The sequence below is a fragment of the Leucoraja erinacea genome, chromosome 7 (assembly GCF_028641065.1).
Source record: "Leucoraja erinacea ecotype New England chromosome 7, Leri_hhj_1, whole genome shotgun sequence".
In the NCBI taxonomy this organism is placed as follows: Eukaryota; Metazoa; Chordata; class Chondrichthyes; order Rajiformes; family Rajidae; genus Leucoraja; species Leucoraja erinaceus.
This window is the reverse complement of record NC_073383.1, coordinates 21,581,930-21,726,108: the sequence shown is the minus strand read 5'-3', so window position 1 is coordinate 21,726,108 and position 144,179 is coordinate 21,581,930. Positions and strand designations below refer to the sequence as shown.

Sequence of the window (144,179 nt, the reverse complement as noted above, 5' to 3'; positions counted from 1 at the left end):
TCCTCCCCGGAAAGAAAGTAGCTGAGAATGAACGAGAAAATCTTATCTATTCGTAGTTTTATATTTGTAAGTATCTTCTTAACCGCTTCATTGCCTATCCCGGACAAATAGGAAATCCCTATTGCTTCCCCGGACTGTTGTGAACACTTCACAATACTTGTCCAAACGTTAGCTTATTTTGCCGCCATTGCTGAATTTATCATTCCATGCTTATGTCTTGAGATCAATTTGTAAATAGCGCTTTAAAAATATCAGAAATATTTCACACTGAGACAAGTCATTTATGTCAATGCTTTGCCCCGATTACATTTATTTACGAAATCTGATCCGACAAAAAAAATCCTTCTTTTTATAGTTGAAGAAAGCCATGCAATAATTAGCTAAATGCACCGAGAAGGAATAATAATGTACAATATATAGCCCCCGAGACGGCGAAATAGCAATAACACACAAATCTATTGTTCACTTTGGTAAACGTGCTCGGAAAAACGATGCCAGTGAAGTCTAACTATACTATCCTTTTTCAAGTAAGGGTCAGAATATCATTTTTTCATTTAACTTCCCATTAGTGTTCATGGAAGAAGTGACTCAAAGCTCCTAACTATCCATATTAAAGAGATGCTGGTGAGGTAACGCTGGCTTAAGTTACTGGCTCAATCAGAACAATCTGGTAACACAGATCACGTGAACAAACATGCCTGTATTTTAAGGCAGCGCCTATATTTTCTGATTATAAAAGGTATCCGTTGTACTATAAAATTCATAAAAGGCAACATTTTAAAAGGAATACATACCGGTTTGTAAAGACCACTTTCTCGTTGATTGCTCGATTATGAAATCTCGATTTAGATTTAAAGCAAAAACACCTCTGTACGCCGTTTTTATTGGTAGTTGTTTCTGAGACTGAAGCCATTTCTATCGGGAATACAGTCTGCTTTTCGTATCGAAATGTCTGTAAAGCTGCAAGATCTAGTTTAAGACAGCATTGTCTGCAGACAAACGGCAGAGGATATTATTCGCAGCTGCAGGGTAACAGATTATGTTTGGGAAGCACAGATATATGATAAATTGACACACAGGTAAGCAATCGTTTGATAAAATGCAACCTTTAGCAGTAAGTTTGCATAATCCCGGCATCAGAAGGGCATATAGTTATTTCCAAATTGTATGAAATTCTGATACAAACGTGCATTGCTTCCATTTCAGTCGTAGATCAGAAAAATGATTTTGTAGCAAGGAAAGTCGATTTTAAGGAACATATTTGCTGTTTCACGAAAGTGCACCATTTGAGAAAGGTCAGATCGGGCAAACCAGAGCAGTCTCAGATTTGTCTTGTGGCTGTATTTTAGCTGATTCGGCAGTTTTAGGTAAAATGAAAACGAAATAAAAAGGCACAGAAACCCAGGGAACTTTTCAAACTGTCACAAGCAAACTTAGATCGTAAATCACAATAATTTGTTGTCTCTAGCTTATCGTCAGGCTGCAGTCTTCCGTGATTTATGCCTTTCACAAATATATTGCGGGGTAAAGTTATTGCAGCAGCCTGTATAAATTATTTCTCAATTAAGGTTATTGTCGTTCAAGGAAAACAATTTGTGAATTTCGAAGAACTTGGTATAACAGTATTTCACATTTTATTAAGTACAAGAGATCGAGTATTATTTTTAACTTATTACGGTCCTGCCAGAGGATAGTCTCTGTAATTCATTACATTCAATATTTTTGTAATTAAACACTTTATTTTTGGCCAATTCTTGAAAAAGACAAAACAGTCCTGTTTTGACCCCATTTGTTGCTGATTAGACGTTCATTTCATTGTAATTAAATGTTAAATGTTAATGTAGTTTTTCCTTCCAGTTCTAGAAACGCATTCACTTACAGTTGTTAAATATTATGTAGAATTCAGCTGTGTTACTTCCCAGTCTTAAAATATTGAATGCATTGTATTTTCCACGTTTATACATGATTCCTTAATATAATTATGGCACGCAAGATGTTTTTTTTAATGTGGATGTAACGTACGGTCAAAGGTGTTTGAAGTTTCTCCTCAAAAGCGCGCATTAAAATTACTGTTGTATTAATAGTTATTGTGAATGGAGGTCCATTATTTTCTTACGTCAATGTGTTTATGTGTATCTATTTGTGTGTATCTGTTTGGGACATTTTCTCAGAATATTCACAGGTACTGTGTTTGAATCGTTGTGTGTGTGTGTGTTTATGTGTGTGTGTGGTGTGTGTGTGTGTGTGTGTGTGTGTGTGTGTGTGTGTGTGTGTGTGTGTGTGTGTGTGTGTGTGTGTGTGTGTGTGTGTGTGTGTGTGTGTGTGTGTGTGTGTGTGTGTGTGTGTGTGTGTGTGTGTGGTGGTGGGTGGGTGTATGGGTGGGTGGGTGTGTGGTACTGTGTTTTATTCGTTGTGGGTGGGTGTGTGTGCGTGTGTTTATGTGTGTGTGGGTGGGTGTCTGTGTGTGGGGGGTGGATGTGTGTGTGTGTAAGAGAGAGAGAGGGGGAGAAGAGAAAGAGACACAGAGAGAGAGAGAGAGAGAGAGAGAGAGAGAGAGAGAGAGAGAGAGAGAGAGAGTGTGTGAGAGAGAGAGAGAGAGAGAGAGAGAGAGAGAGAGAGAGAGAGAGAGAGAGAAAGAGGGAGGGAGAGAGAGAGAGAGAGAGAGCGCTCCTCTTCGGTCGGTTAAAAAAACTTTTGACTGGAACATTTTTCATTGCTGCATGCCTGGAAGCTGCCGGACTGCCATGTTAGTCAGCTAAATCCAATTACTGTGAGTAGCATTTCATTTTGCTCGATGGGGCCACTCACTTATAACTTCACCTAAAATTTCAATAAACCTCTCCTCAGCTCTCGCCATGGTAAATATCAACGTCTGTCTGATAGTCTACCCTTCACCTTTTCATCTCTGAATAAAGTCGAAAACTTTTTCAGACCCCAGTACAGTAACTGCTTTGGATTTAGAACTACACTCGGCTACATTATGTTCTGGTGAGCAGTACAACTAATAAGCACATCACTATTTTCAACTTTTATCCCCCGCTGCAAACCTAGTCTGGCAATTTAGTAAAGTGAGAGAAAGTTTTCAAAACTTTTCTGTTAGTATTCTTTCCACCAACGTCATTTACACGATTCGATTGCCTTTAAGGTTCTAGGGCCGTAATAGAAGAGCTCGCTCGCACTTCTGCCAAATTAGTAAGCAAGATGATTAAAAACTTACCGTACAGACCTCGCTCCAGCACATTTCTCAAAACCATCTGAAAGTAACCAATAGTTTAAAGTTTGAGCAGCTCACTGGTTCCTTGTAAAGTGGCGAGTTTACTCTGCAAATACTTACTTCCAGTCATTACAGAGAAATAAAAGCTTATAAATTGACGTGTGGCCACGTGAATACATTACACACATTATGGTGGGAGGCATTGGACCCAGGACCTAATGCCTTGGCGACTGTGATTTGGATCCTCTTCTAACTTCAAATTATATCGACACAAGTTGGTGAGGCTAGTTTGTAAGGTGCTGCGTCTTAGTAGGATTAAGGAGGGATAGAGAAACCATGGTGAAGTTGTGTGATGGGCTGTATTGTGAGCTAGTGGAGGCGCTTCCGTTGGTTGTTCATTAAGCGGTGAGTTATTGCTGTACATGCCAAAGGTCATTTCAAAGGCTTATGACTCTTACATTTTGTCAGCTAATGACTGGGATTTCTTTATGCATTTGATCTGCCACAGTTGCTGTTTTTTTTTCTTAAATTTAGTTCTAGATTAAAGCATGCATTTTAAATTGATATAAAATTGAGTGGTACAATTTTTGCACGACTTCAGCGGCGTATGTTCTCTCTGCCTCTTTCACTGGAATTTGGAGTCTATTTGGAAGCTCCAGGAGTGCACTGTTAATGCATTTTAGTGACTTTTTGTATAACCAAGCTGTTTCTTGGCTATATTATGAATATGCCCAATCGATATAAAATAATACGTACGTGATGTTTGGTATCCCAATGACAAAGCATAACCGTCTGTCAATATGATACATTATTCATGAGTTTTATATATGGCGCCAGGCTCCTTCTTGCAATCCTCCATATTTGTATTGTTTTGTGCGTTTATGTTAAAATGTTCGACTACAGCGGCAGTCCCCCCCCTCCCGCCCCCTCCTCAGTAAATACACATAGCTAAACATGAACGGAATAGAAATAAATATCTAACAGAGGCATGCTGATATCGTCAGGTCGGTGTAGGTTAGACGAAGCTGAAAGATCACACGATACAAATTGGAGATTTTTATTCCGTGCGTTGTTCAGGCCCAGCTTCTATTAAAGGGCCACTACAGATAGATTTGTTCTCGTAAAGTGTACACATTCACCCTTCAGGCACAATGCTGATTCTGTAATTGACAGTTGGACCTGAAATGCTCAATGCTATCCATAGATTTACCATTCTGCAATAACAATTTGAATTAGGGACACAGCTTGTCTTAAAGTATAGGTTGTGGTATTAAGATCCTTATGAAGCAGTATTTGTCAAATATCACCGCCTTCAAAAAAAAATGGGATTCTAATATTTACTGTCACCAAATCTCGCTAAACTCGTTCTTTGACTTTTCAAAACAAAATCATCGAAAACGTGACTCGCGGTCATTTATCACAACAATGCAACCAATAACACTCTGTTTATAATTTCTGAAGGAAAAAAGCTGATGCTTAGTTTATTTCTGCTTTCGTTTAAAAGCCAATCAAACGCATTCGTTATTTTATAAAAGCCCACAAAAAACATTGTTTTATGTCTTCTTAATGTCTTCTTAATAAAACATCCATTTTATTAAAGTCTTCGCAACCTGCTGATTGTTGTGTTCTTTGATAGTATCCGGGGAGGTGGCCTGAAATATATGTGATATACAAAAATATTATTAATGCATTTGAAAAAAAAAACCTGTAATTACATTTTCTTTCAGAACAAAGCCAGCGGCCTGTGGTCAATCAGGACAAATTCCAAATTCAATACAAAGAAAAACAGATAGAAACATTGAGTGTGGTGAGTTGTTCGATTTTTGCTTTTTTACGCTTTGAACAACACTGCATCGGTCCTGCTTTGGGTTCTGTGTGTAACTGAGATTTGCCAATGGAGAACTAGTTCGTGATTCGTAATTTTATGCCATGGCCAGTAAAAAAAAACATAAAACGGCAACGAAACACGTTGAACAGGCAGGGACGCGAACTCTGAATTCTCTTTGTAGGTCTCTTCAGCAGTTGCCCGCTATGAAACTGTTTCTACTTTGTACAGGAAACATAATGCTTAATTCTCAAAGTTGGCTTGCATCTATTGATACTTTTAAAATGTAGATCATGTAGGCCCACACTTGAGTTAATGGATTGAAAATAAGAGCAAAATGAACATTTGTTTAGCTCACCACCTCACTGCTATTCTTAATGCACAGAATGAGCGATGTTTGTAGTCAGTCTTTAAACCTGAGCCCGTTCCGTTAAGCCTGCAATAGCTATCTAGTAGAGAGATTTATGAAGTCTTGGAAAGTGATTCGTTCGAACTGTGATGTTGCTCCCCCACGCTCCCACTCCCGTTACTATAGGTCCGGTTCTATAGCAACACCGCTGCTTAATCTTTCTCGTTAAAATTAAAATTGCAGCGCAGCTTTTATCAGCTTCTGTGCTTTTACATCTCTTGTCATTCTTGGTTACCCGAAATACCTAGTTTACAATTCAATGAAATTACACGGTGGCCTCATAAAATCAGACCATGATGTAGTTTTGATAAAAGGGCCACATGATTCATGTAATCTTGGCAGTCTATTGTAGATGTGTTTACCGACAAAAAACAACGTAGGAAAAAAACGTTATAAAGATAAGTTGAAGGGGGAATCGGGTTATAGGGTTGTTTAATGTAATCTTTCTAACTGTCTAAGTTGCTGTACCAGTGTCATGGGTAGACTAAGCAAATCATTTCAATTTAAATATAAGTTTTTAAATGTGGACGCTTCAGGGACTAACCGCGGATTTGTTGGGGATTGCGTGATTCAACTTGAAATATGGGCAGATTTGCCTGCCTATCCAGCCGAATGCCTTGTCAGAAATGACCCGCAGAATGTAGACACAATCAATGTCGTTACATTCCAAAAATAATCACCTTCCAGCGAGTAATAGCTGAAGGCAATACATATTTTCGTAGGAATTTTAACAAAACATATCCCAACGATTAAGTAATTTGTATAAAAGCTACGGTTAAACTCACCACACAGTTTACACTGAATGCGCCCGCTAGTCACTATGTATTACAAAACAAAAACAAATTGGTTTTCAATTTCCCCCTTTTTTTCTGACTTCATACCTGAAATCAAGTATTTGATTTCAAATGTGCTCCCAGCTTGCATTTATCAAAGACAAGTTTCAGATCCTCCAGCTCCAACCACGCGATTCTGCTACATGTGAAAAGTTTGTCACCAACAACGTATTTAAAATTCCTGGAGCACTTTCAATGCCTTATATAAAATCCTGCAAGAACTTGCGAAACGCCTCGTAGGTAAGAAACTTGCGGAGTATGGACATTCTTTTTCTGGTCTTTCCTCCTACGCTCTATCTACTTTACACTTCTGAAGATACCAACTCTTTGGAAAGTGTCCCCCCCCCCCCCCCCCCCCTTGTGGAATGTGGAATGAAGAGTTTACGGCTATGTAACACGCTGCCATAAATGTTGCGTAGCACATATTGACAGGTGCTTTGATATGCACTGTGAGAACTCTGCCTTCTTAATAACATTAAATTGCCCACCCTTATGACATAGCTTTGACATTCTTAGGATACTCTGTGCTCTATTGAGAAATAGAGCGACAAAAGTTAAAATAGACGGGAAATTAGTATTTGCTTGTAGTTTGGTTGATAAAACTGCTGATCAGATGCCCGATCGTAAGCACATAACGATTACATTGTTGGTTAGAGCACATCGGCTACAGATTGGAAAAAAACGTGACAAATGGCGTGATTTTGATGTTTTCTTGCGTATCGAGTCACAAAAGTTAAATGTGACACCGCCCTCCACATGGGACTTGAGATTTTCGACAATGGGGAATGGAAATGTAGCTCATTGGCCTCCACCCGTTACTGGAACAGCACTATTCCCTCCTTCGCTTTTCCAGTTTTCTTAACTAACATTTTACACTTATGTCAACAAAAGACAGATTTAATAAATTGCTACTTTATATTTTCTGCCACGGGTTCCACGATTGTAGACCATGTATCTATGAATGCAGCGAAATAAAGTGATGGTCCATACCAAGGTGTTGCTTATCAAAGCCTTGTATTAGGTGATGCACCCTTGCATTTGGAAAACATGTAAGGTAAGAAAGATCTGAAAGATGAACGCAGAAACAGTTGACCATTGTCCAAGTGATTTATGGCCCGTGGCTGCGATTTAGGTTCAAGCAGAGTTCACAAGCAGTTGGTATATCTGAGCCAGATTTGCAGCTTCACCACCGCCCCCCCTCCCACCCCCCCCCCCCCACATCCCCCTCCCCTGCCCCACATTGCCTTTATATTAATGCTAGTTTTGATTTTCTGAAGATAGTACTTCCAAATGAACTACAAACGTTGCCGGTTGTGGTGGCGAAGGTTCAGAGCCCATGGGAGTAAACAGTATTACCTTCTTATCTCACACACATAACGCTGATTAGATGGGGAGACGGGGTGGGGCAAATAGAAATGTAATTAGATTTCAGATTAAAAAGCCAAACAAAGGGCAGAAATCTAATGCCAAATGTATGAAGCTAAAATGGCGAGCATGGATACCACGGGAAAGCTGGGTAACAGAATACAATAAAGTATATGTAAACGGGCAACGCAGATCAGGAAAGAGGGGAAAAATGAATTGCTTTTTTAAAAAGAACAGCATAGATGTGTGCACGTGTGCCGAGTTTCTACATTGGAGGCCGCGGATCATAAACCTCATATTTCATTATAATGTCAGGTCTTGTATGGCTGAAGGCTTTTTTTTCTCCAAATGAATAGAAAATCTATTTGTGACGTGATATAGTAGCCAGATAAGTCATACGTCCAATATTTGTGACGATTTATACAACAATGTTTTATTTAAATAGTTTTATAGACTAAGTGTTATATTCAAAACTTAAATCCCAGATCACTCATAATCGTGTTATGTTTCAACTTTATGCATTTCACTGCGATTTGTTTTAATGTGATTTGTGACGATCTAATTCTGATCACACCTATAACTTTTTAATTTAATACATAACTTACGGCGGTCTAACCGGGAACTAGCCATTCGCCTCAATCTAAGGGGCTTGATTTTATTGCTGACCACAACAACCAACCGCCCAACACTCCACCATTACCTCCCCGTACGCCCCCCACGCCCCCACCGCCCAGTTCACTCACTCACCGGCCTTTTGGGAGGTTTTCTTACTACCTTAGGTTAATTTCGTGCAAAAGGGCTTTTGCCAAGAATTTGCGATAAATTAAATATAATTAGCTTACTGATGCCGTTACAAATAACTAAACAATGTTTGTTTCATTGGCACTAGGATCGAGAGAAAGTATATGTATAAATATATATTTAAAATTAACATTATAAATTATGATCTTTCAGTTTCTTTATCTGTAATATTGTTTATTTAGCCAGTTTCAAAAGTCTAACCTTTGTCTGCAATCAGTTCCAGTATCATAAACCGTCTGTTGACTTTAAAGATGATGTTTAATGTTATAAAATACAGTCAGTCATTCGCTGATTTTGCTCTTTCAGTTTTGCGCGCTTATGTTTTTATCTATTTTTCTATATGTTAGTATAAGTTTATCCAATAGTATATTATTTCATAGACAGATGCTGGAAACAGCAGAGTGCAATTGTGAAATGCTGACTTAGTTGTTTCTCTGTTTTAATTAGAACAAAGAGTTTGAATAGATGCTAGTTATACTTTAACTACAATGCCTATCCCTGTCATAAAGCAAAACGTGTAGCAGAAAGAAAAAAAATCGCTTAAAACAAACCTTTCTTACGTTGAAGAAAAAGAAGGCAACAATGGTGAGGGGACACTTCGCTGGTTTTTCAGGTTTTGGAACTGGTCCGATCCATCATGTCGTGCGTTACAGCGTCCGGGCCACAGAATAAAACGGTCTGTACCCACAGCAAATGCTGCAGGCAAATAACTCGCCTGTGACTGTGGTTTTTTCGCTCTTTTTAAGAGGGGCCTTTTTGTTTCTCACCATTATAAAAATGGCCTCAATCAGTGAAGTCAACTGGAATAGCACTGTGTGTCCTACCGAAATCCAGTCATATCAAGCATGACAGGGGCATATCTAGCCTTCCATTCACTATGGGGATATTCAATAGGAAAATAGCAGACCGTTTGTTTTTTGGTTGGTTTCTTCATGATGTGATGCGTTTCAGATGGCAGAGCTCATCAGTTTTCTTAACATTCCTTTATAATATTATTTGGTAAATGAATGAAAATGAATGAAAATGAACTGCCCTTATGAAAGGGTAATTTGTCTGTGGTGGATTGTTGTAATTGGATAATGCAGTGTAATTCAAATAATAACAATTGATAGCTGAAGAAGTGGAATGCAATAGTAATAATTTATATATAATTTGAATTATAAGCATTTTATATGGCTGGTGTAAATTATCACTAAGAGCTATATACAAAATTGAAACTAACTGCTTCCAACACAGGAAAGCACCAACTCTTTAATCCATTAGAAAATTATGATGATTTCTGTGAAATTGTCAAATAAAGTACTTTGGATTTCGCCAACTTACTAATTGCCCCATGAAATAATAATTCTTAAAGTTGTAGGAGAGGAAATTAACAAGTCTGTTAATGGCAGTAATGCTAAATGTTATTTATGAGATATTTTATTTTAGTTTATGCATTGAATAAACTATGATTCTGATGTTTCATTTTTATTATGTTTTGTTTCACACCATCCAGGAACGTTGCATTCTGTCGATTGTGGTAAACGTGCCGTGTGATCAAAGGTGTCAATGCTATTCGATAAGGGTGTCAAGACCCTGTCATTTCAAAATAGCGAGATGCAAAAAACAACTTATTATGACAACTCTGGAATATTTAGTGGTTACTCTTACCAAAAATCAAATACATACAACTACAGCTCTGGTCATCAAACCTACCCACCACCATCGGTTGATGGTGATTATCAGAACTCAACATGCCCAGTTCAGACATCCAGTGCCAGAGCCCCAACCCATAAGTCCACTGATATCAATGGCAGTTGTATGAGAACAAGTAGCAATCAAGGCACTGCCCAACTTCCAAGCATTAGTGAGCCACAACAACCTCCTCCTTTGCCACCCTCGCCAAATGGAAGCAACACTGCGACTCAGAAAAGAACCAAGTCCATTCCAAATTCTTCCAGCGGTCCGCCTGCTACCCTGACCAAGCAAATCTTCCCATGGATGAAAGAATCTCGTCAAAATACCAAGCAGAAAAACAACTGCACAGTTGCAGGTATCTTTCAGCTGTTTGTGCTTTTCTCAGCTCTAATCTGCATGAAGCTTCTTAAAAACGGGGAGGTTTATCAAAGAATGTCACACTTGGGTGGGAGTAGCTTGCCAAAAATGTCACATGGAGGTGAGAGCATTTTCCTTCCATGTTGCAAGCAATTGTTGAAAAGGGTAAAAGAATCATCCCGTTTTTTATCAACGTTGAGCATATTTTTTGTATTTAATAATCTATTTATTTCAGTAATGATGGACTCAAACTAAGATCCAGTTGAATAAATAGCATTTGCTGATATAATTAACTGAGAATGTAGATTGGCAGGAACTTACAAGAACATGTAAATGTTTCAGTTTTGTTGTCAAACATTGCATGGTGACATTCTACTTTGTGTAATGCTTGGAAATGGCTCAAATAATTCCTCTAACAAAATATATAAATGGAAGGATGGGACTTTTATTAGTTTTATATCTCCATCAATTTGAACAAATGTTAACATCTTATATTTACGCTGATTTAGAATGGCTGAAAATTCAGAAGGTTGAAAGCATTTGACCTAGCCAGAGTCAAATATATGCTTGCACTGGATAATATACTTCTTATCCTAATTAGATTCTAATGAGAAGCCTCATTTGGTATCACTGTGCTTTAAATGACAATAATTATATATTGTTTGATATATAGAATAAAATAAAATACACATCTTGACTACTGGTCATTGCATCATTACATCATACTTGCAATTGCAACTAACTTTTACTAACCAAACTATCCATAAAAAGGGCCTTTCATTTCTCTACATATTTTTTTTTTGGAATGGATTAATTAGTTAACCCCAGTTATCTGAAGAAAGGTCTCAACCCATTTCTTCTCTCCAGAGTTGCTGCCTGTCCGGCTGAGTTACTCCAGCTTTTTGTGTCTATTTTCAGACATAATAAATGCAAGCTTGAACAATATGGTAGTCTTATTCAGCAATATTCATGGTATTTTCTAAAGTGCCTATTCTCATAAAGATTAATTCTTGTAAAAAAGTCATATTTTGACATTTTCAAGACATTACTGGAAGAATCTCCCAAAATTGCATTTGGAATTTGGTGCAAATATTAGTGAAGCTAAACAATTTGCATTTACAGAATGCACTCTCTGCACTGGGCCCAAGATAGTCCAAAGTTATTCACATTTATGGAATACTCTAGGACTGTTGCAAATTACTATATTTATTATGTGAGGTCATTATTATACTGCTAGATAGTCTACTCTGGCAAAGTGGAGTAGTTTAGAGGGGAAAAGACAAGTTTTGTTCTGAATATATTAGTTTAAAGTTGGAAAAACCATATTGTAGAGTTTATCATTTAAGTTACTTTAGTTTAGTTTAGTTTAGTTTATTATTGCTACCTTTACCGAAGTACAAGCCCAGTTTTTTTCCCCTTGACCATATTAGTTTCAAGTTAGAGCAACTATATTGCAGAGTTCTTAGTTTAGTTTACTTTACTTTGCTTTATTTTGTTTTAGTTTAGTTTAATTTATTATTGGTTGGTGTAATGAGGTACAGTGGAAAGGTTTTTTCTTGCATGCTACCCAGTCAATGAAAACTGTGTATAGATACAGGATAAAGGATATATCATTCAGTGCAAAATAATTCCAATAAAGTTCTCAATGGAAAATGCATGTACGTATATTTATGTAGAGTTATTAATATATTTTCATCCTGTAGGAGACAATTGTGAGGATAAAAGCCCACCGGGTCCAGCTTCCAAGCGAGTCCGTACCGCCTACACCAGTGCACAATTGGTGGAACTGGAAAAGGAGTTTCATTTTAATCGTTACTTGTGTCGCCCTCGCCGAGTTGAAATGGCAAATTTATTAAATCTAACTGAACGTCAGATAAAGATTTGGTTCCAGAACCGAAGAATGAAGTATAAAAAAGATCAAAAGGCCAAAGGGATCATGCACTCACCCATTGGACAGTCTCCAGACAGAAGTCCTCTTTTAAATGCTCCAAATAATATTGGATTCTCAAACCAGCTCACCACTGTCAACAGTTTAAATTATGAAACTCATTCTCCAACATCATTCACCAAATCTCAGCAAAATATGTATGGCTTGGCTGCTTACACAGCTCCTCTCAATAGCTGCTTACCCCAGCAGAAAAGGTACCCAGGCACAGAGTATGACCATCATACTATACAGGGCAATGGTAGCTTTGCCAACCATAATTTGCAAGGCAGCCCTGTGTATGTAGGAGGAAACTTTGTTGATTCAATGCCAGCTTCTGGGCCAATGTTCAACCTTAGCCATCTTCCTCATCCTTCATCAGCCACTGTGGACTATAACTGTGCTGCTCAAATAGCAGGCAATCACCACCATGGACCATGCGATCCTCATCCCACCTACACGGATCTGACTACTCATCACACAGCTCAGGGAAGAATTCAAGAAGCACCCAAATTAACGCATCTGTAACGGACTAGTACGGTCTGCCAAGCGATGGTACTTCGCTTTTTTATTACCTCATTTGTATCAGATATTCTCCTGCTATGAGACTGCCACAGTATTTGTCAATCATTCATTTTCTATCCACCACCTTGCTTTTCTGTGTTTATTTAAGGGTCTACACATCAGCCATCCCTTTCAATAAGATCCTAGCATAATACAGAATGCAAATAGAGGAACAATTGCTTGAAATAGGTGCTTATGAAGGTAAGACATACCAAGTCAGTCTTCAGCAAACCCTTCTTAATGTGAATTTTAAAGACTGGTATTCTATACAGTCCACTTTGGTGGTATTTTGTCTGTAACTGGTCTTATTGCCCTGAACTTCAGCTATGTACTTTTCAGTAATGAACAAACTACATTCAACGTCATCAATATGTATTTATTATTTAAAGTCAATATCAAAAAAAAAGATTTTTCTATGACTTATTTATCCTTGACTTAATGTATTTATGTGAAATTTATAGAGCTTATACAATCTGACTTTGACCTGTTTGATCCATGTCTGTTACAATCATATTTCTCCTCTTTAGTAAACCTGGGTTAAAACTAGATCAGAGGATAGTTTCTTGAGCAGTTGTATCAGTGGCTGGTGTTTGTAGATTATGTAAGGATTATCTCTGAAAGCAAATTGTGAGTTATGACTGTAGTAAATCAGAGAAAATGTGACACTACAGGATAGACAACACATTTCTATAAGAATACTTTATTTCAATTGTCTGGTACTATTTCAACAGATATTTAGAATAAAACGGTGTTCTTTGAACAAACATGTAGCCCTCATTTATGATTGCACTACACCACCTCGCCATCTTGTCTCCGTACTTCCAAATCACACACCACAAGCGGACTACAGTCAAAGGTTGGGATCTGAGCTGTTTGTGCCGTGCTGCTTCCCCTGTGCTTTTGGGATTTAAAAAAAAAAATAGACTATCATGTTCAAAAGCGACATCATGGGCAAATATGACTTTTTGTTTCACTCAGAAATGTAATGCTGCTGCATTCAAAAGAAACATTAAGAGACGGACACAGAAAATACAACGTGGACATAGAAATAATGGAAGAAAGGAGGAGAAAAATGTGACAAAACAGCAGTAGAATGTAACTAGAGCGAAAAATAATATCCTTAATGATATATTGATGAAGACTGTCTATTATCCCTTGTTTTACTTTTCCTAAATATCAATCGTTTGTGCCACATTAAATATTTCCATTGATATAGATTTAAAGATAAAGTTAATTTCACTGCAATTCAAGTGGACCCCGCATTTCCAGAGAATTAATGTGCAGAATGTGACTGTGTTAGGGAGGCGGCGGTGGCTGTCTGCTACATCCGATGCTACCCGGTTTAGTTGGCCCAGTGCTGAGCTGGGCAGCGAGTGCCGTGGGAACCGTAGGGGCTCCCGGCCGCTGACTGCCGTCTCTGTCCACACCCGCAACCCCAACCCATACACCGCCATCTTGTTCACAAGCTCAGCAGGGCCGTTGTAATCCCTTCAGCAACAAAGATATCCCCCAGGCAGTGAAAAAGTGCATGTCCCTATTTTAAGGTGCAAATAAACTGTTTACCTTCCAGCTTCGAAATCGCCAGCGCTTTGGGGAATGACAGCAACTAACAATCTTGTGTAGAATATTGCAATAAAGCCACTACAGGACTTTAAATCCTCTCTTAATTTAATTTACCTCGTTTAATTTATTTCATTATAACACGTCTAATGACAAAGCTAATGCTGGATGTGGGTACAATGCAGATTGTAATGCACAATAAACAGCTCCTCGGCGGCTGTTGGTCATCATTAACGCCAACGCTGGAAAGGGATCCTTCAGCCTTGTTTTCTTATTAAGCCACCCACACGTCAAAAAATGCCAAATGTTGTCTTTCTAGCAGAAGGGAGTAAAGTCACCCACTCACTCTACTTATTCCCGAAAACCGATACGAATTCACTGGGATAACACACAGAAATGTAATGGTGCATTTCGACCGATTTTTGGAGCATGAAATATTATGTGAATGCGAGCGGGGGAAAATATAACAAATATTGTGCTTACTAATTCGCCAATAATGTATTGCAGAATAATCCGCAGCCTGGAGGATGAAGTGGCAAATAATTTACAAATATTGTTACAAAATGTGGAAAGTTGGTAAATGGCGACAGCTGTATTCAGAGAGGGTCTCCGAGATATTACTTCAGGAAGATTTAAAGAAATGGCTTGTGGGTGTTTATGAATGCAACGAATAACAAATGAACGGAAGTTGTTTGTAAACATGGTGCGCTGCTCCAGATGGGAAAATTGAATGGTGCTTGTTGAGGCTGTGCAGACACCGAACAAATTGCACGATTAAAACAATTTCTAATGGCCCAAAGGGGAAAATGAAAGTAAAGCTAGAACTGTTTACAATGCTAGTTTATATTCATGGTAAAATCCAGAGTGTGTCTGCAAGTAATTCTCCTTTTTGCGTTTGCCAACTCCAACTGTCCAGGGTCCTGCTTTGACCACAGCTTCTGTCCATTATTCTATAAGGAAGAGTCTTGCGATCTTTGTCAGAGCTCGGAAGATTAATTGATTTGTCGTTTATTACTCGACTGCATACATTTGCTAGCAGGACTCGACTCAAATGTTCCTTTCTGCTCCATGAAACAGCCACACACCAAGAGAAGAATATTTTGTAGTCCCTACATTTCTTACTTGATAAAACCACTTCCTCAATACCCACCCCGACATGATATGACCTATAAAAGGCAGAGGAAATTTACCTACACCTTCATGTACTATATTTCAGAATCGTTGAGAAAGCCGGTCTTATTTTCCACTCTTACCATTGGTTCTGGCGATCATGTGACGATAAAACCAGCCTCATCTCAACGTCGGGACCGTCTATTCAATAGACATAGTTTAATAATAGCACACTCCCTTAGCGTTTGCAATCAGTATATTTTATAAATATACATTTTTTTTTCAAAATAATTGTCAAATAAGCAATTTTCCACCGATTCTCCCCGAGCAGAAATGAACAGCGAATTTGAGCGAGAGGTTGGTTTTATCAATAGTGAGCCGTCGCTTGCCGAGTGCCTGCCATCCTTGCCTCCTGTAAGCGAGACATTTCAAAGTTCATCAATCAAGAACTCGACGCTTTCACATTCGACACTGATTCCTCCTCCTTTTGAGCACAGCTTCTGCAGCTTGGACCCTGGTAACACACACCAAAATGGGAAAACCCACACTTCAAAAGGCATTGGTCGGTCCACGTTAAGGGATAAACCTCTGGAATACCCGTGGATGAGAGAGAAGAAAAAACACAAGAAAAAAACTATCCCCGCGCCAGGATCAGTTTCGTCTTGTTCTTCCAATGAAGGTCGGGTTAATAATATTTACTTGTATTTTAGTTTTAATTTGGCGTACAGAGGCAGTTGTTATTTTCAAATTAAAGGCCAATTCTGAAGCAGAAGCAAAGGTTTAATTATCTGAAAGGTGTCATGCCTATAAAATGCTCACGCCTTCTCTTAACAGGATTCAGAAAGTAAAGCTCTTTTGATCTTGTGTGTGTGCTTACCAATAGCTGGACTATACTACAGCAGAGCATCCGTATTATCTCTCTATTGCTTTGCTTGGGGCCATTAATGGAAACATTCGGTGTCACGGAGACGGCCATTTTATGTTGCTGGATTATTTGGTTGGAAACTGAGATGATTTATCGAAACTTTTCTTTATTTGTTACAGAAAACGAAGAGCTCAATGAGCCGGATAACGGGAGTCCTTTTGACAGTTCCAGGAGACTACGAACCACTTACACTAACAATCAGCTGTTGGAGCTTGAGAAGGAATTTCATTACAATAAATACCTTTGTAGACCACGGAGGGTAGAAATCGCAGCTCTCCTCGATTTAACAGAACGGCAAGTCAAAGTCTGGTTTCAGAACAGGCGCATGAAACACAAGAGGCAAACTCGATTCAAACAAAGCCAAAATGCCGAATCAAAGCGCCACGTTGCCAACAGTGTTAATCAGAGTGGATTTTCCACGAGAAGTTTTGAGGCACCTTTAAATAAAATGTTGAGTTCATTATACAGTGAAAGCACTACAAAGCAAGATATATGTGGTCTTACACATAAAGATACATTGAGCGATATCGGCAGGGATCTGCTCAGTGTTGGTACCTCTCTGATCCCCACTGAGGGATCGGAGAACTATCCTTTCCCTCAGAGTTCAGATGAAACCGACTGCCTGCTACCTATACTGAAGAACTGCTCAGCTGGAACAAGCCCCAGTAGTCCGGAGAGCTTCAGTATCCCATCTCTGGAGGACTTAGACAAAATTACAATCGAACCCCGTCTAGATCTGCTGGAAGATTTACCTCATATGTCTTTGTTGGAAAACGAAGACACGCTGGCTATTCCGTCCAATGTGTTTGACTTTTTAAGTGACAGTTTTAGTTCCACTGATTTGCAGCAATTGCAGTTTTAGTTCGAATTCCAACATATCCACACACACTCTGCTGAGATACTCTAATGTGTGCTATCTCCAGCAGCTACGAAATAATTGGAAAGTCGTGTCATTTAGTACAATCCTCTTGGTCCGAGGCATAGTCAACTATGGACCTCAGTTCATACCAGCATGATGCCATGAATGAAAACAATGAGTTCGGAGAAAATTTAATGAAGTGCAAGAAATAAAATTATTTTCAATATTTTATTTTGAATAGTATAAATATGTCGAGTATTGCAGATTTTCCAAAACTAATTACGTTCTTAAATAACAGATTATATATTAGCTTTGTATTAAAAAAATCAACATAAAAATATGCAAGCAAGGATAAAATATAACAGTTGATTGTGCCCATTCTGACTCTGCCGATCACATTCAGCCCCATAGATGATCTGTGTCAGTCCAAAATCTAAAGCAGCCACATTCCTAGAAAGAAAAAGAAAAAAAAATCAACCAACAAGCAAACAAAAATAGCAATAATTGTGTTCTGGATTAATCAAAACTCGCTATTTATGATAACACTACTGTTCCTTATAACAGACAGATTGGTTGTTATAGAAACTAAATTAATTACAAATCGTGGGAGCTCCTTTCAGGCTTATGGATCTCAACAATTTTTTTTTTAATCAGGTTTTATATATCACTAAAGGATCAATTTTTCAAGCTGCATTGTAGATTTTTATTCATAATTAAATATCAAAGATGTTTCTCTTATTGTTTTAATACCTGAAAGACTAGAGAGATCCTCTTCATTCGCATGAAGATGTATGTAATTTTCAATTATAAAACTACCCGGTTATTAGATATGTTTTTCCTGAAGAAAACTCTTAGCAATCCCAAGCGATACCAAGGAAAGGCGCCATTTTGTTAGACTAAGAATTTAGCAGCTGAATAGTCATATATGAGTACCCACTGACAAGAGGTGGTAGAACAAAAGGTTCATATATAACTCAATTTCCAGCTTCCAACCAGGGTACCCCCGAAGAAATGCGTGACATTTGGAAATATAAACCAAATATGAATACATTTCCAGCGCTGAATAACAAATCAAATGTATTACATAGTGTATTACAAATGAATGACATAGCAAATCAAAATTGTATTTCAAGTGGAAATTATTTCTTTGTCTTGCACAATTTGAGGCCCGATTAGCCTATTACGTGTGATATTCATATTTCTAAATCTTGTGCAATACTTCGAGGAAAAAATCTTCGCGCTATATCTAGTCTAAAGTTAAAAAAAAATGGTAAAGATCTAATTGTAACAAGTTTTTTAAAAACTCCATGTAAAAGCAATGTTGATATGACCGCCCCTCCCCCACAAATTTATTGTTAAAACCTAGATTTTAAAAATGTTGTATTCTCGAAAAATAATACCCCAGCCATTTATCAATTTTCACGACCATGAAATTTATTGCGTTTGATGGTGGCTGAAAATAATGTAAAGGGACATAAAATGCATCACAGTCTAAGCCAGAAATTCACCAGTTATTTCGAAGAAAAGATGCAAATCGTTTCCTCTTTCTGAAGGTGAACACGTGTGCTGTTTAAAAAAGTCCACCTTAGGCGTTCAGCAGACAAAGAATAACATTTTACTTAGGGGGGAAAATGCAGTTTTAAAATATTTAACACGCCCACACACATTGTTATTAGCAACCACTGCTGATTGTGCCAGAATTGCGCGTTGGAACGCCCACGATGCACATTTGTAATGGCCAATAAATATTTATTTTTCAAAAATTATTTTATGTCTTTTTTTTAAACGAGAAAAAACGTCGGCCCGTGAGCAGCCAAATCATAGGAATCTATTTGTGGCAAGATCACACTTTTTATTACAAAACGCTCGAGGAAAAGTCCTTTCCATTTAACGATTAACTGCCAAAAAGTGGCAAATATTGTTTTACATTTAATGTCATTATTTACTTGAAAGAAACAAATCTATTTAATTAATTGCTCACTTGGTTCCATCAGAAACGATACATTCAAAAGAAGTTATTAATCCTCTTTAACTTCACTTGCAAATATATCACAGCAAAAATAGTAAACACTTTTCAGCATATTTAATTGTAACGTGTTTATTCCATCTGCATTAAAAGCTGATGAAATTAGCAATAAACTCACTTCCCCAAGTCAAACGTTGTGCTTTGGTTCAGTGCACACAGATCACTCCGTCCAGCTCGTTCACAGAAACAAGTGGCTCATTGGGTTATGAAGATTTTACCGTTTTATTTAGTGGAGAACAATAAATGCTTCCCAAAAATATTAAACTCCCACTCAGAAAAAAAAGTGAGTGCGTTGTTTAGTGTTCTTGGCAATAAACAGCAGCTCTCCAGGAACCCTTGAGCAAACGGTCACGTGACAGCAAAATCAGTCATCATATTTCATGTTTATATTGACAAGTAGCTGGTATATTTACTACCACTGTTTCCGTTTATTTTACAAACGTGATGGCTATAAAAGCGCAATTGCAAATGAAAAGGAAGGCTAATTTTGGAATTTGAAACAAGGTACTAGCAAATAAGGAGTTCTGCTGAAAGACTCGCAGCTAACTCTGGATGCAAGGCTGTCAGTGGGGCATTGTTAAGAGTTCATCAATCATGAAATCTGCACTTTTCCCTCGACAGCAGTTCCTCCTACTTTAAAGCAAGCCAAGGCCAGCTGGGATCCCTCCAGCAACCGCTGCCAAAGCGGACAAATGCGAAAACGAATAACACACCAGTCTAATCACACTACAGACGAAACCTTCCGTACGGCCAGTCTTCGGCAAATCTGGATCCCAACTTACTTCTCGTTAAAGAGGGTAAAGCATTTCAAGGACACCAATAATACTGATTTGGATGCGAAAGCTATGTGTGCTTAAATTATTTTCATGTATGACTGCTTTGGTGGTATTGGGTCATTTGCATTAACCTCTTAAAATGTGGCACTAATAGATGTAGATTGAAGGAATCCCTAATGTATAAAACCCCACTATATTTTATTTACAACCTTGCGTTTCCTCTTGTCGATTCACAGTACAGTTAATGGAAAACTAGTCTAATTGTTATTACTGACGGGGATTGAAAGAAAATCATGATTTCTATTTTTGGTGCTGAATAAAGGAACTTAGCTTGGAAAAATAGAATGCATGACTTGTTCTTGATTAGTACGGGTGTCAGGGGTTGGGTGGGGGGGGGGGGGGTTGGGGGCAGGAGAATGGGGTTGCGAGGGAAAGATAGATCTGATGGACCGAATTGATGCGACATGATGGGCCGAATGGCCTAATTCTGCTCCGAGAACTTATGAATTTATGACTTCAATCACCGCGAACGATAAAGTGAAAGCTAAACTAGTCCTGGTATTCTTGGTGAGTTACAAAAAGCAAAGCAACTCGCCCCGAATGGTTATTTTTTCAAACTGATCCTTTCATCTCCAGATGTCGAAATGGCCCACATCCTTCCCCCTCCCCTCCCCCACTCTCACTCCAACTCCGCCCCATGTGATTACCGCATTAAGATGGAGACTAGCCTCCTACGTATCCAATGTTTTATTGGAAAGCGTGGGAAATTTTTTGACATGGCTAGTTTATTTCACAACCCGTAACCAACTCAGAGTAATCTGCACCAGGAGAACTTTTTATCTCCAAATGGTTGGTTAAATTCTGCAGAAAAGTCATATCCACTATGTTAGTTGTTTAAACTGCCTAGTATCAAGTGAAACGATAAGATTTACCGGCGTCATATGAAAAATGCGCCATTCTTTGAATCTAGAATCAGACTTTAATTTGGGCCCAGTCCCACACAATTTAATGGAGTGAACACAATCTGAGATTAAAAAATAAGTGTGTCATCCACTTCGGATATGTCACGCCATGTATGGTTCAGTCATTTTCGCCGAATACTGTCCAAATAAAAGGATCTGTTTCAAGATTACTTCAACTACTTGCGGGAGAGATCATAGACAGGGGTTGACAGTATTGCAAACAAGACTAGTTGCCTATGTATTTAAACAACTAAGCACGTGGGTCTGATACTGCCCCTTCATTTAAAAAAAAGTAAAGTTGCGATTACATTAAATAAATATTGAAAGGTTTCCTACATTCAAATAATCAATCAACCCCCTTTGGCAGACTTGCGTGCAGCGGTTAAAAGAAAACAACATCACAAAACTTTAAACATTATTTGGATGTGGAATGCATAGGTTTTTGAAGCTTTGGGAATCGGAGTTTACTTTTTGCATTTGCAAATCACACTATTGTCGGTAAGATAAACCATTCGGAGCTGTGCAATGTTAAATTATGCAAAAGGTGTTCCGAAGTGAGCGTCTTTATATCGCTGGCTGCTAAACATACAGACGTGTACTACTACCTAGATATCAGCACTAATGAATAGGCACTTGCGTGGATCCCTATTCCATGCACTTGTAACGTTGCATAATCAAAGAACAATCTAAACATATCGATATAAAGAAAATGATCGTGATTGCACTGTATAGTTCCGTATAACAACACTATGGAAAGGGAGTATTTTAAATTATCATGTAAACAAGGAGCGCTGTGTTTATGTAACTTATCTGTGACTATACTTCAAAAGTACTTCACTGGCGTTGAAACGTTTAGGGGCGTCCGGAATGGGACCTGAAAGGCGCTATATAAATGCAAGTCTTCAAAACACTGTTATGATGTTTTTCTTTTTTTTAAAGTTTGGAATGCTGCGTATATCCTTCACAAAACACGGAAGAGGCATATTAGCAAAAGACAAATGTGAAGTGAATGAGAATGCGCATATGCTGAATTGTGTATGCAGGAATTTAGTCATTTGCAAATCCGTGGGAACTATGCTTTCAAAGCTCTCAAACTCACTTCCCTCTGAATTATGCATAACAGTTTTTTTTAAAAGATATGGCCGCAACGTGAACTGGAAAAGCTTTTCCACGCTGAACCTTTTAAGGCAAAAGCGCAAAATAGCAATGAGAAACGTTATTACTACTCAGGCCCTCAGCAACATCCGATTGCGAGGGGACACGAGAGCAGAATGTAAGGGAATGACTCGGGTGGCTGACTTTGAACATTTAGGCAGAGGGATTAGAATTCACTTGTAGATCGGTTGGTACAGACAAGAAAAATAGCAGAAATGTGGACGCAGGGCAAACACACTTAGCTGCAAAGAGTTGTTTTAAATTCAGAACCCTTTATATCGATCATACATTCACTCTTTTTATACGATTGAAGAAGTCTCTTTCAAACAAAAACAATTGTATCCATTAACACAAACAGGCTTCAGACACTGTGCCAACAAGCTAGCGAAATGAATGAGAATGCATACTGCCCCTGGCGATTAAAAAGAACAATTGCCAGAAAGTGCTTTGCCAGGTCAAAGGCTTCTACTCAGTTTCTACCGCGGAAAGGTCCCAGGACAGAATTATATGTGCACACATTTGCCAAATGAATCACAATATTAAATTGTAGTATCGATTTCTCTGAACAAATGTGGGTGGGGGGGGGGGGGGGGGGGGGGGGGGGGGGGGGGGGGGGGGGGGGAGGAGCAGTCGGGAAAACATTATATTTTTGTTTTTTTAAAACTTTACAATCTAAAAGTGAATATGATGATCATTATCATAATATCATCTTAATATGAATCTATTTGTTTAAATCCATATGTATCACTATTTAAATATATAATCGCTATATCACAAAACGCTATGTGTAGCAGGTGGAGATAGCAGAGTGTAAGAACCCCCCCCCCCCCCACCACTTTGAGGCCCGCCTGCTCACCCCCCCCCCCCCCCCCCCCACTGCTGACCCCCCCCCCCCCCCCCCCCCCCCCCCCCCCCCCCCCCCCCCCCCCCCCCCCCCCCCCCCCCCCCCCCCCCCCCCCCCCCCCCCCCCCCCCCCCCCCCCCCCCCCCCCCCTCCCACGCTCATTCCGTCCGGATGAAGGACCGGAACCTGTAACGTCGTCTATCGATTTCGTCCACAGATGCTGTCTGGTACTTTGAGTTCCTCCAGCGATTTGCTTCTGCTCAATACTGTTCAGACAGATGAGCAAAAAGGAAGCTCTTAACCTACTTCAGTCTCTTATTTATATAATTACATATTTATACCTATTTCAGTTTTGATGCAATTTTGCATCTTTTAGTGCCATTATTAAACATTGACAAGTTACCGTTTGGACAGATAAGGACATCTGCTTATGTGTTATATCTCCAGTGAGAGAGTTAATCGTTGCCTCTGCATGTTTGAACAGCAGGCCCCAGCGTTAGCAATCGCAAACTCCCCATCTACTGGATTATCCGACATAATTTGGTCTTTAAACGCCCCTTTAGCTACTCACTAAAATCATTCCTAAACCGATCTGACCATGGCGTTGTTTGGCAATACTCTGAAGTAAAACAGCGCCTACCAGAGAAAAAGGCTTTAAAAAATAAAAGCTATTTGCACCGCGTTGCAGAACGGGACCCTGCCAGCAAAACCTGAAACTGTTTAAACGGCCTTTAGACGTAGTCTGTCATTGATTTGTTGGTGATGTAACTATAGTAACTCAGTCCGTGACTCTGTCATGATTGCACCCCCTATTTGGATGATCACCCTGCCATAAAACAAGTGCTAGCAGCAAAGGAAGGGAGCGCCTTACGCCGTGTGCGCCACCATCGCCTTCTCCTTGCTGTGCATCGATAACACGCGTCCCCGACCCCAGGTAACAGTGAGCGCTTACCTCTCTGAGCATCGAGCGCTGCATGGGCTTTGCACTGCGGACATCTCTGCTCGCTGTGCTGATGATGTGATCCTAATGGAAGATGTGCGCAATGAAGGGTCCACTCCTCTCGGAGATAAGCGGGGACCTCCGACCGCCATGGAATAGCGATGCTAGTGGTTGCTGTGATTGGGCGGGTGTGGTAACGTGACTCCCCTGCTCTATATTAGGAATATTTACTTCCTCTACGTCGGAAGTGAAAGATCTGTTATGTTGTTCGGGAATAGACAGTAATCAAGCCGCGCCAAGCATCGCATTGCCCTCCAGCCCGTCATTGGAAGAATGAACTCTTATTTAGAATATATCCCGGGTGCAGATATTCTGTCGTTTTCTCCAAAGTTCTACGGCAGCGATTCCTCATGTGTCCCGTTGAAGCAGTGCTCCGGAGAAGGTCGGTATGGAGCAATTGGACGGGAAGGTAATTCATCTCTCAGCCATCGTCACCTCAATCATCTCCATCAAGCCGTGCCTGCTAGTCTCGAACTTAACTACCACCACAACTCCTCTCCAACTGCCGATGTTAACATCTTTGCTCAAAGTCACCAGGGCTGTGACTTTCCCTACGCTGATCACCAAGAGCTGGATGACACTGGTGGACTTTTCTCATACACCACCTCTGTTTACTCAGGAGGCACCTCTTTGCCGTTCAATGCGAGCCGGCATGAGTACAGTGTATTTGGTGATCAGGAGGAGGAACAATATCAAACCTATGGCAAAGAGTTCCCAAACTTTTACTCCGGGCAATACCAGAGTCTATCCCCTTCTCAGGACCTTTACCAAAGTCCGGAGTCTCCCACAACCGTAAGAATCCCCACAGCGAACACCTTCGAGTGGATGAAAGTGAAGAGAAATCCTCCCAAAACAGGTCAGTTTAACCTTTAGGTGAGAATGCTTAACCTCTTCATCTGACGCATCTGCGCTCTCGTGGGTGCCGTCTGTAGCGTGCGTTCAAAGCAATAATACAGTGCTAACCATTTCTAGACACCGAGATAATGTAATTGGTGAAAGGTGAGGTTCTTGGTGTTCGTTTTCATTTCCCACGTTCATATTAACGGCATTAATGTTGTTAGAACACTAGAATAGTGACATGAAAAAGTGCCAATGTTGAAATGTGCTTACTTAACCCGTTTCTGTTTCCCACGAAACACTGCTTAACTCGTCTCTATGTGTTTTGTAGTCAAACCAACTGACCAGGGAGTCGTCAGCCCCCTCAACAATGTACGCACAAATTTCACCACCAAACAACTGACAGAATTGGAGAAAGAATTCCACTTCAATAAATACTTAACGCGGGCCAGACGTGTGGAAATAGCGAACGCTCTGCAGCTTAGTGAAACTCAGGTGAAAATATGGTTCCAGAACAGAAGAATGAAACAAAAGAAGAGAGAAAGAGAAGGCCTCCTCGGCAGTCTAGTCTGCTTGGGCGGTAGTCAGGACTCACCGCTCATAGAAACTTCTGAAAAATCGGACACTTGCTCACCATTGCCATCCCCACCAACAAAGAGCATGTCAGAAACTCCCAACCTCGCTGAATTGAAATAATTGTAGCAAAAAAAAAAGTAAGACTTGGTTTTGAAGCCACGTAATTTACACAAAGTATCTGCCTCAATGTATTGGAATCACTTAGCACATGACAACGTTTTTCACATTTATTGTATAGCTGCCAGAAGGGGAAGCGTTTGTATATATTGGTTTGAAATGATTTTAAATGCTCTAGTTATTCAATTGGGCACCATGAGGTTTGCTCAGTATTTTCACTTTGATCTGCAATGTACATCAACGTGTACTATTACAAGTTAGGAGCAATTGTGAAATCATATGTATAATTCTACTTGTGGTAGTAGAACGTTCTTTACTCGTTTACACAAGCAGCAGGTCAGCTGTTGTAAGTGAAGTCTGACCGTGTGAGGCTGCTACAGATTTACTGGTGTACTCTATATACTTACTTGCTGAGATTGTTACTTTTGTGAAGTAAATTGTTTACATGTATGTTTTTTTATTGATTTATGTGTGATGACAATGAGAATGTAACCTAGCATGTTGGACACAGCTCCTCAATCAATGGAATTTGCACAATTTATGCCTCAGGTTAAAAGGTGTGGTTGCTGCTATGTAACACTATGCCTTCTCGAGTGAATATACTGCATAGCCACTCTACCTCGGTTATACCACTGTAAATTAAAAAAAAGTTGAAGATCAGGTTGTATTCTGCTTCACTATGTGCAACGACTGTGATTTTTAATCTGTGATAAGTAATCATTTGTCAGCTTTAGTAACTATTATTATACAAAACAATAATCAGAACTAAGAGCATTAAAAACAACATGAGCTTGGAAAACAATGTGCTTGAAATAAAATATTCCAAATTGTAAACTAACTGGTCCAATCATCTCAATTAATTCTCTCCATGTATTGTACTCCTTTGGGGCAAATGGACAGAGAAGGTGTTTTCTTTGATCTGAATGTACTTCAAGGAAGAAAACCTCCAGCGGTTCAATGCATAACTCAACTGTTTAACGCACTGCCAACTAGAATAATAAAGAGGTCTGCAACTTGTAGGTGATATATGGATGGCCTCCATAAATTGGAATTACTGCCATTTTACATTTTATTGTCATTGATACCCTAATGTTTGTGCAGTCAAAATATTTGATGGATATAGAGCATTCTCTTTCTGTACCAAGGGAGGAAAAGGAAGCAAGCTTCCGCATTATTAACAAAATATAATGAGGATAGGACATCTTTGCTCAGCAAATGTCTACACAATGATCAATATATTAAAAGAGAGAGAATATTCGACGACTTCCTGTTCAATTTCACAAAAGACATGTGTTTGTTTATTAGCTTTTTGTATCATGTGCTATTGGGCTAACTAGGACTTGTCTATATCACCCGGTTATAGACATAAGCTTTTCATAGTTGCTGAGAGTCAGGAAAATAAGTCAATTGGTGATGACAGCAGCCATTTATTTTTCAAAAAGGAAGATCAACTCAAGATAGTATAAAGAGGCGTAAAATGTAACAATTGACAGTTTTGCTACTAAATAAGAAATGGCAGTTGTATAATTTGACAAAGTTACACACAATTTCTTAATTGATATTTCTCACATTTATTCTTGGACAGCTGTATTTGGATGACAACATATGCTGGCATCTTGCTGTTGATACGTTGTCATTCAGCGTTTATTCTGCAACTCTAACTACATTTAAAGCACAGCTATATAAGTAGCCAACTGAATCCATGTTACAAATTATGGTTGGTTTTATAGATGATGATGGTAATGATGACAATAATAATTTTGAGCAGTTATTAACTAATCCTCGATATGCTTGGCATAACATTAACTGAGCATACAGAGTATTGATGCAAAACAAGTTGCGATAAGCAAAACATCTTTATTTTACACTACGCCTTCAGCTGGGCCTCTGGACTCCGCCAAATAGTACTTTTGAAATATAAGAACGATGACGAAGTGTTTACACTTCCACGCATGTCATTGCCTTTCAAGGTAGCTTGTGATTAACGGTATATTCAGTACGCCCAAAATCTTTATTTGGGTTAAATTTGAAGGTGTATTTTAAACATTTGGCTATTTAAAAAACAACACGAATAAAAATGATCATTTTCAACATGAATTGCTTACAATATGATATTCCATTAGGTTTTAATTGTCCGATTTTCTGCATAATTCAAATGAGAAATTCGCAAATCAAAATACCATCCTATGTTTAAAACTAAACAGGTTTTGAATAAAGCCAGTAAACACGAAGAACGCAATCAACATGCCGATATTTTACATCCAAATGTTTCGACCATTTGGTTTTGTCGGCTTAGTGTTAATTACAGTTCCACTGAAATAACATACAACAGTCTCCAAGAGGCGGCATTTCAAAGAATGGCCGAAGCCGTAAATTTTACAATGACCTCCTTGGGAATCACTTCGGAGATCTTTGATATGAATTCCACGATCCTTTGATGATGACTTGTGGTTGTATTTTTCTGCGCCCAGGGAAATGCCTCATTCAGAACTTTATTGTACATCTTATTTATTTTATTTTTAGGCAACGACATATGTTAGACCCAGAACGAGAGAGTGGTTTAAAAACGTGATACTTTTTGGAGAGCATAAGTATGTGATGCTCGGTTACGCCTCGGGAGATGGCATATCCTGGTGCGATTGCATGTTATAAACTTGCAGGTCTTTTGTTTTGTCCCTTGCTGTTCGGCGCCTATTGTTCGCTTTTATGTTATCATACCTCTGATCCCAGTCGTGATTACTCCCCAAAGCTCCCGAAGACGTGGGGGATGCGAGGGATTTTATTAGCACAATGCGAAAACTGTTCGTTACTGTGCCTCGTATTGTAAGGGCCACAATACTCGTTTGCACTTGTTTGATATCCCGTTTTACTCCTGCTCACAGCGGAAGAACTATTCAATATTTACTCTGGCTGAATGGGGTTGTGGAAGGGTGAACCATAGCAGGCATCCCACCGACCCCACCCCCAGAACCAGGTTCACCAAAAGTTCACTGGGAAAAAAAAAGAACCAAATCGATCCTTAGCCTTCTTTGGTCCCCATTGTGATCACAATCTCTGCCCTTTTTTTCTTTCAAAAATAAACAGCACGAAATATAATCGTGTAATTATATAATCGAAAAAAAAAACGTGTTTAATATTCGGGAGCATCTTTAAATGAAGGTGACGCGTACTTCTTATCTTCAAATAGACTCAAAGGGTCAGAGTTCACTGTGGCACTGAATAAATGAATATTTAACCTTACTTTATGGCTGACGCACAATTAATATGCCGGCAATTCGTTGCGTTGGTGGAAAATGTCAAGGGCGTGGCAGCCAGACTATTCGCTGATATCGATTCATTTTCAGCATTATATCCCATGATAAAACATTTATCAAAATGACAGTACTCCATGCTGTACCTCTAAAACAACAAAAAAAAAAACAGTATATTGAAAGTGTGATTCCCGCTGCTGGACATTGAGGGACTGAGTCCGATGGGGTCCCCCTCAAAAAGGGAATGTATATCACCGGAGATAGACATAAAAAGCTGGAGTAACTCATCGGGACAGGCACCATCTCTGGAGAGAAGGAATGGGGGACGTTCGGGTTCGATGACGTTCATATCACCCTATGGGCCACAAGCGTGGTTCTGTCCACAGATAGGTACCGAGTATGAAGAAGTCTCGACCCGAAAAATCACCTTTCTATATCACCAGATATGCTGCCTGACCCGCTTGGTTACTCCAGCACTTTGTGTCTATATTCGGTATATACCAGCATCTGCAGTTCTTTTCTACACTACTGAGTATGATTTTGCTGAATGCATGGACTGAGATGGTATGAAGAGTTTTTTTGCAGTTTTTCTTTTGTATATTCTTTTTAAATTTGGAATAAAGTTTATTTGGGGGGAAGATAATATTAAGTTTGTTGCAACTGCTTCCTAACACCTAAAGATATGAAGAACGTGTTTCGGTCAGCGCTGCAGGGAAACCAATGTTTCTGCGAAATTTACTGCTGACAAAACTAATGCAATAAAGAAGCCCTTCGGCACAGACAGGATTGCCGCAGCGATGATAACATCATTCAGTGGCAGCCCTGCTCCGTTTTGTGTCGAGTTTATCACTTTGCCCTGGAAACATGTAATGAATATAAAGATGATCCGCAAATTCAATGGTCCATCCTTTGTCATTTCTGCCACCCACAGCACTAGGACAACGAGTACATCTGATGATGATGATGATGATGATACTTTATTGTCATATGTACCTCGGTGCAGTGAAATGCTTTGTTTATCTTCCTCTACCTTCGGTATCCCGAAGGGACCTTTCCCTCAACAGCAACAGAGTCCGTTCTTGATGCACCTGGCCTTCCAGTGGCACTAGCCCTTATATGCAGGAAATGGAACACCTGCCATCCTACATCCTGACTTTCCATCGTCAGCACTAAACATTACTGCAAAGTGATCAACGTTTCCCCGCAACTTGGAGCTACTTCGATTTCGTGTATTTTGCCCTTGATGTGATCGGGAAGAATAAACACCGTGCAGATTACCGCAGATCCTTTACTACACACCACACCAAGCTGTCTGTCCGCAACCACGTACACTCTTCCCACGAAACTGAATTTAAGTGTCATGGAATAACACAGCAAGGAAAACGGCCCCTTCGGTTCACCGTGTCCATGCGGGCCATCGAGTACCCGTATACACTAATCCAATTATCCGGCACATCTATGCTTTCATGCCACGGCATTTCCAGCGATTATCTAAATATTCCGTGAATGCTATGAGACTATCTGCCCCCAACATTGCAACTCGCCCTACTCCCCCGCCTCGGGCACCGCATTCCAGATTTCGGTGAAAAGAAAACTTCATCTAAATCTCATCCCGACCGTAAACTTTTACCCTCCGATGTTAAGGGGGAGACCTCATAATTTTGGACAACCCAATTATTTCAACGCTGTAAGGAATATAAAACCCGCCCAGCTAAATTCCCTTCAAAGTTGGATTCGAGCATCCCAGACGTAACTTCTAAAAGCACAGCACCTCACCTTTCAATTAGGCACTTCTGCACTGTTCACTGAATGTAACCTTTCCGGTTAACAGCTGCATACATTGTTCTTTAGCTAATTATAATTAGAGATGATTCCGCTTTCAATTCACCTTTCGTCTCTTTAAGTTATCCTTTGACTGACCCTTTAAAAACATGTCTGCCTTGCTCTCCCATCACACGCCTTCTCTTTATAATGTGTTTAATGTTATCCTTCCTATCGTCCTCACTTGCTTAAAGGTTATTATATCTATTACAGTCTCCAGTTCTGATGAAAGGCCATTAACCCAGTACATTAATGTTGTTTCTCCTTCTATGACACTGGCTGACCGCTTCACATTTAGAGCATTGTCTGTATTCGCGTTTTCTAACCACGGCTACAAATGAAACCAATGTGTAGGAAGGGACTGCAGGCTGGTTTACACCGAAGATAGACACTCATTTCTGGAGTAACAGTGGGGCAGGTGTCTGAAGAAGGGTCTCGACCCGAAACGTCACCCATTCCTTCTCTCCAGAGATGCCGTCCTGCCCCGCTCAGATATTCCAGCATGTTGTGTCTATCTAAAAATGAAAGCATTTGCTTGTTCTGGTAGCCCCCTATAACCCTTGCTCCGAGAACGAAGACTCGGATCTTCTTGAGTGCATGTTGTTTAAACATGCAAATTATCCATGTGACACTTCTAGGCGAATAACTCTCGCCCTTGGCTTGGCCTGATATTTATCTGAGTATAATTATTTGGTTAAGGCGCTCCATGAATAATTATTTATTTAACTGTTGCTCCTTCACGACTTATTTCACTCACTGTTACTTTTACAGGAACGACATGAAAGTCAACTTATTGATACAGGAAATAAATCCTAAACATGGTTCCAAAATGTTTTATGTAGGAAGGAATTGCAGATGCTGATTATATATTTAAATGTAAATAGTTTAGAAGTTATTTAACATTGATACTTCTTGACCTGGTAGGAGGAAAGCCCAGTAAATACAGAATTGTATATCCATTACTCCATGTGTATGGTTTGCTGTTCTTAATGGAGTGATATAACATTAATTATTCCAGCAGTCTTACTGCGCACATATTGAACCTATGCGACAAGAATCGTGGTAACATTGTCCTACAACTACGAAGACACGATTATAAACTGTATCTTCTGCATGGTTCCATCGTTAAATATGCTTGATGTTATTGAGATCTGGAAAACAAGTCGCGGAATCTTGGATACATTTGCGTTGAAATTAAGATTAGTTAAGAAACAATAGTTTCTTAGGAAATAATTTAAATTTATATCTTATGTTTTGTTTGCTCATGGCATTATATTTGGTTTGCTCATTGCTCATTATTTTGTAACATTGCATTTGAAATTTGAAATCTTTTCGTGTAAAATCTTCAAGCCACGTTTAGATATGGGCCATCATTAGAGATCTGGCAATTACAATTGAAAAAAATAACTTAATATAGGTATGACCCTTCTCTTTAGCGGGCCAAGTTGCGTAGTGTTTACGTAAAGATAGACACATAAAGCTGGAGTAACTCAGCGGGACAGACAGCATCTCTGGAGAGAAGGATGGGTGACGTTTCGGGTCGAGACCCAGTGGTTACGTATTTAGCTACGCGTGTTCCTTCTATCCTTCGGCCAAACGCATGTGAGACTTTACTGGTTGCAAGAAAAAACGTTGATTGTACTCGGGTCCAAGCGAAGAGCATCATTTTTTCCCCTTTTCTAAAGTGTTTCGGAAACAAAAACCACCGCCAATAATTGCAGCCGATTGTGGAAATCAGCCAGGAAGGCCCAACCTTCATCGGTTATACGCTGCTTAGGAGCAAACGAATAAAAATAAAATTGTCAATTTCTGTTTTAAGATTTAGTTAAAATTATGAACAGGTTTAGACAAAAAAGACTTCTATCTTTGCATTGCTATTTTGTTAAGACACCAAGAAGGAGGATCAGACAAATACAAACTCATCAATTCGCTTTTGTACATCTTGGTTAAAAACTGGATTAACTGAGTCAATATATTTAAACACAACATATTTAATAACACTTTTAATTGATGAATATCATAACATATGTATCATAAGTCTTGTTAGTATAGTAAAAGAGCTGGAAATTGATTTAAAATTGTAACAGTGGAACTGTCAAATTTTGTGTAATGATACCTAAGTAATATTGTCTGATTTCCACGTGGAAATATTATACTGAATCTGATACTGAGTTATGCATCAAGTTATCCGAATTGAAATGCTTCAGTGTGCTTATTCCATTTGATTACCTCACAATATTCATAGCAGTTAAATGCAAAGCGACGTTCCACACTTCCATGCTTGTTATTCTAAAGGGTATGTCAATTTTCGATATCTCCTAAATTAATGAGTGTAAATCTAATGATTGATAAGTTTGAAATAGACAACGAAATGGGAAAACTCGCTGTATATATCCATCGCTGTATGTGAATCGTGATCCGATCCAACCTAGAGAAAAATAATACAATAGATTTGCAGTAGAAATGGCGGCTATCTAATCGCGAATCCCAGAGCACTATGAAGAAGATTTTGCAATCAATACATTTCATATTTTCTTGAACAAATTGTTTCTTTGGGGAATCGAAAACAGCAACATTATTCGGAGCAAAGAAGACTGAAGATTCATTCTACTTGCCATTTTATAGTAGGATTTAAATCACCTTTCCTTTCTTTTGTACGCAAGAGGGTTTCATGTTTGAGTAAATATATTTCCCTGGAATATCGATCTGCAAATAACCAGGAAACCAGAATTTATACTTATTTGACTCGACAGCTATTAAAATTGGGCCACAAATTATTTTGAATTATGTTGCCTGTCATTAACGAGGTGCAATGCCAAACACTATCAAACTATGTCGGGGAAGCCTATATTTGGCGAGAATGTAATCCAGCTGTCTTTTCTGAGGCATGCTTAGCACTTACTAGTTAAATAGGCAAGATACATTAACCCTCAATTCTCATTTCACTTCTCATCTATTCTCTCAGAACAGTAATATTTTTGGGTAGAAGAGGACTGGTTAACGCACTTGGCTAGAGACTGACTGACCGACCGACCTGTGACAGTCTTGTTGAAATTCAGTGCTGACACAATAAATGAATTTGTCAGTGTCAGCGCCCGAAGTGAGTTTGGTCAGTCTGCATCTAGTAACTAGTTAACGTGGGCCTGCGGCACACAACCCTCCAGTTCGGTACGAATTGACAGCTTCTCTCGGAGAAGCCACATATCTGGTGTGGTAAATTGGAAAACAAATCACGTCAGCGTAACAGCGCACGATGTTGGGACCACATAGAACTGAGCTTTCTACACGACCTGGAAGTGTTTGATGATGACACCGGACGCCTGAAGTGAAATCAATTCAATATCCCAGCAATGAGGTGCAATTCCAAGATCCCATTGATATCTGCGTTTGTTAATGGCTGAAATAATGTAATTTTTCAGAGCTTACATTTTATTCATTGATATAAATACGCGTTTTTTACGCTGTTCATCAAATATGTGTGTTCTAATTCTAAGCTATAATTAGAACACCACTTTTTTTAAATTATTATCGCCAATTAATCTCTTTAGAATTTTCCAAATCGGTCCCAGCTATTAATTATAATTTCTTTATAATGGTCCTAACTACTATTTCATTTTTTGTCCACGATGAATCAAAAGCTTGGTGAAATGTCCGAATTGTAACATGGTTCATGGAAATTATAGAAAGAAAGGGACAAAGTGCTGGAGTAACTCAGCGGATCAGATAGCATCTCTGGAGAGAAGGAATGGGTGTGACCCTACTACAGACTCTCTCTGCCGCGAACCCCCCCCCCCCCCCCCCCCCCCCCCCCCCCCCCCCCCCCCCGTTTTCTCAACATGAGGGCTCTTCCACAAAAAAAATGCAGCTGAGGCTGTCGTGACTGAGATCTACCTTAAACTCTGTTCCCTTTACCCCCATAAAGGACGCTTGTGGTCGTGTATTGGTCGTAATAGTTTTGTGGAGTGGGTCTATCAACTGTTTGGACACAAAAACTCAGCGGGTTTGGCACAATGCCTGGAAAAAAAGAATGGGTGATGCTTCGGGTCGGGACCCATCTTCAGAACCGAAACGCCACCCGTCCTTTTTCTCCAGAGATGCTGCCTGACTCGCTGAGTTACTCCAGCACTTTGTGTCTACCTTTGGTATGAACCAGCATCTGCAGTTTTATTCTATAGCGTATCAATTGTTTGATACGTCGGGTTTAAATACTTAGGTGGAGATTCTATCTTGCAAAAGATAGACACAAAATACTGGAGTAACTCAGCGGGTCTGACAGCATCTCTCGAGAAAAGGAATAGGGGACGTTTCGGGTCGAGACCCTTCTTACAATCTCCGTTAAAAATAAATTATAAGTAGCTGTCAATTCCCGATTGAATTGTTACAACATCTGAGAGGAGGCAGGGCCAATCAGCGACGCCGCTCTACCAGAGCATCTTTTGGGGTCCACCTCGGCTCTTTCTCCGTTGTCTTGCAAACTTCTCTGCACTGTTTTCTGTCCAATTCCCCCCTGAAGGAAACAAGCAGATCTGCAGGAAATGCATTGTGGTTTCCAATCTCACGCGGTTTAACCCCCCACCCCCCCATTTCGCATATAACTAAACATTATCTACCACTTTATTTCGTACTCAGAACATCGAGTTCCCGATACCCCCCACCAACGGGAAAGCCTCTGCAGATCTTTCTTCATACGGTACACATCTAAATCATCTCCCCACAGACAACTTTCCCGGGGGAATAGTCCCAGGCTCTCTGATCTATCCTTGTACATCCCTTCGTTCCATGAATCTTTCTCAAAACTTTTCTGGACGTTTTTTAAGCGTTCACATATTTCCAATCGGAAGTCATCGTTAACATTGCTGTTTCCAGCATCTTTCCAAGAAGCCCCTGGACGTAGTGGGGGCGGGGGGAGAGTAATTCTCTCTGGAGGACTAGCGCGCATTATAGGTTGCAGAAGTGAAGGGCGAAGGATTACTCGCCATGCATTCGATTGGCTAAAAGATGAGGAGGCAAGTTCAATGCAGAAAAGTCTTCTCTCGCACATTTAAAACACAATTTTGGCGCATTCGCCTAATTATTAAACGTTAAGCGTCAGAATTAAAACATATATTTCAGAGAAGTGGCAGAAAAAGCGAAATAAACAAGGTCGGGCTGTTATTTCTCGAATCCCACAATGGGCACATTCGCTATTGACGATATTACATTGAACGGGGAATATATATCATTCGGCTGAAAAACATTTAAACTGTACGAGGGCAGTAAAAGACTTTGCATAGATGCACATTGATGGTTCTTTTTCAATATTCTGTATTAGATTGGAAACAGAAAAAAAGTGTAGGTAAATGGGTTATATTAATTTGCAATTACTATTTCAAATAGGCCATTCATTCTGTCGAAACCCTTTTTCCAGAACATTTTTCGTGTCATTCATCCTGAATAGGACAGGTTTGATGGACCGCAGTATCTTTTCCTATCTACTGCTGATGAAAATCCGTCCCTAAAGGTTTGATATTAATTTGCTCTCTTTAGATTATTCACTTCGAATTGCGGTGTGTACTTGAGGTTTGGCAATCTTAGCTCTCCGAAAACAAAACCGACGCACAATTATTTTCATCGCATCCATAGCATTTAGCATCCGTGTCTGCAGTAATTAAACAACGGCGGTCGGTCCCATGAACTGTTCACTCCCATGAAAACCAGATCACTTTCCAACTGTGCGGAATCGAATTTTAAACCTCGTGAATCGAGTCACAATCAGCTTCAATAGTCACAGCACGTAAAATGGCCACTCAGCCCAAGTCATCCATGCCGATCAGGAAGCCCCATCTAAGCTAGTCCCATTTGCCCTCATTTGGTCCACATCCCTCTAAACCTTTCATATACATGTACCTGTCCAAATGTATTTTAAATGTTGTTATTGTACCTTCCTCAACTACCTCCTCTGGCAGCTTGTTCCATATACTTATCCTCTGAGTGAAAAAGTTGCCCTTCAGGTTCCTATTCAATCTTTTCACTCTCACTTTAAACCTATGTCCTCTGGTTCCTGATGCCCCATACCCCTACCCCCGGTAAAAGACCCATATGATCTTATACCGCATTGCCTCACGCTTTTATACACCTCTATCAGACCACCCCTTAACCTCCTGCACTCCAAGGAAGAAAGACCTAGCTTTCCCAATCTCTCCCTATAGCTCAGATTTTTGTATACATTGGGTATACAAGCAAAGCATTTCACTGTGCCTAGTCACATGTGACAATAAAGTATTCCATTCCATTCCATCAAAGAAACCTGGTAACATCCTCACAAATCTTCTTTATACTCTTTCCAGCTTAATGACATAGTTCCTATTGCAAGGTGACCAAAAATGAACACAATACTACAAATGTAGTCTCACCAACGTCTTGTAAATCTATAATATAACGCCGCAACTTCTCTGTTCAATTCCCTTGACAGTTGAAGGCCGATGTATCAAAATAACTATTTACCACCCTATCTACCAGTTACGCTACTTTTAGGGAACTGTGCACATGTTCTTCTATATCTTTCTGTTCTACAACATTCCCAAGGCCCTACTATACACTGTGAAGTTCTGCCCTGCTTTGACTTACAAAATTGCAACACACCATAATCTCTCTGCATTGAACTCTATTAGCCATTTGTCAGCCCACATGCGCAATTGATCAAAATCTTGCTGTAATTTTTGATAACCCTGATAGACCGAGGCTTTTCCCCAGGGTGGAATATCTCAAATACTAGAGGGCACAGATTTATGGCGAGCCACAAAGTTTAAAGAACATTTGCCAGGAAAGAGTTTCACACAGAGAGTGTTAGGTGCCTAGAATGCACTGCTGGGGTGGTTCCACACTACACCTGGAAGCAAATACACAAGCAATGTTCAATTGGTATTTAGAGAGGCACATGAAGCGACAGGGAATGTAGGGTTAGAAGTCATATGCAGGATGATGGGGTTAATTTAAATTGGCATGATGGTCATCACAGTCATCTTGGGCTGAAGGTCCTGTCCTGGTTTGCACTGTTCTATGTTCACTGTAAGAAAGATATGGTAGCATTTTTATTTGTAATTCTATTAAACACAACTGGTGGGTTTTTTTTCCCATTCCAGTAGCGGATATAAGCTAATTCAGAGTTGTGTATGTTATAAGGTTAGAAATAGTAAGACCTACTTGAGTCTTGAAAATATATTTGAGTATGTCCCAGCATATCCACAACAGTTAAGATGAGAGATTAACTGGTTCAGAGAAATAGGAAGGGCATGAAAGAAGAGCACCAAGATACCCAAAATTGAGTTGTCAACCTAATGAATTTGCAATAAGAAATGATCTGCCCTATAAACAGTGGTGAACATGCAAACCCACCCTACAAATCACTGATCAGATCAAAACTCTGCACTTGTCACTAATTATGAATAGTAAAAACCATCCATAGGAAGATAAGAACACCCTCTGAGTATCCACATCTTCAAAGACAAGGCTGAAGAACCATGTTCAGCCAGAAGTGCTGACTGAATGATTAATCTCAGCTTCCTCCTGACATACCTAGGTTCACACAATCAGTTTGCAGAGTATTATCATCGAGAAATTACTGAGCACAGAAGGTACAAGAAAGACAATGGGACCCGACAACATCTCAACTGAACTGTAAGACCCACAATGCAGAACTAACCATACTTCTAGGCAATGTGTTCCACTGCACCCACGTTCTGGCATCTACATACAAAGATTGGGGTGGCACAGTGGCACAGCGCTAGAGTTACTGCCAAACAGCACCAGAGACTCAGGTTTGATCCTGACTATGGGTGCTGTTTGTGCAAAGCTTGTACATTTTTCCTGTGACCACATGGGTTTTCTCTGGGTGTTCTTGTTTCTGTCTACATTCCAAAGACATGCAGGTTTGTTAATTGGTTTTAGTAAAAATTGTAAATTGTCCCTAGTGTGTAGGATTGTGCAAGTGTACAGGGTGATCGCTAGTCTGCGTGGACTCGGTGGGCCGAAGGCCCTGTTTCCGCACAGTATCTCCAAAGACTAAAGTCTAAATGCATCTGCCTTTTTGGACACACTTAAAATAACTTCTGACACTATTTAGGTGCATTGTCCTAGTTCTTAATTATCCATTATCAGAATTAAAAGACATATTTCTGAGAAAAGGCAGCAAAAGCAAAACGTTTATTAAATTAATTTGGGCTAATTACTGCCCAATCAGTTAGCAAAGTGATAAAAGTTTTCATGAAACTATGCAATTAAGGTGGCAATATCCAACCATTAGCTTACTGATGCTCACTTTGAGTTTTGCCAGGACCAAATCTTATCGGAGCCTTTAACCGATCATGGACCAGAGTTAAATTTCAGATGATGATGATACTTTATTGTCTCATGTTCCCATGTACCTGGTACAGCGAAAAAGTTTTGTTTTGCATACAACCCAGTAAAACTATTCCACAAATAAGCACAATTATAGATCAGTACAAAAGTGCATTGATTATACTGTAAAAGTAGACTTCACCAAGACAGTACACAAAGAGACGTCAAGTTTCTGGTGCCCACAGAGTTTAAAAGTTCTTAAGAGTGCGATCTTATCTTGGCCTTTAAGGCCCTGGCGGCACCCTGATCCTCTACGCCATCTGCTGCCACCTTGAAAACGGCCCTTTGTCCAGCATCTGCCGCCGTTGCCAACTCCCTCCGCCCCAGTTCCCAATCTTCGGGGTCGAGCAGGAAGACGAGCCTTGGATGACTCCAGGCGGGTTTCTGGTTCCACGGCAGGTGAGCCAGGCCTGCTGTCCCAGTATGGCCGCCCATCGCCGTGAGCTTCTGCCGCTCCTTGCAGCTTGCTGACCTCCCGGATTCCAGGCCCAGTTCTGGACCGATAGTTTGAAGAAGAGTCTCGACCTGAAACATCACCGATCCATGTTCTCCAGAGATGCTGCCTGGCCCGAGAGTGATGGTCCTTGGTATTAGTGTAGCATTTGACCAAGTGTGCCATCAAGAAACTCCTACAAACTAGTCATCAATTGATTTCAATAGAATGCAATGACTGGATCATATGTGGTTGTGCTCATTGAAGGTTAATCATTCCCAGAACATCACTGCAGGAGATCCTGAGAACAGTCTCTTAATCCCAACCATCTTCAGCTGCTTCGTCGATTATCTTCCTATCAACATGAGATCAGAAGCAGGGATGATTCCATAATGTGTGATTTCTTTGCATGCCCTTCATGCAAAAGCAGACAAGCAGAAAACCTGGGCAATATATTTATTCAAGCTAATAAGCAGTAAGAAACATTTATTACACAAGTGCCAGCCATCAAGAGAAATTCTAATATCCTGCCCTTGACATTCAGTGGTATTACCAATGTGACAACCCAAGCAATTATGTTACAAAAGAAGATGAGAGTCTGGATATTTAGGGATGGCACAGTGGTGCAGCAGTAGAGTTCCTTCCACCATAAGCTGCAATGTGTGCCAATTACAAAGCGAATTGCAGGAATTTGCCTACACTACACCAATAGCACCGGAGACATGAAAACAACAGCACATATTCCTCTAATGGATCATCCTGACTTGGAAATGTAGCAGTATTCCTTCATCATCACAAGGTTCAAATCCTGCAACTCCCTACAAATGGATTGTAGTGATTGGATGCTGGCATGTTCTCAATGGAGATGGGCAATGTAGACTTTGCTGGTGATATGTTAAAAACTAAAATTAGGAATAAATAAAATTTAAGAGATTACAGCTAATATCAAAGAGTAGATTAAAAGATATGGGATTTTTAAAATTGCAGCTCATCTAACTTATTTTGGGTTCAGATGTTCTGTCAGAAATAGCAATATGCTCTCTACTCGGGTAGTGAATGATACTTCAGCATATTCAGTTCAAAGCAGCTCAAATGCATGATTGAGAACAAACCAGATGACATTTACTATCTCATCCCAAGCTATTTTCTCCCTTCTGACAGCTAATGATCAAGCAATGGTAGAATCAAAAAGAAAACAGAAATGGATAATTACATTACGGTTATATTCTGCTTGCAAAACAATATAATCTCATTACCATCCGCTCTATATTAGTGCTGCAATCTGACTGATTTGTGCACAAAGGCTGGAATGTGAAAAATTAGTTCTTTTGATTTATAAATCAGGAAAATCTGATAATGTATAGAAAGTTGGACACAGACATGGATGGATTTTTCAGGTTGCACTTTTTAGATTAGTTTGTTTTTTCATTAGTGTTCAATAACATGGCAATATCAGTTCTTAACTCTGTCTGTAATCCATCAGCAGTAATTACAAACTAATTCTAGCATTAATTATTTCTTTAACAAAATCTTCATTTTCTTTTAATCCTAGGAACTGTTTCTTGCTCCATTTCTGTCTTTTTCATTACTGTCATGTTATTGACGCATATCCAAGCAAATGGAGCTGACAATCATGAGCATTTTAAAATAATACTTAAAATAAAATGACTGAAAACATGACTTCTACACAGTTACTATCTTACTCATTCATTTATTTTTAAGATGTGGACATCACTGGCAATACCAGTATCTATACTATTACTAACAGGCTCATCTTGACAATTTCCTGTCTACATTGTAAATCAATTTTAGAAAAACAACTACCTTCCATCGCTATGATTTTTTTCCACATCTTACCGTCCTTCTCTCCTCCAACCCCCCCCCCCCCCCCCAAGGTTTCTTCCGATCGGTGAAATAATAAAAAAGTTATGAATGTTTTTAAAAATCGTGAGAGCAGCAGATTGGTCTTCTCGCCTGTCTGACACCATGAAGGTAACCACCACGAGGAGCCAGGTGCCGATGAGTGCAGCTGGGGCTGGGAGCCACTGAGTGCAACAGGAGCCAGGTCTTCGAGCTGATGAGTGAGTCTGCAATTTCCTCTCTAGTTTCCCGCAAAGTCCTCGGATATATCTGATCAGGCCCTGGAGATTTATCTACCCTCAAACACGACAGCACCGTCAGTACTTCTTTGATGGCAACCCTGACTGCTCTCAAGACACTTCAAGTGACTGCTCCAATTTCCACCCTCCTACCATCTTTCTCCTCAGTAAATACAGAGGAGAAATACTCATTTAGGACCTTGCCCATCTCCTGTGGCTCCACACAGATGTAACCGTTTTGATTCCTGAGAGGTCCCAGTAACCCATTTCCCCCTTATGTATTTATAAAATCTTTTGGGATTGTCCTTAATACCCGCCAGAGCTATCTCCTTTTTTAGTTTACTCCTTAGTTCCCGAAACTCCGCCAGGGATGCACTTGATCCCAGCTGCCTCTACCTGTCCCATGCATCCTTCCTGCTTTTCACTAACGTCTCATTTTCCCTCGTCAGCCAAACCTCCTTACGTTTGCCTGCTTTACCCTTCACTCTAACGGGGCCGTTCATATCCTGAGCTTTCTTCAGTACACTTTTAAAAACATCCCACTTAGCCGATGTTCATTTCCCCTCAAATAACCTGCTCCAGTCAACTTGAGCGAGACCTTCTCTCATACCCTCAAGGTTTGCCTACCCCAGTTGCGCATCTGAAGAAGGGTTTTGGCCCAAAACATTGCCTATTTCCTTCGCTCCATAGATGCTGCTGCACCCGCTGAGTTTCTCCAGTATTTTTGTGTACCTTTGAGCATTTTAACACTTGGACCCACTCCATCCCTATCCATAACTATCTTAAACCTAATCAAACTGTGGTCACCTTTGATGGCAACCCTATTGCTTCCAAGTTTGACACTGCCCATAATTTCCATTTCACTGCCTACCCAGATTGCTTTGGTCCAAACAAGACTGTTCACTGCCTACCTTGCCCCCCATTCTTCCACACAGGGTTCACTTTTGGTTCTTTCCCCCTTAGTAATTTTTGGGGGCCTGGGTGCATTTGGGCCATAAGTGGACGTGAAGAATCCTGAAATAACCTGCTCCAAATACCCTCAAGGTTTGCCTACCTTTTGGCCCGAAAACCCGTCCCACTCCGTGTGCTCTATTTTTTCCGGACCTTGCCTCTTAGTAATTTGGGGCCTGGGTATTTGGGCCATAAGTGGACTGAAGAATCCCTGAAAACCTTACCCGTCAGTGTGCTCTTGGACCTCCTACATTATTTTCATCTATCATTTGTTCTTTTCAGGTTTTCTGTTGGATAATTGGCACCTCAAGGCTGAGCTGTGCACTTATGGTTAATTAACACCTGGATCTACTATTCAATCTCATCATGACCGTGTTATTGCTTTCTGGTGGAGAAGCTAAAGGGCCTGTCCCACCTTCACGACTTAATCCAAAATCTCTGCCGAGTTTAAAGGAACTAAAAAAAAATCAAGAATTTGGTAATCTACCATCCACGAATATGCTCACGAACTGGAGTGACAGAGGTCACGTGCTGATGTTGACTTAAGCTTTTTGTTTCACTCACTTTTTTATCTGTCCAGCTGCCGAGCTATGAGTACCAACGAATATCTACGAGTACCCACAACTACCCTCACAGCCTTCTACGGTCTGTCCACGAACTAACTACGAGTAAAACGTTTTTCCATCCTGACTATTTTTTTTACTCGTGGACATTTTTCATCGGGCTGGAAAAACGTCCCGACTTACCTGACGCACCGAGTACCTATGGCTAGCATAACGAGCCACTACGATATATCTACAAACTCCTACGGCCTCCTACGGACTCGTTACGAACATTCTGCGAGTTTGAATCAGGGGAAAACTCGGGAGAATTCGTGAATTACCTCGTGAAAGTGGAACAGGCCCTTAAGAGCACCTTCAGGGGTGCTAATTATGGTTCTCAGCATTGTCTTTGGTGCACCAGCACAGCCTCTGGCCAACTGAGGAAAAACATGTTTATTTTCAAGACTTAAAACCTGGCACAGAACGTATGGTCTACTCAACCGCAATAATCGTTGCCTTCCTACATGGTCTGAGACTTTATTTACAGCAGATATTTCAAAGTAATGGAGAGATACCATCAATTAATTATTTTTCCACATAACCGTACATTAGCAGATTAAGTGAACCAGATCAACATCCTTTCCTGGTATCCCAATATTTTTGACAAACCACATAATCTCCAGTGTCGAAACAACCTTTGTAACCAGTGGTTTTCCGCAGGGATCTGTGCTGGGATCTCTGTTATTTGTGATATATATTAATGACTTGGACAAAAATGTAGATGGGTTGGTTATTAAGTTTACAGATGACACCAACCTTAAAGTGGCAGCACATGTAGATAGATTGGTATTGAAGGTATATCGTACACCAAAGATAGAAACAAAAAGCCAAAGGTTAGGCAGCATCTCTGAAAGGAAATAGGTGACGTTTTGCATCGAGACCCTTCTTTCGACAATTATCAGCATTTATTTTGCCTGAAACATCAGACATTGAGCACCTGATAGAAGTATATAAAATTATGAGGTGTTGATAGGTAGACAGTCACAACCGTTTTCTCAAGGAATAAATTTAAAAGACAGTGAAATTCTTACTTGCAGCAGATGATGGAACAAACTGCCAGAGGAGGTAGTTGATGCAGGGACTATCCCAGCATTTAAGAAACATTTAGACAGGTACATGGATAGGACAGGTTTGGAGGCATATGGACCAAATGTTGGCAGGTGGGACTAGTGTCGCTGGGACATTGTTGGCCGTTGTGGGCAAGTTGGACCGCCACACTGCATCACTCTATAACGGATAAGTGGTCACCATAATAAAAAGTCTATTAGAAACATAGAAATTAGGGGCAGGAGTAGGCCATTCGGCCCTTCGAGCCTGCACCGCCATTCAATATGATCATGGCTGATCATCCAACTCAGTATCCCGTACCTGCCTTCTCTCCATACCCCCCCTATTATGGAACACTACCCTAGCTTATGGAAGTACCGTTAACAGAGGGGGAAAGACATCTTGGTACCTGCATGGTAACCGAGAGCATCTTCTATGAACTGGGAGACAACCGGCGTTGGTCACGTGGTTCCACGCACCGTCGTCAGCCGCCGCCGCCCAGCGGGTGCACTGCGCACGCGCGCCTGTCCGCTCTGGGTCGGCAGGAAGTGGCGCCGGAAGTGGGCGGGCGGGCGGACGCGCGGCCCCGGTGACATTGTGCGCGCGAGCCGTTACCGTTACCGTTACCGCTCTCAACCGGCCCAAAGTTGGCGAGTGACGACATGTCAATGGCGGCGGACGCCTTCGTTAGCCAGATGGCAGGTAATGACTTCCGAGCCGCTTATGATCGTGAGGGGGGTGAGGGGATCAGAGTAGCAGCGGCGGGTAGTTTGGGCCCGGACCGAGGGCGCAACAGGTGCGATCAGGTATACGAGGGCGCAACTCGGAGCCTCCTCCTCCTCCGCTCGCGAGAACAGCTACTATGTGCAGTGTCGTTAATTCCCCAACAAGAGTGCACACTCCTTATCAAAGATACTAGAGGAGCTCCTCTAGTATCTTTGCTCCATATCACCTCCCAAGGATAGGGGCTGGGTGTCAATGCTTTCAGGAGTCACAAGAGATGCTAGAGTTCAAAGCAAAACTGTTGTAGGAACAGCATGCCGAGCCCTACAAGTAAAGGGATATTCGACGTGTGGGCTCGGGGCTCTGCATCACCCACCACCTGCCGACTGGTTCTCCTGACCTATCTCAAACTGCCCATCATATACGGTTTCGCTTAGTACCGTCCTTCTCCGATTCTAGCCTCTGCTGTTTCTACTTATCGCCCTCTGCACTGTCTCTCCCTCCACCCGCCCCTACTGCATTTGCACCCTCTTTTTCTCTCTCGTTTTCTGTTTCCTCCAGCCTCTAACTCCCAACATCATGCTGTGGACAGAAATAATTCACTTGGACTCTGGGGTTTATTACAAGTTGGCCAGTCTGGGAGAACCTGTCCCAAGGCAGATCCAAAATGTATTTTATTTTTATGCATTTCTTTATTCTCTTCTACCCTGTTTCAGCTGTGAGTGTATATGATGAGCTGAATATGTTTTGCTGTTCTATGCTCTAATGCACTTGGGGCTACGTAAGCAGTGTGCAGTCCAGTTTTTACCAGGTATACACAATGATAAATTCTTCCATTGAGTCTGATTACTGGTTACTATGCATTGATTCACTTTAGTTCATTATTACCTTAAAAATGGTGATTGACAATAGACAATAGGTGCAGGAGTAGGCCAATGTGATCATCCCCAATCAGTACCCCGTTCCTGCCTTCTCCCCATATCCCATGACTCTGCTATTTTTAAGAGCCCTATCTAGCCCTCTCTTGAAAGCATCCAGAGAACCTGCCTCTACTGCCCTCTGAGGCAGAGAATTCCACAGACTCACCACTCTGTGAGAAAAAGTGTTTTCTAGTCTCCGTTCTAAATGGCTTACTCCTTTTTCTTAAACTGTGGGCCCTGGTTCTGGACTCCCCCAACATCGGGACCATGTTTCCTGCCTCTAGCATAGAAACATAGAAAATAGGTGCAGGAGTAGGCCATTTGGTCCTTCGAGCCTGCACCGCCATTCAATGTGATCATGGCTGGTCATCCAACTCGGTATCCTGTACTTACCTTCTCTCCATACCCCCTGATCCCTTTAGCCACAAGGGCCACATCTAACTCCCTCTTAAATATAGCCAATGAACTACCCCCAACTACATTCTGTGGCAGAGAATTCCAGAGATTCACCACTAGCATGTCCAAGCATATGACAGTCCCTCCATCCCGGGAATTAACCTTGTAAATGTACGCTGCACTCCCTCAATAGCAAGAAAGTCCTTCCTCAAATTCGGGGACCAAAACTGCACACAATATTCCAGGTGTGGTCTCACTAGGGCTCTGTACAACTGCAGAATTACCTATTTGCTCCTATATTCGATTCCTCTTGTTATAAAGGCCAACATGCCATTCGCTTTCTTCACTGCCTGCTGTACCTGCATGTTTACTTTCATAGACTGATGTATAAGGACCCCCAGATCCCGTTGTACTTCCCCTTTTCCCAACTTGACCACCATTTATATAATAATCTGCCTTCCTGTTTTTGCTACCAAAGTAGATAACCTCACATTTATCTGCATTAAAGTTCATCTGCCATGCATCAGCCCACTCCTCCAACCTGTCCCAAGTCACCCTGCATTCTCATAGCATCCTCCTCACAGTTCACACTGCCACCCAGCTTTGTGTCATCTGCAAATTTGCTAATGTTACTTTGAATCCCTTCATCCAAATCATTGATGTGATTGAGACTGATATTATCCAGTTTCAACCATTTTCAGTGAGCCCTATCGCCCAGCCTTGCGAATCATCCCACCCTCTACCTTATCCCATTGTGTCCCCATAAAAATTCCTCCAGCTCCCCCACCTGGCTCAATACAATAAAGTATTCATTCATATACCCATAAAAGCACATCTCACCTGTAGTCCTTGCATCACTCACCCTCTCACCTTTTAACACTGGCTATCTCCCATCCACACCTCAATCCTGGCAAAGGGTCATGACCTGAAATGTTGACTATCCCTTGGCCTCCAGAGTTCCTGCTTGTCCTTTTGAGTTCTTCCATTAGTTTTGAGGTTTAGGTTTATTATTGCCACGTGAACTGAGGTACAGTGAAAAGCTTTGTTTTGTATGCTATCCAAATAGATCAGGTAATATACTATACATAAATACAATCAAGTCAAGCTCAAGCATAGTACATGGAGCAAAGGAGAAAATACAGAGTGCAGCAAATAGTTCTCATCACGTGGCGCAACAGTTCCATAGGTAAAGTCCAATGTCACAGAGAGTGGTGAATGCCTACAGAGAGGGGTGAATCTCTGGAGGGACTCTCTGCCACCCTTGAGGGGATCAGTTGAGGCAGTTCATTGGTTGGATATTTATCAGATTGGAGTTAGATGTGGCCCTTGTGGCTAAGGGCCATTTATGTTAGGGGTCGTGGACTTTCTGAGAAAAGGTTTTTAATTCAATTACTGAGTTGGATGATTAGCCATTTATCATATTGAATGGCGGTGCAGGATACTCGAAGGGAAATTCAATGGCCTACTCTCAAATGCACCTAACAATCTATTTTCTATGTCTGCATTGGGCGGTACAGGCTGTGAATCAGTCAGTATTCTGGCTAATGGAACCACTGCTCAGAAGTCAGGTAATGGGGGAAGAAGCTGTTCCCGCGTCTTGTGTGCACGTATTGAAGCTTTTATATCTTCTGCTGGACAGGAGGAGAGAGGAAGGAATAACTTTTTTTTGTTAATGCCTTATTTACTATCTGCTTTCTTTCGGGCAGTAGATTCTTTGAGCATTCTTGCTTGTGCTCTGCTTTAAAAAAATATTTGTGTCAAAGCTAAGTACTTGCAGATTTGTGAAGTGAAATAACAGCAAATGTTTGAAGTTTTTATCAGTCTCAAGGCAGCAACAGTGGCAAAACTGATTTCAGGTCAATCACATTTCATCACAATGTCTTCAGCATTTTCAAAGTTTTCAAAGGAAGGTTTCACAGGTCTTTTATTGTCATCTGTACCAATTAATGTACAGTGATATTTGTATTACCATACAGCCATACTAAAAAAAACCCAACAAGACACACAACTACATAAAAGTTAACATAAACATCCACCATTTTTCACTGTGATGGAATAAAGCTAATCTTCTTCCTTCATTCTTCTGCTTCTAATACAGTTTTATGTGGAAAGCAAAAAAAAATGCAAATGTTGGAAATCTGAAATGAAAAAGAAACTATGAAATAACACATCAGGCAGTATCAATGGAAAGAGAAACAGTTAACGTTTCAGGTCGATGAGCTCTTGTTAGAGTTGACATAAGTAGAGAAATTGAGGGTCTCAGACATGAAATGTTAACTTTGTTTCTCTTTCCACAGATGCTGCTGACCTCCTGAATGTTCCCACCATTTTCTTTTTGTTATATAAGAAAGAAAACATGTTTAGCTTGAAGGTGTAGAGAAGATGGAGGAAATATATGATCAGATAAAGTTGTGAGGATTAAATGTTGAAGAGATTATCTGGTCAATTGGACAGTTTATTTTGTGTAAGAAAGAACTGCAGGTGCTGGTTTAAATTGAAGGTCGACACAAAATGCTGGAGTAACTCAGCGGGACAGGCAGTCTCTCTGTAGAGAAGGAATTCTCTGGAGAGAAGGTGACGTTTCGGGTCGAGGCCCTTCTTCAGAATTAAGAAGGGTCTCGACCCGGACAGTTTATTTTTATATACATTTGTCAGTGAGTGCTCAGTGTTTCATCAGGCTCCAACAACCAGTAACATTGCTTGAGGTTAACTAAAGTGGTTTTGTCGCACAATTTTAATAGTTCAAGGAACCACCTTGATTCTTTGTAATCTTCCTTCCTGACAATGAATAAAATTGCATTCATTTTTGTTTTAGACGGAGCCAAGCAAACTAAAATTGATCCTAATCATGATGTGATTTATTTTAATATTCTAAATTTAAAATCATTTTCCATTAGCATGTGATGCAAACATGACTCTAACCTTCAAATCACTTCATGATTCAAATTGGTAATCCTAACATTTAGCACTAAATTCCCAAGTTTCATTCCCAACATTGCATTATTCATGCCAATGATACATCGGTGCAAACGATGGGAATAATCAGCATTATCAGAAATAATCATTCCATAAATTTGTGGATATTCTGTAGTCGCTATCACTTTTGACTGCTTATTTATGTGCAGAGAAAGTTTAGCTTGCAAATGTGGCAAGATCTTTCGGATTAATATGAAGATGTAGAGTGAAAGAACAAAATAATGAAATTGCTCAAAATCTCATCAAAGCCCAGAAGTGGAACTGTATAATTTATATTGATAAGGCATGCTGAGGCAATATGCATTATGAGTAAAATGAATGAACTTGGATAACAATCACTTACCTATAGGAAAAAAAGCAACTGACAAAGTATTCTAATGTTAGTAGGTTGTTGTATATTTGACAATATAACAAACTGTATTTACAGGATATTCTTCAGAGGAGTGACAATAGCTTGTGGCAGTAACCTATGTTAGTTGTATTGAAACATTGCCCTTAAAGTATACAGCATTGTTATGTATTAAGTTTTCACAGTGGGAAGCCCAGAATGTTGTCACATTGGAGTAATTACATTTTCAGCCTTGCAAATTAAAACCAAAGCTCCCTGGATGACTAAGAATTTATAGAATAAGTTAATGCACAAAAAGGAGATATTACATGTGAAAATGGTAATAAATGAGAAATAGGGTTTCAGAGGAAAGGGGAAAAGGAAGTGGACAAAGTGAGAGCATGAGAAAGGATTACCGGCGAACATGAGAGACATTAAAATAAATACAGTTAAACAGTGAAAGGAATCTAAAAGGAGAAGTGGAGTGAGTCAATGCGCAAAGAAAATTTACTCGGTGGTGAAGGAGCATCAGTTTTCACCTAGGAATATAATGCTGCTGGTGTGGGATGGCTAAAAGTGGCGAAGAAGTGCTAGAAGGGATAGTTCAAAGAGATTAAAGTGGATGGAATCCATCTTGGGTTGCTGAGGGACGTAAGGGAGGAAATTGCGGAGTCCGCAACCATAACTTTCCAAACATTCACGGATTTAGGGGTGATGCCTTGGAACTGGAAAACTACACCGGAAAGCAACTGTTGGATCCTTGTTTAATAAAGGGTATAACTACAGACCAATCACTGTAGCTTTTCTGTTAGGTAATGTCATGGAAAATTAATTAGGGGTGCAATAAGCAGTCACTTGAATGAGAATGGGTGGATCGAAATAATATTATGGACTCTGCATTGGACCACTTGGGCAATAAAAACACTTACGTCAGGCTCTTGTTTATAGACTACAGTTCGGCGTTTAATACCATCATCCCTTCCAAGCTGGTTACCAAACTCACGGAACTGGGCCTCTGCGCATCCCTCTGCAATTGGATCCTCGACGTCCTCATCCACAGACCACAGTCTGTTCGAATTGGAGGAACCACTTCATCCTCAGTAACAATTAGTACGGGGGCACCCCAAGGCTGTGTGCTCAGCTTTACTCACTCTATACCCATGACTGCGTAGCCGGACATAATGCGATCTCTGGCATCAAGTTCGCCGACGAGTATAGAAGTGAGATCGACCGACTGACCAAATGGTGCCAGCACAACAACCTGGCTCTCAACATCAGTAAGACCAAGGAACTGATTGTGGACTTTGGTAGGGGAAGGATGAGGACCCACAATCCTGTTCATATCAATGGGACGATGATGGAGAGGAATAACTTCAAATTCCTGTTGTGCATATTTCCGAAGATCTTTCCTGGACCCAGCAAACCGATGCAATTATAAAGAAGGCACATCAGCGACTCTACTTCCTGAGAAGATTACGGAGATTCGGCATGTAGAAGAGGATTCTCCTAAACTTCTACAGAGCATTCTGACTGGTTGCATCGTGGCCTGGTTCGGCAATTTGAACGTCCAGGAGTGAAAAAGACTACAAAAGGTTTTGACCATTGCCCAGTCCATCACCGGCTTTGACCTCCCCACTGTCAAAGCGATCTATCGTAGTTGCTGCCTCAAAAAGACAGCCCAAATCATCAAGGACCCTCGCCATCCTGGCTACACACTCATCCCACCATTGCCATCAGGAAGAAGCTACAGGAGTATGAGAACTGTAACGTCCAGGTTCAGGAACAGCTTCTTCCCTACAGCCATTAGGCTATTAAACACAACAACGAATAAGCTCTGAGCTCAGAACTGCAAAAGACTGCTATTATTGCACTACATTTGTTATTTATTGAACTTTTTCTTTTTTTTCTCTACCCCCGTTATGTACTATGTTTACATATTAACATATTCTGTTGTGCTGAAGCAAGTAAGAATTTCATTGTCTCATCCGGGACAAATGACAATAAAACACATCTTGGCTTGTCTCCCAATATCTCTCTATCTCCTTAGCTACTCATACCATATTTAATTCCTCCAATATATTAATGATTTGCCCAGAATGCCTTCAGTGGTCGATAATGCCTCAGACATTTCCTCCCATATATATCCAAAATGTGTTAGCCCATTTCCATGGGCTGTGACCTGCAGATATGTACTCTTCCCACCCCCCTCTTATCTGTCCAGACCCATCATGATTTTTAAAAGTTTTTAAGTGAGGTTCCCGCTTATTCTTCTTAACTCCGGTGAAACAAGTTCAAATATATCCGAATCTCTCTTCATATGCATGTCCTGTCGTACATGAATAATCCTGGGACACATTGCTATCCAGCAAGAACATCCTTCCTTGGATAAGGAATCCAAAACTTGCATAATACTCAGGTCCCATCAAGGCCTACAATTGCAGCAAGACATGCTTGCTCCTATAATTGATTCAATTTGCTTTGATGGGTAATATCCTCCTTGTCTTAATTGCTTGTGCACCTGCATTATATTGATTGCACAAGGATATCCAGATCTCACTGGACCTCCCCCTTTATCTTTCACTGGCTGCAGGTAATAATCTCCCTGTTTTTCCCCCAAGACCTAAAGCATCCAAGACTTCAAACCTAAAACATATCTTTCAACTTGGTGATTGAAATAAGCCTGTAGCAGATGTTTTCTAATTTCCCACATCAGTAATTCTTACCAGCTGTCTTGCTGACCGTTTTACAGGTATCAGTTTTGAACCTTGGTAAGAAAGATCTCTCCTACTTAAATATTTAAAAAAAATCTTTGCATATACATGCAAATTAATATTTTAAAATGTGTTTTTAATTGCCACAAGAAAGCTCTGCTTAAAAAAAAACACATAGGCCCAAGGAAATCTAATACGTTTGGAAATGCAAGAGCAAGAGTAGGGCAGTGAGTTAATGAGGACAATTGGGAACTTAGCTGAGAGAACCTGCACAGTGTAAGAAACGTGACAAGTAATGTAGAAGTCGGTCTCAATATGAGTGACCGTCATCATCCTTTATGTAGTCCTGGGATCAATGGTGTGTAAACTAAATAATACTTGTCAGAAATTCACCTGATTCAACAGTAGGGAATGCTACCCTTTCAGATTTTATTGACATCTGTCAACCATAAATCTTGCTCCAGCAGGAATTGCAATGCAGAGGTGAAAGACAGTTTGTTTTTATTGTCCAGGAATTCCTATGGATCTGATCTGACTCCACACATAACTAAGGTTTCTGCTGCAATTGTAATATTCCAATAGTAGAGGGGAAGCTGTCCCAAGGGTTCAAAAGCCATTTTATTGCGTTGGACTTGAGTGTGAAACTGTAATTTTATAATTACTTCTTGTTGAGAGATTTTTTACCAGAGGTAAGCAGGGTATTGAGGAATAATGAAATGGAAAATGATTTTGGATTAGTAAGAGGAGTGTTTAGTCCCTTTGGCAGCAGCTGTGAAGTGGCAAAATAAATCAACTCTGAAATTCACTGAACTCGCAGTGAAGGCATAGTTGTTTTAAAAGGGAATTTAACATTCATTGAGAGGAATAACTTCAAAATTCCTGTTGTGCATATTTCCGAAGATCTTTCCTGGACCCAGCAAACCGATGCAATTATAAAGAAGGCACATCAGCGACTCTACTTCCTGAGAAGATTACGGAGATTCAGCATGTAGAAGAGGATTCTCCTAAACTTCTACAGAGCATTCTGACTGGTTGCATCGTGGCCTGGTTCGGCAATTTGAACGTCCAGGAGTGAAAAAGACTACAAAAGGTTTTGACCATTGCCCAGTCCATCACCGGCTTTGACCTCCCCACTGTCAAAGCGATCTATCGTAGTTGCTGCCTCAAAAAGACAGCCCAAATCATCAAGGACCCTCGCCATCCTGGCTACACACTCATCCCACCATTGCCATCAGGAAGAAGCTACAGGAGTATGAGAACTGTAACGTCCAGGTTCAGGAACAGCTTCTTCCCTACAGCCATTAGGCTATTAAACACAACAACGAATAAGCTCTGAGCTCAGAACTGCAAAAGACTGCTATTATTGCACTACATTTGTTATTTATTGAACTTTTTCTTTTTTTTCTCTACCCCCGTTATGTACTATGTTTACATATTAACATATTCTGTTGTGCTGACGCAAGTAAGAATTTCATTGTCTCATCCGGGACAAATGACAATAAAACACATCTTGGCTTGTCTCCCAATATCTCTCTATCTCCTTAGCCACTCATACCATATTTAATTCCTCCAATATATTAATGATTTGCCCAGAATGCCTTCAGTGGTCGATAATGCCTCAGACATTTCCTCCCATATATATCCAAAATGTGTTAGCCCATTTCCTTGGGCTGTGACCTGCAGATATGTACTCTTCCCACCCCCCTCTTATCTGTCCAGACCCATCATGATTTTTAAAAGTTTTTAAGTGAGGTTCCCGCTTATTCTTCTTAACTCCGGTGAAACAAGTTCAAATATATCCGAATCTCTCTTCATATGCATGTCCTGTCGTACATGAATAATCCTGGGACACATTGCTATCCAGCAAGAACATCCTTCCTTGGATAAGGAATCCAAAACTTGCATAATACTCAGGTCCCATCAAGGCCTACAATTGCAGCAAGACATGCTTGCTCCTATACTTGATTCAATTTGCTTTGATGGGTAATATCCTCCTTGTCTTAATTGCTTGTGCACCTGCATTATATTGATTGCACAAGGATATCCAGATCTCACTGGACCTCCCCCTTTATCTTTCACTGGCCGCAGGTAATAATCTCCCTGTTTTTCCCCCAAGACCTAAAACATCCAAGACTTCAAACCTAAAACATATCTTTCAACTTGGTGATTGAAATAAGCCTGTAGCAGATGTTTTCTAATTTCCCACATCAGTAATTCTTACCAGCTGTCTTGCTGACCGTTTTACAGGTATCCGTTTTGAACCTTGGTAAGAAAGATCTCTCCTACTTAAATATTTAAAAAAAATCTTTGCATATACATGCAAATTAATATTTTAAAATGTGTTTTTAATTGCCACAAGAAAGCTCTGCTTAAAAAAAAACACATAGGCCCAAGGAAATCTAATACGTTTGGAAATGCAAGAGCAAGAGTAGGGCAGTGAGTTAATGAGGACAATTGGGAACTTAGCTGGGAGAACCTGCACAGTGTAAGAAACGTGACAAGTAATGTAGAAGTCGGTCTCAATATGAGTGACCGTCATCATCCTTTATGTAGTCCTGGGATCAATGGTGTGTAAGCTAAATAATACTTGTCAGAAATTCACCTGATTCAACAGTAGGGAATGCTACCCTTTCAGATTTTATTGACATCTGTCAACCATAAATCTTGTTCCAGCAGGAATTGCAATGCAGAGGTGAAAGACAGTTTGTTTTTATTGTCCAGGAATTCCTATGGATCTGATCTGACTCCACACATAACTAAGGTTTCTGCTGCAATTGTAATATTCCAATAGTAGAGGGGAAGCTGTCCCAAGGGTTCAAAAGCCATTTTATTGCGTTGGACTTGAGTGTGAAACTGTACTTTTATAATTACTTCTTGTTGAGAGATTTTTTACCAGAGGTAAGCAGGGTATTGAGGAATAATGAAATGGAAAATGATTTTGGATTAGTAAGAGGAGTGTTTAGTCCCTTTGGCAGCAGCTGTGAAGTGGCAAAATAAATCAACTCTGAAATTCACTGAACTCGCAGTGAAGGCATAGTTGTTTTAAAAGGGAATTTAACATTCATTTAGGTTGGGATAAGCAGGCAAATGGAAGTTATAAAGATACAATTTTCTTGTGATCAGGATAGCTTTCTAGTGACCAAGTCCATGCTCTGTAAGAAACTTCCTGTAAGGTGCCCTTGATTACACTTTGCAACCATGGTGCTCTGAACATCTTTGCTGCTGTGGCCATTTCCTGAGGCAGAGTGGTTCTTCAGTGGTGACATGGGTGCGGGTGGCCTCCATACTGGACCACTCTGATGGCCAGCTGTCAGCTTGTGATGTTTGAAGGTTTTTAGTGATTGTAAATGTTCTTCAACTCTTCAAGTTAAATAATATTTAACTTGAATTAATTTAGGAATATTTAATTTTATTTAAGGTACCTCAAATTTCAGAAAAGTAACTCCTGGAATATTCATTATAACTTTTTATGCATTTTAAATTCACGTAGAATTTTAGTTAAGGGTGCTGATCGCGTTCAAATGTATGGGGCCACACTACCTGCAGCAGGAATGGCTGGCATAAAGCGGAAGGACCAGATATGGCAGTGTATCTGCTGATCAACTCAGTATTTTAACGAACATCCCAGATTCCTTATTAAAGTAAGGAGTAGAGCAAGGACTCATCTAACTTTTAGTGCATTGCACACGGAGGAAACCCACACAGTTACAGGGAGAACGTGCAAACTCCCCACAGACAGCACCAGAGATTTGAAACTAGGTCAACTGAGCCACTGTGCCCCACCAGTCTGGAATATGCCATTTTGCGCACTGCAGATGCCCTACAATTTTGTATGTGATTGCATCCTAGGAACCAGTGCGATCCACTACAATGTCCTGTAATAAGAACAGTGTAGAAGGAAGTTTAGGTTTAATAATGAACAATGGATCGGAAACATAGAAACATAGAAAATAGGTGCAGGAGTAGGCCATTCGAGCCTGCACCGCCATTCAATATGATTATGGCTGATCATCCAACTCAGTGTCCTGTACCTGCCTTCTCTCCATACCCCCTGATCCCTTTAGCCACAAGGGGCACATCTAACTCCCTCTTAAATATAGCCAATGAACTGGCCTCAACTACCTTCTGCGGGAGAAAATTCCAGAGATTCACCACTCTCTGTGTGAAAAATGTTTTCCTCATCTCGGTCCTAAAAGATTTTCCCCTTATCCTTAAACTGTAACCCCTTGTTCTGGACTTCCCGAACATCGGGAACAATCTTCCTGCATCTAGCCTGTCCAACCCCTTAAGAATTTTGTATGTTTCTATAAGATCCCCCCTCAATTTTCTAAATTCTAGCGAGTACAAACTGAGTCTATCCAGTCTTTCTTCATATGAAAGTCCTGACATCCCAGGAATCAGTCTGGTGAACCTTCTCTGTACTCCCTCTATGGCACGAATGTCTTTCCTCAGATTAGGAGACCAAAACTGTACGCAATACTCCAGGTATGGTCTCACCAAGACCCTGCACAACTGCAGTAGAACCTCCCTGCTCCTATACTCAAATCCCTTTGCTACGAATGCTAAGGATTTGAGTATAGGAGCAGGGAGGTTCTACTGCAGTTGTGGAAGGTGCATGAGTATTTAGCTAATTGCAATTACAACATGACTGGGTATAATATTTGAATGGAAGGGCGATTTACTATTAGGCCGACCTCTGGAGTGAGTAAGAAAGAGCAGAAAGCTGGGCAGATCTGTCAATTTGGGGGGGGGGGGTCAATAACTGTGATAAAGAAATGTAGGGCACAGCATATTTTGTCCCTGTATCCCATTTGATTTAACCTTCCAGACTAGCCTACCCTCCTGTAACATTAGTGAATCTCCTTCCCAGGACACTGATCCCCCTCCAGTTCAGGTGTATCTCTCCCCTCGTGTCTGGGTCACAATGATCCAAGCACTTGAATCACGCAGTGTGCACCATTTCCTCAGCCATGCATTCATCTAGTCTATCCTGTTTCTGTCCTCACGAGCACATTGGACTGGGAGTAACCAGAGATTACTACCCATGCGGTCCTGCTTTTTAACCTTTTACGTCACTCCCTATGTTTGTTCTGCAGGACATCATCCCTTTTTCTATCATGTCGTAGGTCCCAAGGCGAGCATGAACTCTGGTTACTCTCACTTGAGAATGTTCTGCAGTCACTCGAGACATCCTTGACGCACCATTCAATTGTGGCCACAGAATCTCCTGCCTATTGTACAACAGATTTTAAAATGTCATAGTATTATGGGAGCTCACTATTATGTAGGGTTGTCCATGAATTGGGTGTTCTTAATAGGAATGGCCTGTATACTTTTTCTGCGAAAAATGCAGTTCTTGTTTGCAAGGAGTTTCTTGGCTTTTGTCACTTTTTGGTATCACAAACAGCTAGCTGCTGGATATGCCTGAATCAAGGCATTGAATACTTATCCATGAAAATCATGTTTTCATTCTTGTCTATTCTCAACATCCATGTATTTATATGCACTGTAATTGTTGCATTTTGATTATGCTTGGATGAAGAACGGCAAATATATTTTGACTCCTCTTACTAACCTAATGTACTGGGATAATGGAGCATCCCTTGTACTATTAGTTACCTAGCTTTGTGATTATTTCTGCCATTTCTTTATAAATGGCAAGCAAATCAGCCGTTCTTGAATGTTGTCTGGCGGGCCCTAATTGTAAATGGACCGGTGTGTATATTTGTTATAGTTGTAATTCTCTTTATGGCTGATTAACCTATTGAATGTTGCTGCCTGAACTCTTACGTGAACAATAGGAACCTTTGTGGTGCAGTAAAGGGCCCGCTCTGCACGTGCAAAAATATAATTGAGCAAAATGAAATTTTCTGCACAAAATGGGAGATATTAGGAACATTTAAAAAAAAAAAGAATCCAACAATAGGTAAAAGGAAAGTCTTGAAATTGTACATTACAAAATCAAATTTTGATATGCTACAGAGACCTCTGTTGGTGATATAAAGACCTTGGGGAAATCTCCTTTTATGTTCTGTTAGATGTGGTGAGCTACAAACTGCAGTCCACATACTATAGAAATGTGCAGTCCAAGAATAAATGGTTTGATTTTAGTGGAGATTTCTGCATTATAAATCACTATTTGAAGAAAACTAGCTTGAGTGTTTAAATGATGTGTAATTTTAATGTTTGGTGATGTAAGAAATGTTGCACATATTCAGCATTTTTAAGATGCATGTTTTGAATAAGGCTGTTATTTTAGCTGAAAAACTACAGCTGCAACTGTCAGCTGTGGTATTTACTATTCTATTATTGATTGGCTTTAAACAATCTGTTCGTCAGAAGACTGGCTGACATTAAACCTCGGAACTATTTTAATGTTAAATCTGTTTTAAAGCAATATGTATGTAGGTCTGCAAATACAACTAAAGTATTATATTAAATAGAAATGTTTTGTATTTTCTGCCTGAAAGGTAGTGTTGAATTTTGTATATGAATGACACTTAAATAACTGATACTAGTTTTATAATTGTTTTCTGAACCTAGCAGATTGTTATTTGGATAAATATGCCTTCAAAAAAGCTTTTGCCATTCCTCATTTTTCAATGATATTGAATTGAGCAAGGGTGTAATGCATGTTTTTAGTAGATGTTTTTTGTTTATATGCCATGAAATGTAGAAGCTGTAACAAAATTTATGATGTGCATTACAAATATTTTTATTTACATTGATTGCAGGAATGCACAATGCAAGTTTTCCAATAAATTCTGCTTTTTCCTCCTGTCATAGAAACTATTCCTCCATATTTTATTTCTTGTTGCAAGGGTGGAATTATACCACATTATCTTTAATTAATTGAGTGATATTATTAAAGTATTCTATTATGTTTAATTTGGCAGAATGTTGCTTTTCTTTTATGTAAAATAAGTTTTAAATGTAGATGTTTATTCACCAATTTGGATAAACAAATTACAAATATTATTTAATGATTTGGGAAATTCTCATTCTTTAGGCTAACTAAATGTGTCTTTAAAAACATTGCATCAGTCAGTTGCATTGCTAAGGAAGCTCTTTCATCTGTAACAAAATGGTTTCCTTCCTTGCTGACTTAGAACATGGTGACTCAAATGACAGCTGGTGGAATGCAGAGGAAGAAATTCCTTTGATACTAAGGGTTAAAATATAATATTTGGCCATTCCGAAAAACTTCATCTATACCGACTTCAGACTTGATTTAACGTTGAATTAAAGACAATATTAGAATTGGATACATTTATAATTGAGGAAAAATGTGTTTCTTGTTTTTCCTCCATTCACCACCCTAAACCATGCAAGAGGCTAATGGGCACAGTCATAAAATGCCTCTAGTATCATTCATCAGAAATTCAGCTAAAAACATAAAAATAAAAGAAATGAATGTTTAAATAGCATCTTTCCTGTGTTCAAAGGTCCATCTCATTTTGCAATAAGGGAATTACTTCTGTAAATTGGTAGTTGTATTAATCGGCAGAAATACCTAAGTAGGGACCCATAAACAAAGTGTTTATAATATTGGTGATGTTAGTAAAGGATTACATGTTGGCCAGTTTACTCAGAGGATTTCTTTGGATTTCGAATAGCTGCGGCTTGTCCTGAAGTTTGTATTACATAATCAGTCCAATATAATCTAGGCATCAGGTGAAAATCTCACAACAGAGATACACCGTGAGTGTAGGAGTACAATTGCCAGCTTTACCATTATTGCCCAGTGCTACTTCCTATTTATTATCTCAAATGTTTGTACATGACTTAGCAAGTCAACGATTCTACTCGTGGCTTCACATCTTACATCCCCCATAAACTGCAGTTCCTCCATAATTTTGCAATTTAATACTTTGATGCCAGTCAGAATTTATTCTGTACTTTCCTGAATGAGTTTCAAGACTTTTATTCTCCATTTATATCTTCAAACTCATCCCTCTATCTTATTTGAGCTCTTTTAGCCCTTCTACTCCAATACTATTTGGCATCTGTTACTTTGATATTGTTCTACTCATCTCCTATGCACCTAGCCTCGCCATTATTTTATCTTATTTTACTATCTTGATCCTTCATTTTTTTTCTTTCAAAGACGTGTTTTTTGTCCGTATTCCTTAAATAGTCATATACAAATGAAGGGAAATGTACACATTAATTTATTCAATTCCTATAAAGTTCTTTTCCGTGCAAAAAATGTTGTGCCGTGATTTAGAAGTGCAAACTGATTTCTAACGGTGCACATGCTGTTCGAGACATTATTAAGAATGATACATTTGGTGTCTGGCTTCTGCCAGACATTACACTTAAAAGCAATTTAAAAATTCAGAAGCCATCCTGCTCTTATCCAAAGTGGTCCACACATTACAAACTTGCAAGTTCTTTTATTTAAGTATCTTGCTTTCAATATTTGTTCACTGCCAATCTTTTTACAATTCAACAGAAAGGCCATTGTGATCACAACAGTCTGGATTTTATTTTTTGCTGTGAAGTTAGAACATTAAAAGCATCAGTGATCACAATATTACCGCAATCTATAGGTATTGGGAGAGATTGCCATGGCAGAGGCACATTGTGAGCATAATTGTACAATTGCCACCTTAAAAATTGCCAAAAAAACTAATTGTTTTCAATTATAGTGTCACACAACAATGAAACATACCCTTTGCTCGGCTTAACCATACCAAACAAGGCGCCCCGTCTACACTAGTCCCACTTGCATGCATTTGGCCCTTATCCCTCCAAACCTTTCCAGTCCATGTAGAAACAAAGAACTGTAGATGCTGGTTTATATCAAAGATAAAAACAAAGTGCTGTAGTGACTCGGCGGCTCAGGCAGCATCACTGGAGGTAAAGGGTATGTGATGTTTTGGGTCAGGGCTGAAGAAGGATCCTGACCCGAAATGTTACCTATCCTTTTCCTCCAGAGATGCTGACCCCCTGAGTTGCACTAGCACTTTAATCCTCTTGCAAATGTGCCACACTAGCACTATAATCCTCTTGCAAATGCAGTTAAGTGCAGTTAAACTAACCGAAATGGAAAGTGGCAGCCCAAGAAAAATCATTGCATGCAGTTTTGGAAATTGTTGCTGCTTAGCTGTGTTTTGTGATCTTGGGGTGTCACCCTTCAAGGGAAACATGCAGCACACCAAGACAGGCAGCCCTCGCGCTACAGGAGGATGGCATTCCTAGAAAATAATCCGGATTGTGATTTTCTGCGTCAATAAAGAAGAGTTGGCCAATTTGTTTTTCACATAAATTTCGAGAGTTCATTTTATTTCTCATTTCAAATGTTTGGATTGTGAACTTTGTAGGGATGATTTTCTGTTACCCCAATAGCCACCTGTATTGAAATTTGTTTTAAATTACTATGTGGAGAAACTGCAGTGGATGAGGCAGGAAAGGTTACAAGCCTCTAGTCTAGATTTACATATTAAGACATTGGAAAAAAAAGATCGCTGTTGAATAAATCAACAGAAGGGTTACTTTGTGATGGAAGGGCAGGAGACTCAACGCCAACAACTTGGAACATTTGGCAGCATGTGTGGTGGAGCTTGCATGTGTGTGAGTGACATGCCCTAAAACATGAAGGGCTGTAGGAAACTGTGTTCGCAGAATAGATGAGATCATCAACATATTGTACTCACGGCAACATTTACTGTCTTGAGCTGTATCAATTTGACCACTCAGCCACCAGCTGCATCTTCCTCTGATGGCCACATCTTGATACTATTTTCCTCCTTCCTCCCCCCTCCTCCCCTTCCTCCCCCCTCCCCCCCCCCCCCCCCCTCTTTCCCTTCCCCCCCCTCTCCCCCCCCCTTCCCCCTCCCCCCCCTCCCCCCTTCCCCTCTTCCCCTTCCCCTCTTCCCCCCCCCTTCCCCTTCCCCTCTCCCCTTCCCCTCTTCCCCTTCCCCTCTTCCCCTTCCCCTCTTCCCCTTCCCCTCTTCCTCCTCCTCTTCCTCCTCATAGTCACCAATAGGCAGGCAGTGCCATCTCTTGCTTCCAATCAGGAGGGGACTATCTTTGGCTGGAGACTGAATGCTGTGGAGAAGATGATTCTTCTGGACACTGGGACAGCTAAGCCCATCTCGGCTTCAGGGTTAATCAGCATAGTATCTTCATACTTTGTGAATACCTTTTTCCTGTATGACTTATTCCCTCATTGAAATAGCCCATTCAACTAAAATCTGTGGGATCTTTTCAGAAATAACAAAATATGGAATATTACAGTCCTACTGTATCACTCCCTATAATTGGAGGTTCCGCTGAGAAAAGCTGCGCAATGCTCTGCGCGTACATATCGAGGAAGAGATTACAGCTGAGAGCAACCTCTCACCTTTAGATGAGAATTACAAGGCATGATTATTAATTTTGCATACGATACTAAAGTGGATGATATTGTATATATTGAAGATAGTTATCAAACATTATAGCAGGATCTTGATCAGTTGGGCAAGTGAGCTGAGGACTTGTTAATGAAGCTTTATGCAGCTAAGTGTGAGGTGTGCATTTTCGGAAGTCAAACCAGGGCAGGACCTATACAGTGAATGGCAGGGCCCTGGGGAGCAGAGAGATCCAGGTTTTCAGGTACATAGTTCCCTGAAAGTGTGTCACAGTAGATAGGGTGGTTAAGAAGGCATTTGGTTTATATCCCAACTTCTATACTTATTATCCTAATATCACCTAGGACATTTTGTATAGAAGTTCGGATGTTATGTTACAAATGTACACAATGTTGATTAGACAGCATTTGGAGTTTTGTGTTCAGTTTTGGTCATCATGGTCATCTTGCTATAGAACAATGGTGTTAAGCTGGAAAGAGCGCAGAGGAGATTTGAGGGGAAGGCCTGAACTATGGGAAGATGTTGGGCAGGCTCTTGGAATGCAGGGGGATGAGGGTAGTAGATAGGGTGAATGCACTGAATCTTTTACCCACAGTAGGGGAATCAAGAACCAGAGGACAAAGGTTTAAGGTGATGGGGAAAAATGTAATAGGTACTTAAGGGGCTAGTTGAGGCAAGTACTATATCAACATGTAAAAAAACCCATTTGGACAGTACATGGACAGGAAAGGTTAGAGGCCCACATGCAGGCATCTTGGTCGGCGTGGGCAAGTTAGGATGATGGGCCTGGTCGAGCTGGTCGACTCTATGAGTAGTTTGATGAGCCCTTTGGGGAATGTAACCGTGGAAGGAAGCTCTGGAGATTGCACTGCTAGGACCGGCGCATTTAATAGCATCTCTTGGTTTGGAGAAGTGTGCAGTAATAGCTGGCATATGTGCGCTGTATTCAGATAGGAGGAAATAAAATCTTATTCTCTGAATGCTGACTTTGTTTGACTGTTATTGAAGGATCTGGTGTACTCGGGAAATGGATATTAGAAACGTACAGTGAAGCACTCAACACATTATTTGACTTGCCGGACTGATTGCAAGAGGTGACAAGGCATAGAAAAATCCATACTGATGTCTTGCAGGAGGTTCCGTGGACCAGAATTGTTACTGGTAATGGATGCGATGTGCACTTCTATATCAGCCTCTAGGAACACAGGATAATGAAGTAAGTTTATGCTTCCATGGAGGCACAAGCTGGGCCCCAAAGAACTCTTCTAAATGTGAAGAGAGGAAGAGCACTGGGCCATCAATGAATAGCATCTGTTTTCCAGCAGGATTTCTCTCCGCTTTGCAGGGTTCTGGAGCCTGCTGTCTTAATTGAGCAGATTGGATGTAAATATCTGCTGAGTTCAAGGAAGACTTCTAGTGATGTCCTGTCTTTTCTCAGGATGTCATGGGTTCTCCTCACTTACAGACAGTGCTGCCCTTTTGTCCCCCACAGATAGCTTTTCAAGATTGCAGCCGCTCCTGAAAAGTAGCAGAGTTGGTAGGACAAGAGATAGTTATTGTTTTTGGCGTGAGCATATGTATGGGTTAACTTTGACCTACAGTAAATGAAAGATCTTTTATTTTCAGATATTTGTTTATATACTGAATAAAGCATTTTTGGTTAACTTTTATGCTTAGTGCAATATGGCAACATTTTCCAGAACAATGACTGGGGATTCTCAAGAGGGATGGATTCATGCTTTGTGCACCTTGCAGTCTGAAGCACCAGATTCAACCTTTGCCCTGTAGGGAGAAGGAAATCTCAGAACTTGTGGTTCATGAGACAGCAGAGCCATCATCACAAATACATTTGCAATCATCACAGCAACTACAGCTGCACCTGGATATGAGGATAGTATTATTGATGAGTTGATATCTGTTGATGGGAAGTGATGCAACAATTATTCCACATTAAAAGACGGTTAAGTAATACGGGTTAGGAAATGCAAGCTTTTATCAAGTGGCTTTTAAAGATTGCATCTGACTCGGTGGAGAATTCCAGCAGGAATAGACTTGCATAATTTATGCTTAATGTGGAATAATTTTGAACTGGTAAGATTGAAATGTTAAAGCAACAATGAGTTTCCTTACTAAAAAAAAAAAGCAACTTGAATGTGTACTTTAGCAGAGAACATGGACATAGAAAAGTGTAGCACAGGAATGGGCCGTTCGGCCCATTATATCTGTGTTGTACATGATGACATGGTGAACTAACCTCATCTTACTGCACATGATCCATATTACTCCATTCCCTGCATATCCAGATGCCTATATAAAAGCCCCTCAAACGGCATTATCATATCTGCGTCCATTATCTCTGGCAGCAGATCCCATGCACTCACAGTGTGTAATGCTCCTTTAAACACTGCCCCTCTTACCTTAAAGCTATGTTCCTTTGTTTTTTGATATTTCACCCTGGGGAAAAAGATTTGACTGTTTACCTTACTATTATTTATATACATCTCGACAAGAGAGTCTGGTTTATAAGGCTCATCTCCCTTTTGAAAACAAGATTATAGAAATAAAAACCTGAGAATTAATAGTTCATGAGTCAGCACGGCCATTTCACTCCCAACTCAATGTCATTATCAGCTACATCTTTGAATGGAATGGTCAGAAATTTGATGCACAGTTCTGATGAAGGGTCTCTGACCTAAAATGCTTTTTTTCCCTGTTTGTAGCACATTAGTTTTGTGGCTGCTTCTTGGCTGCAAGCAAGAAAATTGCAATTTCTTGAAGGAATGGTGATGTTTTGATGGGTTTTGGCACTTTGCGTCTAAAATAATTAATAATGGCCCGTTATGCTGTAATGTAGTTAATCCACCAGAGAAATGATGAATATTATCGCATCGCATCACATCTTACTGACTCATCATTTCCAAAAAGGAAAGGATAGCTTTTATCACATCCATTATGGCAATGCGAACCCTGACACATGATGTGAGAAAATGAAGAGTTGTCTGACTCTTGCAGGATGCCCTATTTTAACCACTGGAAAGTTCTCGTCAACAATGACTTGAACACTGAGACAATGCCCTTGGGTTTTATAAGGAGTTCTGTATTCCAAATGGGAGTCCATAGTGGATAAGTGGACAAGTGGATGCTGTGTGCGCTGACCTAAACTCTGGGGAAGCCAATAATGTTGCATGTCTGCTTTGACCGCACAAAGGGGAAATAGGTGGTTATTTCTCATATAGAGAAATAGTGACCTCCATAAACAATGTGATGTACCATGGATCACTTGGTAGGGGTTTAATATGAAAATGTGGGCTTGTTGCTTGAGGAGTAGATAAGCAGACTATAATCTTGACTTTTGAAGCAATGAGGTGGTCTCGTTGAAATGTACAATTTTTTTTCAGTGGCTTGACAGCATTGATGTAGAGTTATTATTTTTCTTGGCTAGAATGAGGGGTTGATGCCTCCAAAATGTAGATTTAACCATTCAGAACAAAGATACCGTTTTTCACATTGAGCATGGTGTATCTTAGGAATTTTCAACTCAAGGGATTGTGGTGGTTAAATTGTTGAGTCAAGATACATTTTTAGATGCTAGAGAAAAAAATGATGGCTATAGTGCAGCAAAGAGGTCAAAGGTAGTCATGTTCTTATTCAATGGAGAAACAGGCAGAAGGGACTATTCCTGTACCCATTTGTCATGTATTGCTTTTATTAATGAATCCAGAATCACAAATGGACAAAATAAGGATGATTAATTTCCTTCCATGAAATACATTAAGGAACCAGGTTGGTTTTTAAGGAGTCATTACCATTATTGACACTTTCTTTAACACTCCATATCTATTTAATTGAATGCCAGTTCCTCAACTGCTGTTGTGGGATTTGCATTTTTGGCTGAATGATCTAGCATAGAAGGTAGTCCAGGAACATAACCACTTTCCACTTGCTTTTGTCGCACTTCCCTTTTTCTGAAAATGGAGTTTCAGTCTCGGGAGCTACTTTTGGAGCCGCATGGGCTATTAAGTATGATGCATTTTTTAATTCATAATACTGTGATTTTTTTTGATAGTTTAGAGAGATAATGTTTAGAGCAAGGGATAGGATACCAGTCAGGCAGGCAGCTTTATTTTGGATAATGTTGAACTTCTTGAGTATCATTGGAGTTGCATTCATTCAATCAAGTGTTTATCCCCTAATTTCTGCGTACCATATCTGCACAGTTGAATCAAAGGATCTGGGGAAAGAGTAGGAATGAGGACTTGAGACGTGCCGAATTTGTCATGATAGACAGAGGTAATGATCTTTGGTGGCACCTCTGGGGCCCCCCCCTGTTGATCTAGGCTCTTTGTCTGCATATCTCAAACCTAACATCACGAACCTGGGGATTAAAGTGGACCCTGAGCTTAGATTTGACTGTCAGGTGAGGGCTGTTGTTAAATCTGGTTTTTTCCATCTGAGGCAGCTGGCAAAAATAAAGCCGATTTTGTCAAGGCAGCACTTTGAGACGGTAATCCACGCCTTTGTTACCACCCGGCTGGATTACTGCAATGCACTGTATCTGGGGGTTAGTCGGTCCTCCATCGCCCGTCTCCAGATGGTACAGAATGCAGCTGTTCGTCTCTTGACAGGCACACGAAAGCATGATCATGTTTCTCACCTTTTGGCCTCTCTCCACTGGCTGCCTATTCAGTATAGGATTCGTTTTAAAATTATTTTATTTACTTTTAAATCCCTAAGTGGTCTTGCCCCGTCCTACCTATCTGAGCTTCTTCACCCTTATTCGCCCTCCCGCTCTCTCAGGTCAGACGATCAGCTGCTCCTGATTGAGCCAAAGACTAAGCGGAAGCTCAGAGGGGACCGTGCCTTTGCTGTGTCGGCTCCGAGATTGTGGAATGAATTGCCTCTGCACGTTAAACAGGCCCCTTCTCTAGCTGTTTTTAAATCACTCCTGAAGACATATCTATTCTCCATGGCCTTTGTAGACCAGTGAGGTGTTGAATTGTTTATTAACTTTATTTGCTTGGTTTTGCTGCGTTGTTCGTACTTGTGTTTTATGTTTTTTTTTAATTTATTGTTTGGATTTTTGTATGTAATTTATGCGCCTCGTGTTAGTTGTATGTTCTGTTGTTCTGCCTGTTTTATGATGTCTTGCTTGTTTTCTTTTTTCTGTACAGCACTTTGGTCAGCTTTGGTTGTTTTTAAGGTGCTTAACAAATAAAGTTATTATTATTATTATTATTATTATTATTATGATCCAACGGAACAGCAGAGCTGTCTCAAGGAGCTGAAAGGCCTACTCGTATCACAACTTTTGTAGCCTTATTTTTCTGAGATGTATGACTATTTTCTGGAGAGATTTCCCCCCTCAATTCCTCTTTACTTGTTGAATCTGGGATTCTTGGTGCCATATTTGGTCAAATGTTGCTTTGATACAAAGGGCAGATGTTCTCATCATGCTCTCATTTTATCTCTCACACATGTTTAGACACGATAAAGTAAGGAGCAGACAGAACCTAAAATGAATCTTGGTAATGTGACTGTGGTCTTATGATATTATTTTCCATTACATTGCTGATGATTAGGAGGACACTGTCCATTATTTAGCCAGATTGAACTTGTCCAACAATTTGTGGACATTACGTAATTGGGCAAATTTCTGCATTATATGTCAGTGTTTTGAAAAAGATGCGCTTTCTTCTGAAGCACGTCTCTGACTTAATGCAACTCAGATTCAGATTCAACTTTAATTGTCATTGTCAGTGTACAGTACAGAGACAACGAAATGCATTTAGCATCTCCCTGGAAGAGCGACATAGCATATGATTTGAATAAATATTTACATTAGCATATATACAGACATAGTGTTTTTCCTGTGGGAGGAGTGTCCGGGGGGGGGGGGGGTGATTGGCAGTCACCGAGGTACGTTCTTGAGTAGAGTGACAGCCGCCGGGAAGAAGCTGTTCCTGGACCTGCTGGTCCGGCAACAGAGAGACCTGTAGCGCCTCCCGGATGGTAGGAGGGTAAACAGTCCATGGTTGGGGTGAGAGCAGTCCTTGGCGATGCTGAGTGCCCTCCGCAGACAATGCTTGCTTTGGACAGACTCAATGGAGGGGAGCGAGGAACCGGTGATGCGTTGGGCAATTTTCACCACCCTCTGCAATGCCTTCCGGTCGGAGACAGAGCAGTTGCCATACCATACTGTGATACAGTTGGTAAGGATGCTCTCGATGGTGCAGCAGTAGAAGTTCACCAGGATCTGAGGAGACAGATGGACCATCATAATGTTAGGTCCTTGGCCTTTTCTTTATCCAGTACTCTCAGCTATTTCTTGACAATACATGGAGTGAATTGGTTTAGACCAATCCTCTGATTTGGGATCACGTGGAAATTGAGATGGATCGTCCATTTGGCACTTCTGGCTGAAGATAGAAACATAGAAATTAGAAATTAGGTGCAGGAGTAGGCCATTCGGCCCTTCGAGCCTGCACTGCCATTCAATATGATCATGGCTGATCATCCAACTCAGTATCCCGTACCTGCCTTCTCTCCATACCCTCTGATCCCCTTAGCCACAAGGGCCACATCTAACTCCCTCTTAAATATAGCCAATGAACTGGCCTCGACTGCCCTCTGCGGCAGAGATGGTGTCAAAAGTGTTGTTTTGTATATTTACCAGGTTGGCACCATGTTTAGGTTTGACTGATGCTGTGCCTGCATGCCCTTCTGCATTCCTTGGCCCCTGCATGATTATGGTACACAAGTTTACAGGTGGTGATAGAATGCATTTCTTACATTGTGGTGGGATGTAATTATGATACTTCTAATGTAAGGTTTGTGTCCTGAGGGGGAAAATCAGTTCGATGCTGTTCCATTTAGTTCAATAGTTGTGATGTGCTATGTGGTTTGATCGTTACTGACCTTGTAAATCCATCTATAATGTTCATGGGCAGGAATTCAAGATTTCCACCACCTTTTGTATCAAAGTGCTTTCCATCATTTTGCGTTGACTACCTCAACATTTGTTCTTCCTTCTGGATTTTCTGAGATGAGGTAGTTCATGTTATGTCTATCAATTAATTTACAATCGATATTCTAGGAAATTCAGGCCTCATAAATCACCACTTTTGTGGCGTGAATGTTGTGGTGAATCTGCGTTGCACTCATATCCTTCTGGTTCATGCTTGAACTGAAAATGGAGCCTGATGGAGTCCAATCAGACTCCTACACATAATTCCTCGCTCACGTGGAACAAGAGCCAACTTTTTAACCATTTATATTATTTTGGAAAGCTAACATAATCATTTATGTATTTGGACTGCAAAACCACTCTTTTTATCCACTAGCCATTTAGAAATTACTCTGATTTTTCTTGTCAATAGTGGCCTTACCTTTGACCAGTCATTATCAGTTTGCAAATTTTCATTGCCATCTTCACTACTTATTGTGCCTCCTAACTTAAGTGGAATCAGCAAACTGATAACCCAAATAATATTAATATGGTTCAATCTGTTTATCATTAAAGACTCTTGGTGCTTCTATCAACTTTACCAATCTCATGAACGGAATGTAATTGGCTGTTTCACTTCTGTGGCTGTACAAAATCTGTTAAGACCTAAAAGTGATGTTTTAAAGCATCAGGCGTTAATTGTGTTTTTCTATGTAGGATGTTGTAGAGTTAAGATTTTCTAGTTAGGATGTTGTACTGTTTTGTCATAATTCTTAAAAACAAATTAAATCATATTTGTTTCAACATTTAAGATTATCAGCTGACCTTTTCAATGATTGAAATCATGGAATATAACGTATAATTAAGATCTGGGAGTTAAGTAAATGCTTAACTGTACCGTTTTGTTTCAACAAATATGGACTAATGTCCTCAGAAATTAGGTAAACTGTATCAAATACAGAAATATATTCCGTGCCTGGGCATTTCACGTACTAATTCAGTGTATAATATTTTTACAGCAGCAGAGCCTTGGCCTGAAAATGCAATACTTTTTCAACCATTAAAAGGTAGGTATTGTGTTTTGGAATTGAATCCTCTTCTTTCTATTACGATGCAAGAACAGCAAATGATTGCCATCTATTTTTCTTTGTAATTATTATTTAGTAAAAGCTTTGGAAAGTTCTGGTAACTTTTTAATATTTGGCACCCTTTCATATTACCATGAGTTTTTATTGACATCTGTCTGTCAGCATAGACAGAAAAGAAAATCATGACATCTAGCTCTCATAATTCATTATTGAATTATTATATCAGTTGGTATCATTAGCTGGGTTTAAAATGTTATGATAAACATCTTATTGTTGGCTTTTCCAACAATTGAGAAGTGATTTGTTGATACCTCAGATATTTAAATGTTATGGCAAACATGGCTCATTATAAAAAAAACTTAAATGTTTCACATTGGCAGAGACAGTTCAGGTTTCCTTTAGCAGCTCTTCATATATCATCAGCTCATGTTATGGCCCCCATTTGGGGCACGCAGCCTGCTCCAGTTGTCAGAAGACTGCAAAGTAATGAAGACTAATAGGTTGCTGCCCCAGTCCTCTAAACCAAGGATTTTTTATTGCAGTGAACTTGTCATCTTTCTTTCTCTTGACAGACTGAAATGTTTTATAATATTAGCTTCAAATAGATTTCAAGAACAATATGAGAGACCTTTTCTGTTTCAAGCAGTGCAAAATAGATTGCGGTGTATTAATGAGCAGATACAGGTGATAAAATTACCTTCCAAATTACTTTTGCCTTCTCATTATTATACAGGGGAACAGATTTTGCTGTCAGATAATGCTTCATGCCTCGCTGTTCAGGTAAGAAAATATGTGGCATTCTTGATATTAAAGATCAATTAACTGGGTGTGACGTAAAATCTCCATTGCATGAAATAAAGATGGAAAGAAACCAAAATAGTAGGATAACTCTCAGGAAACATATTAAAGTTTGCTTACATTTAAAACATGTTCAATTTGCAGAAGAACGGCTGGAAAAAAAAACATTATGTTGTGACTTGGTGTTTAATAAGAACGAACGATAATCCCGAAATGTGACAATTATATATAATTTTATAGGGCTTTTATTAAATACTAAGCCAGGTGTAGACCCGCTGGGCCCCGTCCCCCAACGCAATATTCCACCACTCACCCATAGCCCTCAACTACGCACGCGCGGCTGAGGGGTTCCCGTTATGACGCCAGAGATCCCCGTTGTGAAGCGAGTCACGGCAACCCTCCCCCCAACTGCACCTCGCCATCCCTCTTCCTACCCCTATTCTCCTCCATTAAATGAAATCCCCCCCTTATCCCACCCCCCCACAATGAAAATCGTGATTTTTCTTTAAAATAACCTAAACACATTGTTAGCTGTTAATGAAAACTACAGAATTTGATTAAAAGAAGTTTTTTTGAAAATCATGATTTATTATGTAAATGAGATTCGGGATCCCATTGTGACAGCTTTGTATTGTGGTCTTGTAAATCTAAATATGTCAATAACTTGTAAAATATAACATCAATTTGAATGAAACTTGACACAAACCACAATTGTGAGTAAGGTGGTGCAACATTTTTAGCGCTAATGAATGGACACGACATTTGGGCTGGCGTCGGCGCTCCCTTGAGCTGATCAATCCTTCCCACATGGGGGGGGGGGGGGGGGGGGGGGGGGTAAACATTTCACTCTCTCCTTACTCCCCTTGAAGCTGCTGATCCCATTGTCTCTCTGTCACCTCTCCCACCCTCTTCTTTTCCCTGCACTCAATCACTTCCCCCCCTCACCTCTCCCCTTTCGCACTCCCCCACTTAAGACAATGTTTAAATAACATATCTTCTCCTCCAATCCCCCACTCCGTCAACTCTCATAGGTTGTGTATTGGCAGCAGAGATCACATTGTGATTTTTCGGCTTTTGAACTGTTCACTGCAGCCTGAGTGCGAGATCCCATTGTGATGTCATTTTCGGTTTTCGGAATCTTTACGGCAGCTTGTGTAAATGATATCCCATTGTGATTGGAGAACTGTGAGGTGCCATTGTGACATCATCACTGGAAGCTGCTGGAAGAGTCTCCCTGTCAAAGGCAGTGATTTATTTCAAAATTTGCTTTTTGAAAACTTTAAATATCAATAACGTGAAATATAACATCAAATCTGAAGGAAAGTTGATTAGATCTACGACGGGAAAAATTTGAGTAAGGTTCTGCAAACATTTCAGTACTATCGTGTACCGTTTTGGCGAAGATACAATAACACGTACACACACACGTACACACACACACATATACACACACACACACACACACACACACACACACACACACACACACACACACACACACACACACACACACACACACACACACACACACACACACACACACAAACACACAAACAAGTGGGACCCATTGGATCCCAATCACACAGGAGGCCTGGTGCCCCAACGCAACCCATTCCCCAATGCAATATTCCACCACTCACCTGTTTCCCCCAATGCAACGGCAGAAGCGTTCTGCAGCCGGGGGATGGGGATGGCTTCGCACGGGAAGCATCCTGCAGCCAGGGGAGGGTGATGGCTTCAGGCGGGGCCTGTCGTGGGCGTGGGTGTGAGTGTTGGTGTGAGTGGGAGGGGGGATGGGGAGGGGTGTTGTGGGGGAGGGGGAGTGGTGGAGGGGTGTGTGTGTGAGGGAGGGGTGTGTGTGTGAGTGAGGGTGTGTGTGTGACGGAGGGTGTGTGCGTGTGTGTGAGTGTGTGTGTGTGTGTGTGTGTGTGTGAGGGTGTGTGTGTGTGAGGGAGGGTGTGTGTGTGGGGGAGGTGTGTGTGTGTGTGTGTGGGGGAGTGTGTGTGTGTGTGAGGGGGAGGGTGTGTGTGTGTGGGGGGAGGGTGTGTGTGTGTGGGGGGGGGTGGTGGGGGTGTGTGTGTGTGGGGGGAGGGGTGTGTGTGGGGGGGGGGGTGTGGGGGGAGGGGTGTGTGTGTGGGGGGGTGTGTGGGGGAGGGTGTGTGTGTGTGGGGGGGGTGGGTGTGGGGGGGAGGGGTGTGTGTGGGGGGGAGGGGGGGGTGGGGGAGGGGTGTGGTGTGGGGGGGGAGGGGTGTGTGTGTGGGGGATGTGGGGGGGGGGGAGGTGTGGGTGTGGGGGAGGGGTGTGTGTGTGGGGGGGGAGGGGTGTGAGGGGGGGAGGGGGTGTGTGTAGGGGGGTGGGTGTGTGGGGGAGGGGTGGGGGGGGGGGGGTGTGGGGGAGGGGTGGTGTGTGGGGGAGGGGTGGGGGGTGTTGGAGTGAGTAAGTGACCGGGGTTAGGGCGGGGGGTTGGAGTGAGTAAGTGACCGGGCGGGCGGGGGGTTGGAGTGAGTGAGTGAACGAGCGGGCGGGCGTGGGGGAATCCAGCTGCGGGAGGCATGGCGCCTGGAGGCAGGTGGGCCTGGATTGGTCAGCATGTGGGCATTGTGACGTCAGCAGCTGCTGAGCGCTGTTTAGATTTAAAAAATTAAGTTTTGTGATCAATTTTATTCAAAATCTGGGGAAATAATTGACCAACGAGTGGATTTCTGAACATAAGTAAAATCCCTATCGAAATGGTAAAAATCTCCGCGTTTTTGCGTCCTGTTGTCGAGGAGATACGTTTCACATGCAAAACCACACACAAACAAACACACACACACACACACACACACGCACACACACACGCACACACAGTTTTAAAAGTATACGAGACCAAGTACAGGCCCGTTGGGTCTGTTCCTGCAGCACGCGGTTGCAAGGGAGGGCGGCCTGACATTATCGCCACACGCTAGGCGTACGCCATCGAGATGGTGCGTACGACGTCGAGGCGCATTGGACGTCGAGACGCTGCGTACGACGGCGAGACGCTGCGTACGCCCGTCGAGATGCTGCGTACGCCCTCATTGCGCCTGCGGGCCGACAGGCCTTTGACATGCGGGATTTTCCGAGAGTGCAAGCCCGCGGGGATGGCGAAAAGCAGCGGGGGAGCAGCCGATCTGTGCCTTCCACCAGCGTGACAGAGCCAGGGAGGGGTGGGGGAGGGGGGGAGTGGAGGAGAGCAGGGCGGCAGCAGCGAAAATCGCTAGCGAAATGTGAAAAATGTCGGCGTTTTTGGAGGAGAGCCAGCAGGAGGCGAAAAAATTAGTGAGTGGGGGGCGAAGGATTTTATTAAAAATGTGTACATAAAAATGTCCAAATGTTTTCAGGGGTGCATTAGTGAATGTAGCAAAATGGAAAAAAAATCTCGGGGGTTTTGCGTGTGGTTTTGGCGGACCAAGGAATCAAAGGCCAAATCTGACACCCACAAATAAACACACACAGAGTTTTAATGGTATGTAGAGATAGATAGATAGATAGATTGATTGATTGATTGATTGATTGATAGATAGATAGATAGATAGATAGATAGATAGATAGATAGATAGATAGATAGATAGATAGATAGATAGATAGATAGATAGATTGATTGCTAGATTGATTGCTAGATAGATAGATAGATAGATAGATAGATTGATTGATTTTTTTTTAAATGCCTATTGCTTGATGGCAGTTAAATCTTTTAGATATCAATTGTGTTAAAGCCTCCAGGATATGTTTTCAGTTGGGTTTTGCAGCCACATTGAATTTTGGCTTATTGTATCTTTTTTCCATTTTTGCTTAAAGGGGGATGAAATTTTTGAATTACGTATTAAATTATTAGGATCTGGATTTCAGTAATTGATAGAAGATTCATTAGAAGCATTCAAGGAAATTAGCTCTGTGCCCAAAATGGAAACATTTGCAAAACTATCAGGAAGGAGCTGAGAAGATGACTAATTGAAAACCTCTTTCTAACAGCCAGCACCGGCACAATTATGTAAACAGCACGCTCTCTGCATGATTCTAAATATAACAATGTATTTTAAAAGTGTTGCTTATTTATAAAACTCATAAAATTTATATTGCATACAATTTATGTTGTACATTTATTGATATAATAACAATGGTTTCTTTTTTGGGGGTCTGTGTTGTGATACCAATTGTCTTAATTTGTTTTCATTTACATACATAATTGTTTTAATTAATTTCAAATATGATTATTGCATATTTAAGAGACTGGAGTGGGATAAGCATTGGTCTTGTTCTTTTGAAAGATTATCATAAGATCAGTAGATAGTAGAATTAGGCCATTCAGCCCATCAAATCTACCACGCCATTCAATCATGGCTGATCTATCTCTCCCTCCTAGCCCCATTCTCCTGCCTTCTCCCCATAACCTCTGACACCTGTTCCAATCAAGAATCTATATATCTCTGCCTTAAATATATCTACTGACTTTGCCTCCACAGCCTTCTGTAGCAAATAATTCCACAAATTCACCACCCTCTGATTGAATGTATTCCTCCTCAATTCGTACCTAAAAGACCATCCTTTAATTCTAATGACCTCTAGTCCTAGACTCTCCCACTAATGGAAACATCCTCTCCACACCCACTCTATCCATACCTTTCACTATTCTGTATGTTTCAATGAGGCCCCACCCCCTCATTCTTCTAAATATAGGGAATATAGGCCCAGTGCCGTCAAACGCTCATCCTATGTTATTTTTATATAATTTTATAATAAAGATGTACATTAAGTTATAAGAACTCTAAAATAAAATAATCCCAAAACCATTCCTTTTATAGGATCTTTTTACGTGTCATCTCTCGAATTCCTTTAATGGCAAAAAAAAACCCCGCATATTCAAAGCTTCTGTAACAGTTTCCCTTATTGCAAAGATTTTAAGTTGTTATTAAATGTAAAACTCCAAACTCTCAATGAACTTTAAAATAACATGAGATATTTTAAAACATCAAACCATTTTATACTAAGAGCCTAAAGGATATAATTTGGAAGAGGCCAGAAGACCTTTTGAGAGCATGCTGCACCATTCAATAAGATTATGAACTTACTGGTCATGACTAATCTTCTACTTCATATACTTTCCTAACCAATTTCCATATTCCTCGATTCCCATTGGGCTTCTTCCATAACTGATTATCCATAGTCTGCAGATGAGAGAAATGGAAGTTTAAAAATGACCACACAGGGCAATATAATAATTATGTGATATAAGGTACTTCTTAACCAGAAATAAAAAATAGTTGAAAATATTCAGCAGGTCATTCAATGGAAGGGGAAACCAATGTAAAGAAGCCATTGAATGACTTATTGGATGAGTTTTTAAGAACATATGGGGAGCAGTGAGCAAAAGGGAAGGCTTGTAATAGAATAGATTGCCAGATGGATTAAGCAACAGTAAAAATATGATAGATCATGGAGTGATGAGGTATGAAAAAGAGAATTGTTATCCATGTTTGCTCAAAATCTGGAAAAAAAACCCAAATATGTTGGAAATCGCTCATTATCCACAATTATTGAAATTCATGGTAAATCCAGAAAGCAGGCGTATTCCTTTTTGGTAAGTGTGATACTAATCTTTAAGCTTCTGTTGAGCTTTGTTGGAGCAGTGTCAGATTGAGGTCAGTTTCATCAGTGTGGGAACATTCAAAAAGGAATTGGATATGCTGCGGAAATGAAAATAATTTCAGGACTAACAGAACAGAGCAGAGAAGTTAATTCATTGGAAAGCTCTTTTGAAAAACCAGCACCTGCATGAGTCTAGTGCCAGTATATTTTGCAGCTTATTGATTGCTTAAGAAACCCATCAAATATATATCATGCAATTATTTATGCAGTTATTTTTCAAATGTAAGGCAATCTGAAGCCTGGGGCTATTTTTGTAAATTAAACGGGGTATGTTCTGCAAAGTGGTCACCCAGTCTGTTTGATCTTTGTGGTTTATTTAATTGAAAGAAGCCTTTGAATCACCGATTCATCTAGCATGTGCATTTCTGACTACTTGGTGGGAAGCTGCACTGTTGAACATCTGACGTATTTTCTTTAAAAAAAAAATTCTGTTTCTCTCATGCAACTCCTATATATCGGTGAGACCAAGTATAGATTTGGCGATCGTTTTGCCGAGTACTTAGGCTCAGTCCGCCTTGGCCTATGCAATCTCCCGGCTGCCAAACATTTTAAATCCCCCTCCCATTCTAATATAGACCTTTTTGGCCTGGGCCTCCTCTACTGTCAGAGTGAGTCCCGCACAAATTGGAGGAACGGCATCTCATATTTCGCTCGGGCAGCTTGCAACCAAGTGGTATGAATGTTGATTTCCCTAATTTCAACTAACTCCTGCATTCCCTCCCCTCCTCTCCTCCACCCTAATCATTTTACCAGTTCCACTGTTCACATCCTTGTATTGCTCTTGTTATCATACATTCCCCAGCCCACAATGGACCATTTATGGACTCCACCCTTCCTGAGATCATCTGTTGTCGGCCCTGATTTGTTCTGGCCTTTTCTCGTCTCCATTTTAAATGATGGAAAAAGTTTGCATTCAGCTAAAGACCTTAAAAGGAATACGATAACCAGCTGAAGGGCTTTATGGAAGAAGTTTGAAACAGAGTTTAGGATAAGTTAGCAATAGTAGTGAAAAGAATATGAAAGCGGAGAATGTGTACAGTAGAAAGTGTTGGAAATTAATCAAGCCAATGGATGGAGGGAAAATTTACTTAGTTCTCTGGGATCTGTGAGCCAGGGTCAGAGTAATGAGTGTACTTAATTTTGTGAGAGAGATGTAAAGTGCTGGAGTAACGCAATGGGTCAGGCTGCATCTCTGGAGAACATGGATAGGTGACGTTTTGGGTCAGGACCCTTCAGACTTCGAAGGATGGTGCCTGACCTGCTGAGCTATTCCAGCACTTTGTCTTTTTTTGTAAACCAGCATCTGCAGCTTTGGGTCCTGGAACATGACTAGTATTCTAACATATTTTAACAGATAGGGTTGGGATGTGTGGAGCATTTCACTGTGAGAGATTGAGAGAGATTGCATCTTGAAATGATTAAGAGATAGCATTTGTGCCTTACCTTCACCAAAATACTATCTTGGAAATCAGGTTTCAGGGCTCACCACAACACAGAGTCTGCCTTGTTGAAGGTACATAATGACCTACTGCTCACCATTGACTCCGGCGACTGTGTAATCCTGCTCCTTCTTGACCTCAGCGCAGCATTTGATACTGTTGACCACACCATCCTAATTGACCTTCTCCGGTACGGGGTTGGTATTGATTGCACTGCCCTGAGCTGGTTCATCTCCTACCTCAAATGTAGGAGTTTCTCTATTAACATAGGCAACTCTTTCTCCTCCCCAGCTAGCCTCTGCTGTGGGGTTCCATAAGGTTCCATTCTTGACCCCATTCTCTTCTCCCTCTATATGCTCCCCTTAGGCCAAGTCATTCAAAGGCATGGCATTTCCTACCATTGCTACACAGACGATACATAGCTCTATCTCCCCCTGAAGCCCAAAAAACGATCAAATCTGCTGAACCTTATCCGCTGCCTCGAGGATATAAAAAGTGTTGGATGGCCCAGAACTTCCTCCAACTAAGCGAGAGTAAGTCTGACGTCATCCTTCTCGGCCCCTCGGACTCAATCAAAATGATAGCAGGCAGCCTTGGAAGCCTTACCCCATCGCTCAAACCTCACGTCAAAAACGTTGGCGTGATATTTGACTCAGCATTGAAATTTGACAAACAAGTCAATGCCGTGGTAAAAGCTAGCTTCTTCCAGCTTTGGACGATAGCTAAAGTAAACCAAGTCCTCCAGTTTGATGACCTCGAAAAGATCATCCACACATTTATCTCCTCCCGCCTAGATTACTGCAACTCCCTTTACACTGGCATCAGCCAATCTTCCCTGTCCCGCCTGCAACTGGTCCAAAACGCCGCAGCGAGACTCCTGACGGGCGCCCGAAAAAGGGACCACATCACCCCGATTCTGGCCTCTCTCCACTGGCTCCCTGTGCGGTTCCGAATAAATTTCAAGATCCTCCTTTATGTCTACAAAGCCCTTAACGGGCTTGCTCCCACCTACATCAAAAGTCTGCTTACCCACCGCACCACCTCCAGGTCCCTCTGATCGGCCGACTTGGGGTTACTGAACATCTTGGGGTTACTAGGCATAAGCTCAGGGGCGACTGCGCCTTTGCGGTTGCAGCTCCTAGACTGTGGAACAGCATCCCTCCTCCCTTCAGATGTATGTATTTATGTATGTACGTAATCTATGAACCAATGTTCTATAACGTTAGTACCTCCACCAATGTAAAGCACTTTGGCCAACGAGAGTTGTTTTTTAAATGTGCTATAGAAATAAAAGTGAAAAAAAAAAAGTGACATTTATGGACATGTAGAGGAAGAAACAACGCATCGGACAGAGTAAAACACTTCAACACAAATATGTGGCAGGAAGTGGTGTTTTGAATTGTACAATATACCATATTTCTGGTGCTCAGATATACCTTGAGGTTATCCCAGAGTGAAGTAAATGTGGAGAGGAGGGGTGGGGTTGATGCCAGAGATGATGTGCTGAGATGGCTAATTACATCCAGAAAGGTGTTTAAATGCCAGTCAAATTTGGGGGTGTAAGATTGCAACCTTCACATGCTCCGCCCTGTTTCGATATATGGATTCCCAACTAAAGCCTTAAAATAGCAAAATGCACTAATTATACATTGCATTCCTTGTTGTGTTGTATGCAGTAATTAATCTGAATTTGAAAATCTGTTTCATTAATTCAGAATTCTTATGTTTAGGAAATGAAATCTGTACGTACGTACTGTACGAGATGACAAAACATATATAGTAATCCTAAAATGACTGGTGAATGTAGTGTCTTCATTTATCATTTCAGGACTACATTTGTCCTAATACAGAACAGCAAAAAGATTGCATTATATCATTTGTCCAGGTTGTAGCGACATAAGCCAGATTGATTTCATATATGATTGTAGCTTGATGGTAAATTACATTCACATGATTGAGGAAATTTGTTACATTATTTAAAATAGCATTTAATGTAATTAGCTTCTTAATTTGTGATAAACTGCAAATACAGCCATTAGACTAACCAGATTAGAAATGTATTCTCTGAGAAATGAAGAATGATGCAATGGTTTTCATTTGTATCCATAAACACATTAGTTTAATTATAGTCCATATTATGATAAAATCTGGAGTGATGTTTGGAGAACAGCAGGTGACTTATTTTTAGTAAGCTAAAGTTATAAAGGAAAATATTTTCAAAATTGTGTTTGATTAACTGTTATATGCATACCTATGATAAACTTGAATATAATGTGATATGTATTTTTACACCCTGTGGTGTAGAACATATGGTACATGAAAATAACTCCATGGCATTTGGATCTGTTTTGAGTTTCTTTGCTTGCTCTGTTCCATTCTGCTGCACTGTTTGAGCCCTCCCAGTGAACATTTGACTAATGAGCTTATATACACCCCAACAGTCCTTTCAGGTTAGGTAGAGGTTCACATGCACATCCTCCTACCACATCTACTGTGTCCGTTGTTCAAGATATGGACTCCTATACATCGGCAAGACCAAACGTAGACTGGATAATCGTTTCGCTGAACACCTTCGCTCAAGTCAATAGACAATAGGCGCAGGTGCAGGCCATTCGGCCCCTCGAGCCAGCACCGCCATTCAATGTAATCATGGCTGATCGTCCCCAATCAGTACCCCGTTCCTGTCTTCTCCCCATATCGCCTGACTCTTATTTTTAAGAGCCCTATCTAGCTCTCTCTTGAAAGCATCCTGAGAACCTGCCTCCACCGCCCTCTGAGGCAGAGAATTCCACAGACTCGCCACTCTCTGTGAGAAAAAGTGTTTCCTCGTCTCCGTTCTAAATGGCTTACTCCTTATTCTTAAACTGTAGCCCGTTGTTCTGGACTCCCCCAACATCGGGAACATGTTTCCTGCCTCTAGCGTGTCCAAACCCTTAACAGTCTTATATGTTTCAATGAGATATCCTCTCATCCTTCTAAACTCCAGATTGTACAAGCCCAGGTGCTCCATTCTCTCAGCATATGACAGTCCCACCATCCTGAGAATTAACCTTGTAAACCTACGCTGCACTCCCTCAATAGCAAGAATGTCCTTCCTCAAATTTGGGGACCAAAACTGCACACAATACTCCAGATGTGGTCTCACTGGGGGTCTGTATAACTGCAGAGGGACCTCATTGCTCCTATATTTGATTCCTCTTGTTATAAAGGCCAACATGCCTTTCGCTTTCTTCACTGCCTGCTGTACCTGCATGCTTACTTTCATAGACTGATGAACAAGGACCCCCAGATCCCGTTGTACTTCCCCTTTTCCCAACTTGAAGCCATTTAGATAGTAATCCTTCCTGTTTTTGCTACCAAAGTGGATAACCTCACATTTATCCGCATTAAACTTCATCTGCCATGCATCTGCCCACTCCCCCAACCTGTCCAAGTCACCCTACATTCAAATAGCATCCTCCTCACAGTTCACACTGCCACCCAGTTTTGTGTCATCTGCAAATTTGCTAATGTTACTTTGAATCCCATCATCCAAATCATTGATGTATATTATAAATAGCTGCCGTCCCAGCATCGAGCCTTGCGGTAATACACTAGTCACTGCCCTCCATTCTGAAAGGGACCTGTTAATCCCTACTCTTTGTTTCTGGTCTGCCAACAACTTCTCTATCCTTGTCAGCACTCTATCCCCTAATTTTTCCCACAAATCTTCTATGTGGGACCTTATCAAATGCTTTCGGTGGCGCTATGGAGAACTAAGTCCAGCGCCAACCAGCTCCGTACCGAGGAAAACAAAAAACGGGAGAAAAATCGGGACCTACCTGCAGCGATCGCAATCTGAAACGGCAGCCTGCGTGACGTCATCAGGCCTGCGACTTAAGGTATGTCGCTACAACACACCCCCCCCCCGTGGAACAACAAAAAAATCGGGTAAAGGAAGACCCCAGATGGAAGAGGAAGGCCCTACAGAAGCCTCGGCCTCAGTTACAACGATGGCCCAGGAAGATCCTCCAAGGAAGATTAAAGGGGGGAAAAAAGGGGAAATGGAAGATCTTAAAATCTTTTTGGCTGCTGAAATGAAGACTTGTCTGGCTGCTGAAATGAAGACTTTTAGTGAGAAATTTCAAAAATCACTAGACACCTTCAAGGTAGATTTTAGAGCAGAAATGCTCGTTACAGTTCAACAAATGTTTGAAAGCTGGAAGAGGACGAGGGAGGAAGAGGTCAAAGACCAGATGGAAGTGATGGAAGCCAGACTCGTTTCGGTGGAAACAAAGGCTCAAATAGAGGTGGACCCCATTCGCCAAGAACTCGATCAACACAGAATAGCGATAACCGAGCTTGAGAAATGTGCGATGACGAGTGCAGAAAAACAGTAAAATCAGCTCCTTACTGAAAACCAACGCCTCACAAACATGGTGAGCAAATTAAATGATAAATGTACTGATCTGGAGGGGCGTCAAAGACGAAAGAACCCTAAGAATTGTAGGGGTGAAGGAAGGAAGGGAGAAGGAAATGGGTACTCGGGATTTTGTGGCAGACCTACTACATACAGTCCTAAAATTGGATCACAAACCTCTACTCGGCCGAGCCCATAGAGCGCAGCGACGTCGTACTCAAGATGATGTCCATCCAAGACAAATTATTGTAAAAGTCCTACAGGATCATGAATTTGATGAGATAATGAAGAAAAGTGTTCGGAGCGGTCAACTGTTTTTTGAAGGCGAGAGATTTAGCATCTACCGAGATTACTCGACAGAGGTCTTCAAGAAAAGAATGCTGTTCAACGAGACCAAAAGAATATTGAAGAGTGTACCGGATTTGAAATACAGCCTACTCTATCCCGCAAAGCTAAGAGTCACCTACAATTCCAATGTGTTCTTTTTTACAGAGCACGAAAAAGCACTCGAATACGCCAAGGTAGTTGGTAACGTGCCTACAGACTGAAGAACCCACACCACTCCTTAGGAGCCAAGGACTAAGATGACCATCAGATCTAAAAGGACCTTTAAAATTCGTTCAAGAACTTTATAGACACTTGGAAATCGAAAATGATGGAGGACACTGGACAAAAACTGCGATTTTTCGAGGGTTTTTCCCTCTTTTCTCTCTTTTTTGTTTTAGCTCTTTTTAGGTTACTAATCATTACTATTATATGTAAATTCATATTTAACTATATAGGTAACAACTAATACTTATTAAATATCCTTATTTCCACTAAAATTATTAACATTATTAATTCTTATAAAAGTTAATATGGTATAAGATGGATAACAATGATCAATAACTAATAGTCTTTGATAAATGAAGAAAGGAATTACATAATATAGTATATAGAAAGATATGTAAGAGGTAAATCAACCTATATGATAATTATGATTGACGGGTTTCCTTTTCTTTTTTTCGCTCTATCTTTCAATTTAAAATCATTTTGCTGTCTTGAACCTTTCTGCAGGGTTATGTGTTGACACTAGTATACATGTGGGTATGCATACATATATATATATATATACGTGTACGTAGGTAGGTGTATATATATTGTGTGGGTATAAGTATGACTAGGTAAATAAGTTTGATACTCCCAAAGAAGTTGATTGAATGTTAAATATAATTTCCCTTTTTTTTTTTTTTTCCTTTCCTCTTCCTCGGGCACGGAGCTGGGAATTTTCTCATTTTACAAAGGCTACGGAAGTCTTTAGAATTCTAGCCACGTTAGTGTGGCTATCACTAACTACACTAATTGTAGATGTAGTTCTTTTTTCTTCACCCTACACTAACCAACCCTATCACTTTTCTTTCTTTAAATACTTCTTTAACTCAAGGTTTGAATGGAAAAACAAGACCAAGGCAAGGAGATATGATCGGAAGAATGATGTATTTGAATTTAAATTCATCTATCTGAGGTTTGGGAGCAGGGTCAGGTTCTATGTGTTGTTCCTTCTACCCGATTATAGACCACCACAAAAGCAATATGCAAGATGCTAACATGACAAGAAGGGGTCAGGGAATAACATTTTGTAGTTGGAATGTCAAGGGAATCAATGAACCAATTAAGAGAAGTAAAGTTTTGGCACACCTAAATCAAATCAAAACAGATATAATATTTCTTCAAGAGACACATCTTAAAAAGGAATCACAACACAGACTTAAAGCTAAGTGGATCGCTGAATCATATCATTCTTCTTTTTCCCACAAGTCAAGAGGAGTAGCAATAGTAATTCGTAAAGGAATTCCTTTTGCGACCTCCTCAATAATAGTGGATATGGATGGCAGATATATTATAGTGGTTGGAGAGTTAAATGGTGAAAAAGTGATCCTTCTAAATGTTTATGGGCCTAACTTCGATAACCCCACTTTTTTTAACAAAACATTTAATAGAATTCCTGAATTTGCACAATACAAATTAATAATTGGAGGAGACTTCAATTGTACATTAGACCCATACTTAGATAGATCATCAAGGCAAAAAAAATCAACATCCAACTCAAGTGTTTTTTTAAATTCATTTATTAATACCACTAATATTAAGGATATCTGGAGAATAGAAAACCCAACCGGACGGGAATATTCATTTTATTCACCAGTACACAAAACATACTCAAGAATAGATTACTTTTTAGTTGATTCTACGTTTATTCCATTTACTTATAATTCAAAATATCATAACATTATAATCTCAGATCACGCACCGGTAACATTCATGAGTAAATTAAATGGAATGTCCGAAAAAACAAACATATTGGAGACTTAACCCGCAAATCTTGAACGAAAGATCATGCCAGGAATATATTATTAAACAAATTCAAATATTTTTTGAGGTAAATGACAACCCTGACACACCTGCTTCTCTTATGTGGGAGACGTTCAAAGCGTATGTTCGAGGTACATTAATCTCTGCCCAAGCATTTTATAATAAAGAAAACAGGATTAAACAAAAAGCACTGGAAAGTGAAATTAAGCAACTAGATACAGAAAACGCGAGAACGCCATCTACGTTAAAACATAATAAAATTGCTGTACTGAAATATAAATTAAATAAAATGTACTCAGAACAAGTAATAAAACTTTATCAAAAAACCAAACAAATACAGTTTGAATTTGGAGACAAACCACAAAAATTATTAGCACGCCAGCTGCGAAAAATGGAAGGGGAAAAAATAATTCATAAAATTAGAACAGAGACAGGAGAATTATTAAAAATGCCCAAGGATATAAATGATAGATTTCTACAATACTATCATAACCTATATTCAACTAAAACTGTAGCACAATCAGAAGGAATAGCAGATTTTTTAATAAAATGTAATTTAAAAGGTTTAGATTCAAAGGATAGAGAATTATTAGAAAGGGAAATTACGATAAAGGATATTGAGGAGTCTATTGGCTCTCTTAAAAATGGTAGGCAGTAGGGCCAGATGGTCTAGGTTCAGAATTTTACAAGAAATTTCATGATGCTGTGCCCACGCTTGCAAAGACTATATGATTATATCTACACCCAACAGAAACTCCCAGATACCTTAAATGAATCTATAATAACGCTTATTCCTAAAGCTGATAAAGATCCGGAAGATCCGGGATCATACAGAGCAATTGCACTTCTGAATACAGACCAGAAAATACTAACTAAAATACTAGCACGTAGATTAAGTACAGTGATGAATAAATTAATACACCCTGACCAAACAGGCTTTATTCAGAAACGGTATTCATATTATAACCTAAGAAGATTATTTAATATTATATATACCAAGAGAATTATTAATGAAGATTTAGCAATAATCTCACTTGACGCTGAAAAAGCATTTGATCAGGTCGAATGGCCTTATTTATTTTCGGTGATGGAAAAAATGCAGCTAGGGGAGAAATTTTGCACATGGATAAAACTGCTATACACAAATCCTACGGCCAGAATACTTACCAACCAAAGACTGTCATCTAAATTCAGTCTATCTAGAGGGTGTAGACAAGGATGCCCGTTATCTCCATTACTATTTGCACTTGCAATTGAGCCACTTGCAGAAAGAATTAGGGGGCATCCGGAAATATATGGGTAATAACAGTAAAGACACAGTGAATAAAAATTTCTCTATATGCAGATGACGTATTAATTTACATCACAAAACCAGAAGAAATTAGTATCCCAAACCTATTAAAACTAATAAACCAATTCGGTGCACTTTCAGGATACAGAATAAATTGGAATAAAAGTGAAATTATGCCAATAAGGGAACATAACAAACAGATAATACAACAATTCCCATTTAAAGTAGTAAATGAAAAATTTAAATATCTAGGTATCTATGTAACTAAGATATATACATCATTATTTAAAGCAAATTTCCCCCCATTATTGAATAAATTACATAAGAATATCCAATACTGGAAAACATTACCTATTTCAATGGTTGGTAAAATTAATGCCATAAAAATGATTTTTTTACCGCAAATATTATACCTTTTTCAGACGATTCCGATATACCTGGCAAAAAACTTCTTAAAAAAATTGGACTCTATTGTTAATGATTTTATCTGGGATTATAAGAATCATAGGATAAGCAAAAGACACCTGTGTAAATCAAAAAATAATGGAGGCTTGGTTTTACCTAACTTTTTGTTTTATTTCTGGGCAGTTAATATTAAAAATGTGAACTTCTGGTTGGGAGAAATAGACCAGCAACCAGACTGGTTAAAAACTGGAAAGGGAAGATTGTATGCCTTATGATATTGGTGCGATATTATTTGCTACGTCTAAATTAAACAAGAAAATTTATAAGGAAAACCCTATAATATTTAGTGCTATAAAAATTTGGAAACAAGTAAAAAAGACATTAAAATTAGATAACTTATCTCTTTTTCTTCCAATTGTGAATAACTCATTGTTTAAGCATTCATGTTTAGTCGGGGGTTTTACACAATGGAAGAATAATGGAAATAAAAATATAGGACACCTTTACAAAGAAGGCTCTTTTTTGACATTTCAGGAGTTGCAACAGATTTATGGACTTCGAGGAAATGATTATTTCAGATATCTTCAACTCAGAGATTATGTTAAATCGAATTCTAAAAATTTTCGAAATAGAAACCCAGAGATTCTAGATGAATGTTGGAATAAGCATCCTAATACAGAAAAATTAATATCTTATATATATAATATCTTATTAGATAGTGACATTCCTTTGACGGACTTACACAGACAAGCATGGGAAAAAGAATTAAACCAGGTAATAACGAAAGACACTTGGGAAGAAAGTCTACAACACATACATCAATGTTCACTAAACGCGAGACATTCTCTAATACAATTTAAAGTAATACATAGGTTACACTACGCCAAAACAAAATTACATAAAATTTTTCAACATATCTCACCTATATGTGATAAATGTCAACATTTAGAAGCTACGTTATCGCACATGTTTACAAACTGTACAAAAATTAAAAAAATTTTTTGGGTAAATATTTTTAGTATAATATCCAAAGTAATCAACACACAAACTGGAACCCAACTCAAAATTAATAATATTCGGAATATTAGAATCAAATCAAACACTTAGAATAACACAAAGAAACTTTATCGATTACAGTTTAATAACAGGCAAAAAATTAATCCTAAAATTTTGGAAAGGCCCTACGGCCCCCCCACAATCAAAATGTGGATTATAGAAATGACGGAGACCTTAAACATGGAAAGAATCAGATTTTCCCTGTTGGATAAACAGGAATTATTCGTTGGAACATGGTCTCCTTTTATTGATTATTTAAAGGGTCAGAACAGTTCAGCACAGGAACCTGACTAGCACCCGGACTAAAGATTGGATGAAATGCTATACTTCGAAATGTACGAACATATCTCGAATGATGTTTTTAAACTTTAACAAATTTTTCCATTCTTCTTCAACTACCTCTTTCACTCCTTTTCCTTTTTTTATTTTTTATTTTAGTTTTCTTTTTCCTTCTTCCCTCTCTCTATTTCATCTATCCCTTTAGCCCTATCTAGTTATAAAAAAAAAAAGAAGAAAAATGCAAAAAGTATTGGAGACAATGTAATAATAACTGACAATATTATCAATTTAAAAATGATGTAATAATGATGTAATAGATGTAATAGATCATGTACCTATCTCCAATAATAAAAAATTAAATACAAAAAAAAAAATGCTTTCTGAAAGTCCAGGTACACTACATCCACTGGCTCTCCCTTGTCCATTTTCCTAGTTACATCTTCAAAATATTCCAGAAGATTAGTCAAGCATGATTTCCCCTTCGTAAATCCATGCTGACTCGGACCGATCCTGTTACTGCTATCCAAATGTGCCGCTATTTCATCTTTTATAATTGACTCCAGCATCTTCCCCACCATCGATGTCAGGCTAATTGGTCTATAATTCCCTGTTTTCTCTCTCCCGCCTTTCTTAAAAAGTGGGATAACATTAGCTAACCTCCAATCCACAGGAACTGGTCCTGAGTCTACAGAACATTGGAAAATTATCACCAATGCATCCACGATTTCAAGAGCCACTTCCTTAAGTACCCTGGGATGCAGACCATCAGGCCCTGGGGATCTATCAGCCTTCAGTCCCATCAGTCTATCCAACACTTGTATTCACTGGAGTTTAGAAGGATGAGGGGAAATCTTATAGAAACATATAAAATCATAAAAGGACTGGACAAGCTAGATGCAGGATAAATGTTCCCAATGTTGGGCGAGTCCAGAACCAGGGACCACAGTCTTAGAATAAAGCGGAGGTCATTTAAGACTGAGGTGAGAAAAAAACTTTTTCACCCAGATAGTTGTGAATTTATGGACTTCCCTGCCACAGAGGGCAATGGAGGCCAAATCACTGTATGAATTTAAGAGAGAGTTAGAGAGAGCTCTATGGGCTAGTGGAGTCAAGGGATATGGGGAGAAGGCAGGCACCGGTTATTGATAGGGGACGATCAGCCATGATCACAATGAATGGCGGTGCTGGCTCGAAGGGCCGAATGGCCTCCTCCTGCACCTATTTTCTATGTTTCTAACACCATTTCCTGCCTAATGTGGATTTCCTTCAGTTTTTTCCGTCACCCCAGATCCTCTGGCCATTACTATATCAGGGAGATTGTTTGTGTCCTCCTTAGTGAAAGCAGATCCAAAGTAATTGTTCAACTCATCTGCCATTTCCTTGTTCCCCATAATAAATTCACCTTTTTTGGTCTTCAAGGGTCCAACTTTGATCTTAACTATTTTTTTCCTCTTCACATACCTAAAGAAGCTTTTACTATTCTGCTTTATATTCTTGGCTAGCTTACCTTCGTACCTCATCTTTTCTCCCCGTATTGTCTTTTTGGTTATCTTCTGTTGTTCTTTAAACATTACCCAATTGTCTTGTTTCCCGCTCATCTTTGCTACGTTGTACTTCTCTTTAATTTTTATACTGTTCCTGATGTCCCTTGTCAGCCATGGTCACCCCTTTCTCCCCTTGGAATCTTTCTTCCTCCTAGGAATGAACTGACCCTGCACCTGTATTATTCCTGGAAATACCTGCCATTTTTGTTCCACTGTCATCCCTGCTAGTGTATCTTTCCAGTCAACTTTTGCCAGCTCCTCCCTCATGACCCCATAGTCCCCTTTATTCAACAGTAACACCGACACCTCCGATCTACCCTTCTCCCTCTCCAATTGTAGGGCACTGTATAAGCCTGGAATAGAGGTTGTTGCCCATGGGCGTTTTAAGTGCAATTTAGGAGTTTCCTGCTTGGCAAAATCTATCCATTCGAGGTACACAGTTCGACAGTTTTGAAACCCAAGGAGGTATTTCTAAAGTGTTTGACTAACTTTGCAAAATTGAAATTTGTAGAAAAGTAAGGTAGCTGCTCTGAGCACTTGAAAAAATCTTTCTGGCATTGATTAGTTGGTGGTTAGTTCATTTTTGGCAAGTCTTGAGTGTTTTAGTTTCTATGAAGTGAGAGTTCCTGATTTGATGTTAATTTTACCTATCTATGTTTGAGCCACAAGAAACTGCAGGTGCTGGAATGGTGAGCAAATCATCAAGTGTTAGTGAAACTCACAGGTCAGGCAGCATCTGTGGAGGAAATGGCCAAAGAGTGTTTCAACTGATTGGGTAGATGGTGAAAGCTGGAAAGAGGTGGGGTGGGACAAAGCCTGGTAAGTGATAACTGGATACAGGTTGGGGAGGGGTAATTGACAGATAGTGACAAAAGAGCGGTGAAAAGGAGACAAAATGGTGTCAGATAGGGAAAGAAGAGGATGAGTGAAATATAAAGAGTAAAGGAAGGATAAAACCAAGTATTGGGATTAGGGGATCGGAAAGGATCGTGGACGGAATGGGGTGACTGGGATGCATGTGACAAAATTGGGAGCAAGGGGAAGACTTGAAAATGGAGAATTCATTGTTCATACTCTTGGGTTGTGAGTTACCCAAGTGGAATATGAGATGTTATTCCACCAGTTTGTGTATAGCTTTGCTTAGGCAATGGGGGAGGCCCAGAACACAGAGATCAGTATGGGAATGGGAAGAGGAGGTTAAAATGGTTGTCAACTGGGTGCTCCTTGGTGGACAGAGTGCAAGTATTCAGCAAAGCAGTTGCCTACTCTATGCTTGGTCTTGCAGATATATAGGAGGCTATGACTGAAAACAATGTAATAGACACATATGGCCTGACTGTTGCAATGTGGGAACGTGTGGTCTCAATGTGGCAATGTCATTGATAAAGTAACTGAAAACAACTAGCGGGAAGTTCATGCAAGCCCACAAGACTGGTTGGCTTTGTGAGGAGTTGGAAGAGGGAACAAGCCAAAGGCAGCAGATGGGGAGATCAAGTGTAGAGCTGCATAGAAAAATATAATATTCATCCTGACCTTCTGAGTTCCTCCCGCAGTTTGTGTTTTGAACTTGATTGGGCCAATATGAATAAATGTGAACGGCAACTTTTTATGTAATGAGCAAAATTGAAGAGACAAATTTGGTGTACCTCAAGGAATAATTTTGATGGTAATTTTTTTGTTTAATAATACTGTATTGAATAAAAAATAAATTGAATAAAAAATACAACAGATTTTGGTTATAGCAGATGGACCTATCGACCTTCCATGCTGCTGACACCACCTCCGGCCCACTCTGCATCCCTGGCCACTTCAAGGCTGGGCTGCTGACACTATCCCCGGCTTGTTGCAAGCTGGTCTACCAACGTCACCCCTGGCCCACCATGACAGCCCGGCTGCTTCCATGCTGGACCTGCAGACCACCATACCAGGCTCTGGTCCGCATCGCTGCGCCAGGCCATTTCTAGGCTGGACATATTGCTGCCACCGCCAGCACACATAGCTGCCTCAGCCACTTCCAGGGCGCGCCTGCCACCGCCACTGCCACCACCAATGCCGACCCTTCCTGAACTCCAGCCGCCCGCATGCCGTGACCAATAACTCCACCAATCCTCGCCTCAACTCGCCTGGATTCCAGGCCCAGTTCCAGACCGAAGGTTTGAAGAAGGATCTCGACCTGAAACGTCGGCTATCCACGTTCTCCAGTATTGCTGCGAGTTGACCTGCTGAGTTACTGCAGCACTTTGTGTCCTTTTGTGTATTAAACAGCATCTGCAGTTCTTTATTTCTACAATTTACTTAATGATAATCTATATTACTCGGTAATCCATTACTTGATTATAGCGGCCAATTGTCAATTAGGAACACCATTCCCCCTCCCCCCTCTCCATGGTCCATTAAAACGAGGGTTTACTGTAGTTATTCGTTCTGAAGCTTCCTTTTTTACATTTTATTTTGATGTTTATAAACAGCTCTCCACTTTTAATCTCCCCACCTACTGCCTTTGGCTCCCTCCACCCTCAACTTCTCACATCACTAACCAGTCTTGTAGGTGAACATGAACTTCTAGTCAGTAGTCTTCAGCTACTTTATCAGTGATGTTGCTGCATCTCCACTCCCTCCGTCATGTAAAACATTTTCTTCAGGTCCATTTACAACTCTTTTTCTAATAAGTAGTCTATCAATTTTTCAAATTTGGAAACAAACATGTTTAATGTAGAAATAAGGAACTGTAGATACTTGTTTACAAAAAAAGACACAAAGTGCTGCAGTAACTCAGCAGGTGAAGCAGCATCTCAGGAGAACATGGATGAAGATGAAGAAGGGTCCTCTTATATCTAGCAACAAACATTACGTTACCTATGCATGCTCTCCAGAGATGCAGCCTAGCCCGCTGAGTTACACCAGCACTTCTGTGTCTTTTTTTTTAAAGAAGTATAACCTTTTATAGTTGCACTTGGTTTAGGTTTAATAATATAAATGAGGTTGGGCAACTAACCCTCTCTCAGTAGGTGAGATAGTAATTATTTACCAATCCTGCACATTTCAGATTATGGCTGTCATTTGAACTTATTGCCTTTTGCATGGTTTTCTAGAGCTTTTTTAGCCCTCCAACTAATGGGCAGCATCTATTGCTAGATTTACCTAGATTGCTAGAAACCATTTCCAGTTTTCACTTTCAATTTCAATGTACTTTATTTATCCGTTAGGAACTTTGGTTTCTGCAGCCATATAACAAGAAGAAACAATTTTACAAGACACACAACCAACTCAATTCACACAGACATCCATCACAGTGAATCTCCTCCTCACTGTGATGGAAGGCAAAGTCTTGTCTCTCCCCTGTTCTCAATCCTCTCCCGATGTTAAAGCCTCCGGTGGGCGATGGTAAGTCCCGTGGCCGTTAAGGCTGCGCCAGCGATGTAAGGCCCTGCTCCGGGTCTTAATGCTGGAGCCCCCGGCGGGCGATGGCAAGTCCCGCCATTGGGGCATGTAATAGAACTGTGGTTCCCTACTGCACTATAATTCATGTCAAGCTAATTCATATATTCTGCCCCCTTCAGATGCTTCTTCCTTTCTGATCTAATGCCAATCACCCTGACGACTCTCACTTATTCCAAGTGTCTTTGACTGTAGGCTATTTTGATTCACAGCAAGGGTTTCAAGGCGGCTTGAAAAAGGTGCATAAGGTTCTGCCAAATTAATGTTACCATACTTTATGGGTTTATTTTCGGCAAAAGATAATCCCTGCTCACTCCTTGAAATACTGATGCCTGTTGTCCAATATTGACCCCGAGTCTGTTCTATATTTTTATCAAACATTATTATTCTAATTCTTTGCTTCATATAAGAGGACCTTTAAGGAAGAATAATCATTCAGCCAGGCTTCAATTCTATTCTATTCATTATTTATTAAAAGTAACAGCAAAAGTTGCAGAGCCTGAAATTAGAGTATCAATGTTTGTTAACTTGAACATGAAACTCTCATCCCTGGTCAGATAACTACCTAGAGTATTTAAAAAAAGAGTTTCAAATACATTCTTAAAAACAAGGGACATTCTGTGGAGGAAGAAAGAGAGTTGATAGTACTCAGTGAATGTTATGCTATATTTTACCTTTGCAAAATGCTGTGCCATATTGGCACGGCGATGCAACGGTAGACTTGCTGCCTTACAGTGCCAGAGACCCGGGTTCGATCCTGAGGACGGCTGCTGTCTGTAGGGAATTTGTACGTGTGGCCGTGTGGGTTTTCCCCAGTTTCCTCCCACGCTCCAAAGATGCACTGGTTTGTAGGTTAATTGGCTTTGGTAACGATTGTAGACTGTCCCTAGTGTGTAGGATAGTGCTAGTGTATGGGGATCGCTGGTCGGCCTGGACCCGGTGGGCCGAAGAACCTGTTTCCGCACTGTATCTCTAAACTATTATCATTTCTACTCATCATTTTTTTCCTTGCTGATTATGAAACAGCTGCTTTGTCGATTGTACCTTCTTCAGGCTAATTGATCAATGCATTGATTACTGCAGCATAAGTGCTGATGGTGTGTGTTCCATTACTAGGTTGTTAAAAATCTTGACCTTCCAGCTTGTAGGCCAGAACTCAAGAAATCAAGCAAATATTCTAGGTATAAGTATGTTAAGTTGCAGAGTCCTTTTTCTTTTGTTTTTATTCTTGCAAATGTGAATTAATAGAGGAATTTCAGTTACTGTATTGCAGAAGAAAAAAAATCTTCTACTCTTTAGAGACAACAAATTGACAACGCATTTATCTTGTAATAATATAAATATCCAGAGAATTCCTTGTTGGCAGTTTAGCACATTTTCCCATCCTCAAGTGTGCCACTCAGGGCCAATGCAGTCAGCTGGCTGGCTGGCAGCGTAAATACACCAAAGCTCAAACAGTGCTCCTCATACCCGTGGCAAGCAACCCGGTGACATAATTTCAAACTTTACCTCGGGCTAGTTGTGTTGAATACAGTTTGGTTTCATAGTGGTTGGTGGAAAAATTGAGATGTGGTTCAAGGTTGGCAGCGTTGCATGCTGAAGCAAAGTGCTAGCAAATTGTTTGTCTCTTACATTATGCTCCTGTGAGTCTTCAGGGAGCACATCCAACATGCATGCCAAACAAAATAATGATAAATCTGCTGTGTGTCAAACCTATAAATTTTGTTACTTTCCAGTCAGACTTTCCTTTTTCAAGCCTGAAATAATTTGGAATTGCAGTAGGAAGAATTAATGATCCACTCTTTAGAGCTCCAGCAATTACGTGGAATTCTCTGAAGCTTTAATAAAAAATATATTTTGGCACCACCTCTGATTATGAAAGTAATTAAACACAAGGCAATATTTTAAGTAAAATCTGGCATCGATACATTTATGAAATATGTTGTTGTATTTTTGTTGTACTATAATTGTAAAACTAACACAATGCAAAACAGTTTTTTTCCAGAACTGTCAAAGGATTTTATCATTGTTATTTTAATTAATCTGCTCAATTTAATTAGTGGCATAATTTATTATTTCTATATTTGATCCATTAAAATCATAAAATGCTTGCACACATTTACCTCAATAACCATAAATGAAGTACGTTTTTAGTTATTGATATCCATGTGGTATGCAGTGGACAAATATCTTGATAACTGGAGCTTTTCCAATTGTTAAAATCTCACCTCTGCTAGCTAAAGGTAAGTTGATTATTTTTCTTTGTATTGTAGTCTGATCATGAATTAATTAAAATCTCTGTTTTAAAAAATGTATTCCAGGCGTTTCTGCGGATGTGCAATCTGCCAGTCCAGGTGATTTGTAGGGCAAACGCAGAGTATATGTCCCCATCTGGTAAGTCTAGAGCTGACTTAAATTCCTGGAGGGGTTGTTTTGTGAGATGCCATGGCAACATATCTAATCCAGTAGCCTGTAAAAAGCACTGTTCTGGCCATGGGCTTTTTTTTCCCCCATGTAACCTCGTCTTCATTTTCAGCCTTGCTTATTTGAGGAATAAGTGACTTTAAAGGTCACAGCTGATTGAGAATTTTCATTTTGGTCTGTATGTAAACTGGGGGTCATTCTGTGCTGATATGGCTTATACATGTTGTAATGTAGTGCAGTGGATTATTTTACTGCTAACAATTTGTTCAAATAAATGGCTATAAGTATGGATACCTCCCACATTTATATTATTAGCATTCACTGCTGATGGTTATCTTTACTGTTCTAAATAAGGAGAGAGCAGATTGTGTGGTTGATTCATCCAAAATTCCTAAGACTGACATTTGGATCTTGTCTATGTGATGCTCTTGGCCTTTATTGAGGTTTCCTTTGTGCTTGAACAGATATGAATAAAAGCTCAGAGATCACTATGTTCAAAGAGACCTGCAATTCTTTTGTGAAACACTTATCGTATGGATGCAGATGAGGCTTTTGTTCATACATTTCACCTCATCTATTACCCTAAGGCTGCCTGCGAAGGCAATGAAGAATGAATCTATTCAAAAGAAGCATGACGGAGCCTGCTGTTAGTGTGAACTGTATATGAACTGGCCTTAACAGCAGGTTCCATGCATTTAGGTGACACACTTTTCCTTATCTTTTTATTTCCAAGGTATGCAACACAAAATAATTTGCATGCATTTGTGCAAAGGCTTATTTGTAATTTTAATAATATCCAGTTCTATTAAATAGGATTTAACTGAATACTTATTCTCACAGTTGTCAAAGAAAAAAAATACCAGCATGCACATATCCTTCAATGGCCGTTGTTGTAAAAGGGAAGAGAAAATTGGAGGATGAAATCATTCTAACCATGCTTGTGTCTCCTAGCTGTTGGTTACTGATTAGAAATCAAAGGAATCTGAAAGTAAATCAGCTGCTTGCCTCCTTACACAGGGAAATACTGCATTTTGGAAAGGACTCCAAAGAGTAACTGACAATATTATGTTATTCTTTGAAAATTACTGAGGGACTATGTCCTGTCGTATTAAATATTTAAATACTTCACAAATCTACAGCACAACTTCATTTACATGAATCCAGAATTCTCTTACAAACAGCAAACATTTCAAAGAATGTTACGCAATTTCTTAATATTTTTTCAAAAACATAAATTTGAATTTGGAATGCTAGGTTCTGACGTGATTTTGTCCACACATGTCTCTCGCTTTCACATACAGTAAAGCAGCCCGGACCTTAGACCCTTGTGTGTTTACAAGCAATAGTTGGTTCCAACTGTGTTCCCTAAACAGTACTATATTTCTTCCATCTATTCACTGTGTTCGATAAAAAATAATCCCAACTAAGGTGCAAAGCAAAAAAGTATTGTTCTAACATTGAGACATAAAATGGAGGTGGAAAATTGTGAAAATCATGACGAACTCATGAAAGAAAAAGTTCCTTGATGATTTATGACATAAAATTACAAAGTGTAAAGCTTGAGTTCTTCCTGGACTTGGAGAATGATAAAATATAATTTGTTAATTTATTTTAAGACATGCATAGACCATTAGAGTTTGATATACAGTAATATTTTTAGCAATTCCCAGGTTACCGGCATATTCTTGCCGAGGCCTTCCCTCCCTCCATTCCTCACAGGGAATGCTCGGGGGCGGCACAGTGGCGCAGCGGTAGTGTTGCTGCCGCACAGTGCCAGAGACCCTAGTTTAATCCCGACTATGAGTACTATCTGCATGGAGTTTGTAGGTTTTTCCCGCATCCTCCGGTTTCCTCCTCCAAAGATATACAGGTTTGTAGGTTAATTTGGCTTCGGTATAAATTGTAAATTCTCCCTAGTGCGTAAGATAGTGTTAGTCGACATGGGATCGCTGGTAGACATGGACTTGGTGAGCTAAAGGGCCTATTTCCGCGTTGTATCTCGAAACTGAATTGTTGAGAATATACTGCATTTGGATCACTGTTGTATTTTGTATTTTAACCCACAATTATTTTAAAGATAGTATAAGTTAACATGTTTACTGACATCAGCACTTCAGATAAAACCAATTAACATGAATATATGTTATAAGATGGGGAAATAGTAGGTGTGATGAGGGTGTTATATAATTCCGTAATTCATCGGATCATAGCCTCATGTAATGATTATTTCAAAAGAACTTGTCTAATCCATTCACACAATGATTCTCTGTAAATTTGATAACAAACATGTTATCAAAATGGAAATGTAATAAAGTACTTCTATATCATTGCAATGAAAATAAACTTTCAACAAACTATGTCTAGACTATTTCAGTTAGCTCCAATAGCTGATTGTTAAATGATAGATGGAGATGAAAATAAAACAAAAAAAAATTGTTGATATTGGACATTGCACATAAAATCTGTGGTAAAAGCAGCATCTGTGGATTAATAGGTTAATGTTTTAGATTGAAGTTCTGGCAAATGGCCTGAAACATTAACACTTTCCACAGATACCTCCTAACCTGCTGAGTATTTCCAGTATTTGCTGTTTTCGTTGGAGGCTACAGTTACTGTATCTTATGGAATATCAATATGCTTGGTCCTCTTCCCCTCTCTTATCGTTCTCCAGAGTGTGGAGTGGCATACAGAGGGAACACCCACGACATTGAAGATGCATACTGCATGGGAGGAAGCATTGTAACTGTTTGTGCTTATATCAGCCCTGTGAAAAAGATATCCAATTGGTTCATTTCCTTGCTCTTTCACAGAGCCTGCATTTTTCCTGTCTTGAGGGTACAACTAGTTCCCCACCGGGAGATGCTTTTCATTAAGTTTCTACCACTTTTTTGACTGTTTATATTCCACATCCTTTTCCCAGCCTGAATTAATAATTTGCTAAATATTTAAAGTTCAAAGCTTTGTGCCAATGGAAACTGTTCTCCCTATCTAAACATCAAAATTCCTTTCATACTTTTGGGCAAGTGTCATGCTCCACAATCTTCTCTGCTCCAGCGTAACAATGAAAGTGTTTTCATCTCTTCACATTACTAAAAATCCCCATCTTTCTTCCATTCTAGTAAATTTTCCAATCTCTTGAGGCTTTGACACCCTGCCTTAAATTGTGGTACCCGGAATTGGACATGATACTCAACATTAGACTTAATTTATAAATGTTTACCCAAATGTCTTTGTTTTTGCATTCTTTGTCTCTAATTAAATACAAGGACCCTGCATTCTTTTTCTTTAAAGGTAGACACAAAATGCTGGAGTAACTCAGTGGGTGAGGCAGCATCTATGGAGAGAAGAAATGGGCAACGTTTTGGGTCGAGACCCTTCTTCAGACTGATGTCAGGGGAGGGGGCTGGACAAAGATACAATCTATCAGCAATATGGGAGGGAAGTCAAATGTTTGATCAGGGCTGAGTTTTAAAAAATAGCGTGGTAGGGAGACATGGGTTTAGGAGGTCTATTGATCTGGCGGCATAAATAAGTCAGGGCACAATTATCATAGCCAAATGGAGGGAAAGGAGGTGGTACATGAGGTTAAATTTAGCGGAAGGTGAGCTTCTGGATTTGCTGAACTGCTGAAATAGGTTTTGGAGATAGTAAGAGATGAGGCAATAAATGGGGTGAAGGTTAATATGAATTTTAATTTGGAAGGGCTGGGTTATGGAGTGCCAAAATAATTCAGCAATGTCCAACTACTGCTAAGTGACAATGCTGCTGAAAGAGAATGTTGCAGTGCCAAACTGGGCATATGCCAACCATCGGTGTTTCATGCTGACAGGAAATACTTCTGAGGAGCTTTTGTCTATCGGCATCTGCTAATGAAAATACGCATTTTCATTACCTCCAGTGCTGTACTCTGAGTCACCCAGAATGTTTTGACAGCTTTATTATGAGAATACTCAGACTTTCATGCAAGTGTGAGGTCCTAAGAAGGTGCACACAAATATTATGAGAGGGCTCTAGAATGCTCAAAAATTTTCTGTGTGCTTGCATAAATTATCAAGCTATTCTATAAATGTTATAAATGTTCCCGTTGCTTCGTTGTGCATTTGGCAATTGGAAAGATTTATTTGTAATTTTGCTTCTGTATTAAAATTAGATTTTTTAAAGCTCAGGATAAATGTGGGATAATAATGATTGCCAACTATCGAAGCAAAACAAGCCGAAGCCACCATCTCAAGTTTCCTTATTTATTTCATTTTTTGAAAAAGCCACTTTCATGATAAATGCTGGCTGGATTTGTTCTTAGCAGTAAAGAAATTACTTCTGTTCTTCATCTCGTGAACAGTTGCCTGGAGACTCATTTAATGTAAATTCAGAAATATGACATTAAGGGAGAAAGGTGAGAAAGAGAAAACAAAACTCTTTTTTTTAAGATCCATGACATTGAATTCTAAGGAACTATGGTTCTACTAACGTGCATAATAAACGATAGGACCAAATGGTGTCTTTTTATTTGGTCTGAGGGTTCTATATAATATATATTATGGTTCATAGATAGCTCTCCAATGTTTTAGAGGTATGCATGGGTACAGCATTTTTTTCATAACTGCATTGGTGAAATAGGAATTGTTAATCAAATTAGTTTTTAGTAAAGCAGTGATTGTTTTTAATTGTTCTGATTATATAAAGCACAGAAATGGTCACTTGAATTCTGCAATTTCATTAAAAATAATGGGCTCCAGCCCCAGAATCAAGCAATATTTAAATTGATAATCCCAAGTACAGGAAGAAGATACTCGACGATCCCAGTTTAATCTTCACAGCAGCAATCTATTTTTAACATCTGGCAGTTTAAATATGATCTTGGCATAATATATCATGCCACTGCCAAGGAACTTATGTTATCTGTTAAAGTCCAAGTAGTAAAGGTGTTGAAAACTGACTTAATCGCAATAAAATGTAGACACATGAGACTGCAGATGCTGAAATCTTGAATAAAAATAGCAACAAAATTGTAATCATCATTGATTGACTTTAATGGAGCTCCAATAATTACTATTTAATTTTTCGGCAAAGGCAGATCGCAAAAACACCAAGGAATACGTGAAACAAAATGAACAGTGTATGTTGCTCGATCATTTTACTTTTCTTGTGCACTATTGAAAGGTGCATGTCATGCAAGTCACTTCCATTATGAGGTGCACAAGGCTTTGGAATATGGTCCATCAATTTTAATGGCCTTAGCAATCACTTCCTCACATTCCTCTGGATCTGAAAATATATTCCATTAGCTGCTGCTGCATTGTATTCCTTTATTCCAATTAATTTATCTAAAATTAATTGTTTTAGTCATCATCATATTTCTCATCACATTCTGAATATATAGATTTGGCTTTCCTTCTGATGTTCTTGGTAAAAGACCATTGCAAAGTTGTTATTAAACACCAACACCCATTTTTGATGATCATTTGATTATTGGCAATCCCCTTCACAAAGGAATCATAACTCACCCTTGGGAATGTTTTCACCTTGCCCTTGAGTACTTGAAATATGCTTGACTCTTCAGAATTCTTCCTTTTCCTGATGATTATTTGCTCTGCACAATGAAATGCAAGTATCTTGGATTCAAAAGGTATCACTAACTCTTGATTTTGTAGGACCTGACCCGAATGGCTGTGACTTGCACAAGCCAACAAATATTTTCCCCTGATATTTATAATTCAAAGCTCGGTTCTATATAACTTTGGTAGAAATTAGTATTTCTATGCCTTTTCATTATCCAAGACAATATTGAAATTTTGCATGCCTCCCATAGCAATTAGTAATTTGGAGGGTAGATCGCTAGGTTACTGTGGCATAAATATCAGAACCATGGAAGCCTACAGCAGTAATCACAACTTTGTTTTTGTGTATAACATGTATAGGGAGTGGCTTCGTACAAAATTGATGCTTTAACACTTCCTGATTTTGTACAAATCATATCTCAAAAGAAAAAGCTTGAAGTTCTGTTAAATGAAACCAGAATTTATTTTGATGTAACTCACCCTGGTACCAATGACCTTCATAACATGTTTTGTTTCATTAACAGTTGAATGCTGTTTTGTATAATCAGTTCTTTTAACTGGTGTGAGGCTAGTTGTCAGCTTTAAATTCAGTAAGTAGGAAATATCCAGTAATGCTTTCTCAGCATATTTTTTAACAACTTCAAGTCCTTTATAGCACATGGACCACTGATGCGAAATTTATTATTCCTTTGCTAATCACTTAATACGGCTCATGTTTAGTTTAAATAGGGTAAACGGATGACTCATAATAATATTTTAATTTGAATGTGATATTAAACCTATATTAAAAAATCTCTGTGGTACTTGGTGAGCCATGATAGATGGGAAGAAAATTGATGCCATTCTAACTGATCTGTAACCTCCCACTTGGGCTTGTGTTAGCTCCGTCACCAGCTGAATTATACACACTTATTATCATTTTTTATTAGTGAACAAGGCTGGATATGGTGGCAGATAAATTCAAATACATTTCATAAAGTTTAAAAAGAACAAATGATTACTTTCCATAAGTGGTTTTGAGAAACTGTCATGCAAGTTGTGTCTATTAGATTACTCTAATCTTTGATTCTTTTGGCTTTTCAAATAATGTTATGATGGTTATTCCTGAAAATTTGCATTTACATTGAAATATTATTGTAATAATGTATGTCATCTTGTTTTATACAAGGAAAAGCACCGTTCATACATGTGGGTAATCATGTTGTATCAGAACTTGGCCCTATTGTGCAATTTGCTAAAGCCAAGGTAAGACAAATTGAACCTGTTAGTTTCCTTTTTGACTGCAACAGTATGCATTTCATAAATCTGTGGAGCTGTGAATGGATAGAATGCTTAAATGTTTTTGAGATATTAAATTAAATATTTCATATTTGTATTTCTTCACGATTCTATGTGTATATATATTGAACTATTATAATTTTCAAATTAATTGGTAACTTGCCATTTTAATTCTCCATCTGCATACAATTTAATTTAAAAATAATGCTTGTATTGAAAGGATAGTCTTGTGAACCATGAGTGTTTTAGAGCATATAGTATGATCTACAGTTATTAGAACTGTTTTGAGTTCTTTCTCAAGTTGTGTAAAGTTAGGAATAAGAGTATTTAAAAGGTAATCAATTATTACAATTTTGCACTGTGAGCCTCAATAAATTGCACTGTGAATTAACCTATAAGCACTTACATCTGCGTACCATGTCTCTATAGGGTCATTCACTTACTGATGGACTGGATGAAATTCAGAAGGCTGAGATGAAAGCCTACACAGAACTGGTAAATAATATGCTGTTGACAGCAGAGGTATGTCAGATCAAAGGATTATTATATTGCTTTGCTTTGCTTAAAATTGTAATGCAATGACAAACAGTCCAGTTGGTCTTCCTTGTTTTTGTGATTAATGATTGCATCTGAAGTTGTCATTTATATATATATTTATGTGTCAATTTGCAGTCTTTCGTGCGATTAATATTTTCTGACTTTAGCACTATGTTTTATCCTGTAGCTTTACATACAGTGGTGCGATGACAGCACTTCAGCAAAGGTGAGACATCCCTCAGCATTTGTAATGGTTAAAATTGAATGAGAAAAGCCTTTAATTTGCAAATCACCAATATTGATGGGTTAGTTCACCCTATAGCCATCAGTACAGACTCTTTGCATTTTAAAAGGTGCCTCTGTCACAAATATAAGGGACCCTTGTATCCCCCCCCCCCCCCCCCCCCCCCCCACCCCCACCATGGTGATGTGGGAGTCATGTGTATTTAAATGTGGGATATCATTTATTCACTATATTGAAATATGGTGTGATTTATTCACTGTATTTAAATATTGGATAATTTATTCAGCATTCTGAATATTGTATACATTTTGTCAAAATCAAGAGAGTAAAGTTGCAGCATATCATTAATTTTGACTGGGACTAGAAAATCTCACAATATTTACACTTATTTAAATTAGAAACTAAATTCAATGATGTGATCCATATCATGTTTCTGAATAAAGTATGTTTTATTAATATCAATCATAGGCTTTAAGGCTTGTAAATAAGTAGTTATATAATTCTCATACTGTTGATAAATACTAACTAAGTAAACACCATGATATGATTTTGCAGAGTCACTAGAACAAGACTGATTGATTAAGTGTGCCATTTACAGACTTATAGTACAGAAACAGGCCCTTGGCCCAACGTGTCCACACCGACCAAGATCCCCATCTATGCAGTTCTCATCTACATATGTTTGGCCCAAATCCCTCTAAACAATTCTTATCCATATACCTGTTAAAATATTATGATAGTACTTGCCTCAACTACTATATACCAACCACCCTCTGAAAAAGTTACCCCTCGAGTTTCTATTAAATCTTTGCCCTCGTATGTAAGATCATATAATATTTACGATAATCCGAATAGTTGTTAATTCTTATGTTTCTTAAATGGTGTACCATTCCAATTAAAAGATTACTTGGAGCTTTATGATAATTCGTGAATATTTAAAACTTTTTAAAAACTAATAATAATCGGAACCTTTTGATCTTTTAAGATAACTCGTTCTAGATACGGTTCACCATATCCATGGCCTCTAAATCATATTTTGGCCTATCAAAAGCAATGGGAAATAAGACGCAAGATGAAAGCAATTGGATGGGCTGGAAAAACTATTAAACAGGTTAGTCATGTAAATTTCTCCATTCTTACATCCATAACTTGTTTTCTAATAAAATAGTAATATGTTTGAATTGCATGTGATTTTAAAATAAGATTTTCAAAGCAGAAGAAAAATATGTGAATATGTGCATTTTTATTTAATGTTGAAGTAAATATAGCTAGCACTCATATTCATATTCATATATTACTTCCCATAAATTGTTTTTGCTTAACTGTCTTAACACCAACCTATTTGACCTGGTGTTCAGTTATCTTCCTGAATACCTCTTCCTTGACCTGGAGTTTAGTTTTTAATTAATTATGTATAGTGAAAATTTCTGTGCAAATGGAAGATATAGAAAATTTCCTATACAATTTCAATACTGTACTTGTATTTTTTATCACCAGTCGATATAGAAGATAAAAAAATACTAAAGTAAATAGTGTAAATTGTTTACAACCTAAAAGTACACGAGTGAAGTTCATATATTTTTGCAAATGCACAACTCAATTAAAAATAGAACAAGACATAATTTTGATCAACAAAATAGTATCTGAGCATATTTGCTATTACAATTTTATCCTTTATTTTTGACTGAATAAAATGTATAGTTATAAACTGGTCCTGGACTTTGATTAAACACTATAGCCTGTGGCCCTGGCAGCTAATCTACTGTGAAACTGTTTATTGCCTTCCACACTTCTGACAATTTATTGCTTAAGTCTGTAATATGATCCACACAATATTAGTCATCACTATATGATTTCAACATGCAATCCTTTAACTTGTGATCTATTGACTTCAAAATACACTTCGGTATTTATTTAGTTCGTTAATTTTTACTCAATAATGCAGGACATGCAGCTATTCCCTTCATCTTCCATTTCTAACCTTATCCAATTCATAACTATTTATTGGAGCATGTATGCCTTTTTTCTTTAAAAATAAGTTATACCTTGTTCCCAACTATGCAAAATGTTATCTAAAATTGGTTTTATCTGACCAATTACACTTTCACTGGCTCATTTGCTAATTACTTTGCCTCATCAACCTTAACTGTAACTGTCCCCCTATTAAATGTCATCTGTAAATTATTCATTTTGAATTATATTTCTGAATACAATTTTCAGTCTAGACAGAAGCTGGGGAAGACCACAACAATGGCGATAGCCACAAACTAGGGAATGTCATATTGAAAGTATACAGTGTGTCCAAAGTACTGTGTTTAGTTTTGCTCACCAGGTACGGAAAGAACATTAAAATTCTGAAATTAAAACCATGAACGGAAATTCTATCTGCCAGAAAACAATGTTTAGGAAAAAAACTTGGAGACATTTGGGTTCTTCGATTTAGTTTAGTTTATTGTCACATGTACCAAGATACAGTGAAAAGCTTTTGCTGCATGCTAAGCAGCCAGTGGAAAGACAATACATGAGTTTTCCTTCAAAACCACGCAGAGGTAAATGTGTTAAAATATGTAAAGTAATAAATAATACATGGATAAATAAGTCTAAACTATTTCTGAAGAAGGGTCTCGACCCGAAACGTCGCCTATTCCTTCTCTCCATAGATGCTGCCTCACCCACTGAGTTTCTCCAGCATTTCTGTCTACCCTAAACTATTTAAATGTAAGCTGAAAAAGGAAGCGAGCAACTTAATCTACTTAAAACTGCTCTTAAGACTTTTTGAGTCTTTGATTAATTCTGCTGAATCAGAAAGCTGTGGATTCTGATTCCAACACAGACCTGAGTACATAAATAAACACATCTTAGCATTACTGAAGGAGAGTTCTGCTGTCAGTGGAACCAGTTTACAGGCATAGCATTAAACTATGATCCGTCTCTCCTGTTAGTTGAACACAAATATACAATGGTACAGTTCGAATCAAGAGTGGTGAACATTTCCAATGTCCTAGGCAATTCTTGTCCGTCTGTAAACATCAGTAGAATTAATTGCACTTTTATCTTTGTTCTTTCCCCCACCGCCCCGTCTATTTGTTGTATTTCCTTTATTGCAACTATGTTTCTACCTCAGTACTGCTTTAAGATATAATGTCATGTCGTTAAATTATGTTAGAATATTCTTGATAGTAAATTATTCATGTACAGATTGGATAGGTGGAGATAGTGTTCATAGAAGAGCAGAATTCATGGCAATATTGTGAAACATATTACGGAAGCCAAAAGGAATCTCATTCAAGAATGAACTCACTGTCTAATGAGTGTGGTGACTTGCTTTGGAAATCCTGAACACGCACTGGCATTTTTTGGTCTGGTCTGAAGAAGAGTCTTGACCCGAAACGTCACCCATTGCTTCTCTTCAGAGATGCTGCCTGTCCCGCTGAGTTACTCCAGCTGTTTGTATATGTCTCTGGCATATTTTATCCCTGTGTGCATGATTAAAATCAGTATCTGATTGCAAATGGTCAAAATTCTGATAGGTCGTGCGATTCTCTTTCAGAAGTGATTTAGATTTCAGTCCAGATTCCTCTCAAAAACATTGTGTAGTGCTGATATTTAAAAAAAAAATTAAATAACAGATTCATTCAGGAAGATAATTTTAGTGAAGAAACTGAAGAATTAATTCCATTCTTCTATTTGGAAATTAATGGGCACCTATGACTTTGGAAATTACGAGTACTCTTGCAAAAAAACCTATGAAAACGTTGTTAATTGAAATCAATGTTTTTTTTTGTTAGACGTCAAGAGAATCCAATCAAAATGGCAATATTGAGTTAGGATTCAGATTATTCTTGATTTTGAGCTGTATGATAAAACTATTTGAAGGATTACCTGGCTGATCATGTTTTGGGAAATCCATAGAACAAGATATTTTCTCGATAATATCTCAAGGGTCGATTATGTCGATGGGAACATATCACCAACATTGTCTCTAAAATACTCCCGTTTACTGGAAGAATAGGCAAACCAATATCAGTGATCTCTTCCTGCCCTAGTTACTGAGGTGTAAGTTATCCTGAGGCAGACTACATAGAATCACTCATGTGCCTGACACCAGACTGCTGTTCCATATCCTATAATGGGACTAGATTACCAGATTCTACGATGTGCCTAAAGCTTCCATGAAGTAGAGTATCCCCATTGACTATAGACACAAAAAGCTGGAGTAACTCAGCGGGACAGGCAGCATCTCTGGAGAGAAGGAATGGCTGGCATTCCGGGTTGAGATCCTTCTTCAGACTGGTTAGGGATAAGTGAAACGAGAGATATAGACAGTGATGTGGAGAGATAAAGAACAATGAATGAAAGATATGCAAAAAAAGGAATTATTGAAAAGTAACAGTGATGAAGGAAACAGGCCATTGTAAGCTGTTTGTCGGGTAAAAATGAGAAGCTAGTGCGACTTGGGTGCGAGAGGAATAGAGAGAGTGAGAATGTCGGGGCTACCTGGTGAGATAAATCAATATCCATACCACTGGGCTGTTAGCTGCTCAAGCAAAATATGAGATGCTGTTCCTCCAATTTGCATTTAGCCTCACTCTGACAATAGAGGAGATCAAGGATAGAAAAGGGTTCGCTCTGAGAGTCTACTTGCCGCCTAGGTAAAGGACCCTAACTCGTTTCCTGTCTGCCAACATGCGTTAGCAGGAGAACGTCTGCTCTAAACCCATGGGCTTTAAATTTTGCACACAAATTTATGTGAGTAACATCAGGGGCCTATGGCAAATCAATATATACCTGATTAACATGGTTCCCCATTCTACCAGTTTTCCTCCCCAAGTCTGTGTAGGAATGGAAAGGAGAATTAAAGTGTCCAGCAACCGGGAGATCAGGTTGGTTCACGCGGGCTGAGCGAAGGTGTTTCCCGAAACGATCACTCAGTCTGCGTTTTGTCTCGCCAATGTATAATACAGTAGATGAGGTTGGAGGAGGTGCAAGTGAGCCTCTGCCTAACCTGAAGTGGAAAAGTCCTGTCCATGACCACTCAAAGTTCCGAAGGTACATAAAGGACAGTATTGCAAACTTCGGACCATGCGTAGGAGAACGGAGGAGCAGTGCATAACTAGTGGAAGGTGAACACAACCTCACAAACTACACAGTCGCTTGCCTCATCAGCCATTCCTGCTCCATCTGTGGAAGAGTATGTGGTTCCAACATTGGCCTCGTTAGACACCACACTTCCGCAAAACCGCCAAGAACAAGCAAGTTACTCTCAATCCTGGGGGATCGCATAAGAAGAATAATGTACCCATTCATGATAAATAGTTTGCTTTCGATTTGGGGCTCCGGGATTTCCCTCATGGTGGACGTCGGCGTCAGCGTGTTTGGTCAACGCAACTACAATGGATCCGATCACATGGGGTGCGCTTGGGTCAATCGGTTGGGGCGGCCCACTGGCGTCCGTGGACTCCCGATACGCACGAATCTTTGCTGGTATTTTCATTTTACAAAATGATGCATTTACCCATTAACTCGACTTATCTAATTGCCACAAAAGTTTTTGCATCCACCATCCATTTTCTCATTCAGTTTTGTGTCATCAGCAAACTTTAAAATAATGCATTCAGTTCCCTCATCATTGAGATATAGATATATAGATATACATTGAGAGATATCTGTGGACCGAGACTCACCCTTGTGGTACCCATTAGTCACTGCCTAGCTTTCCATTAAAGACCCTTTAATTCTTACTCTGTTTCCTGTCTGCCAACCAGTTAGCAGGTCATGTCAGTTTATTGCTCTAAATCCCATGTGCTTTAATTTTGCACACAAATTTTATGTGAGGAACTTTATCAAGGGCCTATTGAAAATCAATATATACCTGATCAACTGGTTCCCCATTCTACCAGTTTCCTCCCCAAGATAGAGCTCTTAATGATAGTGGAATCAAGGGATATGGGGAGAAGGCAGGATTGGGGTACTGTTGTAGATGATCAGCCATGATCACAGTGAATGGCGGTGCTGGCTCGAAGGGCCGAATGGCCTACTCCTGCACCTATTGTCTATTGTCCAGTAAATTTGTTGGACACTATTTCACTTTTATAAATCCATGTTGACTTCATCTAATTCCATTGATATTTCAGATACAATCACATCCAATAAATTGGCATTTACTCTACGACTGATGTTATGCTAATTAGTCTGTAGATCGTTTGTCATTTTATCAAAATGGGGATACGTTTGCTATGTTCTAATCTGCAGAATCTATCTATAATATACAGAACTTTGGAAGATGACGATCTCCTTTAGTACACTGGGTGTATAGCGTTAGGACCTGAAGAATAAAAGATGGTCTCAGATTAAAGGAAATGATTTATATAGTTTACTTAAGGACTGAGAACATTTATGCTAAAACAATTGATAATTTAACATTGAACTAACTAGAAATATAAAACCAAAGTAGGCTTCTTCAAGTTTGTGAAAAGGAAAGAACGAGCAAAAGCAAGCATTGAACTTTTAGAATCTGGGACAGTTGCACTAATAACAGGGAGTGAGGAAATGTTAAAATGTTTTTAAAACAAAATCTATTTACTAACATTGCACCCAAAATAACCTTCTGACAAATTGGCAGAAAAAGTTGAGGAACTTGGGTAATTTCCTTGGGGGAGAAAAAAATGAGGCAAACAGATAACCTAATTGTGATCATTCGAAACTCCCGAGATCTGCTAAGATTCCAGTAGAATGTATAGCGGCTAATGTGGCATTGCTATTCAAGAAAACAAGGAGCTATAGACCAGTTAGCCTAACATCTGTCATAGGAAAAATAAAGTTATAGTCTAGCTATTAAGGTAGTGATTACAGAGCACTTAGAGCATAACATAATTTGGTAAAGTCAATGTGATGTTATGAAATAGAAGATGTGTTTTAACAGATTTATTAAAACTTGTTGTGGGTATATCAATAGTTCATTGGATGTACTGTAGTTAGATTTACAAAAGCATTCATGTGGGTTGAGCTGAATATCAGGGAATTTCATCTTTAAGGTTGTGAATTTTTTGAAATCTGTATTCTGCATCTCTCAGTTCCAACATGTTTATACTCTCTCTCCTGGCCTCATTAATCTTCCTCTTTTCACACTCCTCCTGACAGATGAGCTATGATTAACAAGCCATTCATTTCCTCCTTCTAGATGACACCGAAACACATTGTGTCAATTGGGAAATTTTGGTCTCCACCTTATCATAACATTCCCGTTATTCTCTTCATCCTTCCACCTCTGCAACATAAATGGTGTTTCTTTTCTCACTTTTCCAATTCCAATGAAGGGTTAAGTCAATGAAGCAGCTAACACAAGTAGACACAATAACACACAGATAATATATAATCAATAATATAATAAATTAACACCAACTACTAGGTGACCATAATAGTGCATAAACTAAAGTCCGTGGTACAACTAAAGGCACAGCCATAGAAGCTCATAGTTGACGTTAGTGTTGCCTAATGTTCAGTAGCCTGAGAGGTTAAGACATCAAGAACACGGTTGTCTCTTAAAGGAACTTACAATCCAGCAAAATATGGGTAATTGCTGAAAGGGGGCTGGTGTTTGGAATCAGTACCATGTCTGAAGAAATCCTCGCTGGAGTAACAATATTGCATAGCACAACAACAACAGAGTCAATGGCAATGTAGAGCTTCAAACATAACCTCAGACTGTTATGAGTACTCTTTCTACTCACACATCATATGCACTGGTTTAGGAATTACAAAAGACATGAGAACACTAAAGTTATAAACATGAAATAGGTATTTCAATTATTTCTTTGGAGAGTCACCTGGAAATCATCTTTGCCTGAAGTTCCATTGCAGTCTTGTTCAGCCCTGAAGACTCTGCATCAGAAAATTGTATGCACTAGATCAGGGGTTGGCAACCTTTTCGGCCTAGGGGCCAGGACATATGTCTGTGAGCAGATAGCGGGCCACATCTATCACGTGTACACATGGATCTTGCCCCCATCCCGTCCTGGATGGCGGGCATCAAATCACGTGCTCACATAGATCCCGCCCCTTTGAGGACGCCACCTGAAGCACTGAGCCCAAATATCATACTCACTCATCCCCGGCTTTCTGACAACCCCGATCCCGACAGTGAAGCCCAGACACAGAAGGTGCGCAGCCGTGCCGGCGGCTTTGTGCTGGATGCCAAATCACCTTCCAGGTACCGGAGGTAGAAAAAAATGCTGGAGAAACTCACTCCAGCAATTTTTTCTACATTTGATTTTTCCAGCATCTGCAGTTCTTTCTTAAACATTCCAGGTACCAGAGATGACAGAAGTCTGCGGGCCGGATGATTGAGGAAAAAAAAAGCCTGCGGGCCAGGTGATTTTGGGTTACGGGCCAGATTCGGCCCGGGGGCCTTAGGTTGACGACCCCTGCACTAGATGCTGTGCTTCCTACCAATCCTTGAAAAACTGGAGTTAGTTTGGGCACTAACCAAATTTTAGAATGTAATATTTTGTAGCTTTGCCGAGTTTCAACTGTATGAGTATATCCCATTGTGTATTTCAGTGTGCAATTCTGTAAAACCTAAGGACCACCTCCTGCACAACTTTGGACTTGTTTTATAATGTACATTCTGCATTAATGTCTTGTTTTTTTGCAAAATTCTCTTTTCACTGCATTTTAGAATTTGGGTAATTTATGTATAGTTTATGTTTTTTGTGTGTTGTCCTGGCCCGTGTCTGTGGCACTGCTACAAGCAAGATTTCCATCACGCCTGTACCTCACCATCCTTGTGCTTCTGATAATAAATGCGACTTGATTTGACATGAGAATTCAGATGTGGGAATCTGAAGCCACAATCTACTGTAGGAACTTGGCAGTTTGAGCTTAAACCGCTGAGTTCCTCCAACAGATTGTTTGTTCCATAATTTAATTTAGTTTAGTCGCCCTATTATCTGAGATGCACATTCACATTCTGTAGCATTTTAATATATTTGGTGTAGAATAAACCACCTACTGGTATAAATGCTGGGGTATTTATAAGATAAGGTGATTATTGTTATTTTTGGTTTTGAGGTATTCGATCAGAAAGCAATCAGATTTTGGATATACATTTGATCGCAGCATTTGGTTGCATATTATCTGTGTAATTTTATATTTTTCTCCCCCTGGGTAACTATTAGGTACATGAAGATGTAGATCGATGCTGCCAGGCTCTCTCTCAAAGACTGGGATCACAGCCCTATTTCTTTACCCAACAGTAAGTTACATTGTTAAGATAACATTCACAGCACAGATAATAGACCAGTGCCGTATTCACTTGATTTTCATGCCTTCTCTATTTCCATTTGTTTAACCATAAGTACAAAGAAGTTTCAGAGCATCAGTGCCTTTTGCAGATTAAATGCCCTGAAGCAATGTAGTTTGCTTCTTGAAGTGCAGCATTCTATTTTAAGGATGGGTTTGTTATGCACAGTGGCTGCTGCAGGGGAGGCAGACTTTGCAGAGGTGGACAACTGTCGATGGTCATAAGACATTATCCTACATACTTTTTAAACTGTACTCTTTTGGTCTATGTAACGTGTACATTTGGGAAAAATGTAGTTAATCTGTTAATGACAAGATACTTTTTCACAAGAACAAGTACCTTTATAATAAATTACTGTAATAAAACTTGAGGTGATCTGCGTCGGTGAAACCTTTTGAGATTGGCTTAATTTAGTTAAGAAATTACAGCAATTTTTTGGGAAACAAAAGTGTTATGCTAATATTTTCTGTAATGACCTTATTCTATTATTTGTTACAGTGTATTGATACACGTGTCCGTGTTGCCTTCAAAAAATAAATTGCCAGCTAACCTTGTGTTGCTTGTGCTGCAGGCCAACAGAACTGGATGCCCTGGTGTTTGGCCATTTGTTCACAATCCTTACAACTCAGTTGACCAATGATGCACTTGGTGAAAAGGTGAAAAATTATGAAAACCTCATAAAGTTTTGTAGAAGAATTGAGCAGAACTACTTTGAAGAGCAAGATCGCGAAAGCTCTTTGAGTTCAGCATCTGGGTACCCAAGAGGTTCGTCCACAAAGTAATTTTTATTTTAAAAAATGAGTAAATTATTGGAAACAAAATATTGCATTGTTGCAAAACAACTGGAGAATATGCAACAAGCTGATGGTCAAATTTGGTGTGGTTAGTACAATTACAGTCCATAACATTTTAAGTGAAGCACTAACATATATCTGATCTTATTGTCAGTATGATGAGCCATTTTCTTGTTTTTGAAATGAATATAAATGTTACATACAACATGTTGGAGCTGTACTGACATCGAATATATTAAAGAATAATGCAGAAAATCTAATGGTCCTCCCATCTTTGTCTTTTTAAGTTGGATGTAAACATGGTGACTTCTGATCATTCCCAAAAGCACAAGGGAAAAAGCATTTTGCATTGCACATAGGGATATTGTGTTAGCAGTTACAGCCCCAACTGCAATCAGTTTCCTTTATAATTTAACAACTGTATCCAAAGAAGATAGTTGTTGTTACACATTGTTTAGTCCCTGTTTTATTTTACATTCAAAGGGTGTCTTTCTCCTGCAATTAGCAAGAGGATCATCTCTTGGGAGCCATTTACTTGTTCAAATCCAGTCAGCAGTCATAGATCCTGCTCATTTGATGGCTGCATTTGGTATTGGTCTTGCATTACATATGGTTGGTCTGGATTAAAATCTGCTTAACCTAATTGCTTTTGAAAAGCTGCACAGTACAAATATTTTCAATGCAATTTTGGTGTCAATTAACTTACAAATGTAGTTGACCTTGAACTCAAAAACCACAATATTATTTAGTTTGACTGTAAATGATATTGGAGGTTCAACTATTAAGTACGAAGCTGAGACTTTTTATTGAAGCCTTCTTGACCAGTATTGGAGAAATGAATGTGAGTTACAGAGGCAGGGTATGGTTTGTGTGACTCTGGCACCAGTACTGTGGAAAGTAGAAACATAGAAACATAGAAAATAGGTGCAGGAGTAGGCCATTCGGCCCTTCGAGCCTGCACAGCCATTCAATATGATCATGGCTGATCATCCAACTCGGTATCCCATACCTGCCTTCAAAGTAGGAGTTGAATAACTAGGATAGTCCCAGCTGAACCACCCTCTAGGAATCCACATAACCAGAGATGGAGAAGAGTTTTAACAGAATTTTGTGATGCAAATGTGGTTTGCATGAAGGCTAGAAACTAAAGCCAGAAGTCACGTGGGAGTGGTAACAGTAACCAAACGGTCGGGTGAAGTATAAACAAATAAATAATGGGAGTCCGTGAGAAAAGTTCAGTGATTTTAGGTTACAAATAGACAGGAAAGAACGGATGGTCGAAGGTAGCCTAGATGAGAGTTCATAGATTTGTTTTAGATAGTTCCGTACAGCAGCATGTCGAATCTAACAGAGAGCCGGCCATACTGATCAGCTAATGTGTAGTAAGGTGGGATAGCAGTTAATAACCCCATGGTTAAAGTGCCTTGGGTAGCAGCGATCATAGTACAAATGTATTTTACATTCTATTTAAGGGAGAGAAGAATCCACCCAAGACTAGGTTTATCGTGAGATCACAAAAGCAAATCACTAAAGAGAACTTGCAAATTAAGTTAAGGAAATGTGCAATTGAAGTGCAATGGCCAATATTTAAAGGGATCTTTTGGAATACACAATAAAAGCATGCCAATGAGAAAACAAATTTGATATCCTTTGTTAATAATAAAGAAACAATAACAAAATATTTAGAAAAAAACAATTTGACATAAATAGGTCACAGGTCAGAAACTTGTACAGAAAATGAACATGAACAATGAATGACTAAAGAATTAATAGGTATGGAAATAGCTGGGTAGCAATAATTTGAGACGTTTGCTTAACATAATGCACTCACATAAATCTCACGACCAAGAGTTATCTATCATCTCACTGGACGCAGAAAAAGCATTTGATCAAGTAGAATGGGATTATATGATTAAAGTATTGCAAAAATTCCAATTGGGAGAGAACTTCATTGCATGGATAAAACTATTATATAACAAACCTACGGCTAGAATACTAACTAATAATATATTATCCTCGAAATTTGAACTATCAAGGGGCAATAGACAAGGATGTTCATTATCACCGCTGTTATTTGCTTTGGTAATTGAACCCCTTGCTGAAAAAATAAGAACACACCCGGATATTTATGGTTATAATACAAAATACTCAAATAATAAAATATCCCTATATGCCGATGATGTACTATTGTACATCACAAAACCACAAATTAGTATACCAAACATATTAAATTTAATTGAGGACTTTGGATCCTTCTCAGGATATAGAATAAATTGGAATAAAAGTGAAATTATGTTGATAAAACCAAAAGACTCAACACACCTCCGGAAATTCCCCTTTAAAATAGCTACAGAAAAATTCAAATATTTGGGAATTGAAATTATTAGAAATTACCAGGATACATTTAAAGCCAATTATAATCCCTTACTCAAGAAATTAAATAATTTGATTAAATTCTGGAAAACATTTCCGATGTCCTTAATAGGCAGAATAAATGCTATAAAAATGATTTTCTTACCACAAATCCTATACCCATTTCAATCAATACCTATATAGCTCCCAAAAAAGTTTTTCAAAAAATTGGACTCAGACATTACAAATTTTATATGGGATTATAAATCCCATAGAATACATATAGCACACCTTAATAAACGAAAAGAGTTGGGGCGCTAGCGCTCCCTAATTTTATGTATTATAATTGGGCAATAAATATTAAAAATATGATTCACCTGCTGGACAATTCTGCCCAGCAGGCGGACTGGATGGAAATGAAAAAAGGCGACTGCTCCCCGAGTAATATAGGAGCGCTACCATAGCGCATTCTTTTAATAAAAATTTAATTATATAAAAAAATCCAATTAAATACTTGGCACAATTAGAACATGGAAACAAATAAAACAGAATCTAAAATTAAGAAACATATCAAAATAAAACTGTCAATAAACCATCAATCATAGATTATTTTTATAAATATCGGAAGGGAATCAAACGCTGAAGACTGTAAAAAATTACTATCATTTCAGAAACTGAAATTAATTTGAAAAATAACCAATATTTTAAATATCTTCAAAAATTATCTGAAAAAATACTTAAATTGCCTTCCGACTTACTGGATGAAGCAAAGACAAAGGCGGAATCAGCTAATCTAACCCTATATACATAGAAATACCCACAACAGATGAATTAGAAGAGACTGGGAACAAGAATTAGCTATAAAAATTTCAAAAGAGAGCTGGATAATCATTTACTACAGGTGCAAAATGTTCGATCAACGTACGACATACGCTCATCCAATTCAAGACATTACATAGACATTACAGGTAGATTATATTAAATTCAAAAAGACTAAATTAAATAAAATCTTCCCTAATGTTTCACCTATTGTGATAAATGTCTGTGTCAGAAGCGCATTAGTTTTTTAAACAATAAATAAAAAAATTCTGGTATGAAATATTTGATATTTTTTCGGTTAATCAAAATAAAACAACCAAAGACAGAATGGATTATTTTTGGAATATCGGAAGGTAACCCTGAACTAAACGCGTTTCAGAAGAATTTATTCAATTACGGGCTAATAATGGGGAAAAAAGCTTATACTTGAATTCTGGAAAAATGCGCCCACACCAACAATAAAAATGTGGATATCAAATATGTTTGAAACATTACATCTGGAAGAGATGAGATTCCTCTTAGCAGGTAAAGCAGGCCAATTCCAAAAGACGTGGTCTATGTTTCTGGACCTATTACAAGCATGAGGTGCAATAGTAATTTTAAAAATAAATAAATAAATAAATGGTATCAGGACCTGGTAACGGGAGGTAAAACAACAAAAACAGACTTGGTTGGTAATCCCCTTTCTGCGGAGTTTAATGTTATAATAGAGCGATTGTTCCTACTTTCTTTTTCTTTCTTTTCTAGGGTCTACTTTCTTACTTTATTTCCTTCTCTAACTTCTTTTCTAAGGGGCTTTCTTTTCCTTACTTCTATCTTTTTCTTAAAGCTCAAAAAAAATGAAGCGGTACAAAAAATGTATTAAGATATATGTGTTGTGTAGTATTGTAATTTACCGTACTTCTAATAAAAATAATTTAAAAAAAAAAGAAGAAATAGCTGGGTAGAAATATTAGACTGATGGTAAAAGTCTCCATAAATCTTTCAATGTGAGCATTAATCCTATAGAAAGCAAATATGAAAAATACACTGAAGACGGGTGAATTAAATATTTGCATCAGTCTTCACCATGAAGAGTAAGTAAAACCCCAGAAATACCTTTAGTCAGGAATTGCAAGGGAGCGATTAACTGGAAAATTACAATGGCAAGAGATACAGCCCTGAGCAGATTATTGGAGCTTTGGGGCTTACAAGTCCCTAATGAATACTTAGATTTGCAGAAGGCATTTGATAGCATGCTGCATCAAAGATTATTGCGGTAATAAAAGCTCGTAGTGGAGAAGGCAACGTGGATCGAAGATTGGCTGGCTGACAGGAAACAGCATAAATGGATCTTGGCTGGTAAGATATAGCACGTGCTAGGCTACAAGAATTGGTGATGCAACATTTTGTTTTATAGTATAGTATAGTATAGTATATCTTTATTGTAATTTTCCTGAGTACTCACATACCCAGAGGAAACAAAAAAACGTTGCTCAACCAGTGTCCATTCAGTGTGCAGTAAAAAATAAAATAGAAATAAAAATACATATATCATGAACAAATTAAACACTCTACTCTCTACTAAACATCAACAGGCGTTCCGATCGGCAGCGGCACGACAGTGGCTCTGCTGCAGTGTGTCCAGGTTGGTGGTTGGTGCGCGATACTTTGGCAGGGGGCAAAGCCCGTTTATCTTATAGCCTGCGGGAAGAAGCTGAGGAGCATCCTGCTGGTTTTGCAGCTAATGCTCCTGTACCTCTTCCCAGATGGCAGGATGGCGAATAACTTATATTAAAAATAGGGCTGAAGGCACCAAAGGTATGGTTGCTAAATTTGCAGCTGAGAAATGGATAGGTGGAAAAGTAGGTTGAGAATAGGATATAAGAAAGATAGCGGGATACTGATTAATTAAACGAGTGGAAAAAGATTGGCAAATGGATTGTAATGTGGGAAATACATAATTGTCCATTTTCAAAGGAAAAGGAAAAAGGAAACATTCCAGAGGTTTAAGGCGCAATGATCTTGGCATCCTTGTTCAGGATTCCAAAAAATTAGTATGCAGGTAAGTAGGCGATTAGGAAACATAACAGAATGTTGTTTATTGTTTTGAGATATTGAATTCAAAAGTAGGTGATACTGTAGTTACATCGGACATTCTGGTGACCACATCAGGAGCACTATTTGTATCGCTCTTCAATAACTTTAAATGTCGAGGCCCCCATTGCCTCATCCTTACTATGGTGGACTTCCAGTCTATATACACCTCCAACTCCCACCCAGAAGGTCTCAAGGACCTCCAGATCTTCCTTGAACCAGCCCTTCCTTGCTTCCTTGACCCAATCAGTTTCCCTCTACTTACATTCTCCTCGCCTAATGGAACTAGTTCTCATCCTCAATAACTTCTCTTTTGACTCTTCTCATTTCTTTCAAGTTAAAGGTGAAGCCAGGGGTACTCGCATGGGCCCCGGCTACGCCTGCCTCTTTGTTGGTTATATTCTTGTTCCATATTCTTGTTGGATGCCATCTCCCAACTCTTTTTCCACTACATCGATGAATGGCCTAACCCTTGAACTGGTTGATTTCATTATCGCTTTGTTCATTCAGACCGAAAGGTCTGAATGACAAATAAAGGATCTAAATCTAAGTCTGTCACTAACTTTCACCCTGGTGTCAAATTCACTTGGATTATCTCTGATACCTCTCTCCCCTTTGTGAATCCATCACAGGGGAGAGACTATCGACTGACATCTACTCGAAACCCGCCAACTCCCACGGTTACCTGGATCACAACTTCACCCACCCTGCAGATAGACGCATAATGCTGGAGTAACTCAGTGGGACAGGCAGCATCTCTGGAGAGAAAGAATGGATGACGTTTCAGGTCGAGACCCTTCCTCAGACTGACGTCGGGAGAGGGAGATACATAGATAAGAAATGTGAAGGTGTGAAAACAGGACAAAGGGAATGGAGATCAAGGAATATTTAGAATAGATCATTGTTAGCTGGGAACCAAACAGATAAAATGCAGTCGAAGTCAGTAAGACTGGTCGGGGAACTGGGAAGGGGGAGGGATGGAGAGAGAGGGAAAGCAAGGGATAAGGGCCTGTCCCACTTGGCCATCATTTGGGCCTCATTTACACGTCATGTAAAATAGGTCGATGCGTGGGTGACGCACGCATTGCGCATGGTGAGGTGTGGAATCGCATGTGGTGGCGTGCGGTATCGCACGGCGCTCCAGGATTTCGTAGTGACCAATTTCGCGTACGCACGCTGACGCATTGGTGTTGCACGCTGCGTCCTGATGTCTCACGTGTATCGCGTGGTACCCGCATGGTTACGTCACCATGCGTCGCCGCGCACCACATGGTATTCTAATGACGTCACGCACACCAGACGGCTGTGATGACGCGTGATTTGCATGCGACGTCACGTATCACGACGCGTCAACCTATTTTACATATGACGCATGAATGAGGCGCAAATGACGGCCAAGTGGGACAGGCCCTTTCCTTGAAGTTAGAGGAGTCAATGTTCTTACCTCTGGCATGTAAGCTGCCCAATCGAAATATGAGGTGCTGTTGCTCCAATTTGCACTGGGCCTCACTCTGACAATGGAGGAGGCCCAGGACAGAAAGGTCAGTGTAGGAATGGGTGGGGGAGATAAAGTATTTACCAACCGGCAGATCAGGTAGGTTTAGGGGGACTGAGCGGAGATGTTAAGCGAAACGATCGCCGATCCTGCGTTTGGTCTCGCCGATATATAGGAGTCCATACCTGGAACAGCGGACATCAGATGGGGTTGGAGGAGGTGTAAGTGAACCTGTCGCACCTGAAAAGGCTGTTGAGGTCCTTGGATTGAGTTGAGGGGGGTGGGGGGGATAGGTATCTTGGGGGGCAGCTTGGCCGGCATAGACAGGTGGGGGGGATAGGGGGATGCTGGAATACCAGGGACTAACTCTACTGAACGTTTTTCCTTGCATTATTTATTATGTAAAAGAATATGTGTGTTATGATTGTGTTTATAATTTGTTTGGTTGTTTTGTTGTTTGTCTTTTGCACAAAAGTCCGCGAGCATTGCCACTTTCATTTCACTGCACATCTCGTATGTGTATGTGACAAATAAACTTGACTTGACTTGTATAGGGACCGGTGTTGCATCTCCTGCGGTTGCAGGGGAAAATACCTGGGCAGGGGGTGGTTTGGGTGGGAAGGGACGAGTTGACCAGGGAGTTGCAAAGGGAACGGTCTCTGTGGAAAGCAGAAAGGGGTGGAGATGGGACGATGTGGCTAGTGGTGGGATCCTGTTGGACGTGACGAAAATGTCAGTGGATTATTTGCTGTATGCGATATACATTGTATGTATTATAAAATCTATATTTTTAATAGTGAACTATTGTGTTCAGTTTTGTTCATGTCTTAGGAATGATTTTGTCACGCTGGGACGGGTGCAGAGAAAATTTACAAGGATGTTACCAGGACTCGATAGCCTGGACAACAGGGAGAGATTGAGCAGGCCCTGACTTTATTCATTGCAGTGTAGGAGGATGAGGGGTGCTCTTATATACAAAATCATGAGAGGAATAAATTGGCTAAATGAACAAAATCTTTTGCCCAGAGTACGTTGAATCAAGAACAAAAGGCCATACGGGAGGGGGGGGGCAGAAGATTTAATTGGAACCTGAGTTAACTGTTTTACTAAAAGGTGATGGGTGTATGGAATGAGCTGACTGAAGAAATAGTTGAATCGGGTACTATCACAACATTTAAAAAGCATTTAGACAAGTATATTGATAGGGTAGGTTTAGAGGGATATGGGCCAAACGCAGGCAGGTGAGGCTAATGTAGATGGGGCATGTTGGTCAGCATGGGCAAGTTGGGGCGAAGGAGCTTTTTTCATTCTGTAAGACCCTATAACTCTATGACATAGAATACCTGGGAGAAACATGCATGTTCAGATGTTTTTGGGTTAAATGAGACAAACTATTTACAAGCTGGAATACAATTCCAGTCCATTGTGAAACTTTGTGTAGAAACTGCTCAGGTGATGTACTGAATCCATTATCCACGTCGTGTCTCGGAGCAGTAATATTGTACAATTGTATCCGACACTTAATGAAGCATCATTCAAATGCAGCACGTTTAAACAAAATATATGATTGCCATGTGTTGAAAGTCTAATTACTTATCAATACAGATTTTCAGAGAAGAATATATTTAAAAACATTAACATTTCAATGAACGTTGTCTTAAACTTGGAGCATTTTCCAAAACTACTCGGTCACGAGGATGTTGTCAGGACTTGAGGATCTGAGCTATAGGGAGAGATTGGGTAGGCGAGGAATGTATTTCTTGGTGCATAGGAGGATGAGAGGTAATCTTACAGAGGTGTATGATATCATGAGAGGGATAAATAGGGTAGATGCACAGAGTGTTTTACCCAGAGTAGGGGAAACAAGGACATAGTTTTAAGGTGAAAAGTGAAAGATTTAATAGGAATCTGAGGGGACAACATAGAAACATAGAAACATAGAAATTAGGTGCGGGGGTAGGCCATTCGGCCCTTCGAGCCTGCACCGCCATTCAATATGATCATGGCTGATCATCCAACTCAGTATCCCGTACCTGCCTTCTCTCCATACCCCCTAATCCCCTTAGCCACAAGGGCCACATCTAACTCCCTCTTAAATATAGCCAATGAACTGGCCTCAACTACCCTCTGTGGCAGAGAGTTCCAGAGATTCACCACTCTCTGCGTGAAAAAAGTTATTCTCATCTCGGTTTTAAAGGATTTCCCCTTTATCCTTAAGCTGTGACCCCTTGTCCTGGAACGTTTTCATACAGACGGTGGTGGGTATATGGAATGAACTGCCGGAGGAGGTAGTTGAGGCAGAAACTATAACAAGATTTAAAAGACATTTGGACAGGTACAATGATAGTAAAGGTTTAAAGGGATATGCGGGCAGATGGGGCAGCTTGGCCGGCATGGACAGGCTGGGCCAAAGGGCCGTTTCCGTGCTGTATGACTCTATGACTAAAACATTCAATCATTTCTCGTCACTGACTGTTTTGTACTATGAACTGTAAACTCCAGCACATTTTTTAAATTGAAATCTTCCTCTTTAGTATTTAATTTTTTTCATTTTGTGGTCAGAAATTCTATTGATTATAATAATAATGTGTAAAACTAAATTTTGTTGCAATACCTTTTGTAGTATGGGGGTTATTGGATTATGTGCTTCATTTAATCTTACATTATATTAAACGTTATTATAAAACCATTTCAGTTGTGTATAAAAGATTGAAGTTAGATGTTTTACACAAAATCGAAACCTCTGTTTTAGTATTAAACAGATACAATGATTTGAAAAACAAATTACTATTTTGAAAATGATGGACTATTTCTTCTCCACTTTAGATATAGCCAAAGAATTCATATTCTAGTTTCATTGCAGCTTTTCTAAAGTCTGCCAATATATTGAAATGATAAATTAATAGTACAAATTAATAAAGAATATTGTTTTTGTAATATGACAAAATAGTAATTTTACATGCAGCATAATTAGCCTATATTAAATGGTATTGCCTGCATATTTTGCATAGTCCACATCTAGCACTAACCAATAAGCAAATGTTGCAAATTGTGCCTCAAATGCTTAAGTAGTAAAAAAAAAATACAGCTCAAAGGCCAAGAATTAAGCAAACAATAACACATTTTGGATTAATATAATTTAATACCAAATTACTTGCAAGGAATGTAAAGGTTTATATTAAAAGCATCCAGACATCTTTGATCCATAGGAATTAATTCCTTAGATCATGACACGTTATCCTAAAGAATGCTGCACAATAAAGATAGCTAGACTGATATATCAGTGCAGATGTCCCCTGATCAAAGCTCGTGACTAGAACAAGGCATAATTGATAACAGTGGATATTATTAGTACAGCCATTTTATGTGCAGTGTTGCCCCTGTGTTTGAGAGTAATTTAGTGAATTTCAACCAAAGAGAAAAATCAACCCCAGTGCAAACTTATTTTTGACCAATTGCTTGAGATATACAATTAGGGCCTGAAAGAAAGGGGATGTTCGAATGATGGCGCTTGTGATGTGTCTCTAATGATGCCTCTTAGGATCAGCTGGGCTTCTAGTGTGCACTTCATTTCCTGCAGCAGCTTTTACATGCAAGACCACAGTTCCCATGGCTCTCTCAACAATTATCACCCACTTGTTCTGCAGGTTTTGGTTTTTACATTAGTCTGGTTTTGAAATTCACTGTATTAATCACGGCTGAAGTTGTTATTTATCACCTGCTGGGTGAGAAATAATAATTTTGACACTAGTGGGGCAGCAGGCCAGAGGTAAGGAATTAAGTAAAACATCTAAACACGAGCAAGGATCATTTCTTTGATTAATGATTCACTACAGAGAAAAACTGCTGCTCATTATCTGGTCTTACAAATCCAAACTGGGTTATGAGTTTGAAGAATTGTTTCTGTTGTTCCCTCCAGACAGTGACAGTCGCTTTCTGTAGAAGTTGGGTGTTTTTTGAAAAGAGAAATCCACAAATGTAATGTATGGGTACTAATAGTCCAGCAGACACATTGTTTTAGTTAGCCAGCAGCAGAGGTTTGTTCAAAAATCTATATACCGAAATTACAACAGAATACCACCTCCTCACTGAATGTCAGAAGCCATCTTAGTGCGAATACTTCACCCATGTTGGAGCACAGCTCCTGGAACTGATGAGGTGAAGAGTGTTGCACCACAGCCCTGAGTTGGTAATCACAGAACTGAAGAAACACATACATCATCTGCCACATAGGTTGGCGTTTAAAGTGAAAAACCTTCAGAACATGTGCAGTCTCGGACAAATGACAGCCCCTCGTACGTTCATCCTTGTACAGATTGCTCAGCACCCAACTCCGGGAAAAGGCTGAGTTCAGCTTTTTTTTTTTTTCCGTGGTGTTCCACTGGCAAGCGGTGTATGTCTGCTGGGTTGAAATGGGAAAAAGTGACACAAATAATTTGTAAATGGTTTGAGTTTTACAGGGCATCAGTCACACAATAAGTATCAAAATGGCACTGACAGTGCCACTGCAGTTTGCAATTATTTGGTAATGCCCTCAATTATACCACTGGCAGATTTTACCTCCATCTGTGCTTACTTTCCAGGCTTTTACCATAATAAGTAAACACGGCCAGAGGTAGCTGAGACACTGCTTGAAGTAAGTGTTAAGGAAAATGTAATGGTGTTACCCCCTAATACATGACAGAGAGGGATAAAGAAGCTAATAACAAAATGTTGGTTGTAGAACCAGAATAAAAATATAATTGATAAGTTAGTTGAGGCCCAGCCATTTATCTTCACCAGTCACTTAAAGGCTAAAGAGTGAACGATGTTACAGCAACATCGGAAAGATGTCAATTAAAAAAAAATCTGATTTCAGTGTTATCACATTTTTTAACAAATTATAGGAAGTTATAATCTGCTCAGCTGGGCACAAAAATCATGAATCAATAACATGTATTTATCGGGTTTTTGTTCATCTAATGTACAATATTTTACTGAGAAGAATCTATCAATCTATTATTGGAAATTATTAACAGCAGAGCTATGCTGAAAATATACAAAATATTCAAAAGATAGTAACATTGAGCTTGTTTGCAGCAGTATTTTAATTTTGCCTCAGTTGGAGTTCCATCTCTAACAATTGTACTTAGATGTCACAAAAAAATCTTTGTGTCTTTGGAACTAAAAATGGCAACTGTTTCAGTAAACATTCTGCAGTCCTGTCTTTAGAGATGTGATGATATGAAAGATGTAGGCAAGGACTGGGTCTGCCAGATCTGTTGGCAAATGTCAAAACCAGTTGTCCACCACATCTGTTCACGTCTCTGTCTTGGGCCTAAGGGAATGGAAGTGAGGGTCATACATTGAAACGCGAAGGTGGGGAGAGAGGGATGGTTTCAATAATTGCCAGAGCATCATAGAAAGAGATGTTTTTTTCAATAAATCAAGAATGCATACACAAGGATACAGACAAGAACTACACTTGTGACCAGGGAGCATTTCAGAATCAAAATTTGAGTTTGACTTTAGTTTATTGTCACGTTTAGCGAGGTACAGTGAAAAGCTTTTGTTACAGGCTAATCAATCAACGGAAAGACAACACATGATTACAATCGAGCTATCCACAGTGTACAAATACATGATTTAGGGAATGATGTGAATAATCCTTAGTGCAAGATAAAGTCTGATTAAAAATATTTTGAGGCTCTCCAATGAGGTAGATAGTTAGCTCCAATCCGGACTGTTCTTTAGTTGTTGGTAAGATGATTAATTTGCCTGATAACAGCTGGGAAGAAACTATCCCTGAATCTGGATGTGTGCATTTTCACACTTCTATACTTCTTGCCTGATGGGAGAAGGGAGAAGAGGAATGGCTGGGGTGAGACTCATCCTCGATTATGCTGGTGGCCTTGCCAAGGCAGCGTGAAGTTTAAGGAAAACACCCACAGCCCTTCTAATCCAGCCTTGTAGCTTCAATTGTCATGCAACAAACAATCCTTGTTAATCTTTTCTGGGCCTTCTCAAATGCCTTCAAATCTTTCCTATCATGAGGCAACCAGAACTGAACGCAACCACTTTGGACCAAGGTTTTATAAAGGTTCAGCATGACTTCCCTGTTTTTATACATTATGCCTAGATTGAAAAAGCCCAATGTTAGGTGCCTTAATGGCCACTTTCTCAACCTCCACTGCCACTTTTGATGTGCGCACATACCCCAGAGAGACGGTTTAGAACAGTTTTCCTTATATTGACTCTCCTTATTCTTCCATCTACAGTGCATCACCTCACATTTCTCATCATTAAACCTCTGTCATGTGTCTGCCTATTCTACTAGCCTGATTAGATCCTGTTGCAATTTAACCCTGTACTTTTTACAGTTCATCGTCCTGCCAAGTTTTATGTCATTTGTAAATTTAGAAATTATGTCTTGCACACTCAAGTCCACGTTATTGATATAGGTTTGAAGAAACTACAGTAATCCCTGGGGATGACAATATTCATCTCCCTCCAATTCAAAAAATAGTCATTCCACAATAACACTCCATTGTTTTACTTTGCTAACATTGTATTCATACTTCCAATGTCCTTTTTATACGGCATGCTTCCACTTTGTTGAATAGCCTGTTCTCTGTCGTTTTTATCAGAAGTCTTGTGAGAGCCCACATGTGCATTAATTGCATTAACTTATCCATTACCTCATCAAAACATTCTATCAATCTGGTGAGGCATGATTCACCCTGAACAAATCCTTGCAGGCTTGCCTTAATGAATCCATTAATAGTCACCAGGCAGCTATTAATATTTTTTCTGGATCAATGTTTCTAAAAGCTTTCCTAACCACTTTCAAACTGACTGGCCTGTCTACTGGGTTTATTCTTACTCGCTTTTTTTTCATCAAACATTTGCTTTTATCTGTTGCTCTGGCACCACCTCCATATTCCAAGAGCGTTGAAAGATTATAATCAGTGCTCTTGTAACTTCCTTTTATACATATCTCAGAATCGAGATGTGCGTCTCACCTGGACTTGGGGACTTACCTAATTTCAGTCTAGCCAACATCAAATGTCTCTGCGCTGTTAATTATTAACGTGCAGTGTCTTTACTATCTCCTGCTTCACTATTACTTTGGAAACATTCCCTTTATTTATGTCTGTTTTAAAAAAAATCTAAACTGAACTTTTTTGTTGGTTATTACGGGTTTTACAGAATACTATGTTTACATGATCTGATCCCTCAAGTAAGAATTTCATTGTTCCGTTTTGGGACATATGACAATAAAACACTCTTGGTTCTTGGTGCTGGTGGTGTTTTGGGTCACAAATAATATTTGTGGTTGTAGTAAGCTGGACTTAACATAATAGGCTGTTTCTCATTAACTTTTACATTTCCATAAGCTGTGGCCATCATGCCTACCTCAGAGATTTTTTTTAGAGATACAGCTGGAAACAGCCCTTCAGCCCACAGTCCATGCTGACCATTGATCGCCTGTTCACAATTGCTCTATGTTAACCCACCTTCACGTGTACTCTCGACACACCAGGGGCAATTTTACACAGGTCAATGAACCTCCAACCCACCACGTTTTGGCGATGTGGGAGGAGACCCAGGCGGACATGGGGAGAATGTTTATTTATGGAGCATCCAAACAAATGTATTGCACAACACACTTCTGGTGCAGACCTGGAAATGCAAACCTCAAACCTGTTCTTGGTTCTTCTTGGTTTCTTGGTCCTCCAAAATATTCCAAATGGAATTTTAACTGGAGGTGGTGAAGGGAGGGCTTGAGCCAGAAAGGGTTATTGGGTACTGTAATGCTTGAAAAATAAGCTCTGATGAAATTTCAATTGCTGTGATTCCTTGTATGTTTACAGTAAAGCAGCAACTCAACTTAGCTTCATTACGGTGGGAAAGCAAATCATATTCCCAATTTAAATTCATAAACTAATACTTTTATGTTTCTCTCCATATTGTGCAGCAGATATCTGTATAGTTGATAACGAGTAGGCTCTTTCTAGTATTTACTCAACGTGCAAGAAATACCTTTTTCTTAATGTTTTGCAGTTACAATCGAGCTGAGAAGAAAGCAATCCTTCTGAAAAGGTCGGGAAAGGTACTTAGCACTGAAAGTGTTTTCATCTGCACAAAGCTTCTCCATTTAGTTTAAAAAAAGGCTGATGCTCATAGAAAAGATATTGACTTCTCACGTCATGTATTGATGTTAGGAAAGCACATTACAAGTCAGCTTGGTGAAGCCCTTTAATTGCAGCAGCCAATTTCCAGTGACTTACACAGAGGAAGGGCAGTAAAAGGCTTTCTGTGCAAACCAGTAAAAGCATCTGAATATATAAAAATCCAAATTATCAGCAAAATCCATACGGTGTACTCATGTAGGAAACAATTATCGATAAGAATAATTTATGCACTTAATTGCATTTCATAAAAAGCCTTCTTAATTTATAAAAGCATTTGTATCCGTTTTACCGTGTGCTCTGATTCCTGCATCCTGACCAGAATGATACAAGGTCATCCTCTGGTGTGTTTTAGCTAGCAATCCTACTAATTACTTCCATTTTATTACCACATCTGACCACACCTAACTACTATTTTGGTTGGTGTATTATGTCAAGCTTTTACTGACAAGACAGCAGCCATTTTCTTCACTGACCTCTGATCTTGGATATAAACTGATTTGGAATAAATGTGAATTTTCAGTTTCCCACATTGTTTTGGAACTCAATTTAGTGACATTGTGATAATTCTAAAGGAAACCTATAATATGTTTCTCTATTGCAATAAAACTGTCAGTAATATTTAATTTTTTTTCTTTGCTTCCATTTATTTGAATTGGGTCTTTTGCATTTGTGAAAGGTATTAAAGTGAAGATTGAAATTGTACCTAATATCTAGATTGAGGTTCTATGGAATATATTTCGCACCTTCCATGACCTTGGAAATCACTGAGGTGAGAAAAGGGAATGTGGGAGAGAGTTGGAAATGTTTTTTGGAGGAGATCAGGCTTACATTTTGAATTGAGTCTGACCCATAATTAGAGGAGAACTCTGCCCAAATGTCAACAGCCAAATTAGACTGCTGTAAATATCCAAAAACCTGTTTGTCCCACTCGAGTTATCTCAAAGATCTGGTTGCTTTGTTGCTCCTTAATCCAGAAAATGAACTCTCATAACCATAAATCTTTTTTCACAACCTTCTCCTTACATTAAAGTAATTAGAATAGTTCTCAGAGTTTTTAGCACTTCATTGAACTTTCTGCAGTTGCTTAGCACTACTTCTCTCCTGGTCATTTCTGTCCCTCAGGCAATTTCATGCAGTATTTTGTTAAGTCTTCACGAACCCAACTATTTTTGTGCTTCGTATATCTCCAGATCCCCTGTTCTGCTAATGTTTAAGAAAGAACTGCAGATGCTGGAAAAATCGAAGGTAAACAAAAATGCTGGGGAAACTCAGCGGGTGAGGCAGCATCTATGGAGAGACTGAATAGGCGACGTTTCGGGTTGGGTCTGAGGAAGGGTCTCGACCTGAAACGTCCCTTATTCCTTCTCTCCATGGATGCTGCCTCACTCACCAGTATTTTTGTCTACCCTGTTCTGTTAATATCACTGAATTATTTTCCAGAACTATATTCTCTGACCAAACTGTATCATTACATTAAAATAGATTTTCCAATTGGATCCCAATCTGCAAATGTATTCATATTTTCCTGCATTTTGTCAGTCATCTTTTGCATTAACTGCATTCCCTAAATTGGTGTCACCAGTAAATTTTGATATGTACGTAGTTTTTGAATTCATCGCGCTTATCCAATGGTTTGATGGTTTCTTTAATGTCCCATGTACGGAGATAGATAGATGATGATGACTTAATACCACGTACCTAGGTACAGTGAAAATTTGTGTTTCTGCATACACAGTACACAGAGTCGCCACAAAGGCACCACCAAATTTACAAAAAGTACTCATAAGGTCATAAGGATAGGAGCAGAATTAGGCCATTTGGCCCATCAAGTCTACTCCGCCATTCAACCATGGCTGATCTATCTCTCACTCCAAACCCCATTCTTCTGCCTTCTCCCCATAACCCCTGACACCCGTACTAATCAAGAATCTATCTATCTCTGCCGTAAAAATATTCATTGACCTGGCCTCCACAGCCTTCTGTGGCAAAGAATTCCGCAGTCACCGCCCTCTGGCTAAATACATTTCTTCTCATCTCCTTCCTTCATCCTTTACTTTTGAGCCAATGACCTCTAGTCCTAGACTCTCGCACTAGTGGAAACATCCTCTCTACATCCACTCTATCCAAGCCTTTCATCCCTCCGCCACCATGCTGGGTCCCCCTTTTTTCTCGATAGCATAGCCCATCCACCTTGGCCCATCCACCTTGGCCCGACTCCGACCTCGTGGCTCCAAACTCGGCCCAACTCCCTCCGACCTCGACCCGAGTGAAATGCTTGTGTGCAAGTTATTCATCAAATCATGCAATATATTAATACAATATTAATACAACAGTTTCCAATAGCAGGATCAATTCCCTGAATTGATCCTATATTACCACTTAGCTTTTTAATATCTACACACTAAACCTGATCTTCCACCGACTTGAGTTTGTGATCCTTAAGATTCACAACTTTAGCTGTGTTATTCTGGAAGGACATTGTAGTAACCAGCAATCCCAAAGTAGACAAATAAATAAAGACACACAGTACTGGAGTAAAATGGCAGGTCAGGCAGCATCCCTGGAGAACATGGATAGGTGACGTTTCAGGTTTCTACAGAGTCATAAAAAAGGTTATTTAAGACACTCCACTATCATTTGTCTTGGCAAGTCCAAGAAAATCCATGAGTGAGTCCTTATTATTTCTTTCAGTCATGCACAGTGCAAGGAGCAGGGAAATTACATCAGAGAAAATAACAAATGTTATCATGTTCCAGTATGATACGAGTTTTATCCATTTTTATGATATTATTTCAATTGGAACCAGTCCATTTTGACTGTTGCCATAAATCTACTATATTATAGTAGTCACACGTCTGTACTGTTATATTCAATTTGAACAATAATTTCCTGTGTGGTATCCGGTGACATTTTTGGCAGCATATTACAACTCATGTTTCATACAGATTCTAGAAATAATCAGGGAGTTTTATTAACTGAGCAAATCTCTCCTGCTTTGATCATCTAAACATGGCCAGATCATCTCAGCAATGGAGATGCATACTCTGCCCATTGCAACCCAAGAAGCTAGGGCTCTTCTTCTTTCACAATACTGTGGTGACTGTTGGTAACACCATCAAAGGCAGAGAGTAATATTCACGTTCTTTACAATACCCATCTCTACCTCTGCACCCATTTTATTTCTCCCATTGTTTTTCTAACATTCCATCTTGGAACAAGTAACAATTTCATCTAGTTGAAGATTAGGGAATGTCATTACCTTGCCTGCTCTGTAGGGATAACATGCTCCTTTAGCTAACAATGTACAAACCTTTAATGTTCATTTCCTCTCCAATGTAACTTCCATCATAAACATCACCTGTAACAATGGAGTCTCCAATTTTACCTGTGTAGGAAGGAACTGCAGATGCTGCTTTACACTGAAGATAGACACAAAATACCAGCATAACTCAGCAGGTCAGCAGCATTTCTGCATGAAGGGTCTCAACTCAAAACATCACCTATTCCTTTTCTCCAGAGATGTTGCCAGACTCACCGAGTTACTCCACATTATGTCTATCTCCAATCTCTCCTTAGGTGTGTTCCATTTGTAGGTGAACAGACTTCATTGTAGGTGAACAGACTTGTCATATTTCCTGTGACAAATCTGCTCAAGTTTCAATGAGTGGCATTATCACTTGCATGCCTTCAGATGTAGACGCAATGAACTGCAGATGCTGGTTTACAAAAAAATAGAAATAAATTGTTGGAGTTCAGTCACTCTAGTACTTTGAGTCTTTTATTTGCCTTCATACGAGCTGTAACTGTGAAACACTGCTTCTCAGTATAGAAGACCCAGTGGGCAAAAAGCTTGGTCATCACTGCTGCTGCCATTCATGTTTTCTGGACTTCTATTTTCAGGATTCAGTGCAATTCATTAAATGAATCTTTTGAAATTTGTTGGATTTAGAGTGTATCTGACTTAAAACAGAGAAGAAAGTTATTTCTGGAAAAAAAAAATGTTAATAAATAATGATTACAAACTTGCAAATGTGAAGGTTTGTAAAATGAAATTGTGTTAAATTCTAGTCGGCGAGTGAGCATAATGTTCCAGTTTTACCAATAGGTTCGTCAAATGAAGATGTCAGATGTTCAGTGCACTGATTTAGGACCCAAAAGAATGACAGGAAGCAAGGAAATGAAGTAAATGATGCCAGTCTTTCAGGAGCTGCAGAGACAGGAACTTAACCGTTTGCCTCATTCTATAACCCTCTGTTTCCCATTGCACAGCCTTTCTGTAGCGGCTGTCTTTACAAGAAAGATGCTTTGTTTAGAGTTTGAGCTAACCTACATGCTTTTTACTTGAGCTGGATGACAGATCCTCAGGAAAAAAACCCATTTGTGTCTAAAGGGATGTTATCACCGCCCTAATTTTTTTTTTAAACCTCGTGCTGTTGAATCACAGCTTGCCTGCACCTGTGACAATGGACCACTGCGCTCAAAATAGTAATAAAAATAAATTGATTTCTATGAGTGATTAAATGATATATGGATTAATGGCCAGGAAATGAGCTATTATCACAGCCTCAAAGCTGTATTGCTTTTTAATGGTCTCGGAGTTCTTAGTACATTTTACTTGAACTTGGAAATCAAAGAGGTGCTTCTGTAGCTAAACATTAATGCAGTAGTAAAAGGCATGACTACGCCCCTTAGTGACACCTTCATGTTAATAACCACTGTGGTCTCAGAGTCATAAAACAGGCAACATAAATCAATTCCATATTCTGCTCCACTTACAAGTCACGGATCTTCTTTGCGAAATCTTGCGGGTTTTTTTTACAAAGAAAAAACAGAAATAATCAAACTTTTAAAAACCATTTAATTTCCAAAATTCAGTTATGTGACTGAAAATTAGAGGCTTGTACAAAGCAGAATATAACTGGATGACACATTTATGTACCAATCACCGACATAAAAACACACAACAGACCCCACAGTTTAATGCTTCGTGTTTTATGACTTTAATGTTCTTAATTAAATTCAGTAATGCTTAAGGAGTGACATAATGCAATAGACATATGAAAAAAATGCCACAATTGTTCTTATATTTTGTTTCTAGCTGCATTAAAGTAACCAAATGTATGTCACTTGCCTGCATCCTTCAACTTTACACTGTTTAAATAATTAATTGGAAGTTATAAAATCTCTACAATTCTTTTAACCTCTCATTTTTTCCCAACTGTATTTTGTAAGTGAATGAGCTGCATGATATGATATTAATCAGCCTTCTACAGTAATATGTATGTCGACTCAAACATGTCTTTGCGATCAATTTTCCCCGTTAGTGCCTGATGGTTTACTTACTGCTTAGAGCTCTATACCATAGGTGAGTAGGCTTTTGAATTGGCCAGAAAATGTACGATTCAATAAATTACATCCCTGATGTCTGGTAAGAAGATCTTATCAGAATGTAGTTGAGCTATGTCTTGCAAAACAAATTAGTTTTACAGATCCATTGTATTTGCATATACTCTAATTATGAGGTAGAAATTTTTCAGGCAGAAAAGGCATAATTGATAAAAAATTAAAACACCGACAAAAAGGGTATGTAGAATAAACAATGGCATGCACTTTTGAGTTTAGTTTATTGTCACGTGTAGCGACATACTGTGAAAAGCTTTTGTTGCGTTCTAACCAGTCACCGGAAAGACAATACATGATTACAATTGAGCTATCCAAAGTCCACAGATACATGATAAGGGGGATAATGTGAATAATGTTTAGTTGTAGATTAAGTCCAAATAAAGTCTGATTTAAGATAGTCTGAGGGTCACCATCGGGGTAGGTCGTAGCTCAGGACTGCTCTCTAGTTGTTGGTAGGGTGGTTCAGTTGCCTTACAAAGAAGTTACCAGAGTGTTATAGAGAGATACGGCATTAATACAAGCCCTGTGGCTGACTGAGCCAGTATCATGTATTTGGACTGATACTACCCAAATGCATTTTATTCTAACCCTATTCCCATCAACTCCTCCTCAAATTCTATGACTCATCTATACGCGGCTGTGGTGACTTACTCTAACATTTTTGTTTGGCTAAAAGTTTGGATATTTTACCCAACACTTGCGAAGGAACAGCAAATCGGATCAGTGTGTGACTTGCTGGTAAAGTTGTAGGTGATGATATTCTCAAAACGTTTAGCTTAGTTTAGAGATACAGCATACAAATTGTTCCTTTGGCCCACCGAGTCCATACTGTACACCGATCGCCCGTTCACACTATGTTGTCCCACTTTCTCATCCACTCCTTACACACTCAGGGCAATTTACAGAGGCCAATTAATCTATAAGCTCGTACGTCTTTGAGATGTTAGAGGAAACAGGAGCACTCAGAGAAAAACCACATGCAAGCGAGAACATGCAAACTTCACACACACAAAACTGTTCTTATGGAAACCTTGACATGACTGTAGTGTACAGTATTTTGTATAAGATACACACTGTGGCCACCATGCATGGGTGGTGAAAGGGGAGAAAGTTTAAGACAATGGATTAAGTGGCAACAAGCAGGCTGCCTAGTTCCTTGTTGGGTTGGAGCTTCTGTTGTTTTCCTGGCAAATTATAAGGTCATAAGGAATATTGAGGATTCCTCATTGAGGATAGTGAGGATTCCCATTGGCCTACCAACGTGTGTCTTGTAAATGGTGGAAAGTCTTTGAAAAGTCAGTTAATGTAACAGAAGGACAAGATATGTGTAGGAGGACAGCACAATGGCTCAGTGGTAGAGTTACAGCGCCAGAGACCCAGGTTCAATCCTGACTAAAGGTCGCTGTCTACGGAGTTTTTTACGTTCTCCCTGTTACCTCGTGGATTTTTTCCAGGTGATCCAGTTTCTTCCCACACTCCAAAGACGTACAGGTTTGTAGGTTAATTGGCTTCGGTAAAGATTGTAAGTTATCCCTAGTGTGTACGATAGTGTTAGTGTATGGAGATTGCTGGTCAGTGTGGACTTGATGGGCCGAAGGGCCTGTTTCCATGCAGTGTCTCTAAACTAAACTACACTAAAGAGAAGGCCAATTGGCTCCTCAAGCCTGCTCTGCTATTCACCAAAATCATGGGCGATCCTCTACCTCAACACCATGTTCCTGCCCCCTCCCATCTCCTTTTATTTGTCTAATATTGAAATGGAGTGAAAGGGGAGGACCAGGGCAACTCTATCCTTGTTCCGTTTGGGGTGAGAGCTGAACTGCGTTACTCAGAGGAGGCAGGAGTGAGGGGTCCATCTACAAACCTCAGTAAAATGAAAGTTGGTTGTTGACTCAATGATGTAAGGGGGTGAACACTACCCTGTCCTTTTTCAGGGTTGCTGTACAGATAGATGAAAGCTTCAAGTTCCTCAGCATTCATATCATCAGCAACTAATCCTGGTCCCTTCACAGTGATGTGGTGATCAATAATATACATTAGCATATGAATTTTCTTTGGTGATTGAGAAGATTTGACATGTCCACAAAGATTTTCTTGGAACATCTACAGATGTACTGCAGAAAGTATTCTGTTGTGATGCATCTTTTCATGGTGTGGCAATTGGCCTGCTATTGGCCTCCTGAACCTGCGGTGAACACAGCACAGTTTATCCAAGTTTGTCATTCTCTTCCAACCAGTCTATCTTCATCGGAGGCTGGTGGTATCATCAAGGAAGCCTGCTACACTGGCCATTCCCTTGCCTCCCTTCTACCTTCTGAGAGAAGATACAGGAGCCTTAAAGCTCTGATGTCCAGACTTAAGAACAGATTATTCTCTTTCACACCCCCTTCCCAGAGCAGCTACTCCATACTCGTACTCTTAACTCTCACCTATGTGGTTATTTTGTTATCGTACATTCATATTTTTTGCAATACTTGAATTTTACAATGCAAATCAAACTTACACCATACTGCTGTTTATATTGTATATACCATTAGTGTATGTATACAGTTTCCTCTAAGCTTCATGTGAACAAGACATTTATTTGTACCCTTGTGTATATGATGGCAAACTAATCAGAATCAAGATTACTGTATTATTCCTGTTACATGCACCTTTCATTTCCTTACTACATTGTTCCCTGACCATTACTATAATATACACTTCCCACCAAAGTGTTCTGCTCCCTGCTGCTTTTCATCTCAACTCAATCCATTTCTAATTCACAATCTGCGGAGCCAAATTCCTTTCGAACTGATGTAATTCCTCATTACCAGTGCCACCCCACCTCCTTTTCTCTTTCGCCCGTCCTTGCTAAATGTCAAGCACACTAGACTGTTTAGTTCCCTGCTTTGGCCTTCCTGCAGTCATATTTCTGTAATGGCAATCTATTCCGAATCTTTGATGAAGTTGTTAAATTAACGTTTGGTTTTCCATTTAATTGGAATAGTCATTTGTGTGGTATCTTGATTGAGGCTTTATTGAAGGATACAGCATGGAAACAGGCCCTTCGGCCCATCAAGGTCATGCTGTCGATCGATTACCAGTTTACACTCGTTCATTTAAGTTCATAAGTGACAGGAGCAGAATTTGGCCTGAATGTTTTATTATACCCCAAGGGTAGGAATTCATTTCAGGCATTTCCTCACTGAAAGTTTCCTCAATATTCTGGAAGATCCTCTTGTTGTCCAGTCTCTGACTCTACTTCCCTCCCACCCCTTCCCCTCCCCTCCTCTCAACCTGACTCTATTTGTGCACCATTCTGTTGTTTTGCACTTATTTTTGCAATCATTGTTGCATTTATCATCAATGTATGTAGTGTACTCTTTATTCTGTGGGCCTTTTATTATCATTCAGACCAAAGTCGGAACGAAATTGCAGCAGTCATACATATAATACAATACAATAAAACAACATAAACACATATTAACATCCCCACAGTGAGTTCACGTGAACAGGGCATTTCATTGCACCCTGGTGTATGACAATAAACTAATCTGAATCGCAAATTACGAATCTGAATTTAAATCTGCCTCTCGTTCTACTCTTATTTTACTCGTTTGATTTCTGTCTCTCACTATCACAATCTCCTGACACCACCACTATCCCACCTGGTTGCATTCACCCATCCTCACCTGATTCAACCTGATTTTAAGGAGAGAGGGGAAAGATTTAATAGGAACCTGAGGGGAAAATGTTTCACACAGAGAGTGGTGGGTATATGGAAGGAACCAAGGTAGGTAGTTGAGGTAAATAATATAACAACATTTAAAAGCCATTTGGATAGGTACATGGAAAGGTTTAGGGGGAAATGGGCCAAATGTGGGCAGGTGGGACGAGTGTAGATGAGGCACCTTGGTCAGCATGGGCAAGTTGGGCCTGTTTCCGTGCTCCATGACTCTATGACATGCATCACCTGCCAGCCCTGCCTCACCCCTCCATCATTCCATTATTCATAAGTAATGCGAGCAGAAGTAGGCCATTCAGCCCATCATGTCTACTCTGCCATTCAAACATAGCTGATCTATCTTTCCCTCTCAACCCCATTCTCATGCCTTTTCCCCATAACCCCTGACACCCCTACTAATGTAGAATCTGTCAATCTCCGCCTTTAAAATATCCACTGATTTGGTCTCCACACCCGTCTGTAGCAATGAATTTCACAGATTCACCATCACATTATACTGGCTATCTCCCCTCTATACACGCAGTCCTGATAGTGGGATCGTAACCTGAAATGTCGACTATCCCTTCGCCTTCGCCTCCGCACCAAGATCCTTTGTCTACTTGTGCCTCCTTGTTGGCTTTCTGCCCAAATAAAAGGAAATGGGCTTGATTCTTCTTGAGTTGAGAGCCTCTAAAACAACTTACAGTAGTGCTATGCTGCAAATTGCAACATGTTACTTATCTGCAAGACTCACCTGTAAAGAGCTGGAGGTATAGGAATTCAGCACAATTGTTTCCTCTGGCAAGACAATTCAAGATCAGATGGTATGTTTTGAGTATTAGTGAAAAAGTCCCTAGAGAAGCTAAACCTCCTTATGTATTGCTCTTTATACAAGCTTTAGAGTTTAGAGATACAGAGTGGAAACAGTTCCTTCGGCCCACTGAGTCCAAGCCGATCAGCAATCACCCCATGCACTAGCACTTTCCTACACACTAGGACCAATTTACAATTTTACCAGAGCCAATTAACCTACAAACTTGTATGTCTTTGGGATGGGGGAGGAAACTGGAGACACAAGATACTGCAGATGCTGGAATCTTGATAAAACACAAAGTACTGGAGCAACCCAGTGGGTCAGGCAGCATCTCTGGAGGACATGAATAGGCATCGTTTTGTGTCGGGACCCTTCTTCGGACTGATTGTAGTAGGTGAGAGAAACCTGGAAAAGAGGTGGGGGTGGGACAAAGCCTGACAATCCCTCCCCTCCGCTCTCTCCCTCCCTCCCCCATCCTAGTCGTCCTACCAGTTCCACTGTTTGCTTCCTTGTATCCCTCTCATTAGCACATCTTCCCCAGCCAACAATGGGCCATTATGGACCCCATCCATCCCGACGTCATGCATTAATGTGTTCAAGAAGGAACTGCAGATGCTGGAAAATCGAAGGTACACAAAATTGCTGGAGAAACTCAGCGGGTGCAGCAGCATCTAGGAGCGAAGGAAATAGGTAACGTTTCGGGCCGAAACCCTTCTTCAGACTGATGGGGGGTGGGGGGGGGGGGGGAAGAAGGAAGGAAAAGGGGAGGAGGAGGAGCCCGAGGGCGGGCGGATAGGAGGGTGGGAGGAGACAGCTCAAGGGTTAAGGAAGGGGAGGAGACAGTAAGGGCTAGCAAAATTGGGAGAATTCAATGTTAATGCCATCCGGACGCAAGGTCCCCAGGCGGAATATGAGGTGCTGTTCCTCCAATTTCCGCTGTTGCTCACTCTGGCAATGGAGGAGACCCAGGACAGATTTTATGCATTAATGGCCCTGCATTAATGGTCATGCATTAATGGCCCTGATTTGGTTTAGAGATACAGTAATGTGTGCAGTGGGAGGACACAGGAAAGACAGAGGGAAAGGGGTGTGTGTTACTTAAAATTGGAGAAATCAATGTTCGTACAACCCCCACCCCACACACACACACTTTCACCCACATTTATCACTTTTGGCTGCCTTCCCTCCAAAGCCTCCAACTTTTTTGTTCCCCAATCCCGCACGGCTTGGTTTTATCTTCTCCCAAAAATCCATAAACAGAACTGCCCTGGCAGACCCATTGTTTCTGCTTGCTCCTGTCCCACTGAATTAATTCCCACATACCTCAACTCCAACCAATCCCCCCGGTCCAATCCCTTCCCTACCTATGTCCAAGACACCTCACATGCCCTTCGTCTCTTCAATTACTTCCATTTTCCAGGCACCCACTCCCTCATCTTTACTTTGGATGTTCAGTCACTCCATACCTCCATCCTCCACCAGGAAGGCCTTAAAGCCCTCTGTTTTTTCCTCGACCACGGGTTCAGTGTGAAGAAGGGCCTTGACCCGAAACGTCACCCATTCCTTCTATCCAGAGAAACTGACTGTCCTGCTGAGTTACTCCTGCATTTTGTGTCTACCCACATGACTCAATATCTGATGCTGCCAATCTGATGAAGGGTCTCGACCCGAAATGCCACCTGTTCCTTTTCTCCAAAGATGCTGCCTGACCCGCTGAGTTGCTCCAGCATTTTGTGTCTATCTGTCCATTATGACTCACTAGGCTTTGTTCCGCCTCTGCCTATCCAGCTGAGTTACTTCTGCACTTTGAGGTTTGATTTGCTGTTTAATGTTTGTTAAAAATAAATTTCAGAGGATTTAATTCTTCTCAAGATCAATCGAAACATGGGTGCGGCTTCTTATTGTATGAGTTTTGCATTGTGACTTGGGTCATCATATTCCACAAAGAAAAAATGCATCCGTCTCTCTTGTGACTCTAATCAGACAATTAGAGTCTCTTTACATTCCCCCGAGAATAGCCACAGTCACTATCACGGAAGGAAAAAGCATTATCTTTTCGCACAACATCAATAAAGTGCAGACAAAGGACTGTGGAACAAAAACTAATGAGTTAACTTATGTTCAAATTAAATATCTTACAATTTCAGATAACCAAATATTGCATGCTGCAAAATGTCCTGTCATATTTGCCTTACTAAATGCTGTTTAAAAAGCACGTTTTTAAATGCTGTTAATGATTGTTATAAACAATTTTTGGCCAATAAAATGAAATATTACAGTGATCATTCGCCACCATAGCTCATCAGCTATGACTTTCTACCCACACAGTGAGTTCCAAATCTAAGGCAAGCTATTAGAAGGAGATATTGAATAGAGGTGATGTCAAAGCCCTCGGCAATGAGTTATGGCCAGTCATTTACCAAAATGCTTTTGTGAGATTTTAAATATCCTTTGTGTACTCTCCTTGGGTCCTGTCAGAAACACAATCTAAAATAATTTGGAAACATTGCAGTTCTGCTGCAATTTATTATCTGTAGATAATTTATTGAAAAAGTACACTGTTCTGGATGAAGTTCAGCCTCCTGTACCTGAGCTGGACCAAGCTGAACTGGAGTTTAGTCCAGCGATGCAGCATGGAAATAAACCCTTCGGCCCATCGGGTCCAAACTGACCAGCGATCACCTGTTCACACTAGTTCTATGTTATCCCACTTTTGCTTCCACTCCCGACACACAAGGGGAAATATACAGAGGCCAATTAATCTACAATCTCGCATGTATTTGGGATGTGGGAGGAAACCGGAGCACAAGGAAATATCCCAGGCGGTTATAGGGAGAACGTGCAAACTCCACACAGACAGAATCCGAGGCCAGGATTGAACCCAGGTTTCTGGCGCTGTGAGGCAGCAGCTCTACCAGTAGAAAACAAATTTCACTATACCCCGGTACATGTTCTGTAAAGAAACGATAAAGGCCTTGAAAAAGGGTCTTGACCCAAAAGCCACTATCCTTTTCCTCCAGAGATGATACCTGACCCGCTGAATTACTCCAGCACTTTGTGTCTATCTAAAGTATTTTATGTTGATTTCAAGATTTCTGAGTGAACAGGCTTGGACACAGAAATTATTATTCCCCATTGTGAATGAAGTAATGACCAGAGGGCACTCAAAAGTAGAAAAACAGGTAGGAGAAGAAGAATGCAAAAGGATCAAGAGAGGGACCTATAATCCCTTGGGATTTTCAGGGGAAACTTTCTTTCCTAAACCATGATGAGATATTTAAAGTTCATATTTTCTCACTGAGATATATTTTCCATTCCAGCCACAACCACCCATTTGCACAATTCAAGGTTAGAATTGCACGTATATCTCAAGAAGATTGTGCCTAAACCTTAATCAGGGAACATTTTAGGCAAGTGGGATTTATTTGTTTTCTTTTGTTATTTTCTTTCTAATATTGCACAAAGTTAATAATTCTCTAGAATAGCAGCTAGTTACATCCCAGCCAGTATCAATGGTGCTGAAGTGGAGATGGTCGACAACTTCAAGGTCCTAGGCTAAGAAAGCACACCAATGACTCTACTTCCTCTGAAGACTCAGGAAATTTGGTATATCTCCAATATAACGACTCATACTAACTTCTATAGATGCACTGTAGAAAGCATCCTTTTGGAATGCATCATAGTTTGGCTTGGCAAAAGATCAGGACTGCAAGAATTGATGAGAATTTGGATGTAGCCCAGTCCATCACACAATCAGCACCTCCCCTATTGAGTATATGTATACCTCATGGTTTTTTCATAGTCCAATTTGCTTTAAGTGAAGCTGGCCATAAAGGCCAGCTGTCCTAGCGGCATTGTAGGGTTGGCCTGACCAAGACAAGTTGTGGTTGTCCTCCACTGCTGCTCTACCGCTCCGTGCCGCTGCAGGCCGCATCCGAGGGTTTAATATTGAGATAGGTAGTAGCTCAGGACTACTCTCTCGTTGTTGATAGGATGGTTCAGTCAACAGCCGGGAAGATACTGTTCCTGAATCTGAAGATGTGCGTTTTCACACTTCTGTACCTCTTGCCTGATGGAAGAAGGGAGAAGAGGGAGTGACCGGGGTGAGACCCATCCTTGCTTATGCTGGTGGCCTTGCTGAGGCAGCATGAAATGTAAATGGAGTCAATGGAAGGGAGGTTGGTTTGCGTGATGGTCTGGGCTGCGTCCACGATTGTCTATTTCTTGTGCTGTGGATGGTGCTGTTCCCAAACCATGCTGTGATGCAACCTGATTAAAAAATCCTTGATTTTCAGAGAGGATATTGGTTATGAGATAGATTTTAGAGACAGAGCATGGAACCAGGCCCTGTGATCCACACAAGTTCATTCTGACCATCGATTACCCGTACACTATTTCCATGTTATCCCACTTTCTCATCCAACACACAATTTACAGAACGCAATTAGCCTACAAACCTGCACGTCTTTGGAATATAGGAGGAAACCGGAATGACCGGAGAAAACACACGCAGTCACAGTGAGAACGTACAAACTCCACACAGCCAGTGCTTGTAGTCAGGATCAAACCCGGCTCTCTGGTGCTGTGAAGCAGTAGCTCTACCACTGAGCCACAGTGCGCCCAATAAGGTGGAAATGGCGGAGATGTGATACATTGAGCAGTCAAGTGTGTGTGATTGTCATGTGCACTGGGACCAGAACAATGAAGGTCTCACTTGCTGCAGCTTCATGGGCACATTAAATGCAACAAAACAAGAAACAAATATACCACGTTACAGGGTATGGCTTGTGGGATGAGGCACTTGAAGATACATCCCTGACCTTGATCATGTGAGTGGGGAACATCTTCCTGCTCTGCATTCTCAATACTTGACACCTGTTGCTATCAACTACCACAGCAACCTCCTCCCACTTTGCCTGCGGTTGGATGAGGTGGGTGGAGGGTTTTTTTGGAGATGGTGGTGCTGTGGACTGCAGGTAGATCATCTCCACCTCCTCTATCCAGACTCCTAGTGCGGCAGAGGCTGTTCTCTTCATGTCCACGGCCCGTTGAAGTCTAGAAACTCCACAATGTACGCTAATTTTTAGAGGTACAGGCTGGCATTTGCCATTCATGATATTGGGCCCTTGTCTAGTCAGCATTGCAGCTCGCAGTTAGCAATGACTGTAATGCAGCAGCACTGCAGTAAGCAGGCAACATGGTGCTGTCACACTACCAGAGAAGCAGAGGTTTCAGGTGAGGGGGGGAAAGATTTAATAGGAACCCGAGGGGTAACTTTAGCACACTAAGGGTGGTGGGTGTATGGAATGAGCTGCCGGAGGAGGTAGATGAGGCAGGTATTATCGCATAATTTAAGAAACATTTAGAGAGGTACATGTATGGGACAGGTTTAGAGGGATATGGGCGAAAAGCAGGCAGGTGGAACTAGTGTAGTTGGGACATGTTGGTCGGTGTGGGCAAGTTGGGCCGATGGGCCTGTTTCCTCACTGTATGACTACAGGCTGCATGTGAAGCATGCAAAGCAATCTTGCACCTGTTAACAGGGGCAGTTGAATTTTCCCCCTTTAGACCGATGGTCAAAAGGATACTTGAATAAATTAATGTTCACTTTTAAATCCCTTTCCTTTAGGCAGCACTGTGGGGGATATTGATGGCTAAATTATCTCAATCCAGTAATGAATAAAGTACTCTGCTCCAGGTGAATGCAAGGCTAGAATTTTGGTCTGAACTCTTGGTCCTGAGCTTGGGACAGTATGAAGTGTGGAGCAACAAAATAAATGCTCCCAGCAAAAGCACAAATC

The 144,179-nt window shown here is 39.9% G+C and overlaps 4 protein-coding genes and 2 long non-coding RNA genes across 10 annotated transcripts in view; 5 read left to right on the top strand and 1 right to left on the bottom strand.

Annotated features, from left to right (window-relative positions):
* LOC129698719 (uncharacterized) overlaps positions 1-3,394 on the bottom strand; it is a 5,253-nt gene extending 1,859 nt beyond the window's left edge. The window contains exons 1-2 of the long non-coding RNA XR_008723709.1: positions 3,218-3,394; positions 795-989 (exon numbers count right to left, since the gene is read on the bottom strand). This is a non-coding gene — a long non-coding RNA (uncharacterized LOC129698719). The remainder of the gene's footprint in view (positions 1-794; positions 990-3,217) is intronic.
* Positions 1-14,101, top strand: part of hoxd3a (homeobox D3a) — a 38,729-nt gene extending 24,628 nt beyond the window's left edge. For all 3 annotated transcript variants that reach the window (XM_055637914.1, XM_055637915.1, XM_055637916.1), the window contains 3 exons: positions 4,942-5,021; positions 9,943-10,479; positions 12,185-14,101. In XM_055637914.1, the coding sequence (XP_055493889.1) occupies positions 9,996-10,479; positions 12,185-12,933 (1,233 nt within the window). In that variant the 5' untranslated portion in view covers positions 4,942-5,021; positions 9,943-9,995 and the 3' untranslated portion in view covers positions 12,934-14,101. The remainder of the gene's footprint in view (positions 1-4,941; positions 5,022-9,942; positions 10,480-12,184) is intronic.
* A 48-nt stretch (positions 14,102-14,149) lies between these two features.
* On the top strand, positions 14,150-17,426 carry LOC129698716 (homeobox protein Hox-A2-like). Its single transcript, XM_055637917.1, has 2 exons — positions 14,150-16,318; positions 16,684-17,426. Exons 1-2 carry the CDS (start codon positions 15,973-15,975, stop codon positions 17,424-17,426), a joined length of 1,089 nt encoding a protein of 362 aa, XP_055493892.1. The 5' UTR covers positions 14,150-15,972.
* A 7,018-nt stretch (positions 17,427-24,444) lies between these two features.
* On the top strand, positions 24,445-26,506 carry LOC129698717 (homeobox protein Hox-A1-like). Its single transcript, XM_055637918.1, has 2 exons — positions 24,445-25,041; positions 25,354-26,506. The coding sequence occupies exons 1-2, from the start codon at positions 24,459-24,461 to the stop codon at positions 25,716-25,718; spliced, it is 948 nt and encodes a 315-aa protein (XP_055493893.1). The 5' UTR covers positions 24,445-24,458; the 3' UTR covers positions 25,719-26,506.
* Positions 26,507-44,852: 18,346 nt separating this feature from the next.
* mtx2 (metaxin 2) lies at positions 44,853-128,418 on the top strand. Of its 3 annotated transcripts, XM_055637912.1 has the most exons (12): positions 44,853-44,997; positions 70,667-70,714; positions 71,469-71,515; positions 95,725-95,797; positions 102,554-102,630; positions 103,093-103,185; positions 103,388-103,426; positions 104,430-104,555; positions 112,621-112,697; positions 113,317-113,510; positions 124,865-124,917; positions 128,325-128,418. In XM_055637912.1, the coding sequence occupies exons 1-11, from the start codon at positions 44,958-44,960 to the stop codon at positions 124,882-124,884; spliced, it is 834 nt and encodes a 277-aa protein (XP_055493887.1). In that variant the 5' UTR covers positions 44,853-44,957; the 3' UTR covers positions 124,885-124,917; positions 128,325-128,418. The 3 variants fall into 3 exon arrangements, with proteins under 3 accessions (XP_055493887.1, XP_055493885.1, XP_055493886.1); XM_055637910.1 differs by lacking the exon at positions 124,865-124,917; XM_055637911.1 differs by lacking the exon at positions 124,865-124,917 and having other exon boundaries at positions 44,867-44,997; positions 70,670-70,714.
* Positions 45,004-51,661, top strand: LOC129698714 (uncharacterized). The gene is made up of 2 exons (XR_008723706.1): positions 45,004-45,829; positions 50,587-51,661. It is a non-coding gene; the product is annotated as an uncharacterized LOC129698714 (long non-coding RNA).
* Positions 128,419-144,179: the final 15,761 nt, after the last annotated feature.

Excerpts from the sequence above, each read along its gene's own strand:
- mtx2 (XM_055637910.1), top strand. The coding sequence starts at position 44,958 with ATGTCAATGGCGGCGGACGCCTTCGTTAGCCAGATGGCAG. Across the intron at positions 71,516-95,724 it reads CTTCATGCCTCGCTGTTCAG|GCGTTTCTGCGGATGTGCAA; the intron begins GTAAGAAAATAT and ends AATGTATTCCAG. Across the intron at positions 103,186-103,387 it reads ATATGCTGTTGACAGCAGAG|CTTTACATACAGTGGTGCGA; the intron begins GTATGTCAGATC and ends TTTATCCTGTAG.
- LOC129698716 (XM_055637917.1), top strand. The coding sequence starts at position 15,973 with ATGAACAGCGAATTTGAGCGAGAGGTTGGTTTTATCAATAGTGAGCCG. Across the intron at positions 16,319-16,683 it reads GTCTTGTTCTTCCAATGAAG|AAAACGAAGAGCTCAATGAG; the intron begins GTCGGGTTAATA and ends TATTTGTTACAG.
- LOC129698717 (XM_055637918.1), top strand. The coding sequence starts at position 24,459 with ATGAACTCTTATTTAGAATATATCCCGGGTGCAGATATTCTGTCGTTT. Across the intron at positions 25,042-25,353 it reads GAGAAATCCTCCCAAAACAG|TCAAACCAACTGACCAGGGA; the intron begins GTCAGTTTAACC and ends TGTGTTTTGTAG.